Genomic DNA, 144,179 nt, shown 5'->3' on the forward strand with positions numbered 1-144,179 from the left:
ATGGCAGAGGGAAAGAGCGTCTGGAGTCAGACAACTGATTTTGTTTCTCACAGATGAAAATCTCATGACAAAAGGGAAGTTTCTGGTAGTGTTTCTATTACTCTCTCCGGTGCAAAGCCCAGGAGATCCACTCATTGAAACCTTCTGCGCTTCCTACCAAGCTCTCAAAGGAATGGAAAGTGTATTGTGTATCTGTGTAAACTCACAGATTTATCAACGATGGAAAGATCTACTACAAGCCAGACTGACAATTGCAGATGAATTAACAGGACACAGTGTTTCCACTTTAAATTTAGATTTGATAAACAGCACTATCCTTAAACTGAAACCAGTCACTCAGTCACCAAGAAGGTTTCTGCCCTCCCGTGGATCATCTTCCATCATCTTAGAGAAGAAAGAAGAGGATATCTTGACCGCACTGGAAATTCTCTGTGAAAATGAGTGTAAAGACACAGATATTGAGAAAAACGAATCTAAGTTCCAACAATTTAAGAAAACAAAAGAAGAGCACTTTTATCGAGGTGGCAAAGTATGCTGGTGGAACTTCTATTTTTCTTCTGAAAACTACTCTTCGGCCTTTGTCAAAAGAGACAATTATGGAAACCTTAAAGAGCTGATAGAGCGTACGGCAGAGTCTCCTAAACCAGTATTTGTAAAAATTATCAATCTTTACCACCATCCAGGCTGTGGGGGTACCACATTGGCTATGAATGTTCTCTGGGACCTAAAGAAACACTTCAGGTGTGCCGTGCTAAAAAACAAAGGAACTGATTTTGCAGAAACTGCAGAGCAAGTGTTCAAGCTGATTACCTATAAGGCAACCAGCCATCAGGATTACATTCCGGTACTTCTCCTGGTGGATGATTTTGAAGATCAGGAAAACGTCTACATTCTACAGGACACTATCCAATCTACTTTAGTAGCGCACGGTTTGAGATACGAAAAAACACTGGTCATTATCTTAAACTGCATGAGATCCCAGAATCCTGATCAAAGTGCAAAACTAGCAGACAGCATTGCACTAAAACACCAGCTTTCTCCCAAGGAACAAAGAGCTTTTGAGGCCAAACTGGAGGAAATTGAAAAGCAACATAAGAACTGTGAAAACTTTTATTCCTTCATGATCTTGAAAGAAAACTTTAAGAAATCGTATATAGAAAATGTAGTCAAGAATATCCTAAAAGGACAGGATGCCAACAGCAAAGAAACCCAACTCATTTCTTTCCTGGCTCTACTCAACTCTTATGTTACTGATTTTACAATTTCAGTCTCACAGTGTGAAACATTTTTGGGAATCCCATGCATTCATACGCCCTGGAAGCCTGAGAGCATAGAAGACAAGATGGGAACCTACTCGACTCTTCTAATAAACACAGAAGTGGCCGAATATGGGGGATGTGCAGGCGTGCGCATCATTCACCCTCTGATTGCCAGTTGCTGCCTAAAAGAGCTGGAAGAAAGCTATCACTTGGGTAAGTGTCAAATTGCCTTGATGTTATTAAAAGAGAATTTATTCTATACTTCTGGAATAGGAAGAGACAAATTTCAACAATACGTGCAAACCCTTCTGCTTACGAGACAGCGCAGAGAGTATGGAGATGAAACAGACACTCTGTTTTCGCCGTTAGTTGAAGCTCTACAGAATGACGAAGTGGAAAGGGTCTTGAAACAAGGAAGCGTTCGGTTCCCTCAAAATGCATTTATTTGTCAGGCCCTAGCAAGACATTTCTACATTAAAGAGAAAGACTTTAACACTGCTCTCTGTTGGGCCAATGAGGCCAAGGAGAGAGCACCTAAAAATTCCTATATCTCAGATACTCTTGGTCAGGTCTACAAAAGTGAAATCAAATGGTGGTTGGATAAAAACAAAACCTGTAGGGCTATCACTGTTGAGGATCTAACACATTTCCTGGAAGCTACTGAAAATGCAGCAAGAGCTTTCAAAAAATCCCAAGAGCAAACTGATGGGAAAGATTCTGAAACAGAGACCTGGTCACCACAGAAGTCCCAGAGAAAATACGACATGTATAATACGGCTGGCTTCTTGGGTGAAATAGAAGTTGGTCTTTACACTATTCAGATTCTTCAGCTCACCCCCTGTTTCCACAAAGAAAAGGAATCATCTAAAAAGCCTATGGCAGAATTTTTATCTGGGAAGGGAAATATTCCTACAGACCCAAAAAGTGAATATTATTTGGCTCTTAACAAGTTCACATCCTACTTACAAAATTTACAGTCAGATATGAAAAAGTGCTTTGACTTTTTTACTGATTATTTAGTTCTTTTAAAAACAAGGAATATGCTAAAAGAAACAGTGGAAATCTTATTAAGCAAGAAAATCAGTCGTTGTTTCAGTAAATACAAGGAAATTTTCTGCCTGTTGGATTCGGGTCCATTAGCGAGCAGAGAGAGTCAATTACTGCTAGAGGAGAATCGCTGGAAAACCCTAGAAGCCTTGAGAGCAGACAGGTTTTCTGGACTTCTGGAATATCTTAACCCAAATCAGGACGATGCCGCAAACACTATGGAAAACATAGTGGACCAATACACTTCCCTCTTGCTGCAAAATCCAAATAAACGGCTGGCAAAGGAAAAACAAAATTTTATTTTGGCCAACATTATTCTCAATTGTCTAAAACCCAACTCCAAGTTCATTAAGCCACTTAACACGCTTAAAAAACTGCTTCGAGAAGTGTTACAATCCGTAGAACTAAACCATCTATGTCCAGATCCTTATTTCTTGGCTTGCCTCCTGTTCTGGCCAGAAAATGAAGAGCTAGATGAAGATGCTGAACTAATGGAAAAGTACGTTTCATGCTTAAGTAGATCCTTCAATAGACAGTACAGGAGAATGTGCAGGTCCAAGCAGGCAAGCACACTTTTCTACCTGGGGAAGAGGAAGGGTCTCAACAGCCTTGTTCACAAAGCCGAGATAGAGCAGTACTTCAGTAAAGAAAAAAATATAAATTCCTTCTGGCAGAGTGGAGACGTGTGGAAAAACGCAGAAGTCAAAGATCTCTTGCGTCCTCTCACTGGCCTGGCTGAAGGCAAGAAAATCTCTATCGAATATGGAACAAAGAAAAAAATAAAAATACCAGTAACATCCGTTTACTCGGGTCCACTCAGAAGTGGTGGCAACATAGAAAGAGTATCGTTCTACCTAGGGTTTTCCATTGAAGGCCCTCTAGCATATGGTATAGAAGGATGTAAGAAGGCATAATATGTTTTTATTCATATCTATCTCTGATCTTATTCCCTCTAGTGCCATGGCATTGTGATGACATTATTGGCTTACGTCTCTCACGGATTTTGGTTTTATCTCCCCAAATAAACTATAAGCCTTGGTAGGGCATGAAACATGGCTACACAGCAGAGCTTGGCAACAGTAGAGTCTGCTTTCAATGTTTTAAAGATGCGCTTTCAGACTAACATATTTAATTAAGAGGTTTCAGTTGATATCCACTGGTCATGTCATTATTGTTTATAGGGCAATAAATGCTGTCTTAATTCTATCACTCTGATGTGTTTTCTGAGTTATGAATTATTCCGTCACTGTGGAAGCAGAGACGTAAGTAAGAGAACCAGGGAGGAAAAGCCCCCCCTTAGCTACTGAACTCCACCAGAGATCCACACAGAGCGCCGCCTACCTCGCCTTGGTGTCGATACGCATGTATTATGTGGAAGGTAAATATTTTGTTCCCATCCTCCACCTACCCCTCCATACACACATACACACACACAATTCCTCGTAGCCCTTGCCCTTCTCTCAATTCCTTGCTTTGAGTTGGGAGGAGAAAAAAGACAACCAAGTAGCCACGAGCTTGAGCTCCCCATCCATCCTCTTGCTCCCTTTACACATGAAGCGGTTCCTTTGTCCATTCTCGCCACCTGTCAACACGGTCTCATCTCCACCTGTTCTTCAGATCCCACCTCTCTGGCTGCTTTCCTTTGCTCTCCTCTTTTCTCTCTCTACTTCTCCACATGTGCTATTTGTGAACGCTGTTCTGTCAAATATTCCCTTATTTTCATCCAACATTTTCAGCATATGGCTCTTCTGATTTCTCCATCACAATTCAGTTCGAGTAACCAAGCACCAGGAAGTCCTCACTGACCCCTCTAACCCCTGCCTGATGAGACGACTTCCTCCTGGCGATATGTGCTCGCAACTTGCCAGCGCCGGGAATGCCATCCCAGAAGCTTCTTCCCAACTTACACCAGTCAGAACGGCCTCGAACAGCATGCCAGGGCTTGGATTTTAGGAGATATCTGTACCCCATGAGGTGAAACACAGGCTAACCTAGATTGAATAATTAATAAATACATATTTACTTATCCACTACTTTACATCTCCCTAGAACGTAACTTAGAAATTCCAGGCTTCGAGCCCAATTCCTCTTGTCATCAAGATGCCTTCTTCCTAGCAGTGTTCCTTTCACCAGTTTCTATGACCCTCTGGGCAATACTCACAGGGACCATGAACGTGTCCCTGGTGCTAGAAGCCACATCGGCTGCTGATCCGGCTCCAAACTGCTGCTTCCCTCTTCTGCAGGCACCCGTGCATCTGGTACCAGGCTCTTCCACGTGGCTACACTCCGGAAGTCCTCATGGGTCAGTCCCTTAATCTGTCATAACTCAGCTAAGACCAGGCTACAGTGTTTACAACATTTAGCTAAGAGCTTGACATAAGAGGAAACAAAGTTGTAAGAGAAGGGAGAAAAGCTGTTACGTGTTCCGGTTACCCAAGACTAGCCTCAGAGTTTATAGGCGCAACTCCTACACAAGGGGCCTCCGTCTCCTCGGCCCCTTCAATAGCCGTGACGTTGGGTGGCCTGGCTCAACTCTCCCAGAGGAGACAACCCTTAAACAGGGACCTCGACTCACAGATTAGGCTACACACCCTCTAAGAGCCCCAGAAAAAAATATGCTTCTTCTGAAAAACATTATAAATGCAGAGATGTCACCCCACCCACAGCGAGGACACGGTCCTACGTAATTGTGCAGAGAAGTTCCACTCCCCGTTTCAGAAGGCACTCTGGGCGTCACTCTTCTAGAATCAAAGAGTCCAATAAAGTGCTTTTCCCAAAATAGAGAAATGCCTAGTCTTGCTTAAAACATGAATTTTTGTTCTACCTACAGGAAAACTTAGCCTTAAATTCCTGTTTATCCCATTTTCACCATCTGTATATCAAAATGATTGGCTTCCCATTTCTGCTCTGAGAAGTCCAATAAAAATTAAAACAATCATTTTTAATTAATTCTTTTCTTCAAACTCCCTCCCTTTTCTTCCTCTCTTTTTTTAATTGCCAGCTGAAAAACAAAGTGAAAAAGGAAATTGTAGAGTTGATTCTTCGTTGGTGATACTGCATGTTAACGCTACCACACCTTTCCTCACCCTCTGCTCAGGAGGACTCTGGGCCCTGGGTTATCTGTTACCTGCAGCCTGTCAGGGGCTCCATCTGCTCTGCAAACCGCCAGCTCTACCCTCTTAAGTAAATTAGCTCACAACTGATAACAGCACGAGAAATGCTTACCCCAGTAGGTCTTATAATGTGGAAACAGTGTAAAGCAAGGCAGCCCATGGGAAAAGTTCATACTTAGAAAATAGGCAGGCTTACAATGCAAGCCTAATGGTGACAGCCATTCATCTGGACAGTCTGCACAGGTAAAGTAAGAATCCTGGTTTTCTCGTTTGTAAGATGAGCAAAATAAACTTGGTTAGCAAGCATCTGATGAAGATTAAACTGGATACCATAAGTTACATGTCTGCCACTCAGTAGGATCTTATTAGGAGGCAAATTTAAACATCTTTATTGAGATAATTCACATACCATAACATTCTCCCATTTAAAGTATACAATGCAATGATTGTTAGTATTCCCTTACACTTTAGGAAAACAGAAGGATGTAAGTCAGCCCATTCTGGAAAGCCAGTGGCAGACCAACATACGCTGTTTCCTTCCCGGTGCTCCCCAAGGCTCCCAACAACAGTGAAAACAGGTATTCCCAGAGGATGCAGTCAGACTGTCCCAGAGTTTGTCTGTAGCCAGGGCTCTCAGCAGTCCTCAACTCTCTCAAGAGGAGACAGATTTGAAACCTTTGGATTTTACCCAGACAGGCCAGAAGGTGGCAGGGTAAAGACTTACAAAAAACCAAAAAGAAAATAACCCCACCTTATTGTAGAGAGCAAAGTCACTTCCTTAAACTCAGATCTAGGAAAATGAAACTAAAAGCAGGCCACAGGCTTCCCCCACCTACCTATCAGTTTGGACACAGGCATTTCTGAGACACACACACCCAGTTGAATCAGAGGTAAAAGTACAGTATAAATAAGCTTTCATAGAAATTAAAAGAAGAAAACGTCTTCCTCTGACATCATAAGAGGAATAACACAGACATTAGATGTTTTTTACACTGAAATATGTAGTCTTCCTCTTATTTATGTAGAAGAAATTTAGAAGACAGTCTGGGTAAGTACAAAGTCTATTATTATTATTACTACCTACAGCAGCATTTTATTGAATACAAAGGAACCTATTTTATTTAAAGTATATTTTATTGATTATGCTATTACAGTTGTCCCACTTTTTTCTCTCCTTCATCCCTTTCTGCCCTGTGCCCACCTCCCATCCAGCATCCCTCCCCCTCTTATTTCATGTCCATGGGTCCTACATTTAAGTTCTTTGGCTTCTCCATTTCCTATATTATTCTTAACCTCCCTCTGACTATTTTGTACCTACCAATTATGTTTCTTATTCTCTGTACCTTTTCCCTCATTTCTCCCCTCTCCCTCCCGGCTGATATCCCTCCATGTGATCTCCATTTCTATGATTCTTTTCTTGTTCTAGTTGTTTGCTTAGTTTGTTTTTGCTTTTTTAGGTTCAATTGTTGATAGGTGTGAGTTGGTTGTCATTTTACTCTTCATAGTTTTGCTCTTCTTTTTCTTAGATAAGTCCCTTTAATATTTCATATAATAAGGGCTTGGTGATGATGAACTCCTTTAACTTGACCTTATCTGGGAAGCACTTTATCTGCCCTTCCATTCTAAATGATAGCTTTGCTGGATAGAGTAATCTTGGATGTAGGTCCTTGCCTTTCATGACTTTGAATACTTTCTAACAGCCCCTTCTTGGCTGTAAGGTTTCTTTTGAGAAATCAGCTGATAGTCTTATGGGAACTCCTTCGTAGGTAACTGTCTCCTTTCCTCTAGCTGCTTTTAAGGTTCTCTCCTTCTTTACTCTTGGGTAAGTTCATTATGATGTGTCTTGGTGTGTCCCTCTTTGGGTCCAACTTCTTTGGGACTCTCTGAGCTTCTTGAATCCCCTGGAAGTCTGTTTCCTCTGCCAGATTGGGGAAGTTCTCCTTCATTACTTTTTCAAATAAGTGTTCAGTTTCTTGCTCTTCCTCTTCTCCTTCTGACACCCCTATGATTTGGACATTGGAATATTTAAAGTTGTCCCAGAGGTTCCTTAGCCTCTCCTCATTTTTTTTTTTAAATTTGTTTCTTCATCCTGTTGTGGTTGAATGTTTATTTCTTCCTGTTGTTCCAAATCGTTGATTTGAGTTCCAGTTTCCTTCCCTATACTGTTGGCTCCCTGGACATTTTCCGTAGCCTTCACTTCTACCTCTATTTTGCAAGTGGACTTAATTATTTCTATGAGCATCCTGATTACCAGTGTTTTGAGTTCTGCACATGATATGCTGGCTATCTTCTCATGGCTTAGTTCTTTTTCTGGAGTTTTGATCTGTCCTTTCATTTGGGCCGTATTTCTTTGTCTTAGAGTACCTGTTACATTGTAAGCGGTGGAGTCTTACGTATTTGCCAGGCTGGGGCAACCCACTTTGCTGCATGACGGTGCTGCATGTGGGGAAGGGGTCCGAGAGGGAACAATGCTGATTGCTGGGCTCTGGCCCTGTGTTCAGTCACTTTCCTTGTTACCCACAAGTGCATCACGCCATTCTGCTGCTGATTCCCAGTGGGTGGGCATGTGTATGTTCTAGGACCCCATGGGCCCCTCCAGTGGACTCTCCCTTGAGACTGGAGGTTTCTCCCACTGCCGCAACTCTCCAGTTTTTACAGCCAGAGGCTCTGAGGCTTTCTTTTCTCACACTGGAACTCTGGGTTGCATGATCTGTCTCGCTCCCCAGTTGTTCCGTCTGGTTTCTCCGCATATGACTGTGGAACAGCCCGGTTGGACAGCTGCTACCTTGCCTGCCCAGTCTACCAACTGCCACCTTGCCACAGGTCCACTCCACTCTGGCTACCTATCTCTACCTGTCCTACCAGTTTGGATAAATGTTTCTTCCTTAACTCTTTGGCTGTTGGACTTTCATACACTTTGGTTTTTGGGGTAGTTCTGGTTATTTGTTTTTAAATTGGTTGTTATCCTTTTTTTGATTGTGTGAGGAAGTGAAGTGTATCTATCTATGCCTCCATCCTGGCCAGAAGCCAGAATTTACTTTCAATTAGAAAATTGTAATATACCCCCAAACAAAAATAATACTTAATCCTAGATATTCTAGACTTCATTGATGTGACAGGGGTTGGCTTTATATTAATTGAACAATGAATCATAACATTCCACAAAAGGTGCAATTTTAAACGAAAGACACTTTTATTGATGAAATCCTCCAAGCATTAGCATCTTCAGAAGGGAAATATGAAAATTGAAAGCTGTATCTTGCATTAATCAACTATAACTTCTACCATCTCTCTAAGGAGTAGGCAGCAGCTAGAAAATACAACTCCCTGATAGATCCAACTCAGAGATAAATCTCAGGTAGACAGCAGACAGACCTGAGACAGAAAGGCAAAGACAGACAGACAAGCTGCTAAGAAAGTCCTTGAAATTATGGCTGCTATCTGTTCCTGTTAAATATTCTAGGTTTTTATGTCTGATTTCCTTCAAAGCAAGGGATTACATTTCTAATTAAAAGCCTGAAATTCAACACTCTTTCTGTTAACCCTACAGTTAATAAATGTGCGTGTGTTCAATCATGTAACAAATGGTTTCCTTTTTGTATTGGTTGCTGAAAGCTCAAAACCAAAATCTTCCCATGTTTTGAAAGGCTTCGTTGCATAAACCTCAACTCTTTCGGTGTCATGTCCTTTTCCCTTCCCACTTTCTACCAGGCCAGAAAAGCGTATGGGACCTGAGAACTCTGAAGTCCACACAAGTTATTTTTCACAGATTCCAGTCTCACTTAACGGAATACGTGTGTCTTTTTAGGAGTGAGAACTGGGGATAGCCATGGGTGGCAGGCATGGCTCATTCTCTCCCAATAGCTCTTCTCCCCTCATATAAAGCCATAGAATGCTCAGCTACATTATTAGTTATGGCACTCTCTTTCTGTACTTCCGTGCTGTGCTCTCAAAATAAAGGAGTGTCTGCCATTTCCCGGTCCCATCTCCCACGGCTGTCACAGAGACATTACGCGGCAGCCAGAGCAGCCATGGTGGGTCACAAGTCGGAAGCCGTACTGAGATGACAGAGTAACAGGACGGAAGAAGCTTGGGCCATGACGGTTGTGGAGTTGTCACACCAGCCTTGGTCCATCTGCCTGGGCTTTCACAGGAAAGGAAAAGAGGCTTCTCTCCTCAGTAATCCACTGCTACTTTGGGTCATTTTTAGAGCAAATAAACTAATAATCTGTCTGCTATACCAGCAATAACACACACTATTACTATGAAATTCTGTACTTTCTGTCACAAAGTGTAGTGGGCAAAAAGTTGCTCGATTTCTTTCCCTCGTACTCCTGCTGTGCTAAGATGAGCTCAAGGATAGATTTTTCAAAAGAGAACATTTCACATAGAGGAGCAGTTTAAATCATTTCCCTAGAATTGCGTTAACTAGTCAACTGACCAGATGACTGAAAGGGCACTGGCTTTAGGGACAGATGGACAATTGACAAAGGCTTAAAACAGTCTTGACACTGAACTCATAATCTTTTTATTTCTCCCCTGTGTTTCGTGTTTTTGGTTTGTTAGACTAGCACTCAACCTGCTTCTCACAGTTAAAAATTTAAGAATGACCCAAAAAACCTCCTTCTCCCTCACACATCTGTCTCTCCATCACGCATTCTAACAGGGACAACTTTTTCATGAATACACAATATATAAATAAAAGTAACACATGGACATGAGAAAAGTCAAACAGAACGGAAACAAAATAAATAAAATTAGAGTTACATCTCTTCTTATCCTTAAGCCCCAGTCTCTTTCCCCAGATGTAAGCATGTCCATTCCCTGCTACCTTCCAAAAAAGTTTTCATGTAACTATCGGTTTCTGTGTACATGTGTGTGTGTGCAGAATCTATGTTTATGTACATTTCTATAATTTTTAAAATTTTTACACATGTGGGATTATACAATAGAAACTCTTCTACTTCTGACTATATTTCCCTTGGATTCTGGAAATCATTCCATTTCAATGCACTAAAATTATCTCTCATGGCTTTATTTCAGTTGTCTGAATATACTACCTGTTTCTATTTATGGTCAGTGAGGTTATTGCCAGGCTTTCTTTGGTACCAGCAAAATGGTTCAATAAATAGCTTTGTATAAATATCTTGAGCGTTTTTGAAATTTTTCACAACGTAAACGCTTAGGAAACTCACTGGATATTTCCAAGCATGAATTTAGTATAAGTAAGCTTTTTTTCTTTTTTCTTTTTACAGGAGGAGAGGCACTTAAAAGTAGAACTCCATCCCTATTCCCACTGCACCCCCTAGTGAACAAAATTGCATGCGTTTATAGAAAGCTTCAGTAGAAAGTTTGGGTACATTAACTTCTTTTTTTAAAATAATTGTTTTATTTTATTGTATTTTTTCCACTACCATTTAGCCCCCTTATATTCCCCTAAGTAAGCTTTTAATAGAAACAAATGACATATATGGAATATGCACTTAGTGTACGACTTGATGAATTTTCACCAGGTGACCACCGCTATGAAGCCAGCGTGCAGGTCAATACACAGAACACGGACGGCGTCCCAGAACGTATCCTTGTACTCCCTCCACGCCCCTGCTCCTCTCTCAGGGGTAACCACTCTCATGAATTCTCCCACCGCAGATTAATTTTGTCTGCTTTTAACATTTACATAAACAGTAAGTGATACCATTGTATTCTTTCCTGTATGTGTCCTTTCATTCAACATTATGCCGCTTCAGGTGACAATAGTTCACTCATTCCAATCACAATCTAGTATTTCATCATATAACTCCACCACTATTTCCCCATTGTGCTATTGATGGATACATCATGAATAAAGCTCCTATGAACATTCTTGTATGTATCTGTCTTTGGTGAACATACACACTCACCTTTCTTGGATGTATCTAGAGTGTTCAGACTGAGAAGGTAAAGCCAAACAGTTTTCCAAGGAGAATGTATATGCACTTACACTCCCACAGGCAGTGTATATGAGAGCTCTAGTTGCTTGATCTTATATTTTAATCCACTTGTCCTTTATTGTTGGCACTGTTTTATCCTGTTTAAAATATCTTTTCTTACCTTCATATTCTCCTAGAATTTTTTCGTTAGCTTTGTTTTGGCTTTGAGTTTTTATGAGTTTGATAGACAATGCTGAATTTCTTTTAAGATTGTTCTCACGTACACCTCTACCTAGAGTTTATGACTTAACTTGATTCCCAATCCTCTCCCCAACTCCAAGTATTATTTAAATTTTTCATTTTGGCAACATGATATGACAAAAATGATATTTTATAGTGTTTTGCATCAAAACACTTGACTATGATAGAGGTTAAATTTATTATGTTTATTATTATTTTTCTTATAAATCTTCATATCTTTTGCTTATTTTTTCAAGTTAAACTTCTGGCTTTTCATTACTGAGTTGTACAGATCTTTTATAAAGTAAGAAAACTAGTTCTTCCTAGTTTTCCTGGTGGATCAGTGCTCTTTTAGCTCATTTTAGGATATGCAAAGTGATGTCCGTGCTTATGTGACTCAAATTTATTACCTTTTCTCTGTGTGCCTTTGGGGTGTATATTATGTCTTCCTTCCCCACGTTAATATTTTTTTAAACTTGGTCATGTTTTCTAAGAGTGTATTAATGAAGTTATCACATTTCAATCATCGAGTCATATGGTATATACTTTAATGTGAGGAGATTTAACTCATCTTTGCTTTCGTCTTGTTTAAGGAAGTGTGCTTTGTGACAAAGGCCACGTAGAAGAGGTACCGTTAACATCATTGGCCCAGTCAGGATACACCCAGAACCAGTGATTCCAAGAGACCACAGGCCCAACCCCCTTCTACCCTGAGTTAGATCCAGTCATTATTGTACTTCAAGTATATATGTATTTCTCTTTTTTTTTCCAGGTAATTTGGGTGATAATTGAAAGATAATTCAAAGTGTCTTTTTTTTTCTTCTACTTGCCTCTCCAACAACTGTTCCCTTTCCTTTCACAGGGGGGAGGAAAGAAGAGGTGAAACCTGTAAGTTATGGTCCTGATCTGAACTAGTGTGGAAAGACAGACTTAAGCAGAAGCTCGCATGTCCCACTGTCTCTAGCCTGTCATCCCCTCCATGGGTCTTACCCATCTGCTTGCTTCTGGGCCTTCATTGCTGGGATACTGTACTTTAGGAAAATCTGATTTTTCTTCCGTCTCCCTTCTACCTGTCTCTGATTAGGGCGGGGATGGAGACACTGAGATGACAGGAAAAGGTTTCTATGCCCAAGGGGTTTGTGCATCTCTCCTCTTCGTTGCCCACGGACCCATTTGGTTGGTTTCTCTACGAACCAAGGGTGTTTGAAAATTTCCAGGATTTTGTTCAGTCACTTTTCCCTCACTTTCAATTTTGAAAGTCAACGCCACATGTCGATTCTTGGATTATTGTGTCTTTCTTTTCATGATTAATTTAATTTAAGGACTAAACTTGTATCCCATCCTTTGTTTGAATGTGGCCGGAGGTTTTTCCTTCTGATTTTATCCTATCTTTTATTCATTTTATTAAGTTTTGAGAAGGAAAATTCTTTAATTTGGTTTAATAAAAAGAATAGAAATCCAAGCATAGCCAACAAGATCAAAAACACACACACACATATAAGCCAGGGGTGCTTTCCTTACCTGACACTGACTTACTTATAAAGCTCTCATAATCAAATCAGAATGGCTTTTCATGCAGGGGTAGTCAACACACACTGAAACAAACTATGGAGCCCAGAAATAGGCCGATGAATATTTTGAGCCTTAATATGTGGTATGGTTTTGCAGATCAATAAGAAAAGTATGGATTTTTAAAAACATGGTGATGAGAATTATTGTTAATCATGTGGAAATAAATGAAAGTGGATCCCTTACCTCATCACATCCTACACATAATCAACTCCCAGTAGAAGGTAAAAGTAGAAAGCATTTACAAAATTATATGAAGGAATATCTTAAGACCTCAAAATAGGGATGTCGTAAGGAAGACACTAAAAACAGAAACCATAAGAAAAATAGTGATAAGTTTAACCACACTGAAATTAGGAACTTCTATTTATCACCACAAAATGAAAAGAAAAACTAAAAGATACCTGCAACAGAGAATAAAGGATTAGGACATAGGGCACATTAAAACACCTTAGACAAAATAAGCAAAACATGATCAATATGATTAAAAATGTACAAAAGAAATGAAAAAGAATTTCATAGAAGTGAAAGCATAAATGTGAAGCCCAAAAAGCTTAAAAGATTTTCAATCTCATTAGTAATGAGGAAAACAGAAATTAAAACCACAACTAGATGGAATTTCATACCCACCTGAATGGCCAAATTTAGAAATCTCATAATACCAAGAGCTGGCAGGGATTCAGAGAACTCTTAATCCACTACCAATAGCAGTGAAAACTGCTATGACAACTTGGGAGACACTTTAGCATTATTAGGAACATTGATCATGGGCATGATCACCAAAAAGCACCTGCCCTCCACGCAATCTTCTCTAGACTAGCTCTTGCTCAAGTGTATCAGAACATGAAGATGAGAAGGTTCAGAACTGGTTTATGCCAAATATTCATCAGCAGAACCATGGATAATCCAGGTGTGCCAAATTCACACAATGGAATATTGAATAACAATGAAAAATAACTACAGTTACACCGACTGGATGGTGGATGGATCTCAGAAGCAGTGCTGAGTGCCTGAATACATATAAGCCAGTTCCAAATAACAAAACTAAGCAATGTCTGACATAGAAAATTGGGAACCCTAAACCTATTTGCATATTGATGAGAAAGATGCTATTTAAGTGGGAATTTGAAAGTGTAAAGATAGGAATGGAGTTAAGTCCCTGGGAGTAAAGAGAGTGGATTTCAAAAGATCACCTCTCTCTTATATTGGGGATTCAGAGTGTTATGCAGTTATTGACTGTATGATCCCTTTTTATATTATTTATTAGGAAGTACAATACAGAGAAAAAAATCTTACACTGAATAATTTGAGTAAGTTGTCCACTCTCCAATACTTTGTGTTTTTTAACAAACAATGAACTTCTAACCACATTACAAGAAATCATTACCACAACACAACCATCAATATCAGGAAGTTAACACTTATGTTTGTTAACTTAGATGTTAATGTTGATCTAAGCCTCATACTTCATTCGGGTTTCCCAATTGTCTCAATAATGTCTTTTATAGCAAAAAGACCTAATTTAGAATCACATGTTTCCTTTAGTCTCCTCGTCTGGAATGATCCCTTAGTCATTTTGTGATATTTATGACCTCAGCACTTTTTATGTTTATAGACCAGTTATTTTGCGGAATGTCTCTCAATTTAGATTTGTCTAATGTTTCAAGATTCTTAGATTTAAGCTATTCTTATTCGCAGGAATGTATCACAGAAGTGACATTGTGTTCTCGTTGTATCCTACCAGAACATATCAATAGTTCTTATTTGTCCCATACTGATGATGTTCACCTTAATGACTTGAAATATCACGGAAAAGACAAACTTTATCACTAAGTATTCAGGAAGGAGGTAATTTCAAAAGTTCTAAATATGTTACTTCTCACTGAACTTTTCACTTACTCATTTATTTGTTTATATCTGTGGGGACTTAAGGTTTTCTAATTCATTCAGTGGGTTAAAACTTGTTAGTACGTTATTTATTTTGATGCTCAGACTACCTAGGTTTGGCTATTCAAGTTAGTCTTTTAGACTTTTAGACACATCCTCCTTTCTTTGTGCCCTTCTTTGCTTTCTGGCACAAACACTGCTCCAAATTTATCTTATACTTTTCCTGTCTCACCCCTGGCATCAGCCATTTTTCCTTGTCTCCCTGGTTCTTTATAGGGAAAGAAGAAAAAAACAGCATTTAGAAGCCAAGATCTAGGTGTTAGCTGTATTCATTGCTATTGAGGTGTCTCTCCTCCCCTCTTAATGAACAGTCCTTGACAATACATTCGCAGCTGTATTTATTTCTATACCTAAATATATTGAAAAGCGTGAGTTTGCACTGATACCTCTAACGAGTACATCACAAGTTACTCTCTTACTGCATTTGTAACACACTTCTCCATTAATGAGAAATCAGCTTTCATTGCTTTATATACTTCTATATTTTAAAATATATTTTATTGTTTCATCACAGTTGTCCCGAATTTTTCCTCTTTGCCCCCTGCCACCCAGTAACCCCCATTCCCTTGGCAATCCCCCCTTTAGTTCATGTCCATGGGTCATGCATATAAGTTCTTTGGCTACTCCATTTCCTTATCCCCTGTATAATCTGTACCTACCAATTTGTACTTCTTAATCCCTGCACCTTTTTTGCCACCACTTCTTAAATTGATCTGTCTTGACTTCCTGACTTTGTGGTGTGAACTTGTACGGTAGAACTGTGAGATTCAGTGTGGTGCAGTCCCATTGATCTCCTGAACGTGATGCTCTTTGGATGCCTTTTATGCCGTTTATGTTGGCTCTCTGGAAGTAATTGGGTTTCGATTGTTGTTTGGTCATTCTTTGATGGGTCCTTTCCTCCAGCTAGTTGACTGAGGGTCACCTTGCCTACAACATCTTCCGTGTTGTTGTGCAGGTGCTGCCAGAACAAAACCACTAAACACAGGAAACAAACCCACATCTGCAAAAATAACTTCCCCTGCAATCCCGCTATTACAGGAAATGAGGCTGTATTAATAAAGCTGTAAATAGATTAAGACTATTATAAGAAAGGAGAGAAATAAAGCATTAGTATAAAGCTAGTGATTCAATACGCACAAACTTGATGGACAAGAAATGAATGTTAAAAAGCTATGTAGGGAAGAAAATATCGCAAATCGTGGGGAGGACCACAGTGGATTTCGTCTCGATAGCCTCTAGTATTTACTGCTGTTTTTTCTTTCTGGATCCGCCTCTGGTGATGTCAGATGTTGACCCTGTTTGGCCTTAGGAAGTCTGTTCAAGACTTCCAGAAATCTACTGTCTGTGGCTGTCTCCTTCAGTTGTTAGTCTAGTCACTCTGCACTTAGCAGTCAGGCTTAAGCACCACAGGGCAGGGCAGAATTCCTCCTGGGGTCTGGGCTATTGTTTCCCCTCAGGCCGCTGCTGCTTGGACGGGGGCGGTCTGCCGGAGCACGGTGGCTTCTCTTGTATGGGGGATGACTTAGCACTGGGATTCCTGGGCTACTTTCTCAGTTCTCTCCTCGAAGTCTCTGTCCCCAGTCTCTCCTCAGACATCTCTAGCCCACTCTGCCTGCCCCCTTTGCCAGAGCCCAGGGTAAGTGGCTGCAAATAAAAATTTATGCACTGGCCCTTTACACAGCTCTTTGCATCTCCAGCTGCTCACCTCTGGCAGAGAACAACCCTACCGCTTTTTGCAGGTGGATGTTACGTGTGTACTTTCTGGGCTCTGGTGCTGTAGTCTGGGGATCCCAGCTTAGGGTTTAGACCCCACTCTTCTCAGGAGGATCCAACCAGCTGCTTAAATATTCCTCCAGTGCTGCGAACTGTGGGTGTCCAGCCAGCCTTTTTGAGTCTCCACTACACTCCTTACCAGTCAGGTTGTGCTAAAGCTGATTCTTCTGTCTGTCCCAGGTTATAAGGCTTCTCTCTCACTATTTTTCAGTTGTGTTCCAGGTGATTTCTCCACAATTTAGTTGTAATTCCAGATTGGTCCTGAGAGGAGGTCAATGTGACTTCCATTCACTGTGCTGCCCTCTTGCTACGAGGTTCATTTCTTGATAGTTGTGAATTCATTGCCATTTTAATGTTCATTGTTTTGATCTTCTCCTTTTTCTTAGATTTCAGATAGAGTCCCTTTAACATTTCATACAATGATAACTTGGTGATGATTAACTCTTTTAGCTTTGCCTTGTCTGGGAAGCACTTTATCTGCCCTTGCATTCTAAATGATAGCTTTGCTGGATAGAATACTATAGGTGGTAGATCCTTGCTTTTCATCTATGAATACTTCTTGCCAGTCTCTTCCAGCCTGCAAAGTTTCCTTTGAGATATCACATGACAGTTTTATGGGAACTCCTTTGTAGGTAATTGTCTGCTTTTGCCTCTCTTTATCTTTAACCTTTGGCATTTTAGTTATGATTTGCCTTGGTGTGGTCCTCTTTGAGTCCATCTTGTTTGGGACTCTCTGTGCTTCCTGGACTTGTATGTCTATTTCTTTCACCAAGTTAGGGAAGTTTTCTTTCATTATTTTTTTCAAATAAATTTTCAATTTTGTTATCTTTCTCTTCTCCTTCTGGCATCCTTGTCTCCTCATTTTGGCAGCCTGCCTGTGTTTGTTTCTATGTATTAGGTGGAGTTTCTTTGACTCCCTGTCTTGGTAGCGTGGCTTTTTGTAGAAAAGTGCGCCATATGTTGGATGGGGCACAGTCTTAGGTAATCGCCAGAGTGGGGCAGCCTCTCTGAACTCGGTTGATAGAGTCTCTGATATGGTATTTCCATTCTTTGGCTCTGTCTTGGGGAGGGCTCACAAGGGACAATGGCTACTGCCTAGCCTCTGGAGTTTTGTCAGGGAGGAAGCCCTTCTCTAGCACTTACCCTAATGCCATACACTTCGGCTTCTCCTCATATGCCGCTGATGCCCTTCCAGGTCCTACCCTGGTTCTGGAACCCAGAGGGAGTGAGTCTGCATACGTCCCAAGTCCATTGTGTGCCCTTTCAGAGGAGATGACTGAGAATCCCATAGTTTCTTCTGCTGTGCCCACCCCCACTTTTTATAGCCAGAAGTTATGGGAACCTATCTTCCTGGCACTGGAGCTCTGGGCTGGGTGGTCTTGTGTGGGGCTGGGATATCTCACTCCCGAGGTAACCCTCCCGATTTTTATCTACCACATGTGGGTGTGGGACTGCCCATTCTGTGTCTCTACTTCCCCACCCCTCCTATGCATCTGGATGAATGTGACCTCTTTAATTCCTTGGTTGTCAGGCTTCCATACAGCTTTATTTTCTGACAGTTATGGGTGATAGTTATTTTGTAGTTTAGTTGTAATTTTTGCTGTGGTTGTGCAAGGAGGTGAACTGTTTTTACCTACACCTCCCTCTTGACTAGAAGTCGATGTATATAATTCTTTCCTTCATCAATTTCCCTGTATAACCAGTCTTCCACCTCAATGCCTTGGTTCTCTGCCCAGTACACATGCTGTCCTTCCTTCACACAGTTTGACTCTTGATCAAGATGACTTTAATTATCCCCTCAGCTTGACTAAATTTGTACAGGCACCTGACTAAAGGCCTCCTTCTTCTTAGAACATTTACTTTAGAAAATTTGTGATTGCAAATTCCTTCTCTGCCCCTTTAAAATGTATGTAAAAATTCCCCAAGGCTGTTGCCAGTTTTACAACCAAGGATTGTCTTTCCTAAGCACCAGGGAACCATGTCTTTGAAATATAAACATCAGGGGCGCTAACACCCCTGGCTCCTAGTCTCTGTGGGAAAGTGGAAGCCTAACTGAGATGGGTGCCAACTAGGAAACCCAGATGGCCCAATAGCACAGAAAAACATTGACAGACTCAGGAATTACTCAATGTGCTCCACACGTCCCACCGACCAACCTGCCCCCTGGTAGTTCAGTATTTTCCCATTAGCTGAACCCAGAGCTTTACAACTTTCCCACCTTCTGCTTCAGGACAATTGAGTTCAGTGCCTCTCCCCTCTCTTGGCACAGTTTGAATGATTTCTTAATTACCTATTTAAATTTGTCCAGTGAACTTTTTATGGACACTCTTTATTTCAGGCTACTCTCCCAAAGGGACATTTTCTTTTTCTGCTTGGGCTCTGATTTCCCACACCAGGTCAGCCCTCCATTTAGACACCTTGCTCATGGTGCTTGACCACTGACACCCCATGCCGAGCTGCCCCCTCTGACTCTGACTCCCCACACCGGGTCAGCCCTGGAGGTGGGTACTATTTTCACACTGTCCAGCTTCTGGCTCCCCACCTGAGATCACCCCTCTGAAGGGCCACCTTACTTGGCCCTGATTTCCTTTTCTTTCACCAGATATCTACCTTTTTCTGACCATGTAATAGTTTTAGGACTGAACTGTTTGAAAATGAAAGAAGGTAAGAGGGAAAAAGGGGAAGAAGAAGAGTTCACTTATTTTATTCTAGATGTTCTTGGCCTGGCTGCACATTAAAACTGCTTAGGGAGTCTTTAAAATTAGTGATGTTTGGTCCTTTTCCTAGAGTTATATGCTTGTCCAATAGAGATCCTATGAATCTGCTTTTTAAAGAAAGAAAATTCCCAAATGATATTAAGTGGAGTCCGGGCTGAGAACCACTGCTTATTAAGGACAGATAGGAATGCAGGAGTGAAGGTGAGTTTGAGGATCTGGAGAATGGAGCACATGAGAAAGCCCATCTGATGGCTTCAATTTTCTCCTTTAAAGAGAAATGTCATCAGAGGAAAGGGACAGTGGTTAAAATTGTTAGGGCGTGGGAGGCAGAGAATTATGAATATGCTTATTTAGACAGGGAGACAAAGCTTAAAAAAGAACTTGATTACTGGGCAGTGTCTATTTAACTTCAAATAGGCGATTACATTGCCTATTTGAAGTTAAAAGCTTCAGGACCTGGTAAATTTCTAAATATTAAATTTATATATTTTTAAAGGTATGTATAGAAAAAATAAAAGAAACAGAACAGTGGAAAACAGAGATTGTGTTTGAGTAGTATGATTTCCCCCCTTTTCTGTATATCAGTGTTTCTTACATTTGAAAATTAACCCTTATGATGAAACCAGAAAAGTCGGCATTTGTGCTGCCTGTCACTACCAGAACCAATAAGTAGAGACAAGTATTCAGTCTTTATGGGCACTTTATTCAGATGGCTGTTGATCTGAGATGATGGCAGGTTATGCACCCTTAAAGATCATCTTAATGTCTCATTTGAAGCCAACATTTTTATAAAGAGAGGAGAGGGAAGGTAAGGGGTTGGGGGAAAAGGTTGATTGGAGAAGAGTTGTAGTCCAGCAGTGATCTCCCTAGTACTTATTTATAGTTGATCAAAAGTTCTCTCTGGAACACAACGGCTCAGCTGCCATCTTCATTGTTTGCAGACTCCCTGGGACACAAAGGTGGAATTTCTTGGTGACCTCTTGGACTCACACGGTCATGCATCCCAGTTCCTGGGATAATAGCTTTCCACATGCATTAATCACTTACGCCTATCAACTAAGGCTAAAATATTTAACTCTTGAGTTCCCCTATCAATTATATTCATAATTGAAAACTAATGTTTTACTTTTCAAAAGAAAATGAAATAAATGGCGATCTAACACAAAGAAGAATTTAGGGACACTATATTATTTTGCTAGAGCTAACTAGGACCACAGACTTTCTGGGATAAAAATCAGAAATTCATTTCCTCACAATTCTAGAGGATAGAAGTCTGAGATCAAGATGTGGCAAGGTTCTGTCTTCTGAGGGCTTTCTTCTTGGCTTATATGGATAGATGGCATATTTCCCTGTGTCCTCACCTGGTTTTTCTGTGTGTCCATGTTCTAATCTCCTCTTTTTATAAGGACACCAATCATACTGGATTATAGTCTACCCTAAAGAGCTCACTTTACTTTAATTATCCTCTTAAAGACCCTGTCTCCCAATACAGTCACATGCTGAGGTGCTGAGGATTAAGACTTCAAGAAAGGATTTTCAGGGATGCAATTAGCTCATAACAGATGATTAGATCACACTGAGATGTTAATTTTCTCAGGTGTTTCTGTTTGCTTTTTTCTGTAGATTTCTCCCCTGCACACCTTCTGGCCAGTCTCTAAATCTTATGACTTAAATTAAATCAAAATAAATATGTCTCAAATGAAACTGAAACTGCCTGAGTTTCTGCTCCAGCCCTGCAGGTCATTCACACCATCAGGAAGGCAGAGCGTCATTTCTGCTTCTCGCTCTGCTCCTACCCTGCGGTTCTCACACACCCTCAGGAAAGTCCTGAGCTTCAGCAGACAGAAAAGTTCACACTCAATGGCTTAATTTTTTAAAAAGAATCTTTATAATTATTTGTCTCCTAGCCATCAGAAGAGGAATTTAAAAAAAAAAAAAAGAAGAAGAAGATTTAAAGCAACTGTTTCAAGTTTCTGATATAAAAAGAGAAAGCTTTCAGGAAAATCCTGGTAAGTTGCTGAATAAAACTTAATTTTATGCTTATGAGAGGACAGTCATCTTTCAAAACTCCAGATGTACATTTTATATAAATACATGTGTTTGTACACAGATTATTACTTGTAAAAAATGAGATTAATTAGAAATACAAAAGGGTAAAATACATATCAATATATTTAACTGAAGCTAACTTTTTAAAATGTACTTAGGGTGATGAGAATGTTTTTGTTTGTGTACGGAGTGTGAAAGATGATTAGAGAAACAACGAGAATAAGTTAAAAAATATAAGGTTAAAGATTGTGAAGGAACCAAGGTTATGTGCAATTATACAAATTTCTGTTTTATGTTAACTTCAGATTAAAAGTTTCAATACCGATAGCCCAGTGGCAGATCCCCTGCACCCGGGCAAGACAGTGACAAAAGGAAGCATTGCACTGAGCACACGCAAGGCTAGTGAGACAACTGAATAGTGGGAGGCAGCTCTCCTATGCCCTTACAGCACCTGATTGGGGGTGGAACCAGGGAAAGGCAGGCACATGCTCCTTAGAGGGCAGTATGACGGCAGGGTTAGGTGCGAGACCAGAGAGACCCGTCAATCTAGCCTGAAGAAAAGAAGGAATCGGTGGTGGGATGGGTCCTCCTGGAGGGAGCGGAAGTTCAGGAAGTATCTGGGCATTTTGAGAAAGTACCTGGCCCTGCCAACACCCAAAAATAATATCATACCAAGGGAAGGAAAGGGCACTCTCTTAACCATCTTGTAAACGTACTTGCCAGTGCATTTGTGGAACCATCTGGACCTGGAATCCACATTACCAGTGGTGGTGCTGGCCCCACAGGTGGGTTCCAAAAGGGAGCCAGAAGCTGGGCAGTGGCTGTGAGAAAAGCCGAGCTGCCTGGATGACCTCTCGGTGGCTGCCTGTGATTCCCAAAGTATGGTACTATAAACGGGAGAAGGAACTCTGGACACTGCCTAAGTTTTGGTCTGGATGATGATGGCCGGGCTGTTCTCTGGGTTTCCTGGAGGAGATGGGCTTTGAGACAAGAGTCTGCCATTCTCCCAGATGGTGCAGCATTTGAATAAAAACCTCTTTCTTTCTCACCAGATTCTGTCTCTAGAATTTGCCTATTGGTGGCAGTGGGCAGCTGAACTCCACTTTGGTTCTGTAACAGTTTTAAATTTCATCAAGGATACACTGCAGAGGCTATTCTCTCATGTAAGTGTTTCTTTCAAATTCACCTGATACACCAATTTAGTTAAACCCTAAGTATAAACACTAAGTTAAACAAATTGCTGAAATGAAAACCAACTACAGGAAATGAAACTTAACTTGTTTGGGTTAAGTTTCACTTTGCAGACAATTAAAGGTGAGTGTAAGTACTCCTGGGCAAGAACCAGGATTCCTGAAGTATCTTCCCCGTCTTATCAACTGCAAGAGTCCTGCCAAGCAGAACAATCTCTCAGGGCACGGGTGTCCGGAGGGCTGCTGAGGACCCTCCCCCAGGTGAGGGTGGGTGGGAACCAGGACTTGTCCCTAGTAACACTGCTAATTTGGTACTTCTTGTGCAATACCTACATATCTAAACAAATAAAGAGAGAAAAAATAACCACTCCAGAATGGCATCCTGCTGATCCTTTGCCAATCATTAATGTTACTACTAACAGTAAGATTTATGTTCACAATTGTTTTAAAACAGGAGGCTGAGGGCCCGTAGGAAGCCAAGTGTTCTGTCAGGTCACTCTCAAAATTCGTCCACACCGGTCACGGTGATGCTGATTTTTACTCAGCTCCAACAACATACATGCAGATTCTCTTAAAGCTGATAAAATACAAACTATTTCAAAAGCATAACTGAATATAATAGATTCAAGTCATTGTTCACAACTGTTACCATGTGGAGGGGAAGGGGGTTGAGACAGTTTTGACACTATTATCAGTCCAAGGGTATTACTGAAAAGTTTACTAGATATACTGAACCAAGACATTGTTAATTTTTCCTTCTAACAGGGAGGAAGCTCCCGATTTGGGGGAATAAATGTCAGTGACATTATCAGAGAAGAGTGTTTTTTATCTCCCTGGTATCTATTAGCAGATCTGACCAAAAGGAAGTGAGAGAACGCTGTCACCTTGTAGGGGGCACAGAGTTCCCCATGTGGCAGCCCCTACGTGGGACATAGCACACAATGAGGCTCCAGCTATGTAGGAGCCAAAGAGCTGTAAGAAAAAGGGACGGCCTGCAGCGGAAATGTCCTGACGGGCTGCTCCAGCTGTGGAACGTTGAGCCCTCTTTGAACATTGTAATCACTGGCTGAAACCGAAAGAGAAAATCTGCCTCCGTCCTCAGAGTCTTTAAGGTGTCCTGAGAGGGGTGAACGGTTAAATCACTGAACGCGAACTCAGGCGAAGGGAGGTACTGCATCCTCAGACCTGACCAGAGTGTGTCTGCGGAAGGGGGCACGCCCCTCACCAGCCTCAGCCTCCCTGTGCAGGGGCAGCAGCTGGAAGCAGCAGAGGCGCCCAGGCTCTGACACCGAGGACCTGCCGCACAGAGGGACCTCCTCTGGGGAAAACCCAGCGGGAGTCAGGGCCTCGTTTAGAGACAAAGCAGAAGATTGCTGCGGGATATTATGAAACGGGGGCACCTAGAAGGACTGCAGGAGGACTCATTTATTAACGTCCCTTTCCTTTTGATAAAAAGTGCCCTTTCCGTCTTTGTTACCAGATGACTGAAGTGAGAGTTAGTTCTGGCCTACCAAGCAGCGCAGTAGAGATCGCTCCAGATTTCTGTCTGGAATTTAAGCCAAATGAAATAACTGCCCTGCTCCTTTGCCCTACAGGCATCGCTAATTCAAGGCTTTTCGAAAATTCATTATCTTTAACTACTATAAAAATATGTTGCTCATCAGATAAATTTTTGTTAAAGAGCTACTGTGTGCTGGGCACTGTAACACAGTGAACAACACACACAAAACTTCTCATTCTCATGAAAGACACAGAATAATGGATGGACAGAGAATAAACAAGACAAATTGGTAAAACTCCATGGAACATTTGATTCTGATAAGTTCTAAGCAGGTTTTTTTTTAAAGAAGGAAGAGGGAAAGTAAACGTTGGGAGACGGGATGCAGTTTTCCGTAGGCGGGCCAAGCAGTGCGTCTGTGAGGAGGAGACATTTGGCTAGAGGCCTGCGTGCAGTGCAGCCGTGAGCCGCGTGGTATCCAAGGACATTGCAGGGAGAGGAAACAAGTGCAGTGCCAGAAGCAGGAGCAGGCACTGCCTGCGACGAGCAACACGGAAATCAGGGGGCTGGGCAGGATTTAGAGAGAGAAATAAAAGTTAGATGGCGTAACAGGGTGCAGGGTCCTGTGAGGCCTTGAGTTCGCCACGAGCTTGGCTTTCACTCTCAGTCAAATGGAAAGCCGCTGGGAGGGACTGACCAGGACATTGGTACGTTATTTACATTCGGACAGGCTCACTCTGGCTGCTATGTTCCAAGTCCCAAAGGGATCAGTAACAGCAAGAGGGACACTAGTGAGGGTGCTACTCCTGTAACCCAGGAAGAGAAGATGGGGCTTGGGCCAGGCGGTAGAGGTGGAAGTGGTGGCCAGTGGTCAGATGCTGGACATATTTTGAAGATTTAACTTACAGGCTTTGTACCACATTGAACAAGTGTGGATATAGACGCATTGGGCACATGGAATGTGGAAGAAGAGACAGAAAGAAAGAATGCTGGCTACATATTTGTGGTTGTTTACGTATTTTATTAAAATATTTAACAATGGAAGAGATGTGCTAGGTGAAACATGTTCCTTTCACCTTTCTTCCCAATCTTCAGCAGGTTTGAAAATTTTCATAGTACAAAGTTAAGGGGAAAGCATGTCCCACAAACCGTTCCTGTAGCAACAGGCCAATCCACTGCATACTAATTTGCTGGGATATAATTTTTTTCATATAACAGATTCCCAAAAACTACATCCTCAGGCAAAACTGGGAAGGGACTGCGTCTGTTCTGCCTACATCTTTACTTCCTTGGAGGTGTTTTCCGGAATATGACTGTTACAAATTCTTAAGGAAACGCAACTAATCTAACATAGCCAAGCCCAGCTATGCCACTCTCCGTCCTATTATATAACTTAAGATGATATCAAAAGTTTCCATCTAGTTAAAGATTAAACCCTCCAAAGTTTAAATATTTCATTTAAGGCTTTCCTTCATAACTAGCTTGGACAGAGACTATGTGAAGTAACACCTCATTTTAAAGGGCACTTCGTAAAATGAAACTAACTTGCCGGGCAGTTTCAGTTCTGAAGGGCAGAGCAGGGCGTGGGCCCGCTGGTCCCCAGCCAGCAATGCCGGGATCCCTCCCTGCAGGTCAGGACACCTGCGGGCTGCTAAGGCCCGGCCTCCGATGGATGGGGCTGGGCCCCTTTGCTGGTTTCACCTTCCAGATGCCCCCCAGACGGGAATTAAAGTTTTTAGGAAATAAATTCTGAAAGTAAGTAGTCATAAGGGGAACTCCGGGGTTCCAAATGTTCCCAGAACAAACTAAAGGAGCTAAGGAGGAGGTTTTCTCCCCAGCTCTACCCAGAGCAACACCCTTACCCACCTGAAGAAGCAGAAGAAAAACCACCACCGCCAAGGCAGTTCTGGTTCTGGTCCAATTCCCCTACACCATGAATGGGAAAACAGGGTGGCCGAAAGGAGACACAATTTACTCATGACCTTTTTTTCCTAATCACAACTGCCCCTTCTTTATTTACATACACTAGGTAGATTCCGACAAGTATAAGGGTCCCTGCTGTTTAAAAAAATAGGCCAGCCTATTTTCAGGATTTAAATTCCATTCAGATGATGTTCTTAAAGGACTTTGTAAGCCTCAGGACAGTGAACACAAGTGTAACATGATTACACTTAAATTTAAACAGGATCATGTTGGCTGCTGTGTTGAAAATAGATTCGAATGGGCGAGGGTGTGAAGAAAAGTGAGAAAGTAATAGGATCAATGGACTAAAGGTCTTGGTGTTAAAGAAATATTAAGAGTTTGAGCACTAATGATAGTGAGTTTAAGGGGAGGAGACCGTGGTAAAACATTTGAATCAGGGATGATGGAAGGCTTTTAACTATCGGTGGTTCTGAGAGTCTCCCAGGGCTGCTGTAACAAAGCACCGCACTGAGTAGCTTGAACAACAAAAATGCATTGCTCCGCAGCTCTGGAGGCTGGATGTCTTCCAGATCTGGGAATTGGGCGGTTCCTTCTGGGAATTGCAGGGCTGAGGGCTGTGAGGAAGAATGTGCTCCAGGCCTGTCCCCTCGCTTCTGGTGGTGTGTTGGCAACCTCTGGCATTCCTTGGCTTATAGAGGCACCTCCCCGATCTCTGCCTTCCTGTTCACATGGTGGTAGCCTTATGTATGTGCCTCTGGATCCAGATTATCCCTTTAAAAAAATACTTTGTTTATTTAGACAGGGGGGAAGGGAGGGAGAAAGAGAGGGAGAGAAACGTCAGTGTGTGGTTGCCCCTCACTCACCCCCTACTGGGGAGCTGGCCCACGACCCAGGCATGTGCCTGGGGGAGAATGGGGAGAAAGGTACAGGGATTAAGAAGGACCCCTGGCTGCCCAGGCTGGTATGGCTCAGTGAATTACATGCTGGCCTGTGAACCAAAGGGTCCCTGGTTCGATTCCCAGCCGGGGCTCATGCCTGGGTTGTGGGCAAAGACCCCAGTGGGGGTCACGTGAGAGGCAACCACACATTGATGTTTCTCTCCCTCTCTTTCTCCCTCCCTTACCCCTCTCTAAAAATAAATAAATAAAATCTTTTTTTAAAAAAGAAGTACAAACCGGTAGGTACAAAACTGACAGGGGTGTGTTAATAACAGTATAGGAAATCTAATAAGCCAAAGAACTTATATGCATGAACCACAGACATGAATTCAAGAGCGGGGTGCTTTATTACCGAAGAAAATAGGGCTACTGGGGAGTAAGGGGGAAATATTGGGGCTCCTGTAATTGCATCATCACTAAAATATAATTTTTAAAATATCCAAATCAATAAAGTTATTGGTGAAAATGAAAAACGTCTTTTGTCTTATGGAAAAAAAACTACACAGACTTTTTGGCCAACCCAATATATTAAAATGTATAAAAAACAAATATTCAGCAAATTCTCAAAGTATGAAATAGTTGAACACTGAAGGTTAAAATAACATGGTCGTCCTATTTTTTATTCTGCCTTTTCTCCCACTCACTTCAAAACATCTTTCATTAGGGATACGGTCATTAATAACTGCTTACACTATTGGCTACATATAGTGCTCATAAACAGGTAAGGCAGAGCCTCTCCTTCGACTCTTAGCTGAGTTGACAGTTAGGGCCGCTGCAGGGCAGACAGGAGGATCAGGGAGGAGCCTCCCGGGACCCCAGGGTCAGGGGGACATCTACTGGTCTGTGATGCCCTCTGCCCAGAATTCCCTTTGGCAGGACCAGGACCTGGCTGCTGCGGTTGGAGCACCACCTCACCAATACTCCTTAGACCCACCAGACAGGCCTTTGGTGGTCTACCAGGCACTATTTCTTATGCCCTAATTTGTCTCCTCCGCTTTCTCCCCCCGCCTGCCTCACACCCTACTCTAGCAGCCATCCTTTAACTTCACCTGCACAATGTCCCCACTGTGCTCCAAGTAATACTCCCCTCCTCCTCACAGGTCTCAGTCCTCTGCCCCTTATGTGTCTTACACAAAGCACTTATCACAACTTGTCACTCTGATAAAGACTTTTGAGTGAGCGAGTGTGGGTGGGTGGGGGGTGTGCGTGTGTTTTCCTCCATTGGATTGTAAGTACTATGAAGGAACTTTGCATTTCTTCTGGTTTCCACTATTTTTCTTGAGCATGATGCCTAGCAGGTGCTCAATTAATACTTGGTACATAATAGGTGGTCAATAAACAACAGGTGAATGAATGAATAAATAACACAATTCAAGGTAAAATAATTTTTATCTCAGGTAACAATGTATGCACTGATTTTGGTAAAACCTCTAGAACCTCTTCCATCTACACTGTAAGTAAACAGCATTGACCATCTTTGTATAATGTCCATTTTTCCCAGGGGCTTAAAGTCCTGCTAACAGACTCAGCGCCCTGCCCACTGAACTCAGTGTGACTTAAGAGGATTTGAGGCACTAAGGCACCAAGGCTAGCTCCATCAAGGAAAGAAGAAGCTTCTACACACAGTGGAGACGCACCTGTAGACAGGGTACAGGATTTGGTAAGTTGATGAGAGTCACACCATAAATGACAAGCATGGCTTTCTCCTCTGGCCAGTCAGAGGGCTGCAGGCTGAGGCCTCAGTTAGCTCATTGTTCACATTTGACCTCCGGGAGGCCTTACCAGGAAGCTTTTGCAAGCAATGCCACACTGGCGGGTCAACTTTTCAGCCTGGCTACGCTTTGTGACTGGTTATGCACTAAACGTTTTAAAAACCTAGTCCCTTAAGTCTTTCACTTTAAAAAGTTAAAAGCTTTTTAAATGTTTGTATTTCTTCTGTTTATATAATATTTTGTTCTGTTGGTCCTTAATGCTTTTAGGCTATCCTTATAATACTTTTACTGTCTCATTTTCCCTTATTTAAACACATTATTGATTCATGTTTTTAATCTGATTTGGGGTAGGAGCAGTAGGTCAGGGTTGGAGCCTGAAAATTTACGTTTCTAGCAAGCTTCCACGTAGGGCTGATGCTTTTTGCTAATTCAGAGACTACATTTTGAGAATTGCTCTAAACCGTATCGGTACAATAGAATTCTCTGGAAAATTTTTGAGAAGTACTAATGCCTCAACTCCACTTCAGTCCCTCTATAAATTAATCAGAGTCTCCAGTGTGGAGTCCACAGGGATTCTAATGTGGGGCCAAGGTTTAGGATACTTAATCTGGGGCGCTCAAGGATACTCAGCTCTTGCAGTTTAACAAAGTGCATAATTGTAGAATCTTCATTAGTCTCATATCCATAATTTAGGCTAAAACATTTTAAACGAAGTTAAAAATGCATGCTACTTTCTTTTTCTAATTTCAGGCAGGCCAGGCAACTTTGAACTTCAGTTAACTCCAAAATGCCTCTGAATGCCACAAGAATCAGCCAACCAAAATCAAGTACCTAACATTTTGCTACCACATCCCCCAAAGCTCCAGCTATCATTGGCCAAACACCTTGAGTTCCAAAACACAACAGCTGATGAGTTTACCTTACACGGCCTTGTTACCATGTAAGAAAAATGGCCAGCTTCCTAGCTGCCAATGAAGTTTACTATTCTCCAACCCACCTCCACTAACACAGGATTGTATTTTAATTTGCAATGTTCAGACTTGGGAACCAGTTTCTCTATTATTTAAGATCCTGGTTTTGAGTACAAAAAAACCCCCCAAAACAAAAAACAACTTTAACTACATGAAGCTTGAAAGGGCAAAATAAGGATACGGGGCTGTGTCATGCTAGTAGGCAGCTACTGCTTATTTTGTAACCACAATTAGAATCATCTAGGAAACAAGAGCACTAATGGGAACTATAAAACAGTTAGAATTAAGTACCAAGCAGTTTCAAGAATCAACCTTGAACAATATTTTATGTGTTTGTTTATGTGGCATTTTATATATATATATATATACAAATATATATATAATTGACTGTGATTTTAATGAGGAAGTATCATATTAAATACTTACCGTATTACTTTTTCCAAGGAAGAAGGTTGCAGCTGTGATATGAGTGAACAAGTAAATCTACCTGAAGCGACCAAAGACTGGAACAAAGAGCACGTGAAACAATGGGTGACCAAAGACCTTAACATTGATGAAAAATATGGACAGATGCTGTTCGTAGAAGAAGTGACAGGATTAGTCCTGTCAGAATCAACTGAAAAGGATCTTAGAGACATGGGACTACCACGGGGCCCAGCACTTCTGATAAAACGAGCATTTGACAGATTGAATCATGGTTTCCCGGATAATCACGCTCAGAATTCTGGACTATTGGATCATACAAAACCCTCCAAAAAAGGACACCATGAAAAGACGCAACGGACAAGAAAAGAAGAGCAAAAGTCAGCGTCATCCAATATTGATCATAATCTCAGCAAGACCAGAGATTCCACAGAACCACAGTCAGTTCTTCTGAAAGAAAGTGCTTCGAATGAAGTAGCAACCGCTGAAGACAAAAAAAATAATAAGCGAAAACCTGAACAGTTGACTTGCATGCCACATCCTTTTGATCAGCCCCAGAGCAGCCATCACTACATAGAACATTACCTTCTACCACCTGAAACAGGACCAGGCAATCTCATAGACCCAACTCATGAGTACAAAGCCCTCACCAACCCAGGCACGGCCACAGAAAAGGACATTAGGATGAAATTTAGCAACGAAGTCTTCCGATTCGCATCAGCTTGTATGAATTCGCGCACCAATGGCACCATCCATTTTGGGGTCAAGGACAAACCCCATGGAGAAATTGTTGGAGTGACAGTCACCAGCAAAGATGGCTTCATTAACCACTTCAATGAAATGATCACAAAGTATTTTGAAGACAGTGAGATCAATGAAGCCAGGAAGTGCATTCGGGAGCCAAGGTTTGTGGAAGTCCTCCTGCAGGACAACACACCATCTGACAGATTTGTCATTGAAGTAGATGTCATTCCAAAACACTCTGTGTGTAAAGAAAAGTGTTTCTACATTATGATGCATCTCTGTGACAATGGAACATGGAAGCAAAGTGAAGAACTTTCATTGTTTGTGAGGGAGGGGGCTAGCTCTAAGGATATCTGGGCCAATGTCAAGAAACGGGATATAAAATTGAAAGCATTTTCTAAAACACTAAAGTCGCTAGCAGCATCCAGAAAAGAGGCTGAAGAAAAATTTGAGGCAAGGGAAAATAAGAAAGAGAGTGAAGGTCATAAGCTGGTATAACTTCTCATAGGAAACCGAGAGTCACTGGATAATTCATACTACAATTGGTATATTCTTGTAACTAATAAATGCCATCCAAGCCAAACAAAGAACCTAGAGTTTCTAAAGGAAATTAAATGGTTTGCTGTGTTGGACTTTGATCCTGAATCCGAGAGCAAGGGGGTAGCCAAAGCTTACCAGAAAGACCGCGTAGCAAATCTTCACTTCCCAAGTCAATATGAGGAAAAGACAACTACCACAAGGGAGAAAATTTCTCTTCTGAATCTTTATGATCAGCCCAGCTGGATCTTCTGCAATGGCAGATCAGACTTGAAAGATGAGAGCTACAAGCCTCAAGAACCACATTTATGGCAGAGGGAAAGAGCGTCTGGAGTCAGACAACTGATTTTGTTTCTCACAGATGAAAATCTCATGACAAAAGGGAAGTTTCTGGTAGTGTTTCTATTACTCTCTCCGGTGCAAAGCCCAGGAGATCCACTCATTGAAACCTTCTGCGCTTCCTACCAAGCTCTCAAAGGAATGGAAAGTGTATTGTGTATCTGTGTAAACTCACAGATTTATCAACGATGGAAAGATCTACTACAAGCCAGACTGACAATTGCAGATGAATTAACAGGACACAGTGTTTCCACTTTAAATTTAGATTTGATAAACAGCACTATCCTTAAACTGAAACCAGTCACTCAGTCACCAAGAAGGTTTCTGCCCTCCCGTGGATCATCTTCCATCATCTTAGAGAAGAAAGAAGAGGATATCTTGACCGCACTGGAAATTCTCTGTGAAAATGAGTGTAAAGACACAGATATTGAGAAAAACGAATCTAAGTTCCAACAATTTAAGAAAACAAAAGAAGAGCACTTTTATCGAGGTGGCAAAGTATGCTGGTGGAACTTCTATTTTTCTTCTGAAAACTACTCTTCGGCCTTTGTCAAAAGAGACAATTATGGAAACCTTAAAGAGCTGATAGAGCGTACGGCAGAGTCTCCTAAACCAGTATTTGTAAAAATTATCAATCTTTACCACCATCCAGGCTGTGGGGGTACCACATTGGCTATGAATGTTCTCTGGGACCTAAAGAAACACTTCAGGTGTGCCGTGCTAAAAAACAAAGGAACTGATTTTGCAGAAACTGCAGAGCAAGTGTTCAAGCTGATTACCTATAAGGCAACCAGCCATCAGGATTACATTCCGGTACTTCTCCTGGTGGATGATTTTGAAGATCAGGAAAACGTCTACATTCTACAGGACACTATCCAATCTACTTTAGTAGCGCACGGTTTGAGATACGAAAAAACACTGGTCATTATCTTAAACTGCATGAGATCCCAGAATCCTGATCAAAGTGCAAAACTAGCAGACAGCATTGCACTAAAACACCAGCTTTCTCCCAAGGAACAAAGAGCTTTTGAGGCCAAACTGGAGGAAATTGAAAAGCAACATAAGAACTGTGAAAACTTTTATTCCTTCATGATCTTGAAAGAAAACTTTAAGAAATCGTATATAGAAAATGTAGTCAAGAATATCCTAAAAGGACAGGATGCCAACAGCAAAGAAACCCAACTCATTTCTTTCCTGGCTCTACTCAACTCTTATGTTACTGATTTTACAATTTCAGTCTCACAGTGTGAAACATTTTTGGGAATCCCATGCATTCATACGCCCTGGAAGCCTGAGAGCATAGAAGACAAGATGGGAACCTACTCGACTCTTCTAATAAACACAGAAGTGGCCGAATATGGGGGATGTGCAGGCGTGCGCATCATTCACCCTCTGATTGCCAGTTGCTGCCTAAAAGAGCTGGAAGAAAGCTATCACTTGGGTAAGTGTCAAATTGCCTTGATGTTATTAAAAGAGAATTTATTCTATACTTCTGGAATAGGAAGAGACAAATTTCAACAATACGTGCAAACCCTTCTGCTTACGAGACAGCGCAGAGAGTATGGAGATGAAACAGACACTCTGTTTTCGCCGTTAGTTGAAGCTCTACAGAATGACGAAGTGGAAAGGGTCTTGAAACAAGGAAGTGTTCGGTTCCCTCAAAATGCATTTATTTGTCAGGCCCTAGCAAGACATTTCTACATTAAAGAGAAAGACTTTAACACTGCTCTCTGTTGGGCCAATGAGGCCAAGGAGAGAGCACCTAAAAATTCCTATATCTCAGATACTCTTGGTCAGGTCTACAAAAGTGAAATCAAATGGTGGTTGGATAAAAACAAAACCTGTAGGGCTATCACTGTTGAGGATCTAACACATTTCCTGGAAGCTACTGAAAATGCAGCAAGAGCTTTCAAAAAATCCCAAGAGCAAACTGATGGGAAAGATTCTGAAACAGAGACCTGGTCACCACAGAAGTCCCAGAGAAAATACGACATGTATAATACGGCTGGCTTCTTGGGTGAAATAGAAGTTGGTCTTTACACTATTCAGATTCTTCAGCTCACCCCCTGTTTCCACAAAGAAAAGGAATCATCTAAAAAGCCTATGGCAGAATTTTTATCTGGGAAGGGAAATATTCCTACAGACCCAAAAAGTGAATATTATTTGGCTCTTAACAAGTTCACATCCTACTTACAAAATTTACAGTCAGATATGAAAAAGTGCTTTGACTTTTTTACTGATTATTTAGTTCTTTTAAAAACAAGGAATATGCTAAAAGAAACAGTGGAAATCTTATTAAGCAAGAAAATCAGTCGTTGTTTCAGTAAATACAAGGAAATTTTCTGCCTGTTGGATTCGGGTCCATTAGCGAGCAGAGAGAGTCAATTACTGCTAGAGGAGAATCGCTGGAAAACCCTAGAAGCCTTGAGAGCAGACAGGTTTTCTGGACTTCTGGAATATCTTAACCCAAATCAGGACGATGCCGCAAACACTATGGAAAACATAGTGGACCAATACACTTCCCTCTTGCTGCAAAATCCAAATAAACGGCTGGCAAAGGAAAAACAAAATTTTATTTTGGCCAACATTATTCTCAATTGTCTAAAACCCAACTCCAAGTTCATTAAGCCACTTAACACGCTTAAAAAACTGCTTCGAGAAGTGTTACAATCCGTAGAACTAAACCATCTATGTCCAGATCCTTATTTCTTGGCTTGCCTCCTGTTCTGGCCAGAAAATGAAGAGCTAGATGAAGATGCTGAACTAATGGAAAAGTACGTTTCATGCTTAAGTAGATCCTTCAATAGACAGTACAGGAGAATGTGCAGGTCCAAGCAGGCAAGCACACTTTTCTACCTGGGGAAGAGGAAGGGTCTCAACAGCCTTGTTCACAAAGCCGAGATAGAGCAGTACTTCAGTAAAGAAAAAAATATAAATTCCTTCTGGCAGAGTGGAGACGTGTGGAAAAACGCAGAAGTCAAAGATCTCTTGCGTCCTCTCACTGGCCTGGCTGAAGGCAAGAAAATCTCTATCGAATATGGAACAAAGAAAAAAATAAAAATACCAGTAACATCCGTTTACTCGGGTCCACTCAGAAGTGGTGGCAACATAGAAAGAGTATCGTTCTACCTAGGGTTTTCCATTGAAGGCCCTCTAGCATATGGTATAGAAGGATGTAAGAAGGCATAATATGTTTTTATTCATATCTATCTCTGATCTTATTCCCTCTAGTGCCATGGCATTGTGATGACATTATTGGCTTACGTCTCTCACGGATTTTGGTTTTATCTCCCCAAATAAACTATAAGCCTTGGTAGGGCATGAAACATGGCTACACAGCAGAGCTTGGCAACAGTAGAGTCTGCTTTCAATGTTTTAAAGATGCGCTTTCAGACTAACATATTTAATTAAGAGGTTTCAGTTGATATCCACTGGTCATGTCATTATTGTTTATAGGGCAATAAATGCTGTCTTAATTCTATCACTCTGATGTGTTTTCTGAGTTATGAATTATTCCGTCACTGTGGAAGCAGAGACGTAAGTAAGAGAACCAGGGAGGAAAAGCCCCCCCTTAGCTACTGAACTCCACCAGAGATCCACACAGAGCGCCGCCTACCTCGCCTTGGTGTCGATACGCATGTATTATGTGGAAGGTAAATATTTTGTTCCCATCCTCCACCTACCCCTCCATACACACATACACACACACAATTCCTCGTAGCCCTTGCCCTTCTCTCAATTCCTTGCTTTGAGTTGGGAGGAGAAAAAAGACAACCAAGTAGCCACGAGCTTGAGCTCCCCATCCATCCTCTTGCTCCCTTTACACATGAAGCGGTTCCTTTGTCCATTCTCGCCACCTGTCAACACGGTCTCATCTCCACCTGTTCTTCAGATCCCACCTCTCTGGCTGCTTTCCTTTGCTCTCCTCTTTTCTCTCTCTACTTCTCCACATGTGCTATTTGTGAATGCTGTTCTGTCAAATATTCCCTTATTTTCATCCAACATTTTCAGCATATGACTCTTCTGATTTCTCCATCACAATTCAGTTCGAGTAACCAAGCACCAGGAAGTCCTCACTGACCCCTCTAACCCCTGCCTGATGAGACGACTTCCTCCTGGCGATATGTGCTCGCAACTTGCCAGCGCCGGGAATGCCATCCCAGAAGCTTGTTCCCAACTTACACCAGTCAGAACGGCCTCGAACAGCATGCCAGGGCTTGGATTTTAGGAGATATCTGTACCCCATGAGGTGAAACACAGGCTAACCTAGATTGAATAATTAATAAATACATATTTACTTATCCACTACTTTACATCTCCCTAGAACGTAACTTAGAAATTCCAGGCTTCGAGCCCAATTCCTCTTGTCATCAAGATGCCTTCTTCCTAGCAGTGTTCCTTTCACCAGTTTCTATGACCCTCTGGGCAATACTCACAGGGACCATGAACGTGTCCCTGGTGCTAGAAGCCACATCGGCTGCTGATCCGGCTCCAAACTGCTGCTTCCCTCTTCTGCAGGCACCCGTGCATCTGGTACCAGGCTCTTCCACGTGGCTACACTCCGGAAGTCCTCATGGGTCAGTCCCTTAATCTGTCATAACTCAGCTAAGACCAGGCTACAGTGTTTACAACATTTAGCTAAGAGCTTGACATAAGAGGAAACAAAGTTGTAAGAGAAGGGAGAAAAGCTGTTACGTGTTCCGGTTACCCAAGACTAGCCTCAGAGTTTATAGGCGCAACTCCTACACAAGGGGCCTCCGTCTCCTCGGCCCCTTCAATAGCCGTGACGTTGGGTGGCCTGGCTCAACTCTCCCAGAGGAGACAACCCTTAAACAGGGACCTCGACTCACAGATTAGGCTACACACCCTCTAAGAGCCCCAGAAAAAAATATGCTTCTTCTGAAAAACATTATAAATGCAGAGATGTCACCCCACCCACAGCGAGGACACGGTCCTACGTAATTGTGCAGAGAAGTTCCACTCCCCGTTTCAGAAGGCACTCTGGGCGTCACTCCTCTAGAATCAAAGAAAGAGCCCATGAAGTGCTTTTCCAAAAAAAGCACAAATGCCAATGTTGGGCAGGACAGATAGCAAACCAAGGTAGAGTGGCAGGGAGACATGTCTCATTCATTAACTCAGCATTCCTGAGCCTGGTCATATAAGATTGCTAGACGCCCTTGAAATTCTGTATGCATGGTTTCCACTATCTTGGAAAGTAGCAGTTGAAACTGTGCATTAGTCCTAAGGTCTGGAGAGGGCAGGAGGCGGGGGAAATTGGAAGCTGACCGCAAGCATAAAACCCCTGAAATTCCCGTATTTGTAGTGCCCAGGCTAGCCAGCACCGCTTGCAGCTTCTTGCTCAAGTGTTTTTCATAAATAAACTTGGGATCTCACTCTACTATATGTGTTGCCTCTTTGCCTGACTTCATCTCTTGAGAGCCAAGACAAGAACCAAGAAGGGGGACCCTCAAACTTGGGTCTCCCCAGTAATACCTAGTCTTTCTTCAAAGGTGAATTTGTATTCTACCTACAGGAAAACTTGGCCTTAAATTCCAGTTTATCCCACTTTCACCATCTATGCTTGAAAGATACTGGAGTCCACTTTCTGCTCAGGGAAGTCCATTAAAAATTAATTTTTAACCGACTCTCCCTCCCTTTTCCTCTTTTTCCTTTTTGAATTGCCATTGGGAAAAACAAAGTGAAAAAAGAAATTGTAGGATTGAGTGTTTACGCTACCACACCTTTCCTCACCCCCTGCTCAGGAGGAATCTGGCCCTGGGTTATCTGTAGCCTGTCCGGGGCTCCTGTCCACCTGCTCCACAAACCGCCAGCTCTACCCTCATAGGTAAATTAGCTCACTCATCTGGTCAGTCCACACAGGTAAGTCAGAATCCTGGTTTTCTCATTTGCAAGATGAGTGAAATAAACTTGGTTTGCAAGCACCTGATGAGGATTAAACTGGATACTATAAGTTATGAGTCTGCCACTCAGGAAGCTCTTTTAAGAGGCAAGTTTAAACATCTTTGTTGAAGTAATTCACATAACAGAATTCTTTCATTTAAAGTATACAGTTCAATGGTGGTTAATGTATTGTAAGCACCATCAGCACAATCAGTTTTAAAACACATTCATCACCTCAAAAGAAATCTTGTACCCATTAGCCATCAATCAACATTCACCCCTTCCCGTAGCCCTGGGAAGCACTCTGTCTCTATGGATTTGTCTATTCTGGACATTTCATATATGATGTTAGACATCCTAACATCAGGCCAGGTATTATGGGTACTGGTTATACTAATTCATCTGTTACAGAAAAGGGGGGGGGGTAGTAAAATTGTGATGCCTGGCAGCCTCAGCCTCTTAATGCTGATGTGCAGAGTATCATTATTTCTTTATTCCTAATAAAGGATGGCTCTTTTGTGGCTCTCAGTCAGTTCTCTACCTTGTCCTGAGACTGCCCTTGAAAATATAAATCCCTGCAAAGTAGCCACGAGGGACCCCAACACTGATATGCCCTACAGATCTAATTCAGAGAACTTCAGCACTTACAGAGAGCTCACAAGAGTCTGAATGCCATTCCTTTACACTTTAGGAAAACTTAAGGATGCTCCACAAGGCTCCCAACAACAGTGAAAATGGGTATTCCCAGAGGATCCACTCAAACGGTCGCAGAGTTTGTCTGTAGCCACAACAACAGGGCTCTCAGCAGTCCTCAACTCTCTCAAGAGACAGATTTGAAACCTTTGGATTTTACCCAGACAGGCCAGAGTAGCAGAGTAAGGTGGCAGAGTAAAGGCTTCCAAAGTAATAATAATAATGCCTTTTAGAGAGCAGTCACTTCTATAAACTCAGATCTAGGAAAACGAAACTGAAAGTAGACCACAGACTTCCTTCCCCATACTTGCCAGTTTTGACATGTCCATTTCCAAGACACACACACCCTGTTGTTTCTGAGCCAATTAGAGCTAGCATTGCGATAGAAGCAGAGTATAAATAAACTTCCTTAAAAACTGGAAAGAAGAAAACGTCTTTCCTTGACATCGTAGGAGGAAGAAAACACAGACGTTGGGCATTTTCTGCACTGAAATACATGGTTTCCCCCTCATTTATGTAGAAGAGATTTGCAAGACAATCTGGGTAAGTACAATAGCTATTATTAATGTTATCATTACTATCTATAGCAGCATTTTATTGAATAGGAAGGAATCTACAATTAGAAAATTGAAATATACCCCAATACCGAAAATAATACTTAAGCCTAGACACTCTAGACTTCATTGCTCTGACAGGTATTGGCTTTATTTTATAGATGAAAAATAACATTCCACAACTGTAAACAAAAGGCACTTTTACTGATGAAATCATTCAAGGTATTAGCATCTTCAGAAAGAACATATAATGAAAATTTATTTTTAAGTATATTTTTTGATTCTGTTATACTTTTCCCAAGTTTTCCCCCTTTGCCTCCCCTCTGCCTGGTACCCCCATTCCCTCCAGCCTTCCCTTCTCCTTGATTCATATCCATGGGTCATACATATTAAGTTCTTTCACATCCCCTTTTCCTGCACTATTCTTAACATCCCCCTGTCTATTTTGTACCTATCAATTATGCTTTTTAATCCCTGCACCTTTTCCCCCATTCGCTCCCTTCCCCCTCCCAGCTGATAATCCTCCAAATGATCTGCACATCTATGATTCTGTTCCTGTTCTGGATGTTTGCTTAGTTTGCTTTATTATTTTTTTAATTCAGTTGTTGACAGTTGTGAATTTGTTGCCTTTTTAATGTTCATAGTTTTGATCTTCTTCTTTTTCTTAAGTAAGTCCCTTTAACATTTCATGTAATAATGGCTTGGGGATGATGAACTCCTTTAGCTTTACCTTGTCTGGGAAGCTCTTTATCTGCTCTTCCATTTTAAATGATAGTTTTGCTGATAGAGAAATCCAGGTTGTAGGACCTAGCTTTTCATCACTTTGAATATTTTTTGCCAGTCCCTTCTTGCCTGCAAAGTTTGTTTTGAGAAACCAGCTGATAGTTTAATGGGAACTCCATTGTAGGTAACTCTCTGTTTTCTCTTGCTGCTTTTAAGATTCTCCCTTCACTTTTAACCTTTGGCATTTTGATTATGAGGTGTCTTGGTGTGGTCCTCTTTGGGTCCAACTTGTTTGGGACTCTCTGTTCTTCCTGACCTTGTATGTCTATTTCCTTTGCTAAATTAGGGAAGTTTTCGTTCATTGTTTTTTCAAAAAAGTTTTCAATTTCTTACTCTTCCTCTTCCCCTTCTAGCATCCCTCTGATTCTGATGTTGGCATGTTTGAAAATGTTCAAGACATCGCCTCTTATTTTTGAATTATACTCTCCTCATTTGTTTAAAATTCTTGCTTCTTTCTGTGCTGATTGAATGTTTATTTCTTCCTTATGTTCAAAATTATTGATTTGAATCCCAGCTTCCCTCTCTTCACTGTTGGTTCCTTGTAGATTTTTCTTTATTTCACTTAGTGTAATCTTCATTTCTCCCTTTATGTTGTTACCATACTTAAAGAGTTCTTTGAGCATCACAATCATCAGTGTTTTGAACTCTTCACCTGATTGGCTGGCTATCTCCATTTTGTTTTAGTTCTTTTTCTAGGGTTTTGTTCTGTTCCTTCGTTTGGGCCATATTTCTTTGTCTTCTCAATTTGGCAGCCTCCCTGTGTTTATTTCTGTGTATTAGGTAGAGCTGCTTCAACTCCCTGTAAATTGTGTAAGCAGAGCCTTAGGTAATCGCCAGGATGGGACAACCTGCTTCACCACTTTGTGGCTCCATGTGGGGGAGGGATCGGAGAGGGGACTGTGCCTGCCTGGCTTCTGGGGGTTTGTCTGGCTCTTACCCTGTTTCCAGTCACTTCACCCACTCCCATATGCGACTGGCGCCTTTCCACCTCTTGCCCTGATGTTGAATCCCAGAAGGGGTGGGTTTGCGTATGTTTTAAGTCTGTGTAGGTCCTTTAAGTGCAGTTTCCTGAAAATCCCTGTTTCTTCTGATGCCCCCACTTATTTTTATAGCCAGAAGTTATGGGAATTCATCTTCATGGCACTGGAACCATGGGCTGTGCAGTCTCATAATGAAAACTTAAAGATGTGCTTTACTCCCCAGTTGGGGGCCTGTGTGTGAGAGGTAATGGGTCAATGTTCCTCTCACACGTTGATGTTGCTTTTTCTCCTTCTTTCTCCCCACCTTCTCCTCTCTCTAAAAATAAATAAATTTCTTTTTAAAAAATAAAGACGTACTTCGCATTAATCAAAGATATCTTCCACCATCTCTCTGAGAAGTAGGCAGCTGCCAGAAAATAAAACTACCTGATAGATTCTCAGAGATTAGTGTCAGATATAGACAGACCAGCACCAGAGAGACAATGAGACAAACTGCTACAGGAGTCTTTGAAATTATGGCAGCTTTATGTTCCTGTTAAACATTCTAGATTTTTGCCCTGACTGGTGCAGCTCTCAGTGGGTTGCGCAGCACAGCGAAGGTCTCTGGTTCAATTCGCGGTGAGTGCACAGGTCTGGGCAGCAGGGTCGGTCCCTGGTCAGGCCATGTAGGGCAGGCAACCGACGTTTCCCTTTCTCCCTCCCTTACCCTCTCTCTCACAGTAAATAATTAAATCTTTAACCCACTTCCCATTAGGACAAAAAAGTGCACTCACTGCCACTACTAAAAACAGAATGCTATAAATAGAATGATGTCATTCATTTCCAAAGACTATCGATATACTAGAGTGATGCGAAAATAATAATAAAGGGAGATATTTCGTGGCAAGGTTTGGGGGTAAAGTCAGGACAGTAAGCAGCGAATTATCTCGGCATAAACACCGCAGCTGCAAGCGCCTCTGGAGAGTATGGCGAGTATTCTTGGGTCAAATGGAAAATGGTTTGTAAAATGCTACTATTTTATGTCTGATATCCTCCACAGCAAGAAACAAGAGGATAGGGGATTACAGTTATAAATAAAGGCCTGAAATTCAACTCTCTTTAGAAAAGCTGACAAATGCAACAGTTAACCCTACAGCTAATAAATGTATGCGGTTTCGATCATGTAACAAATGGTTTCCTTTTATATGTCGGTAACTGAGATGCTCAGAACCAAAATTTCAGGCCACTCCTAATAAAGTATATAGAACTGAAAAGTTATTTTAGGCACTAACTTTACTCCATGGCTTCATTTTTTTTTTCTGCCTCCTATCTCCTCTGATTACCTTTCCCCCTGATTTTTTATCCAAGTGTTTTCACATATGTATGAGCCTATATAATTTTCTGAATTATCTAAACACTATTTTAGAACAAGGGAGGATATAAAGGAATCATTAGTATGTGAAATACCTCTGAACAGTAGCATACATATGGAAAACATAGATGTTAGCAATTTTCCTCTGGAGCAGCAATTTTCAACCTTCTGCATTTCATGGCACACATAAATTATCAAAATTCTGAGGCACCAAAAAATATATTTTTTGTCGATGTGACAAAAAAGTAGGTGTAATTTTGATTCATTCACACAAGATGGCTATTGTTGTATTGGCAGTTGCCACTTTCTTATTTGACAATCTAAAGGAAAAGAGGTCAGTGCCCCTGACTAAATAGTCAGGTATTGCTTGTTTTAAAAATTCTTGCGGCACATCAGTTGAAAATCACTGCTATAGTGCCTATTCTCCCAGAGTGGCATTTTCAACAATTTTTTTAAAGTAAGTTATTGAAAGGCACAGCTATCAAGACTCTGATAAGGTCTTTAGAGGAAGCAGTGTGAAAGCGCAAGCAATTCAATCATGACTTAAAGATCACAGACACAGGCAACAGAGGGGTCTGGGGCTGGAGGAGGATGAAGAGGATAAAGGAGGTCAAATACGTGGTGACAAGAGGAGACCAGACTTTGGGTGGTGAGCACACAATGCGATATACAGATGATGTGTTTCAGAACAGTACACTTGAAACTTGTATGATGTTAACTGATGTCACCCCAATAAATTTAATGTAAGAAAATAGAAAAGATCCATAATCTGGTAGAGAAAATAGTTAAAAGTCATTCCTTTTTTATTTGCTCACATTCCCAAACATTCAGGCTCTGTTCCCCATCCACTTGGATTTATGTTTTCACATGAATATGGTATGCAGCTCATGCATGAATCAAGTAATCCATCTAATTCAACACTCAGTCTCACAATCTGATTTTTGAATATCACTTAGGAGATAAGGGCTAAGTTTATAAAGCTGGGACTGGAAGTCAAGGAGAGCCCTGTAGAAATGTACTGGTACGATGGGGCAATAGATGGGGCATGAAAACTCCAGGTAGGAGGATTCAGGAGCCTAAACACCGCAGCCAACAGAATGATCAGGGCGCCCCCTGCTGTAGGAGTTACAATGGTGTGGGTGCAACAGAAGGGAGCTGAACTTGTACAGGGTGGAGTAGATGAGGCTTGGCCGATGGACACATGAAAATGACTCATATAGCAGAGAGTCCTGAAAGAATGTGGGACTGGGCTTTAGATAATGATAAAACTAGTATGAATCAACAGTGGCATGTAAAACTAAAAGCTGATCCGTGATCTGAGGCTGCAATAATAAATCTCAAGTATAACTTCCAGACCTCAGATGCCCCAAATTGAATTAATCATTATCCTTTATTGGTGACATACCATTATCTTTTTCTATGCCAATTACCTCTCTTATTTCATTCACCTCTTTAATTTATTGTATTATGCATTTTGGAGGCATCATTGGCTTTTTACATGAAGTATAATTTATATGAAATGAAAAAATCTTAAGGGTACATACAGCTCTATGAAATTTTAATGTATTCATCAATGTAACCACTAACCGGATCAAGGTATAAAATTATCAATCTTAAAAATTAAACAACAAAGGTCATCAAGCAGCAAATGAGTTTATTTGGGAATAGCAGAGGAATTGCAATTTGGGACTTGCAAACTATGGCAGACCACAGCAAGTACAAAAGGGAAGTCAGTTTGGGAGAAGGTTCTTAGATACTGGGGAGGGTTGTTTTAACAGGAGCACACTGGCAGGGGTGGGGGTAGTGTACAAGGTTGTGGCGGTTTCTTACTGGCAGTGAGTGGAAGGCAGTTGCTATTGTGGAGACAAGCAGGGAAGAGGGAGAGCTCTCCCTTCATGGCTTTCCAACGCCGTGCTGAAAGAGGTTTCCTTTATTCACTTTCACAAAACAGTTTTTTTGTGCCACTCCTCAGAAAGTATCTCCCTGCTAAAAGGTAACCACTGAATTCTACTATAATAGATTAAGTTTGCCTGTTCTTGAACTTCAGGTAAATGGTATCCTACATTATTAATACTGACAAATAGTTTTCCCAAAGTGGCTAAAACAATTTACGTTCCCACCAGCAATGTATGAATGTTCCATTGACTCTGCCTCACCACCAACATTTGGTATTATCAGCCTTTATTTTTAGCCATTCTGCTAGGTACATAGCATTGCAGTTTTACTTTGCATTTCCATGATGGTTAAAGATTTTGGAGCATTTTTAGATTCCAATTCACCATATCCACCCATGTGACTGTCAAAAGCCCTGCTGATTCCTCTTCCTCCAATCAGGCCAAGTCTAGTCCTCAACCCCAGCCCAGAATGAACACGTACCACAAAGCTTACCTAGGAAGGGGTCTTCCCTCTCTGGAAGTTTAGTTCAAGCAGTCCTTGTCATTAAGTCCATCTACATCTCTGTGATAACTTCAAAAATATGTTTTGTAATTTTTCTGATTTTTTTTTTTCCTAGCTGATACAGTGGGAGTATTTGTGGAATCTACTACATCATACCAGGAAGTTGTACTCCTTCCATTTCTTCTTAATTTGGTTTTGGTAGGTCCATTTTTCAAGGAACTTTTTCAGTTCACTTCGGTCTTCAAATTTACAGCATCTGATATTATTTGTGCCATCTTGTTTTACTTCTTGGTCACCCTTTCCACAGGTGTGTCAATTTTATTACTCTATCAAGAACAACTTTGGGGCTTTTGGTTCTCTCTGTTGTAACTTTGTTTTCCATCTCATAGATTTCTGCTCTTTAGTTTTTTCTTCCTTCCTTCTACATACTTCTGCCTTATTCTCTTGTTCTTTGAACTTACTAAATGCATATTTAGTTTATGCTTTTTAATAATTCTTCTAGTTTTATAAAAGCATTTAGGCTATAAATATCCTCTCCAAGTATTATTGACACTGTATCTCACAAGATTTCAAATGCAGCATTTTAAAATAAAAATTATATATATTTAATGTATAAAACATAATGACTTTATGTATATATGTAGAGTGAAATGACTGCTATGGTCAGGCTAATCAACATATCATCTCCTTACACAGTTACCATTTATTTTTGTAATGAGTGTACCTGAAATCTCTCTCAGCTTATTTCCAGTGTTCAAAACAGTACCAATAAGTATAGTCATGCTTGTACATTAGATCTCTAGACATTCATCCCACATAACTGCAAACTTGTATAGTTTTACCACCTGCCCATCCATTCCCTATCCAGCCCCTGATAACCCTTTCTGTGAATTTGCCCTTTTTTTTAGATTTTACACATAAATGAGATGATACAGTAACTGCTTTTCTTTTTCTTTCTAATTTTTGGCTTATTTCACTTAGCATAATATCCTCAAGTTTCATCCATGTTGTCTCCAATGGCTAGATTTCTTTCTTTCTCATGGCCAAATAACATTCCATTGTGTATATATACACCGTATCTTTATCTATTCATCTTTTAACAGACAGGTTGTTTCCATGTCTTGGCTATTATGAAAATGCTACAATAAACATGTGAGCACAGATATCTCTTTGAGATACTGATTTCATTTCCTTCTGATATATACCCAAGAAGTGAAATTGCTGAACAGTAATAGTAATTCTGTTTTTAATTTTGGGTAGAATCTCCATTCTCTTTTCCAGAATGGCTGTACCACTTTACATTCCCACCAACAATTTACAAAATGGATCCCTTTTCTCCATATCCTTTCCAAAACGTATTATTCTTCTTATAATTATAATTATTTATTATTATTATCCAGCCTGGTTTGGGATAAGGCTATTTGTGTAGGTTCATAAAAGCCACCTGGAGGCTGGAGCAGACTGGGAGTTTGGGTCAATGGGGCCCAGCCCAGCTCTGGGGCAAATATAGAGCCTGGTTCTATAGGTGGTAGCTACCCCACTTAGGTGGGGCAAACTGGGTCCATGCAAGCCCATCTGCAGGCTTGGTCTGCAAAGGCTTTGCTATCAGGGTAATACTAGCTTTGGAAAATGAATCTGTGAGTACCCCCGTTTTTACTTTTTTTTTTTAAAAGAGATTGTGTGGAATTGATATTAATTCTTTAAATGTCTGTTGGTATTCTCCATTGATTTTATATGGGCCTGGAGAATTAGAGGGAGATTTTTTAAATTAAAAATCCAGTTTTCTTTCAAACTCAGAAACTATTCCAATAATCTATTTCATACTGAGTGAGTCACAGAAGTTTAGGTTTTTTGAGGAATTGGTCCATTTCATCTGCGCTGTCAAATTTATGTGTGTGAAGTTGTTCGTAGTTGCCATTTATTGTCCTTTTGATGTCTAAAAGGCTTAAAATAATATCCACTATTTCACTTCTGATATTGGTAAATGTTTCTCTTTTATTATTCTTTTTCAGTCTTGCTACACAGGTTTGTCAATTTTTTGATCTTTTCAAGTAAGCAGATCTTTGCATTACTGACCTTCTCTATTTGTTTTCAGTTTAACTTATTTCTATTCTTCATTATTTCTTTCCCTCTGCTTGCTTCTGTTTTCTTTTCTCTTCTTTTTCAAAGTTTTCTAAGTTTCTGAGTTAAGAGCTTTGATTATTATTTTGAGATTTTTCTTCTTTCCAATGTATGCATTTAGTGTTATAATTCTTTTAACACTGCTTTAACTGTGTGCCACAAATTTCGATATGTTGTATATTTATTTCCATATGCTGAAATAAATACATTTTTTAAATTTTATTTTATTTTTTCAAATACATTTGTCTCTGCCTCCCCCCCACCACTATCCCTTGCCCCCTCTCTTCTTCCCTCCCTCAGCTCTTCCCCTTTGGTTTTGTCCATGAGTCCTTGCTATATGTTCCTTGACTTTCCCCTTCCCTTCCTTTTCCCCGGCCCCCCTCCCTCCTTCCCTCTTGTCTCTGTTGGTTTCTTTCCCTTTGACTGTTGCTGGTCTTATTTTCCTTGCATCTTTGTATTGTTGGTTAGGTTCCACTTATAGGTGAGATCATATGGTATTTGTCTTTCGTCCCCTGGCTTATTTCGCTTAGCATAATGCTCTCCAGTTCCATCCATGCTGTCGCAAAGTTTAGTAGTTCTTTTTTTCTTTCTGCTGCGTAGTATTCCATTGTGTATATGTACCATTATTTTTTGATCCATTCATCTACTGATGGGCATTTAGGTTGCTTCCAACACTTGGCTATTGTAAATTGTGCTGCTATGAACATTGGGGTGCACAGGTTCTTTTGAATTGACGTTTTGGTGTTCTTAGGGTATAGTCCCAGCAGGGGAATCACTGGGTCAAAAGGCAGTTCCATTTTCAGCTTTTTGAGGAAATTCCACACTGCTTTCCACAGTAGCTGCACCAGTCTGCATTCCCACCAGCAGTGTACTAGTGTTCCCTTTTCTCCACAGCCTCGCCAGCACCTGCTGATTGTAGATCTTTTTATGATGGCCAGTCTGACCGGTGTGAGGTGGTACCTCATTGTGGTTTTGATCTGCATTTCTCTGATGGCTAGTGATGCTGAGCATCCTTCCAAATGCCTCTGGGCCCTCTGTATCTCCTCCTTGGAAAAGTGTCTGCCCAGGTCCTTTGCCCATTTTTTGATTGGATCATTTGTCTTCTTGGAGTGGAGTCGAGTGAGTTCTTTATATATCTTGGAGATCAAACCTCTATCTGATGTATCATTAGCGAATATATTTTCCCATATGGTTGGCTCCCTTTTCATTTTGCTGATGTTTTCTTTTGCCGTGCAGAAGCTTCTTATTTTGATGAGGTCCCACTTGTTTATTCTTTCCTTTACATCCCTTGCTTTAGGAGACATATCAGTGAAAAAAATTGCTGCGTGGGATATCTGAGAGTTTCCTGCCAATGTTCTCCTCTAGGACTTTTATGGTGTTGTGACTTACATTTAAGTCCTTTATCCATCTTGAGTTTATTTTTGTGTATGGTGTCAGCTGATGATCCAATTTCAATTTTTTGAATGTAGCTGTCCAGCTCTCCCAACACCATTTGTTGAAGAGGCTCTTATTGCTCCATTTTATGCTTCTGCCCCCTTTGTCAAGTATTAGATGCCCATAGAGACCTGGGCTTATCTCTGGGCTTCCTATTCTGTTACACTGGTCTATGGATCTGTTCTTGTGCCAGTACCAGATTGTTTTGAGTATAGTGGCTTTGCAGTAGAGTTTGATGTCCGGTATTATGATCCCTCCTACTCTGTGTTTCTTTCTCAAAATTGCTGAGGCTATTCGGGGTCGTTTATGGTTCCATATACATTTTTGAAATGTCTGTTCTATTTCTGTGAAATATGTCATTGGTATCTTAATAGGGATTGTGTTGAATCTATAAATTGCTTTGGGTAGTATGGACATTTTGATGATATTAATTCTTCAAATCCATGAGCATGGTATATGCTTCCATTTATTTGTGGCTTCCTTAATATCTTTTTCAATGTTGTATAGTTTTCTGCGTACAGGTCTTTTACAGCTTTGGTTAAATCTATGCCTAGGTACTTTATTTTTCTTCTTGCTATATCGAATGGTATTTTTTTTTCTGATTTCTTCTTCTATTGCATTGCTGGTGTACAAAAATGCCTTTGATTTCTGAATGTTGACTTTGTATCCTGCTGTTTTGCCAAATTCACTTATTAGGTTGAGGAGTTTTTTGGTAGAGTCTACAGGGTTCTCTATGTACACTATCAAGTCATCTGCAAACAATGACAGCTTTACCCCCTCCTTTCCTATTTGGATGCCTTTTATCTCTTTCTCTTGTCTGACCGCTCTGGTTAGGACTTCCAATACGATGTTGAAAAGATGCGGTGAGAGCGGGCATCCTTGGCGTGTTCCCGATCTTAGTGGGAAAGCTTTCAATTTTTCCCATTGAGTATGATATTGGCTGTAGGTTTTTCATATATGGCCTTTATTATGTTGAGGAATGCCCAATTTATTCCCATTTTGTTGAGTGTTTTGATCATAAATGGGTGCTGTACCTTATTGAATGCTTTTTCTGCATCTATCGAGATGATCATGTGGTTTTTGTCCTTTCTTTTATTTATGTGATGTATCATGTTTACTGGTTTGTGTATATTGAACCATCCCTGCATGCCTGGGATGAATCCCACTTGATCCTGGTGGATAATCTTTTGAATGTATTTCTGGATGCGGTTTGCCAATATTTTGTTGAGGATTTTAGCATCTATGTTCATCAGCGAAATTGGACTGTAGTTTTCTTTCTTGGTAGAGTCTTTATCTAGTTTTGGGATCAGGGTGATGCTGGCCTCATAGAAAGAGTCTGGGAGTCTTCCCTCCTCTTGGATTTTTTGGAATAGTCTGAGAAGGACAGGGGTTAGCTCTTCCTTAAACGTTTTGTTAAATTCTCCTGTGAAACCGTCTGGCCCTGGGCTTTTGTGTGCCAGGAGTTTCTTGATGACTGCTGCAATTTCCCCAGCTGTTATCGGTCAGTTCAAGCTTTCTGTTTCTTCCTCCTTCAGTGTTGGAAGATTGTACTTTTCTAAAAATTTGTCCATTTCATCAAGATTTTCAAATTTCTTGGCATATAACTGTTCATAGTAGTTTCTGACAATCCTTTGTATTTCTGTGGTATCAGTTATTTCTCCTCCTTCGTTTCTGATATTATTAAATTTATTATTAAGAAAAGATCCTCTCCCTTTTATTCTTGAAGAGTCTACTTAAAGGCTTATCAATTTTATTTATCTTTTCAAAGAACCAGCTCTGGATTGGTTGATCCTTTGAATTGTTCTTTTCGTCTCTATGTCATTCAGTTCTGCTCTAATCTTGACTATTTCCTTCCTTCTACTTGCTCTGGGATTTATTTGTTGTTGTTTCTCCAGTTCTTGAAGTTGTAGTGTTAGGTCTTTTATTTGAAATGTTTCTGTCTTTTTAAGGTTAGCCTGTATTGCTATGAAGTTCCCTCTCAGAACCAACTTTTCTGTGTCCCATAGGTTCTGGACTGTTGTCTGTTCATTTTCATTTGTTTCCCGAAATTTTTTGATTTCTTCTCTTATCTCATTATTGACCCATTCGTTGTTTAATAGTCTACTGTGCAGTCTCCATGAGTTTGCAAGTTTTTGAAGTTTCTCTTTGAGGTTGACTTCTAGTTTCAATCCCTTGTGGTCCAAGAAAAAGTTTGGTATTATTTCAATTTTCCTGAATTTGCTGAGGTTTGCTTTGTGTCCTATCATGTGGTCTATCTTTGAAAAACTGCCATGAGCATTTGAAAAGAATGTGCATTTTTCTTCTTTGGGATGTAAGGTTCTATATATGTCAGTTAAGTCTCTTTGATTCAGTGTGTCATTCAGCGCCACAATATGTTTATTAATGTTTTGTTTGGAAGATCTGTCCATTTTTGACAGTGGGGTGTTGAAATCCCCTACTATCAGTGTGTTGCTGTCTATATCTTTTTTGAAGTCATCCAACAATTTCCTTATATACTTGGGGGCTCCTATATTGGGAGCATATAAGTTTACAATGTTGATGTCTTCTTGAGAGATTCTTCCTTTAAATATTATAAAGTGCCCCTCTGGGTCTCTTTTTATGGCCTTTGTTCTGAAATCTACTTTGTCTGATACAAGTATGGCAACCCTGGCCTTTTTCTCTTGCCCATTTGCTTGGAATATTTTTTTCCATCCCTTTACTTTCAATCTGTGTAGGTCTCTTGCTTGAGGTGGGTCTCTTGTAGGCAGCATATGTGTGGGTCATGTTTTCTTATCCATTCAGCTACCCTGTGTCTTTTGATTGGGGCATTTAGTCCATTCACATTGAGAGATATTACTGATAGAAACTTACTCATATTTTCTCTTTGTACCTGTGTTCCTCTCTCTCTCATTCTTTTCCTTCATCTGCTTAAACCAGTCCCCTTAGCATATCTTGGAGGGCTGGTTTGGTAGAGATGTATTCTTTTAGCCTTCTTTTGTCTGGGAAACTCCGTATTTCCCCTTCTATTTTAATTGAGAGCCTTGCTGGGTAGAGCAGCGTTGGCTGTAGGCCCTTGCTTTTCATTACTTGGAATATTTGTTCCCATTCCCTTCTGGCTTGTAGTGTTTCTGTTGAGAAGTGAGCTCCTAGCCATATCGGGGCCCCCTTGTATGTTATTTTCTCCTTCTCCCTTGCTGCCTTGAGGATTCTCTCTTTGTCTTTGACATTTGCCATTTTAATGATGATGTGTCTTGGAGTGGACCTCTTTCAGTCCCTCTTGAGTGGGGTCCTCTGTGCATCCTGGATCCATGAGAGCCTTTCTCTCCTCAAATTAGGGAAATTTTCTATCATTACTTTTTCGAGGAGGTTCTCTATCCCTTCTCCTCTTCTTCTCCTTCTGGTATCCCTATTATATGGATATTATTGCATTTCAGGCTGTCCTGCATTTCCCTAAATGCTTTTTCATTCTTTTTGGGTCGTTTTTCCATTTCTTGTTCTTTCTCGGAGCTTTTTTCTACTTTGTCCTCCATCTCACTGATTCAATCCTGGGCTTCATCCAGCCTGTTTTGGATTCCTTCTACTGTGTTCTTCAATTCAGAAATGGTATTCTTCATATCCTCTTGTGTCTTCTTGATAGTTTCTATGTTCTTTTCCAGGCTGATATAGTTTGCTGTAAGATCCTGATAGTTTCTCTGCAGTTTCTCATAGTTCTCTTTGAGCTGGCTGAGCTCATTGAGCTTCCTTAGAACCATTGTTTTGAATTCAGTATCTGATAGTTCCCTTGCCTCTATTTCATTTAGCTCTCTCTGTGGGGAGTCCCCTTTTCCACTCATTTGGGGGGGAACTTCTTTTTCTTCCCATTTTTGTGAGAGTCTGTTAAGTATTTTTGTCATTTTCTTTCTGGGCCTGCCTCTGATGTCAGTTGTTGACCCTATATGACCTTGGGTTGTTTGTTTGAGCCTTCCAGGAGTCTACTGTCTGTGTCTGACTCCTGCTTGGGGCAGCTATGTGACTCCTTCGGTCAGGGTTGGGCTATTTTTGGGGGTCTGTCTGCACTCTCACGCTGGCTCCTTGAGCGCTCTACCGGCGCGGCAGGATCCCCCACCTGCCTGGGCTCACATGTGCTTGCCCCGGACCAGGGGGCTTCTTCGTGACCTCATGTACTCATCTGGCCCCCCTGGCCAGCGAGCTCCCCGGCACTGGTCAGTTTAGGGTCTTCTATTGTGTTTTCCCCACTTTTGCCTCTTTGGGTGCGTTGCTTGCCATCGCCAAATGGGGACTATGGAAATGGGAGGAAGTCAGCTCCAGGACTCTCCAGTTAATACTGTCTCCAGTCTCTCCTCCAGGGACTCTGGGCAGCTCTGTGACCCCTTCGACCCGGGATCTACCTATTTTGTGGGCCACTCTGCAATCGCGGGCGGGCGGGTCAATTTATGCCTGCCCTTGCCGCTCTGTGCACTCCCTCGCAGGTCATATGGGTGCCAATCTGTGGGAGGCCTTGCCTGCCAGTGCAAGCATTCGCCTGCCCGCGTGGGTCACACACATGCTCACCAACCCTCGCCGGTCATCGGTGCAAGTGTGCATGCCTGCACTGGGTTATTTGGGGGTGTCTGTGTGTGCTTTTCGGCTTTTGGCCCTTTGGGGGTGTCACCTCTTCCCGTGCAATGGAGACTACGGCAAGGAGAAGGAGTCGCGACTCCCCGGTTCCTCCTCCCATTCTTTCCCCAACGCCTCTGTTTCTAGTCTCTCCTCAGGGGTCTCTGGGCAGTTTTGTTACCCCTTCGGCCAAGGATCCACCACCTGTGCGGCCTGCATTTCAATCGCAGGCAGTCTGGTTCACGCGTGCCCCACTTCTGCCTCTTTGGGGTCGCACCTTTCCAGCCCACGATGGAGACTACAGAACGGGGAGGCAGTCGGGACTCCCTTGTTCCTCCTCCCGTTCTTTCCCCAACGCCTCCGTCTCCAGTCTCTCCTCAAGGCTCTCCCAGCCAGTCTGCACTCAGCCCCCCAGCTCACATGCACAAGCTGTGTGCGGAGTGCACAAAAGGCAGGTTAATTGATTCCCTTATGCCTGATCGAGATGGTAGCTGCAGGGTGGGAGGTGCGTTATCACTGGGGCTCCACCGGCCGCCGTCTCAGTTCTCTTCACAAAGTTTTCCTCACCAGTCTTTTCCCAAGCACCAGCCCACCCTGCTGCCGCCTCTACCCAGAGATCAAGGAGGGTGGCTGCCACTGCAATTTTTGCGTTGGCCCTTTAAATGTCTCTGCATCCCCAGCCACCTGTCTCTGCCAGAGAGCGCCCCTAAGCTTTTCGGGGTTGCGTTTTGTGTTTTTTCCTGGTTTTAGCTGCTGTAGTTTAGGGGTCCCTATTTATGATTCAGACCCCGTTCTTTTCGGGGGGAGCTAACTGGCCATTCCAATGTCCCTCTGGTGCTAGTGCCCGTGGGCACCCAGCCCACCCTCTCGATCCTCCACCGCACTTCTCACCCGTTGGGTGTGTAAGAGTTGAGTCCACTGTCTGTCCGCGGCTCCAAGGCTCCTCTCCCACTGTCGTTCCATTGTTTTCCAGATGATTACTCCACTATTTAGTCACAATTCCAGTTTGGTCTTGGGAGGAGGTCAGTGTGACTCCCCCTCACTCCTCCGCCATCTTCTCTCCCAGTTTTTTTTTTTTTTTTTTTACTTTTTCTTGAGACCTTCCTTTTGCCCATGATTTAGGAATGTGTGATTTTAGTGTTTAGTGATTTTTCCTCTACCCTTCTGTTATCAATGTTTCATAAGATTCCATTGTAGTTGGCAAATATATTCTGTATGATTTCAATTCTTTAAATTTGTTGAAATTTGCCCTGGCTGTTGTGACTCAGTGGATTAAGTGTCTGCCTGTGAACCAGAGTGTTGCTGGTTTGATTCCAAGTCAGGGCATATGCCTGGATTGCGAGCCACATCCCCAGCAGGGAGTGTGTGTGATGCAACCACACACTGATGTTTCTCTTCCTCTCTTTCTCCCTCCCTTCCCCTCTCTAAAAATAAAATAAATAAAACCTTGAAAAAAATAAATACATTGTTGAACTTTGTTTTATCATGTAGGATATGGTCTATCTTGGACACTTATAAAGAATGATGTTCTTCATGGGCAAAACCAAAGTGGGGAAGGATTGGGGGAGGGAGGCGGGGGGGCAGGGGCAAGTGGTGGGGGGAAGGCAGAGACAAATGTATTTGGAAAAATTAATTAATTTTTTTAAAAAAGAATGATGTTCTGCTGTTGTTGGATGGAGTGGTCTGTGATTTAACATTTTGGTCAATGGTATTGAATTTTTCCACATGCTCACTAATATTCTGTCTAGTTCTATTGTTAAAAGAATGATGTTGAAATATCCAACTACAATTGTGGATTTTCCTAAAACTGAAAAGTTCTATCAGTGTATGCCTCAAATGTTTTGCAACTTTCTTGTTTGGTACAAACACTTTTAAGGTTGCTCTGGTGTCTTGTTGGATTGACCTGTTAATCATTATATAATATTCTTCTGTCTGAGGTAATTTTCTGTGCTCTGAAATCTACTTTATTTGTCATTAATATAGCTACTCCTGTGCTTATAAATTAATATTTGTACTATATATTTTACCTATACTTTGACTTTCAACCTACCTATATTGTTATATTTCAAGTGAAGGTCTTGTAGACAGCATATTTTGGGTCATGTTTTGAATCCATTATACCAATTCTTTCTTTTAATTTCTGTATTTAGCCTACTTATATTTAATGTAGTTATTTATATGTTAATACTTATATCTACCATTTTATTTTTTGTTTCTGTTCTGTTTTTTATTTCTCTAGTGTATTTTTCCTGACTTCCTTTGCATTATTTGAAATTTTTTTAAAATTCCACTTTAATCTACAATGTTTCTGAGTATATCACTTTGTACAGCTTTTTCTAGTGGTTACTCTAGATATTGCATTATATATGTATAATTTATGACAGTCTACATGGTATTATTTTACTGGTTTGAGTGAAGTGTAGAAGTCTCAGTTCCGGTGTATTCCTTTACCTATCCACTTATAATCCTACTATTTCCACTACATATATTTAGAACCATATCAGACAGTACTTCAACATTCAAACAATTAACAAAACCAAATAAGAGAAACTCTATTGTATTTACCAATACTGTTGCTTACCATGTTCTTCTGTTCCTTCCTAATGTTCCAAGGTTCCTTCTCTTACCACTTCCTTTCTGTTTAGAAAACTTCCTTTAAAGATTCTTTTAGGATAGGTCAAGTAGGTTGCACCATTTTACATTCCCACCAACAGTACACAAAAGTCCCTTCCAATTTCTCCACATCTTTGCCAATACTTATTATTTTCATGGGTTTGTTTTTTTTTTTTTTTAGTAGTCATCACAATCATGAAATGATATATCATTGTAGTTTGGATTTGTTTTTCTCAAGTGATTAGTGATGTTGAGCATTTTTTCATATGCTTGTTGGTCATTTGTGTATCATGTGTGGATAAATATGTATACAAGTCCATTGCTCATTTTTCAATTGGGTTATTTGCTTTGCTGTTGGTGTTGAGTTGTAGGAGTTTTTACTATATTCTGGATATCACCATACCAGTTATATGATTTGCAAATATTTTCTCCCATTCTGTAGCTTGCCTTTCCATTCTGTTGTGTCTTTTGATACACTGTCTTAAGTATGATGTAATCCCAGAAAAGGGACTTACTACTTTTTTAATTTAATCTTTATTGTATTTTTTTTTCCCTTACCATTCAGTCCCCTTAATACCCTCCTCCCCCCAACCATCAGCACTCTGTTGTCCATGTCCTTGGGTCTTTTTTCCTTTTTACTCAATGCCCCTAGCCCCTAATCTCCCCATTCCCCACTAGCTGTCATCTGTTCTCCATCTGTGAGTCTGTCTGCATTTTGCTTGTTAGTTCAGTTTGTTCATTAGATCCCACATATGAGTGAAATCATATGGTATTTGTCTTCCTCTGATTGGCTTATTTCACTTAGCATAATGTTCTCTAGGTCCATCCACACTGCTGCAAAGGGTAAAACTTTCTTCTTTTTTACAGCCAGGTAGAATCCTCTTGTGTAAATGTCCCATAGTTGTTTTATTCACTCATCTACTGATGGACACTTGGGCTGCTTCCATATTTTAGCGATTATAAATAACACTGCAATGAACATAGGGGTGCTTATGTTCTTTCAAATAAGTGTTTTGGGTTCCTTTAGATATATCCCCATAAGTGGGATCACTGGATCAAAATGCAGATCCATTTTTAATTTTTTGAGGTTATCTCCATACTACTTTCTGCAGTGACTGCACCAGTCTGCATTCCCCTCAACAGTGCAAAAGGGTGTGAGCAGCCAACTTTAAAGATTAGTACACCTAAAATAATTTCCCCCTCCACTCTATTTTCTTTTCCCAGATCATTTAAAATTTGAACTTCTTGATCTCTGTAGGCCAAATTACTGAAGTAAACTTTATCTGGTTCACTTTTATTTTGGAAGTCATTAAATCTTTTATGTTTCTCATTGTCATAGCATTGTAAGGGAGTAAAATTTCCATCAATTTTGCATATTTTTGCCTACTTTGTATTACTGTAGCTGTAAGGTATGTTTTTTTATGTATTTCTATGCATACAGGAATTACTAACCAAAAATAATAGTTCTAAACTTGGACCACTGCTCTGGCATCTTTATATCAGGAAGGGTAGATATATTCCAATCATGAATTTTGTTTTACCAGTGGGAGGCAATATTCCTATGAATTCTTTCATAAAAGTGGGCCCATATAATCTATTCGCCGTGATTTTTCCTAAGCTTATCTCTTCCGTTAATTATTTCTCCTATGATGGAATCATTGGAATGGCTTGTGTTTGGGGGGCCATTTTTGGATTGTACTTAAAGCTATTATTATTTGGATTTCATTTTTTTCTAACCATTGTTATATTTCTGTAACCAAGATTGCCATGAATTTACAGATAGTAGTCTGCCAATTTGCAGACCAAATAATAATTCCATTTATTACTGCCCAGGAATCAGCTATTATCACTTATTATGTAAAAATTAATATAATAGTAACCTCCAAGTTCTCTACCCAGCAAACTATCCCAGAAATCATGGAACAGAATAGCTCACACACCAAATGAAGTTGCTTAAGGCACATACCTTATTAATTTAAGTACACAATGAAAAGCAGGGAGAAGATATGGGTAACACACTTTGGATAAGATGCTAGAGGGGTGGAACCTTATTACCTGAGTTATGCAAGATCATACATCCTCTCTCCCTCTCTGCTGTATCGGCTTTCTCCATTGATTGTGTAATTCTGAGAACCAGGACTGAGGTCTGTTCAAGGGGGATGCACTTGTTCTAACCAGAGAGATGCAGAGGGAAACATGTGCCTAACCACAGCTATAGCTCATCAGTTAGCCTAATAAACTACTCTAGATTTTATTTGTGCTTCTTGAGTAGAGGACCCAAAGGATCAAGTGGGTGTCACCCAATTAAGACCCAATTAAGAGCTCAACAATATCAAGTGCTTCAATTGTGTCTAAGAATACATAATACCTATTTGGCTTTCTATCCCTTCCTATGTTTAATATTCATATGTTCTGTATACACTACACCTATCATAACATGTTTCATAACTACTTGCTTCTATACTTAGTTTCACATGTCCTCCTTATTTCATATAGCCTTCTCTATTTAGTTTCATATATACTTGTCTGTTCCTCTTATTTTCTATAACAGAATTGAATATTTTAAAATAACACAGCTCACACACATTATACCAAACCACCATTAATGAAAATGAAACATCTCTATATGTACCAACTGCAAGCATCCTCAAGATACAGTTAGTGAATGAAGCAAGGTGGTGAGAAATGTGTTTATAATGCTGTCACTCATGTGGGGGGGAAAATTGCTTGTATTTAGTATTATTTTTCTGGCAGGACACAGAATAAACTGGTAATGGTAATTTCCTCTCAGGAGAATAACTAGATGGCATGCATATTCTTTTGAACTTTTAAAACTGCATCAGACATACATGTTACCTATTGAAAAATTAGTTATTTAAAAATTTACTCATAAAAATATTAAATTATTTTTCTTTTTCTATATACAGATATCAGAATGGCAGCACAACTAAACCTGCCAGAAAATACAGATGTCTGGACAAAAGAGGATGTAAACCAGTGGTTAGAAAGTCATGAAATTGACCAAAAACACAGGGCAATATTGACTGCACAAGATGTGAGTGGAGCAGTCTTGAAGTGGTTAACTAAAAATGCCCTCATTGATATGGGAATAACACATGGACCAGCTATCCGAATAGAATGTCTATTCAAAGAATTGCTGAAAACATCCTCTGAAGATCCTATTCAGACATATAAGAGGAAAAAAGACAATAAAAATGTTCCTAATACACAAGCTATAAAAGAGGAACATGAAACTTCAAAGCAAAAACAAAATGATAAAAAGAAATCAGATATGGCTAATGCCTCTACAGTTACTACAGTTTCTAAGTCACTAAAAACTGAGTGTGTGTTAGATGAAACATATGACACAAAGGAAAAGCAGCCATCCACAGACCTGACATGTGTATCATACCCTTTTGATGAATTCAGTGATCCATATCGTTATAAATTGGATTTTTGTCTACAGCCTGAAACAGGACCACTCAATCTCATTGATCCAATACATGAATTCAAAGAACTCACAAAAACAAAAACAGCCACAGAAAAGGATGTTAAAATGAAATTTAGCAATGAAGTCTTCAGATTTGCTTCAGCTTGTATGAATTCACGGACCAATGGCACTATTCACTTTGGAGTCAAAGACAAACCCCATGGAAAAATCGTTGGTGTGACTACCAATGTCACCAAGGAAGCTCTCATTGATCACTTCAATCAGATGATCTGCCAGTACTTTGAAGACCATCAGGCCCAAATAGCAAAGAAGTGCATTCGAGAGCCAAGATTTGTAGAAGTTTTATTGCCAAACAGTATTCCATCTGACAAATTTGTTATTGAAGTGGATGTCATTCCAAAATACTCTGAATGTGGACATGATTATTTCCAGATTAAAAGGCAAAATTGCAACAACAAAATATGGGAACAAAGTACAAAATTCTCAGTCTTTGTGAGAGATGGGACCAGCACTAAAAACATCATAAATTCAAATGCAGTCTTCAAAGAGTTTAAATTAGGTTTAAAAACACTGGCAGAGTCTAGAAAAGAAGCAGAAGAAAAATGCAGGGTAAAAACAAATAAAAAAGAGAGTGAGGGACAAAAGCTTAGTCAGCTGTTGACAGGAAATCAGGATTCGTTAGATAATTCATACTATGAATGGTACATTCTTGTAACAAATAAAAGCCATCCTAATCAAATAAAACATTTAGATTTCCTAAAGGAAATTAAATGGTTTGCTGTGTTGGAGTTTGATCCTGAGTCTGTAAGCAAGGGGATAGTGAATGCTTACAAAGAAAGCCGAGTAGTAAACCTTCACTTGCCAAGTCTGTATGTAGATGGGAAAACCACACTAAACGATATGATTTCTAGTCTGAATCTTTATCAACAACCCAGCTGGATTTTCTGCAATGGCAGGTTAGACCTTAACAGCGAAAAATATAAACCCTTAGATCCAAGTTCCTGGCAAAGAGAAAAAGCATCTGAAGTAAGAAAATTGATATCATTTCTTACACGTGAAGACATAATGCCAAGCGGGAAGTTTTTGGTGGTATTTCTATTATTCTCCTCTGTGGATGACCCAAGAGATCCCCTCATTGAGACCTTCTGTGCTTTCTACCAAGATCTCAAAGGAATGGAAAATATATTATGTATTTGTGTACACTCACACATATGTCAGAGATGGAAAGATCTACTTGAAGAAAGACTAAAAACACAAGATGAATTATCAAGACAATGTATTTCTTCTTTAAGTCTTGAAGAGATAAATGGTACTATTCTTAAATTAAAATCTGTGACTAAATCTTTAAAGAGATTTTTGCCATCTATTGGTTCATCTACTGTCCTTCTGAAAAAGGAAGAAGACATCATGACTGTTCTGGAAATTCTCTGTGAAAATGAATGTGAAGGGACACTCTTAGAAAAGGACAAAAATAAATTTCTTGAATTCAAGGCTTCAAAAGAGGAAGACTTCTATCGAGGTGGTAAAGTATCCTGGTGGAACTTCTACTTCTCTTCTGAAAACTATTCTTCACCTTTTGTCAAAAGGGATAAATATGAAAAACTTGAAAAGATTATTCAAAACTGTGCAGATTCTTCTAAGCAAACATGTGTTGAAATTATTCATCTGTATCATCACCCAGGCTGTGGTGGGACTACTTTGGCTATGCATATTCTCTGGGAACTAAGGAAGAAATTCAGATGTGCTGTGTTGAAAAACAAGACAGTGGATTTTTCTGAAATTGGAAAACAAGTGACTAATTTAATCACCCATGGGACAGCAAACCATCAGGAATACATACCTGTGCTGCTTCTTATTGATGATTTTGAAGAACAAGGTGATATCTATCTTCTGCGATCCTCTATTCAAACAGCTATAACTAGTAAGTACATTCGCTATGAGAAACCTCTAGTGATCATCCTAAATTGTATAAGATCACAGAATCCTGAAAAATGTGCAAAGATCTCAGACAGTATTGCGCTAATACAACAGCTATCTGCCAAAGAACAGAGAGCTTTTGAGCTTAAATTGAAAGAAATTGAAGAGCAACATGAAAACTTCAAAGATTTTTATTCCTTCATGATCATGAAAACCAATTTTAATAAGAAGTACATAGAAAATGTGGTCAGGAATATCCTGAAAGGACAAAATATTTCCACCAAGGAAGCAAAGCTCTTTTCTTTTCTGGCTCTTCTTAATTCATATGTGCCTGATACCACCATTTCACTTTCACAATGCGAAAAGTTCTTAGGAATAAAAGACAAGAAGGCTTTCTGGGGAACAGAAAAATTTGAAGACAAGATGGGCACCTACTCTATAATTTTGATTAAAACAGAAGTGATGGAATGTGGAAACTACAGTGGAGTGCGCATTATTCACCCTTTAATTGCCATTCGCTCACTGGAAGAATTGAAGATAAGCTATCATTTGGATAAAAGTCAAATTATTCTGGATATGCTAAAAGAAAATTTGTTCTATGATACTAGTATGGGAAGAAGCAAATTTCTCCAAGATATGCAAACACTGCTGCTCACAAGACAGCGCAATGAACATGAAGGTGAAACAGGAACTTGGTTTTCCCCTTTCATTGAAGCATTACATGAAGATGAAGGGAACTCAGCAGTTGAAAAAGTATTGCTGGAAGGTATTCATCGGTTTAACCCAAATGCATTCATTTGCCAAGCCTTGGCAAGACATTTCTACATTAAAGAAAGGAACTTTAACAGTGCCCTTACTTGGGCAAATCAAGCAAAAAAGATAGAACCTGGCAATTCTTATATCTCTGATACACTAGGTCAAGTGTACAAAAGTAAAATAAGATGGTGGACAGAGAATAATGAAAGAAACAGGAATATTTCGGTTGCTGACCTAACCGATCTTTTGGAGTTAGCAGTACATGCCTCAAATGCATTCAAAGAATCTCAACAGCAAAGTGAAGATAAAGAGGGTGAGGCAACAGAAAAGTTTTGTCAGAAGTCAAAGAGGCGATATGATACTTACAATATTGCTGGTTATCATGGGGAGATAGAAGTTGGGCTCTACACAATCCATATTCTCCAGCTCATCCCTTTTTTTGACAATAAAAATGAACTATCGAAAAGAGAGATGATCAATTTTATATCAGGAAGTAGTGATATTCCTGGGGACCCAGACAATGAATTTAAGTTAGTCCTCAAGAACTTTATTCCTTATCTAACTAATTTGCGATATTCTTTGAAAAAGTGCTTTGATTTTTTTGATGATTATTTTCTCCTTCTAAAACCCAGGAACAGCACTAAGCAAAATGAACAGTCCAAAACTCGGAGAAAGGTGGCTGTATATTTTAAGAAGTATGTAGATATATTTGGTCCCTCGGAGGACTCACAAAACAAAAATCTCGGATTAAAGTTTAGTTTGCCACTTCAAGTAGAACTGTATTGGAAAAGCCTAGAAGTTTTAAAAGCAGACAAGTTTTCTGGCCTCTTGGAATATCTAACCAAAAATCAAGAAGAGGCTATTAACACCATGGAAGATATAGTGAAAAAATACACTTTTCTCTTTGAACAGTGCACTGTCAGAATCCAGCCAAAGGAAAAGCAAAATTTCATCTTGGCCAATATCATTCTCTACTGTATCAAACCTAAGTCCAAAATTGTGATGCCAATTAAAAAACTGAAAGGTCAGCTTCGAGAAGTCTTACAACAAGTAGGACTGCATTATCGATTTTCAGAACCTTATTTCCTAGCTTCCCTTTTATTCTGGCCAGAAAATCAACAACTAGATCAAGATTCTAAACAAATGGAAAAGTATACTTGGTCACTGGAAAAGTCTTTCAGGGGACAATATAAACATATGTGTCGTACAAAGCAACCAATTGCATATTTCTTTCTTGGGAAAGGTAACAATATGAACAGACTTGTCCACAAAGGGAAAATTGATCAATGCTTTGGAAAGACACCTGACATTAATTTCTTGTGGCAGAGTGGAGAAGTGTGGAAGGAGAAAAAAGTCCAAGAACTTTTGCTTCGTTTAAAGGGACGAGTCGAACATAATTGTTTATATATAGAATATGGAACCAGTGAAAAAATCACAATATCCATCACACCTACTTTCTGGGGTCAACTAAGAAGTGGTAGAAGCATAGATACAGTGTCTTTTTACCTGGGATTTTCCATTGGAGGCCCACTTGCTTATGACATCGAGATTATTTAAGAGTCTGATCTTCTCCCCCCAGGAATGTGGTCTCAATATCACTTTTTTTTTTTAGACCCAAGACCTTTATTTTAAATTTCCCTTAAGTATGAGTCCTACAAAAACTGTGGTGAAAAAGAAATGTGGAAAGTATCAAATATCTTACTTGGTTTGGATAACAGCATCAACAACAAGATAAGAAGAAGCTATGGATAGAATTAGGAAAAATGAATGTAATAAGTCAGTCACACAGAGCCTCATCCCTTCCCCCAATAACCCAGCCAATGCATGGATTGAGAGTGTCCCCTTTCTTCTCGATTGTAAAAAAAAAAAAAAAAGACTTTCCAGAATAGGAAAAAATAGTTATGATTCCAAGACATGAAAATATCTTGGAAACCATCTCATTAAAAAAATGAAATCTTCTCAAGCTCAGGAGCAACATTTACTCTCACCAAGCACACCAGCACTCAAGGATCTTTCAAAGCAGAAGAGCAACCAGTTCACTGAAAGTCATACCAGTAGAAATCAGCAGATCTTACCAAAGAAGGCTGGAGAATTAGACTGCCTTTCATGCAGTAGGAGGCAGCTGAGCAAAAGTGAAAAAAAAAGTGAGTTTATAGACCTTTATATAAACAAACAAAAATACACCCAAACTCCAAAACTAATGAATAAATAGGAATCTTGAGAAAAATGACTAATTTGTCCCCCCATCCTGGGGATCCTAACAAACTGGCAAGGTCTACATATAAACTATGCACTGAATAAGCACAACCAGTGAGAGGTAATCAAAATGCAATTTTTCTCTAATAAAAGTATGAGCATGAACAATCACTAATGGTTGTCAAAACTGGTAAAAAGTTGATAAACAACTTTGTAGCAGATGAATCAGACTTTCCTAAATCCTGATCAACATTAACAGACAGAGACCAGACATTATGGGACTATAGGCCATGCATATATCACCTATGACATAGTCTTGCCAGGTAATTGAACCTGAATCTGACCAAGTCTCTGGATCTTTCTTCCAACTGAAAGAAAATACAGATGCTGGATATGCATCAAAGTAATTTCATGTGTAAGTATGGAGATGGTGAAAGGACAGTAGATAAACAGTACAGCTGCAACAAGATTGGACCTGAGTTAACTATATGATGCATACATGGAAGTTCATTGTATTCTTTTCTTTTGACTGTGCTTTTGAAATTTTCTGTCATAAAAACAAAAAGTGCAATTTGTTTTTGTCTTCACAATTTCATTCAAATTTTCCCTAGGGGAGTTGGGGGTGGTCTCTTGCTCCTGAATGAAATTTCAACTGCCTAACTTATCAGCTCACTCTTGGCTTAAAAAAAAAATCATCTGGTCAAACATTCTCAATTTAAAAAATGAGAATGTTGCCCTGACCGGGTGGCTCAGTTGGTTGGAATGTCATCCCATACTCTAAAAAGTTGTAGGTTCAATCTGCAGTCAGGACACATATCTAGGTTGCAGGTTCAATCCTGGTCAAGGCATATATAGGAGGCAACCAATCAATGTTTCTTTCTCACATTGATACCTCCCTCTCTCTCTCCCTCTCCCTCCCTTTCTTTCTCAAAAAATCAATGAATATATCCCCAGGTGAGGATTTTTTAAAAATAAAGTAAAAAATGAGAATGTCCAGTCATATTTTCTCTGGGACTATTCCCCATTCTGGCCCAGGTTTCAGTCTATACTCTATACACAACCGTCTCTCTTGAAGTCCTCTTGCCTTACCAGGTGATTCTGTTGAACTCAAATTAAACAAGCTTAGACAAGTGCTCTCTCTCCCATGACCTACCCTGGGTGCACAGGAAACACTCTTGGATGTTTTTTACTACCATTGGTAGGGAGTACAGCTCATTTCCAGTCTTGGAAACAACATGGCCCATAAAGTTAGGAAGACACAGGTTGAGCACTCCACATAGACCTCTCAAAACCCCTCTCCCATGCCCCCAACTCTGTCTTTCTAGGCTGCAGATGAGATTCTCATGGTGTTTGGGGAAACTTTTTCCAACAGAACCTCTTCATAAATATCTCTCTTCCTGAATGCCAGCAGTGGGCAAACTAAAGTCTGTGGGCCAAATCCAGACTGTCTCTTAAATAAAGTTATATTGGAACACAGTCACGGTCATTTGTTTAAGTATTGGCTATGGCTGCTTTTGCACTGCAACAACAGAGTTGCATAGAAACAGAAACCACACAGCCTACAAACCTAAAATATTTACTCTTTGGCTATTCTCAGAAAAAGGTGCTCTATACTATCAATTCTTGTCTCTTTTGTAGGTCAGCTGCCTAATTGGGTTCTTAGATGTTAATTTTTAAAATATGCATTTTCATTTATCACCTAAATTGATATCTGATTTCTATCATTTTAGGGCCAAAGTTAAAACTTAATAACCTTGTAACACAAAATTTATTTTTCATGTTATAATAACCCAGGTCTGCTTTTCCAAGGAATAGTAGAGTAATATATGTATATGGGTTTTCCTTTTGTAAATAAAAATACAGCCAAATTATGCTGGATAAATTTGACAAACTCATTGATCTATCATAATTCTTTTTACCCATTTAGCTTTATATTTTTTTAGGTCCATGGAATTTAGACTTAAAAAACAGAAATTTGGAAGGTGAGATTTAAATATTAATAATCTATTCTTTCATGGACTAGCAGTTCTCAATTTAACAGAACCCCTCAAGAAGTCTTTCCAAGTTACATATTCTATCTCCCAATTCAGATAGAGCCTAGAGTGAGACGGCAACATAATTATTTTCAACTGTCCCCTTGAAAATTATTGATTAAGTCATTATAATAAAGCAGTTTCCCAACTCACTGTTCAAGAGGAAATGTCTGTTTAAACACTCCCAGAAAAAATGGTGGCCTGAACAAATGAGCTTTGGAAATGATAAAATTCTGCTTCTGGCTATTTGGAATGTGGATTAGCAAAAAGGTCTCAGAAAGTAATGCCAATGGGAAGATCACTTATTAAACAGACTAACCTATTTCTCTTAAAAAATTATTTTCTCACTTATTTATATTATTTTTATATATCTTGTTCTTCCAAATGTACCCCTGCTGCGCAATTTGGGACATACTGGAAAAGTGTTCACATGCACTGAAATATTTATGGATTTTTTTCATCTTATCAACAACAAAAAAATGCAGCTCCAATTAAAATATGTATACTATTAGTCAGTGTCCTTTTCTGTATTTTTAAAACATATATGCATGTACACCATCATTATAATATTGTAGCCTAATCATCCTATACTTCCACTGAAAACCTTCTAGTGGGTAAAAAAGTGGATTTTCTTTAATTAGTGTAAGAAGGAAACTGTTCAGTTTTAAATCCAGAAATCTACCCTTCAATGAGATGCTATCATCATCTCTTCCTAGTTGCAAGAAATAGAATTTAAGCCCATTTTTTAGTGTTTCACTTAAGGTGATGATCTACAAGTGTAAGCCCTCATACAATGCAAATGACACATTCAAAGGGAGTGTTTTGATGAGAACTTAATAAGAGAACTACTTACAAAGATGTAGGTAGGGTTTATACCAGGGACACAAGGCTGATTGAACACTAAAAAATTAATCAACTGCCAAAAAATTAATCTTCTACCATATTAACAGGCTAAAGTAGAAAAACTACATGATTATATCAACTGATATAAAAAAAGGCATGCGACAATATTCAAAATCCATTTGTGGTAAAATATCATAGAACATGAGAAATGGGGTTACTTCCTCAACTTAACAAAGAGCATCTACAAAAAAACCTACAGTTGAAACATACTTAATGGTAAAAGACAATGCTTTCCCCCGAAGATTGAGAACAAGGTAAAGATTCTTGGTCTTCCCACTCTTATTCGACATTGTACCAAAAGTTCAAGCTAATGCAGTAAGTAAAGAAAAGGAAATAAGAAACAGATCAGTAAAGAAAAAATAAAACTGTTTCCATTTCAAAATGACAATTTTCTAGGTACAAAATCCAATGGAATCTACAAAAAAAAAATCCACCTAGAACTACAAGTGAGTTCAGCAAGGTCACAGGATACAAAGCAAACATACAAAATTCCATTTTCTTTCACATATGAGCAATGAACACATGGATATTAAAATATTAGTATCATTTATAATCACTCAAATGATATATTTAAATGTGAGTCTAACAAAACATGGGTATAACTCTTTGCTGATGATTACAAAATGCTAATGAAAGAAATCAAAGTTCTAAATACATGGAGAGACATATGTTCATAGATTAGAAGACTCAGCACAGTAAAGTGTTCTGTCCAATTTGATATACAGTCTAAATGCTGTTTTCTATCAAGAATCCAGCAAGATTCTTCATAGACATAGACAAGATTATTGTAAAATTTATATGGAAAGGTAAAGGAAGTGAATAACTAAAACAACTTTTAAAAAGAACAATAAAGTGGAGAAATCAACACCTGATTTCATGTTCTCCATTTGTATAATTTTGTCATTTCAAGATTAATGGTTGCCAGGAGTTAAGTTTCAGTGTGGAAAAGTAGGGGAAAGGGGGGTTTTAGTTATTAAAGGGCAATAGAAGTGATCCTTGTAGGGATGGAGTTTTCTGTATCTTCACTGTATCAATGTTAAAATCCTGCTTATGGTTTCATACTTAGCTTTCCAACATGTTACAACCGGTGGAAATTATCCAAAATATACACTGGATCTGTCTGCAAAATCTCTAGCAATTGCTTATGCATCTACAATCTTACCCTCCGAAGTTTTTTAATTAAAAAAAGTAAAAGGAATACTATCAATAATTTATACCAATAACTTTGAAAACAAGTAAATTCATGTGTTTATGAATTTGTATTTACAAATTTATGTATAGTGTACATAACAAATAATATATACATAAATAACATATAAAATTTATGTATAAATAATACATATGACTTAAAATAACTTAATAGCCCCTGGCATGCTATAGCACTGCAGTTACTAAAATTTTAATCTGTGGTATATCTGGATGGGGTACAGTGAAAGATGCACTGATCTATGCAAAACTTTCGACATTTGAGACGTACAGGAAAAATATTAACTATTAAGCCTGTGGGATTAGTTGGTGGTTGCTAGACCCTACTGAAGCAAGGAAGACATGCTCAAGTCACAGTAGAGTTGTAGAAGCCAAATTCCATTGCCCAACATCTCAAGGCTCATCAGTTCTCTACTCTGAACTACTGAAGGTTTTAGAAAAACAAAGAATTGTTTCCTCTCCTACTGCGTATCTAGTGCATTATTTTGCATTAGCCAGCAACGGAAACATGTTTATTGGTTGGTAGATTTTATTCTCCAAAAGTTTTTATTAGTCTGATAACTTCCATTTGCCCTGTAGCTCTACTCTCTTCCCTTCTCTACTCTCTTTTCTGCCCCAGTTGCTCACCTACATGGACTACATCAATAAGCCCCTCTTACCTTCTGGCTTCCAGTTGGGATTGGCCATTAGGATACAACAAGAAAAATGGAAGGAAGAATAAGGATATTTATTATCCTGTCTTCCTTTTTGCAAAGTCACCTTTATGGCTGTGTTCCTGACTGAAGGTAACTGCTTCCTTCTAAGAAGCCTGCTTAACAAGACTTTCTCTCCTTTGCAGTTCCAAAATCCTTCCTTGCCTTCATTTCTTCAAGCCTCATGGGAAACAGCTCTGCTGTCACTAACGCCAGGGTATGGTTTATGATTCCCCTCCACCAACACCTTTTTGTATGTTCCCTCTAGTTATCTTCCTCAAATTTTCCTAATTTGCATGTGTCATCTATTTCCTTCTGGGGTCTGACTGATGCATGTACATTCTGTGCTTTTCCTTAAAGCATCTCCTAGTAACTGGATGTGATTAACAAGGTAGGACCTTAGCCAATTCCAAAAAAAATGAAAACTTTGTAGAAAAAGTCTCATTCCTGATACTAGGAAGGCTGGAGTTCATCAAAATGAGAAAACAGGAAAAAATTTTCATCTTGCTCCTTTTCTTCTCCCCTCTCCTCAGATCAAACACTCCTATTACCCTCCCTTAATGACTGTTAACAGTAATTTTGTGGAAAATTTTCTAAACCGTGCCCTACAAAACCCCAAATCTTGGTGGAGGGTCTTTAGGAAGTTCTGAGGGGCAGGGAGTACAGCAAAAATGAAGACAGCCTCAACAGGTAGAGTTTTCTAACACCCATTTCATCCAGAACATTTTTTTTATATTGAATTTACTGGGGTGACATTGGTTCACAAAATCTCACAAGTTTCAAGTGTACAACTCCACAAAACATCATCTGCACAGTGCATCATGCACCCATCACCCCAAGCGAAGTCTCTTCCCATACCCACTTTCTTACCCTTTGCCCACCTCCACCTACTCCCCAGCCCCCTTCCCTCTGGCTATCACCACACTGTTGTCTGTGTCTACGGATTATGATATATGTTCTTTAGCTAATCCCTTTACCTTCTTTCATCCAATCCCCCAAAACCCCTCCCTTCTGACAGCTGTCAGTCTGTTCCACGTATCCATGCCTCTGGTTCTGTTTTGTTCATCAGATTACTTTTTCATTAGATTCTACTTAGAAGTGAGATCATATGGCATTTGTCTTTCTTTGACTGGCTTATTTCACTTGGCAGAAAAATCTCCAGGGCCATCCATGCTGTCACAAAGGGTAAGATTACTTTTTGATGGCTGAGAAGTATTCCATTGTGTAAATGTACCACAACTTTTTTATCCACTCATCTACTGATGTGTACTTGGGCTGCTTCCATATCTTGGCTATTGTAAATAATGTGGCAATAAACATAGGGTACTTACATTCTTTTGATTTAGTGTTGTGGGTTTCTTAGAATATTTTCCCAGAAGTGGGATCTCTGGGTTAACAAACAGTTCCATTTTTAATTTTTAAGGAAATTCCATACTGTTTTCCATGGTGGCTCCATCAATCTGCATTCCCAGCAACGGTGCATGAGGGTCCCCTTTTTTCCACATTTTTGCCAGCACTGGTGATGATATACAACTCAACACCAGGAGACAACCCAATTAAAAACATGGGCAAAGGACCTGAATAGACTCTTCTCCAAAGAGGACATACAGACGGCCAATAGACATATTAAAAAATGCTCAATGTCACTTATCATCAGAGAGATGCAAATTAACCCACAATAACACTTCACACATGTCAGAATGGCTATCATTTCCCAGAAAACTTTTAATTTTAAAAATATTTATATGTTATCATCCCATATAAAATTTTATTTGTTGAGAGTATTTATAATTAAAGGATGTTAAATTTTGTCTGAGGTTATAAGGCTTCTCTCTCGCTATTGTTCAGTTATTTGTTCTGGGTGATTTCTCCACAATTTAGTTGTAATTCCAGATTGGTCCTAGGAAGAGGTCAGTGTGACTTTCATTCATTCCTCTGCCATCTTGCCAATCTCTCTAAATTTTGTCAAATGCATCTTTTTCTCTATCTAATGAGGTGGGTCATATGATTTTTACTTTTTATTATACTATTGTGATATATTCTATTATTGATTTGTGTATGTGCAATCATACTTGCATCCCAGGGATGACTCCCACTTATTTATGGTGTATAATCCTTTTAATATGCTGTTGAATTTTATTTGCTAGTATTTTGTTGAGAATTTTTACATCTATTCATCAGAAATATTGGTCTATAGTGTTCTTTTCTTATAGTGTCCCTATCTGGCTTTGGTATTTTGTTTGAGTTTTCCTCTTTTTTCTAACTAAAGGTTTGCCAATTTTATCTTTCAAAATAAAAGATACAACAAACTTAGTTTCATTAATCTTTCCTATTGTTTTTCTGGTCTCCAGTTTATTTCTGCTCTGATCTTTGTTATTTCCTTTTTTTCTACTAACTTTGGGCTTAGTTTATTATTCTTTTTCTAGTTCACTGAGGTATAAAGTTAGGTTGTTTTGAGATTTTTCTTTTTTCTTAATGTAGGCATTCATCTCTATAAACCTCCCACTTAGAGTTGCTTTAGCTGCATATCATGAGTTTTAGTATGTTGTGTTTCCATTTTTATTTGTCTCAAAATTTTTTTTTCCCTTTTGATTTCTTCTTTGACCTCTTGGTTTTTCAGGAGTGTGTTATTTAATTTCCACATATTTGTGAATTTTCCTACTTTCCTCCTGTTATTGATTTCTAGTTTCATGACACTGTGGTTGGGGAAGATACTTGATATAATTTCAATCTTCTTAAATTTACTAAAACTTATTTTATGACCTAAAATATGATGTATCCTCAAGAGTGTTCCATATAAACATAAAAATAATAGGTGTTCTGCTGCTGTTAGATGGAATGTTTTGTATATGCCTGTTAGGTCCAGTTGGCCTAAAGTGTATTTGAAGGCCAATGTTTCCTTACTAATTATATGTATGATATGATGCATACTATTATGTATGAATTCCTTATAATTGATTTAACAATATTCTACAAAGTTGAAGATGTGCATTTTCTAACCCCTGCAATGTACTTTTAATTGTATCCCTTTAAATTGTTGATCTTCAAATCAGAATATTTGTTTTTTGAGGGTATGTGGAAGAATTCCAATGGATCTCAGGTCACAGAACATAAAAATCAGTTTTAGACTTTTAATTTTTACATCTATTATTTCCTAAAAGTTATTTTTTAAAAGAAAAAAGCCTGCTTCATTCATCCACCCCACTTACAAACATGCTTCTGGTTTTACAATCAGAGCCTTGAATGACCAGAGCAAACCACTTCGGAACTCTCCTCCCTTTGCTGCAATAACTGGCAACACCTTGGGTGGAGGCAGCTCCATCAGCCTGGGTCCCACAGTGGGGATGATGTACAGCAGAGCCCCAGTTAATCCATGATGGCATGTAGGATGAAATAATTAAGCCTTGTTTAAGCCACTGGAATGTGATTGTTTCTCACTACCACATAAATTGTTTATCTTGACTGATACAAAGACAAACCCTGGCCACTATAAACTGTATTATAATAACCTGCCCCACCGTAAAAACCTATTTTCGAATGAAAAGGCTATTCTTCTTTCTCATTGGTTTTCAGAATATACCTTAAAATGTGTATTAACACATATTTGAATTTTTAAAAATGAAGTCACACTTTTTCTAAGAGAAAGTTTAATTTTAGGCTGATAGATTTGCACATTAAATTTTAAGTTGCCATCTTTTTTAAAACTTTTTTTACTTTATTTTATTTTTTAATTTATAAATCATGTTTATTCTATTACGGTTGTCTCCATTTTTCCCCCTTTACACCCCTCTACACATCCCACCCCCACTCCCCACTCCCACAGTCAATTCCCACTCTGCTGTCCATGTCCATGAGTCATTCATACATGTTCTTTGTCTAGTCCCTTCCCCTTCTTTCCACCATTGCCCTCTTTCCCCCTCCCCTCTGGTCACTTTCAGTCTGCTCCATGTTTCTGTGCCTGTGATTTATTTTGTTCATTAGTTTATTTTGCTGAATAGAGTCTACTTATAGGTGAGATCATATGATATTTGTCTTTCATCAACTGGCTTATTTCACTTAGCTTAATATTCTCCAGTTTCATCCATGTTGTCACAAAAGGTAGCAGTTCCATCTCTCTCTCTTTCTTAAATGCAGATTGATTTTATTTATTTTTTTAAATGTCAAAGTTAATTATATTAAAAAAATTAAAACCCTATAAAGTCTCAGCAATTAAACCAACATGACACCAACACAGAAATAATCAAGTAGGTCAATGAAATATAATGAACATTCTAGAGACAAATGTATATATCTAACAATATACGATTAAGTTGATATTTCAAGTCAATGGGTAAAATAAGGCTTATTCAACAAATAAGGTGTATGGACCACTATTACTTGAAATAAAACAAATATAGAGCCCTATTTCACACATTATACAAGAAATATTTAGGTGAGTTAAAAATCAATATATAGAATCAAAGGAGTTTTTGGAGAAAATACAAACTAATATTTTTCATGACCTGAAGTAAATACTCAAACCCAGAAGCTATAAAGTAAATATTGACATTATGATTATATTAAACATTTAACTATATAGTAATATATATGTAAAAAAAGTTAAAGGACCAGGAATAGAATAGAAAAGTATTTTTTACACAATAGAAAAGTAAAAGTAAATAATAAGTGAACAATTAAAATAACACATCATTGTCACAATCGGATTAATGAGTCTTAAAAATATTGGTAGTATCAACTCTTGGCAACTGTGAAAGGAACTGGGTATTCACAGAAACTTTTTCTTCATCTTAAAGCAGTCCCTTTAGTATATTTTGCAGTGCTGGTTTGGTGGAGGTGTATTCTTTTAGCCTTCTTTTGTCTGGGAAACACCTGATTTCGCCTTCCATTTTAATTGAGAGCCTTGCTGGGTAGAGCATTTTGGTTGCAGGCCTTTGCTTTTCATGACTTGGAATATTTCTTGCCATTCCCTTCTGGCTTGCAGTGTTTCTGTTGAGAAATCAGATGCTAGCCGTATTGGGGTTCCCTTATATGTTACTACCTGTTTCTCTCTTGCTTGCTTTAGAATTCTCTGTTTGTATTTGATATTTGTCATTCTAATGATGTGTCTTGGAGTGGGCCTCATTGGGTTCCTCTTGAATGGGATCCTCTGTGCTTCCTGGACTTGTGTGACTTTTTCTCTCTTCAAATTAGGGACGTTTTCCATCACGACTTTTTCAAACAAGGTCTCTATCCCTTGCTCCTCCTTTTCTCCTTCTGGTATCCCTATTATATGGATATTATTATGTTTCAGGTTTCTTGCATTTCCCTAAATGCCACTTCATTCTTTTTGAGTCTTTTTCATTTTCTTGCTCTTTCTGGGAACTTTCTTCTACCTTATCTTCTGCTTCATCTAGCCTGCTTTTGATGCCTTCTACTGTGTTCTTCAATTCAGGAATTGTACTCTTCATTTCCTCTTGTATCTTATCGACAGTTCCTATGTCCTTTTTTATGCTGATATTGTTTGCAGTAAGTGCCTCGTAGTTTCCCTGTAGTTTTTGGTAATTCTCTCTGAGCTGACTGAGCTCACCGAGCTTTCTTAGAATCATTGTTCTGAACTCAATGTCTGATAGTTTACTTGCCTCTATTTCATTTAGATCTATTTCTGGGGATTCTTCCTTTCCCTTTGATTGGGAGGTGTTTCTTTGTCTTCCCATTGTTTGTGAGACTCTTCTTTTTTGTTTCTGCTTCTTAAATTGATCTATCTTGACTTCCTGACTTTGTGGTGTGAACTTCTATGGTAGGAGAGTGCTGTTTTTCTTTTTGGATCTGCTTCTGATGATGTCAGATGTTGACCCTGTCTGACCTTAGGCAGTCTGTTCAAGACTTCCCAGAATCTACTGTCTGTGGCTGTCTCCTTCAGTTGTTAATCTAGTCACTCTGCACTCAGCAGTCAGGCTTAGACACCACAGTGTGTGGCAGAATTCCTTCTCAGGGCCGGGTTATTGAGTCCTCTCATGCTGTCGCCACTCAGAATGGTCTGCCTGAGCCAAATGGCTGCTGCCATATGGGGGTGGCAGAAGGAAGAATTTTTTAAATTATCAATCTAACAGATCACAGGAAAAAAATAAAATACAAAAAAATGAACAAAAAAATGGCAGAAATTTAAATAAATCAATAATCAGTATATGAAAGAAGAATAAGTCACCATTAAAAAAGACAGACTCTCTCTGAATTTTTAAGGTAGCCATGTAAGGCTTACAAAAAACACAACTTAAACAAAAGGTCACACAAGGTTAAAGATAAGAGATTTAAGAAATACCAAGCAAATTCTTTCATAAGAAATACTTTTATAGATATATTAATATTAGATTAAATGAAATTGAAGGCAAAAGGCAGTAACAGAGTTACACAGAGAAACTGCATAATTATTGTAAAAAGGAGATGTCTTAAATTTATGTGCATTTAACAATGTGTATACAAAAAGCAAAAAAAACTGTCAAAATTATATTGACAAATCACAATCACAGAGGAAGGTTTTTATCTCATTTATATCACACTATGATAAACCACGTAACTTCCCCACCTCTCAAATCTGTACAATTATAGAAAACTTGAACAACCAAATTAGTATTTAGACTTCATAGGTATACATAGATAGAACCCTGCAAAAACAAAAACAAAAAAAATGAAAGTGCTGTAGTTCACCCTTATCCACAAGGGATATACATTCCAAAACCTCTCCAGGGGACGCCTAAAATGATGGGTAGTACCTAACATTATATATACTATGGTTTCTTCTTACATACATACCTATGATAAAGTTTAATTTAAAAATTGGGCACAGTAAGAGATGAACAACAATAGCTAATTATAAAATTGAAAAACTATAACAATATATATAATAAAAGTTTTGTGAATATGGTCTTCCCTCTATCTCTCTCTCTAAATATCACACTGAACTCACTTTTTACTTAAGGAGTCATTTTCAGGCATCTTTTTGGTGTAACTCTTGCACTTTGGGCCATTATTAAGTAAAATAAGGGTTATTTGAAGACAAACACTGTGATACATCAGTCAATCTGATAATCCAGATGGCTACTAAGTGACTAATGCGTAGGGAGTGTATATAGCAAGGAGTCACTGGGACAAAGGGGTGATTCACCTTCCAGGCTGCACGGAGCATGTAGGTGCAAGATTATACTCAGAACAATGCACAATTTAAAATTTGTGAATTGTTTATTTCTGGATTTTCATTTAATATTTTTGGACCACAGTTGAGCATGGGTAACTGAAACCATGAAATGTGAAACTGCAACGGAAGGAGACAATTATATATTGTTCTTTCAAGTGTCCATAGGACAATGACAAAAAGCTAACACAGTTAGCTTTCAAAAGAAGTCTCAACAAATTCTAAGTCATCACCATAGAGATCACATTCCAATATTACAATAAGAAATAAATTAGAAAACAACAATAAAAGGATCATTTTAAGTACTAACATATATTTGAAAACTTTTGTTTTAATGAATTCTTAAAATAAAAAAGGTCTTTCAGGTCCTGTCCAATCCAGTTTATAAAATATGTACTAGAATTGGACCCGAGTTTAAGTGCCAGCTCTAACAGTGGCAGTAACACATAGAATCCACTGGATGTCAGTGTTACTTTATATTTATTCTCATTTGCCCAAATGGTGCAGTACACATATCATCCAGTCTAATGAATTAGATTTCAGACCCAATCCTAAACCCTTTTAGAGTTGACTCAAATATCTAATAATGAGAAAATAATAATATTTATAGTGAATAATTTTAATGTGCTATAAAATATAAATTTTTATCACACAATTGTTTCCTAAATCTCTTTCAGTATTATTTTGGTGAATTATTTATTACCTTGCTAAAGCAGTTTTGTAAGATTTTATAGGCCTTTTAAGAGACAAAAACCATACAAACAGTCTGTCTTGGCTCATGCTTCAGACTTTCCTAAAATTTCTCAAACAAGCAGCATCTGGCCTCGGCATGTCCTGTACTTCTCGTTAAGTGGTCCCAGGCCTGGCACCAGCAGCAGCCAGCTTTGGTTTGCAGCTTCGCCTCTACTGGGCACCTCCAAGCCCAGCACAAGTAGCAGACATCTGCAGATGGCTTGGTAGTTCATGCCAGGCAGCCCCGGGCAGAACACAGACAGCAGCTGACCTTGGTCTGCACCTCCTGGGAGGCCCCACAGCCAGTGCACCCAGTGGACAGCTTCAAACCACATTGAAGCACCAAATACCTAACCACCTCCACAAGTAACACAGCCAAGGGGCAGACTGAGCACACATCAGAACCCTGATGAAGCAAGCTCTGCTCCAAAGCATTGACCCCTGCACAGCAGCTCCTCCGCTGTAGCTGCTGCCAGTTTTCCCAGCCAGTTAGCCCAGCCAGGTAGCCTAGGGGTAAATCCCTCCCACTGACATACCAACAGCAATCAAGGTTCAACTAAAACAGGAGGGTGTACACAGCCCATACAAGGGGTGCACCTGGAGTGCCCAGCTCAGGTGAACAGGGAGGTTGGACCATTAGATCCTACAGGACTCCTACTATATAAGTTCACTCTATGAAGCCTGGGAGACAAAGCAGCTCTAATACATAGAAACAAACACAGGGAAGCTGCCAAGATGTGGAGACAAAGAAACATCATGAATGAAAGAACAGAACAAAAATCCAGAAATATAACTAAAAATGGAGACAAGCAATCTACCAGATGCAGAGTTCAAAACACTGGTTAAAAGGATGCTCAATGGACTTAGGGAAAGAGTACAGGAACTTAATGAGAACTTCAACAAAGAGATAGGAAATGAAAATGGAGATAGAAAACATTAAAAAGAACCAGTCATAAAAAAGAAATGAAAACTACAATAACTGAAATGAAGGATATATTATAGGGAATCAACAGTAAAGTAGATGAAGCAGAGGATCAGATCAGAGATTTGGAAGATAAAAAAGCAGAAAACGCCCAATCAGAACAGAAAAAAAAATTCCAAAAAATTGGACAACTTCAAGTGTACCAACATTCACATCTGGGGGTGGCTGAAGGAGAAGAGAGAGACAGCAAGGAATTGAAAATCTATGTGAAAAAATAATTTCATAAAACTTCTCTCACCTGGTGAAGTAAATAGACACACAAATCCAGAACTACAGAGTCCCAAACAAGATGAACCCAAAGAGGTCCACATCAACACACATCATAATTAAAATGCCAAAGATTAAAGATAAAGGGAAAATCTTGAAAGCAGCAAGAGAAAAGCAGTTAGTTATCTACAAGGAAGCTCCCATAAGACTGTCAGCTGATTTCTCAGCAGAAACTTTGCAGGCTAGAAGGGATTGGCAAGAAATATTCCAAGTGAAGAAAAGCAAGCACTTACAACCAAGATTACTCTATCCAACAAAGCCATCCTTTAGAATAGAAAGGCAGATCATGAGCTTCCCAGACAAGAAAAAGCTAAAGGAGTTCATTATCACCGTATCATCATTATTATATGAAATGTTAAAGGGCCTTCTTTAAAGATAAAGATAAAAATATGAATAATAAAATGGCAATAAATATCTATCAACAATTGAATTTAAAAACCAAGATAAACAAACAGAACAGTAACAGACTCATAGATACAGAGAACATTTTGATGGTTGCCTGATGTGAGGGGGTTGGGGGGATGAGTGAAAAAAATGAAGGTATTAAGAAGTACAAACTGGTAGTTACAGAATAGTCATGGGGATGTAAAGTACAACATAGGGAATATAGTCAATAATATTGCAATAACTGTGTATGGCATCAGGTGGGTATGAGATTTATCAGAATGATCAGTTAGTAAGTTATATAATGTGTAATCACCTGAAACTAATATAATATTGTATGTCAACTCTACATGAAAAGTAAAAAAATTAATTAAAGTAAAAATAAATAATAAAAAATATTTTTTAAAAGAAGAGACAAAAGCAAAACAAACTTATTTCCTATTGCTTTGTGGGGCGGGGGGGAATCCCTCTAAATTGTTTTCAGTTCATATATGTACATTAATTGAGTTCCTCTTGGAAACACAGCCCTGTGACAAAGTAATACTATATATTAAAAGAGATCTTGAGAAACCATCTACGTATTCTTACTGCCTGAACCTTAAAAACTGACAAATTGGTAACTATTCTATTTTTAAAGATGGCAGGGAAGGAAATCATCAGTCAGGAAGTTCTTCCCATCTAATCTAAATCCCTCCTGGTGAAGTTTAATGCCATTTCCTCTAGTGTAACCCTTTCCAGTGAGGATGAAGGAATAAACTGCCCACCATCCTCATGTAGAGAATAACCCTTTATATCCTGGAATATGTGTATATAGTAAGGCTCTTGCAAACTACAAAATGAATCTCAACAAGGAGGAAGCAACGAGCAACTGTCAGGTAAAGTAACACTAATCCAAAAGTTAATGAGTTCAAAGAGACTCTTTAATAAAAGTTTTTTGTAATATAGAGACGTGATCTTGAAGGAGAGATATGGGTTCTTATCTCTGCTCCACTTGGTTGAATAAATATAACCATGATTACCAACTATGAGCAAGATGCTTTAATTAATTGTTATGATCCTTACAACTGGCCTGCAAGGTAAAAGGGATTATTATTATCATTGTTACCATTAAGATTATAACCATTTCCAAAGAAGGAAACTGAGGATCTGAAAGGTTAATTATTTTGCCCAAGGGCACATGGATGGTAGGAAACAGTGCCGGGCTTCAAGGCTGGGCTAGTATAGTACACCTCTGTTATTCAAGCTCTTCAAGATATACAGAGAAAGACTCTAAAAAAAAAAAAAAGGAAACATAAAAACAGAAGGCAGGGTGGGTTTCCTCATCCAAGTTACTGCTCCCACTTTTACCTGAACACAGGTAATTGAAAGTTAACAGTGTGTGTGTTAATATATGATGCTCAGTTGTTCTGTTTCTACACTAGGGACAGAGATACTCAAATATAAGAAACTAGTACTTCATAGTAAGGATTATTATACATGAAAATGGTTACCAATGGAAGCTGTGGAATCTAATACTTTGCCTTTTAAAATAAAAAAATATTCACAGTCATCTGGGGTGGTTAAATTTAGCCCTACCTAAAGTAAGGGCATGGACTAGAAAGAATCATTCATCCAAACCCTAATCAATCTTAAACATTGATAATTAGGTTGTCCTTTGCCTCTGCAGTACAGATACCTATTGTCTCCTTTCCCTTTCTTTTTTTAATTGTTATTCTATTACAATTGTCCCAATTTTTCCCCCTTTGCCCTCCTCTACCCATCCCACCCATTGCTCCCACAGTCAATTCCCACACTGTTGCCCATGTTCATGGGTCGTTCATATATGTTCTTTGACTAGTCCCTTCCCCTTCTTTCCACCATTATCCCCCTCTCCCATCCCCCTGGGTCACTGTCAATCTGTTCCTTGTTTCCATGCCTGCAGTTCTATTTTGTTCATTAGTTTATTTTGTTCATTAGATTCCTTTTATAGGTGAGATCGTATGGTATTTGTCTTTCACTGGCTGGCTTATTTCACTTAGCATAATATTCTCCAGTTCCATCCATGCTGTCACAAAAGGTAGGAGTTCCTTCTTTCTTTCCACTGCGTATTATTTCATTGTGTAAATGTACCGCAGTTTTTGATCCACTCACTGATGGGTACTTAGGCTGTTTCCAGCACTTAGCTATTATAAATAACACTGCTATGAACATAAGTTCTTTTGAGTTGGTGATTCAGGATTCTTTGGGTATATTCCCAGCAGCAGAATCGCTAGATCAAAAAGCAGCTCCACTTTTAGTTTTCTGAGGAAATTCCATATTGTTTTCCAAAATGGCAGCACCAGTCTGCATTCCCACCAACAGTGCATGAAGGTTCCGTTTTCTCCACATCCTTGCCAGCACTTGTTTGTTGACTTACTATTGATACCCATTCTGACAGGTGTGAGGTGATTTCTCATTGTGGTTTTTATTTGCATCTCTCTGATGGCGAGTGGTATTGAATGTCTTTTCATAATGTCCATGGACCTGTCCACTTTGGAGAAATGTCTATTCAGGTCCACTGCCCATTTTTAATTGGATTGTTTGTCTTCCTGGGGTTGAGTTATATGTGCTCTTTATATATTTTGGAGATACCCTTGTCCAATGTATCCTTTTGAAAATATGTTTTCCCATACAGTCAGTTCCTCTTTCATTTTGATGATGGTTTCCTTAGCCATGTAGGTTTTTAATTTGATGTAGTCTGATTTGTTTATTTTTTCCTTTATTTCCCTTGCCCTAGGAGATATATCAGCAAAAATATTGCTACATGGGATATCTCAAATTTTCCTGCCCACATTTTCCTCTAGTGGCATATTTCACAGATCTAGAACAAATATTTCACAAATTTATATGGAACTAAAAAGACCCTGAACAGCCTCAGCAATCCTGAAAAAGAAGAACAAGGTAGGAGGGAACACAATACCTGATATCAAACTATACCTCAAGGCCACTGTAATCATAATAGTCTGGTACTGGCGTTAAGAACACACAGATCAATGAAAGAGAACAGAGAACCGAGAAATAAAACCAAGTTTCTATGGGCAATTAATATTTGACAAACGGAGCATGAGCATACAATGAGGTAAAAATAGCCTATTAAATAAATGGTGTTGGGAGAACTGGACTGCTACATACAAAACAATGAAACTAGACCACCAACCTATACCATGCACCAGAATAAACTCAAAGTGGATTAAGAGACTTAAATATAAGTCGTGACACCATAGAAGTTCTTTCCTTTCTTTTTGTCTTTCCTTTTCTCCTCTTTCTTTCTTTTTGAAACAACCAGAGGTGGGGAGTGGTTGTGGGGGAGATAATGGTAAAATGGGAGAAAGGTACAGACTTTAGTTATAAAACAAATAGGTTTGGGAGATATAATATACAGCATGATGAGTCTAGTTAATAATATTGTATTGCATCTTTGAAAGTTATTAAGAGAGATCTTAAAAGTTTTCATCACAAGAAAAAAATTTTTAACTATGTGAGCTGATGGATGTTAACTAAACTTATGGTGATAATCATTTTGCAATATATACAAGTATCAAAACATTATGTTGTACACCTTAAAATAATACACTGTTATATGTCATTTACATCTTATGAAAAAAATAAATAGACATATAGAAAATAAAAAATGATTCAAGTTCTCACTAAGTTCTCACTTGCCATCTCTCCACCCCTTTTATCCAGGTGGTAACAACTGATAATAGTTTGATGCATATCCTTCAAGACATTTTCTATTCATTTACAAAGAAAAAGGAAGGAGAGGAACAGAGACAGAAGGAAGAGAGAAGGGAGGCAATTCTTTTACAGAACTGGGATAATATCGTTCATATTGTTCTATAGCCTGTTTCTTTCACACAAAATTATCTTATATACTTCTAATGTTTATACTTTCTTTTAACAGCTGCACCATATTTAACATACATGAGCCATAATTTGTTAACCATTGCAAACTTCCTCTAATTTGTTCATATTCCAAGTGTGACTACAGTGCAGTCCTTGCCCATATATCTTTTGGCGCTTAATGTATTTCTAGGGATGGGTTTCTACAAAGGGGATGACTGGGTCAAAGGTATGGCAGTTAAGAGTTTTGACAGGCCCTGTGATATTGTCCTTCAAAAGTTGAGGAAGTTATAGTTTAGTATGGCTTTAAAAAAAAAACAACTTTTATGTGAATTAGAAACCGTTCTTACTTCCACAAAACAGGCAAATAAGAATGATTTTGATTATTGTAGCTTTACAGCTAAGTCTTGAAATGAGGTAGTGTCCATCCTCCAATTTTGTTCTTTTTCAATATTGTGATTACTACTCTAGGTCTTCTGCCTCTCCATTTTGCCTATTTTTTTTTAAAGATTTTATTTATTTATTTTTTGAGAGAGGGGAAGGGAGGGACGGAGGGAAGGAGAGAAACATCAATGTGTGGTTTCTTCTCATGTGCCCCCTACTGGGAGCCTGACCCACAACCCAGGCATGTGCCCTGACTGAGAATCAAACCAGCGACCCTTTGGTCTACAGGCCACCACTCTCCACTGAGCCATACCAGCCAGGGCTCCATATAAACTCCAGAATCAGTTTGTCAGTATCTAAAAAATAATTTGCTGGGATTTTGATGGTGTTATATTGAATCTATAGATCAATTTAAGAAGAACTGACACCTTGACAATATTGTTGGCTTTAAAAAATTTTTTTGACGTAAAATTCATATAAACAGTGAAATTCACGTATCTAAAGTGTACAATTCAAGAAATCTGTGTAAACGTAAGAGAATATTTATATCATCTCAGAAAGTCCCTTTATACCCACATCCAGTAAATCTCAAATTTCATAAATATTCTCATATACATTTTTTTATGGACATGTTTTCAGCTCCTTTGAGTAAGTACCTAGGAGTAGAAATACTGAGTGATAGGGTAGTTTTATGTAACTTCATAAAAAATTACCATATAGATGGTACCATTTCATATTCCCACTACCACTGTGTGAAAGTTTTGGGTATTACAGTGTTGTAAAGATTTGGTATGAAATATTATCATGGTTTTAATTTGAAATTTTCTGACAGTTTAAGGTATTTTGGCATTTATTCTTGTATACATGTTTTCTTTGTGAGGTATCTGTTCAAGTGTTTTTTCCATTTTTAAATTCTTGTTTGATTTTTAATTGTTGATGTAGGAGTTCTTTGTGTATTCTCTATGTAAGTCCTTTCTTGGATATGCATATTATATTTTCACATAATCCATGTCTTATTATTTTATTAATGGGCCCTTTAGATAAACAACTTTTGATAAAGTGCAAATTATACATTTTTCTTTTTTAATAAAGATTTTATTTATTTTTAGAGAGCAGGAAGGGACAGAAAGAGAGGGAAAGAAACATCAATGTACGAGAGAAACAGCAATTGGTTCCCTCTTGCACACCCCCATCCTGGGGTCCTGGCCCAGAGCCCAGCCATGTGCCCTGACTGGGAATCAAACTGATGATCCTTTGGTTTTCATGACAATGCCCAACTCACGAGTCACATCAATCAGGGCTAAATTTTCCTTTCATATTTAGTGGTTTTTTCTCCTAAGAAATCTTTGCCAACACATGATACTCTCCTATGCTTTCTTCTAGAAACTTTCTAATTTTAGATTTTAGGTTCAGATATAAAATTTATCTCAATTGCTGTATATGGTATGAGGTAGGAGCTAAGGCTCATATTTTTCTATGTTTATCAAATTGTTCTAGTACTATTCATTGGCATAAAAGTATAATGATTCCCTACTTTCTTCTATCTATAGTATTAGTCTCTATTTTATCCCTGATATAGGTAATCTGTGCTTCTCTTTTTTCCCTTGGTTAACTTTACTAGTAGTTCATAAATTTTATTAATCTCTTCAAATAAACAAATTTTGGGTTTTGTTAATTTTCTGTTGGTTTTTATTTTACTGATATCACTCTTTTCTATTTCCTTCCATTTATTTTTAATTAATTTAATAACTTAATTGTATATATATGGTTTAATTTCTTCTTTTATACAATATAAAGTGAACACTTATATGATTGATCTTATGTCTTTTATTAAAATATAAGCATTTGAAGTTTATTCTCTCTATGCACTGATTTAGCTACATTCTGCAAATTTTGATGTTTGTATGGTCATTATAATTCATTTTAAAGTAGTTTCTAATTTCCCTTTTTTATTTCTTCTTTGACATAGTTCACTTAGCAGTCCTCAAGATATATTATTGTAGTTAAGTTCTAATTTAACTCCATTGTGTAAGAAAATAACTTAGTAAAAATTCAATTCTTTGAAATTCAAGACTTATTTTACAGTCCAGCAGATGGTCTATCATGATCTATACTCTGTGTGTCCTTGAAAAGACTATGTATTCTGATGTTGTTTGGTATACCATTCTATAAATGCCAATTAGGTCAAGGTGGTTGATAATATTCAAATATGCAACATTCTTAATTTTTCATCCAGTTTTTCTATCAGCTACTGAGGGTGATGTCAAAGTCTCTAACTGTGATTGTGAATTTATTTCTCTTTAGTTCTGTCAGTTTTTGCTTCATGTATTTTGAAGCATTGTTATTAACTGCATGCACATTTATGATGTCTTCTTGTTGAATTGACCTTTTTATCATTATGAAATGCTTTTCAATTCTAGTAATATTCTTTTGCTCAATGTCCACATTTTTATTAGGTTAATACAACAACATCATATTCCTTCTTCTCACAGTTTGCATGACAGATCTTTTTTACTTTTATTTTTTTAAGTTAAATTTATTGGGGTGACGTTGGTTAAGAGGATCATACAGGTTTCAAGTGTACCTTTCTATGATATATGATCTGTATATTGTATTGTGTGCCCACCACCCAAAGTCACATCATCTTCTGTCACCATATATTTGTCCCCCTTTACCCTTTACTACCTCTTCACCCCCTTCCCTCTGGTAAGCATAATACTGTTGTCTGCATCTATGACTTTCATTTTTATAGCTCATATATGAGTAAAGTCAAATGGTTCTTAGCTTTTTTTGACTTATTTTGCTTAGTGTAATATTCTCAAATTTCATCCATGTTGTCACAAATGGCAGTATTTCATCTTTTCTTATGGTTGAGTAGTATTCCACAGTATATATGTACCATTATCCAGTCTTACTGAAGGGCACTTTGCTTGCCTCCGTATCTTGGCCACTGCAAATAATGCTGCAATGAACGTAGGGTGCATATATCTTTGCAAATACATGTTTTCAAGTTTTTCAGGATACCCAGAAGAGGGATTGCTAGGTCATATGGTAACTCCATTGTTAATTTTTTGAGAATCTGCCATACTGTCTTCCATAGTGTTTGTACCAGTTTACATTCCCACCAGCAGTGAACAAGAGTTCCTTCATCTCTGCAACCTCTCCAACACTTATTATTCCCTGTCTTGTTGATAATAGCCATTCTAACTAGTGTGAGGTGATATCTCATTGTAGTTTTGATTTGCTTTTCCCTAATGGCTAGTGATCACTTTTATTTTCAATCTGTCACTTTATATTTAAAGTGCATCTCTTATAGACAGCATATAGTTGAATCTTGCTTTTTAATGTTATTTGGCAAATCTGTTTTTTAATTAGTTTTCAGTTTATTTACTTGATATTGGGAGTTTAGGTTTACCATTTTGCTATTTATTTTCTATTTGTCCCATATTTTTCCCTTTGTTTCTCCTTTCCTAGTCATTTTGGTTCAATCGCATTTTTAATATATTCATTTTAATTTCCCTGTGGACTTAACTCTACTTTTCTGTATTTTCAGTGATTCCTCTAGGTATTTTGATATGCATCCTTAACTTACCACAGCCTACTTGGAAAGAATATATTACCCCTTCATGTAAAATGTAAAAATGCAGCAACAATAAAACCCCATTAATGCCTAATCACATATTATACATCCTTATAAATATCAAAATACAATGTTATAAATTTTACTTTAAACAGTGAGTTGTTTTAATTGGAAGAAATATTTTATATTTACCCACTTTTAAAAAACTTTTTTTAGTGTTCTTTATTCCTTCTATTGACTTGAGTTTGTACATACTATCATTTTCTTTCAGCCTGAAAGTTTCCTTTAACATATCTATAGAAAGTCAGCCTTTACTGTCATATTTGAAGGGTAGAATTCTCGACTGACTGAATTTATCATTCAGTGCTTTAAAGGCGTTGTGATAGTGTCTCTGTTCCCACTGTCTATTGGAAAGTCAGTAATTATCTGTACCATTGTCCTCTTATGTGATGTCTTCTTCCTCTGACAGCTTTTCAGGACTTTATCTTTGGTCTTCAGAAACTTGGCTAAACCGTGCTTAGATTAGGTTTTCTTTGTACTTACCTTGCAAGGGGTTTGTTGGGCTACTTGGATCTATAGCTTGATATATTCCATTAAATTTGGAAATTTTCCTTTTCTTTTTAAAATTTAATTTTTAGGGTATTTTTTCCCATTACTATTTAGTCCCCTTATACCCTCCTCCCCACAGCAATCACCACACTGTTGTTCATGTCCATGAGTCCTTTTTCCTTTTTGCTTACTCTCTCTACCCTCTAACCTCCTCCCCTCAATTAGCTGTCATCTGTTCTCCATCTATGTCTGTCCCCATTTTCCTTGTTGGTGCAGTTTGTTCATTAGATTCCACATATGAATGAAGTCATATGGTGTTTGACTTTCTCTGATTGGCTTATTTCACGTAGCATAATGTTCTCCAGGTCCATCCATATTGTCACAAAGGATAAAATTTTTTTCCTTTTAACAGCCGAGTTGTATTCCATTGTGTAAATATCCCATAGTTGTTTTATCCACTCATCTACTAATGGACACTTGGGCTGCCTCCATATCTTAGCGACTGTAAGCAATGCTGCAATGAACATAGGGGCACTTTGTTGTTTCAAATTAGTGTTTTGGTCTCCTTCAGATATACTCCCAGAAGTGGGATTACTGGGTCAAAAAGGAGATCTATTTTTAACTTTGTGAGGTGTCTCCATACTGTTTTCCACAGTGGCTGCACCAATCTGCATTCCCACCAACAGTGCAAAAGGGTTCGCCTTCCTCTACATCCTCACCAATACCTGTTAATTGATTTATTGATGACAGCCATTCTGACAGATGTGAAATGATATCTCATTGTGGTTTTAATTTACATTTCTCTGATGACTAGTGATGTTGAGCATCTTTTAATATGTCTGTTGGCCATGTGTATGTCCTCTTTGGAGAAGTGTCTATTCAGGTCCTTTGTCCATTTTTTAATTGAGTTTGTTTTTTTGTTGTTGAGTTTTATAAGTTCTTTATAAATTTTGGATATTAACCCATTGTCAAATGTATTGGTGGATATGTTCTCCCACTCTGTGAGTTGTCTTTTTGTTCTGCTGATGGTCTCGTTTGCTGTGCAAAAACTTTTTAGTTTGATGTAGTCTCATTTGTTTATTTTTTCTTTTGTTTTCCTTGCCTCAGGAGATATATCCAATGAAAAATTGCTACAAGCAATGTCTGAGATTTTGCTGCCTCTATTTTCTTATAGGGTTTTTATGGTTTAGGGTCCAACATTTAAGTCTTTGATCCATTTTGAATTTCTCATCTTTTTTTAAATTGATTTAATATTCTCTCTTTCTTCTAGGAACCTAATTACATGTATGTTAGAATGTTTGATATTTTCCCACAGGACCCTAAAGTTCTTTTCACAAACTTTCCAAGCTTTTTTTCTCTTCTTCAGAGTGGATCGTTTCTATTGTTGTCTTCAAATTACTGCTCTGAAGCATATCTGGTGAATTTTATTTCAAATATTACAATTTTCAGTTCTAGAAAGGACATTTGGTTTATTTTTATAGATTCCATTTCTTTGCTGTAATTTCTCATCTTCTGCTCATTATGATTACTTTATTCTTCAAACAAATATATTATAAATATATCAAATAATATATTTAAACAAATATAGCTGCATTAAAGTCTTTGTAACATCTGGGTCATCTTGGGTCATTTAAAATTTGGCCACATTTTTCTTTTTCTTCATTATGTCTAGTAATTTTTTTTGTATACTAGACATTTTATAGGATACATTTTAGACTCTGGTTTCTATTATTTTTCTCTGAACTGTATTGAACTTTTTTCTAGCTCGCAGTTAAATTAATTGCAGATCACTTTGAACTTGTAAATGCTTGGTTTGATGCTTTGATGGGGTCTGTTTTAATTTTGCCAGTCATCCTATGACAAATGCTTTAATTATGATATCTAGTTTTATACCTCAGGCATGACTTCCAGAGTTTAAGTGGAAGGTTCTCAAACTTGGCAGGACTCAAACTCTAAATTCTATCTCCATTCAGTGAACAGAAGCTGAAATCTCTCTACTCTTTCAATCTCACAGCTGTAGTTTTCCACTGAGCTTCTTGGAATCTCTCCTGCACATGTGCTGTTCAGGGGTCAGCCAAGGATTTGAGAGGATGATATAAGCAGATTTTGGGTCTACTTCCTTTCTGATTTCTCTAAGATTTTTACATCTCAATTTCCAATTACTGTAATAGTCCCTAAACACCATTTTTCAAATTCTCAGGCTAATAAGACTGTGGCTTTCTGTTTGAATTCTAGTTGTCCTGCACCAGGTGAACTATAGAGTACCCCTGGGAAAATCTATAAATATATTGATCTTATTTAGTGTGGTTCCTTATTTTGAGGATCAAATTCCTTCCAGTTTTTGTCTGCTTTGGTTTCTCTCCAATACACTTAAATAGTTTTCTAATATTCTATAGTTCATAACTGGTATCTGCAGAAAGCAGTCTGGTACAGGTTACTCCACCATGACCAGAACCAGAACAAATACAGGTAACTTTTTTAGTTCATTTCACCTAAGTGAGAGCTGCCTTCTTCACTTGCAGCATATATTGCAACAGTTTGAAATCTGGAGACCAGCCTGGATTTTTGAAACATTGCTTTTCACATCTAGACTATCATTGCTTTATAAAAAGGTAGAGGCTCCCAAGAGAGAAACACACGTTGCCTTCCCTGAGACTATCTCAAATGAAATTCCATGTCTGCTTTTGTTTAATTCTGTACTTATAATAGAGGCTTAGGACTTCAGCCTAAAATTTGTCAACCTGAAGGATATGAGTTTACTGTTTATGTGGCTTTGCAGTCTTACAAATAATCCATTGAAAACATCCCATGACTGACCATTTATATAAATAAGGGAAACTTTTGTTTTAATTAGTTTTAGGGAGTATACTGGGCAAATTAAGGGAAGGAAAGACAGGTAAAATAACTTACTGAGGTGGGAAATGTGGAGTGCTTGTTTTGTTAGGATGTGGTTTACAGATTCCTGGTTGGAATGGCCCATACCATAAGAGTTCCGGGTTGGTGCCATGCCACACAGGAAACAATCGCAGCCTGCCCCAACAGTAAGCCAGAGAACTAACAAATTCAGTGTGCATTGAAATGCTTCATCAACGCGCCTTCTGCAGGGCCTGCCCTCTCTGCTGGGTCACTGACCTTTATAAGTGCACAGTCATGGCCACCGCCTGACAGGCATGAAAAGAAGACAGACAATGGATGAGAGGGAGACATGCACAGAGGAGGAAAATGGACTCATTCAAGGGATTTACTGGTCAGGGATGTCATGTCCTATGTCCAACCCCAGAATGCAAGTGATGATGTTTAAACCATATACATCAGGCTGAATAAATATAAGGAATAATTATTATCAACATAAAATATCCCTGAAAATAGTGATCAGTTTTGTGGCAGCACAGAACAATGTAGAAAGTTGCTCTTTGTTGCAAAATTTTTCACCAAGTTCTAAAGGCTTTAGATCATTAAAATTGATTAGAATGTCATAGAGTCTGATTTCAAAGGCATTCCAGACTGCAGAGACATCATCATATAGTGGCTTACAAGTGGGGAAAAGAAAAATTGAACTTGGATCCTGAGTTTGTCGCAAAGTAGCTGTGTAACCTTTGACCACTTGCTGCAAACCATCATTCTCTGTCTGTATATCAAGTAGGTGCTCTCAAAGTACAATGATCCCACTTCCCTGATATTTTAGGACATCTGTGTTTGTTACTGTGCCTTTGCATTCTGAGGTTATCTGTACAGCTTCTTCCTCAGAAAGCTTAAAAACCACATTAAAATAGTCATATTCCAAATGAGCTCCCAGAACTCTAAATGTTTCCTCAGTACAGTAACATGCCCTAGTATCTTTTTTTGTTTTTACATACTGTAATCCCATGTTGGCTTTTATTAAGGTTTATTTTATTTTTAAAAGGAGTCCATTGCTAGAGAGAAAAAGCACTTGAAAATCCATTCTAAACAATATTCTTTCTACTTTCAGTCTATAGTTCTTCTAATAAAAAGGAATGCATAAATGATATTTTTATTGATAAACATTTCAGAGTGTCCTATCACTGATATTAAGTTACATATGTCTCCTATTCTTTTTTAATTTTTATTTATTGATTTTAGAGATAGAGAGGGAGAGGGGGAGAAAGAGAGAGAGCATGAGTCACTGATTTGTTGTTCAATTTATTTATGCATTCATTGGTTGCTTTTTGCAAGTGCTCTGACCGGAGATCAAACCTGTATCCTTGGGGTGTTGGGATGGCACTTCAACCAACTGAGCTTCTCAACCAGGACTCTCCTGTTGATTCTTGACCAAAATACTATTCAGATAGAAAAAATAATGTGCTACAGATGCATATAGAAAGACATATATGTTCTACAAAACCTAGTCTGGAATGGAGCACTGTCTTAGATTGCATATATACCACTCCCCACTACAATGACAGTCCAGCATAGGGTGTTGTCAGCGGATTCTGTTCACAGTTCATGGTCTCCAGGTCTTACTACCCTCCTCTGGCTTCATCACCACCCAAAAATGGCACCTTACCCGGCATTCCATTTTGTTTCTTGGGGAAGCTCTCCCAATTATTAGTCATTCAGGGAAAGTAACCTAATTTTAACATGAATGAACCCAAATATAATACCTGAATATGTCTGCAGAAAGAATAATAATATGATGCATTTAGAGTAATTTCTATTACTGATCATTGAGAAGTAATTTTTTTCACTACTCCCTTCTATAAATACAAGGTTACTAAAGAAGTAAAGTATGTGAATAACCTGCAAATGTGTTCCTAAATTCACAGCACATATCTAATAGTTACAGCAGCTTTCTCTCAAGAACCTATACCCATATGTGTTAGTAATTATTGTTATCACCACTTTGAAAAATTATAGAAACTTAACCCTGGAGAGGATGACATCAAAATTCAGTTTATGATGTAGATAACTGTCCTTCAGTGCTAAAGAACTCTATGAGAGAAAAGAAGTCAGATTAGGTATCAAGGTGAAAGCCTTGCCCATCTTCTAAAAAACAATAATACTTCCTGGTTAGTCCTAAACCCATGTGACTGGAATAACTGTTCCATGGGCTTCATGAGAAACACTTGAAACACTTCATGAGAATCATTGTGTTTACTATACTTACTTCCCAAATACAAAGGTGCTGACTACTCTCTAAGAGCCTTTACTCTGTTGCATAAAAACTCAAGTATCATTCATATAGCCTAAAATATCCTGTAATCATATGCTGAACACTTTGCAAAGTTAGGTTTTTTAGACATATTTTTAGGTTTTCTTGATTTCTCCGTTCCTTTTTAAAGATTTTTTTTCTTGGTAGGTGTCAAGAAAAATAGAGACGACTGTTTGAATTCTGAGGGAAGTAAGTGTATTACTTCATCAGAAGCCTCTTGTGTGAGGTGGGATTCAAGTCATATTAATTTGTCCCAGACCACACCAAAATGAAGCTGTTAAAGTCTGAAACATTCCATGAATTTAGTTGTGAGAAGGAATTTGTTCAGCCATGTTATGGATTCATATTTCTTTGCTCTCCCAAGAAGGTCTGAGTGTCCGTATAAGGGAAAACGCCTGTTTCCCACAGTGTGAAGAGCTAAATAAATATTCTCTCACAGTCAATGCAGAGGTAACTTTTTTTCTAATGGATTAAAAAAAAAAAAGTAGTTCTGAGAGTCCATCACTGTTTCAGCATCCCCATTCAGAGAGGGGGGCTGCTTTTGTCTCTCTCTCAGTGGGAGCTGCCATTTTAATGGGGCCTCCAGCGGGGCCTGGTTTGATGATGTGAAGAAGGCCTGGAAGAACTGAGGAATTTTTTTTTTAACTTAGGTTTTGGTTAATTTAACCATACTGGCTTTCAAGCGAATGAAATTTAAAAAGTGAATCCAAGGTAAATGTCCCTCAGAAACTGCTACCAGGTAATTTCAGCAATTTCTCATTTCTGAAGCTCTTTTATGTGAAATACATCCCTTATTCTAATAGGCATTACTGCCACCACCCCCCACCCCACCCTATCCCCATTCCCATCCCAATCTGTTTGCAAAATAAGAATCTGGAGAATTCATTCTTAAAAATATGCCTAGGTTACACACATATTTGCATAAAATCATGCTAAGTGCTAGATGAAGCACCCTCCAAACCTTGCATTTAGCTGATTGGTGATGCCAAGTCAGGATTGGAGTGGCTTTGTGGTAACTCTGGGTTTCCCTCTGGCTTGAGTCAGGAGCACAAATGTACATGGAGTATTCCCCACACCCCTGCCCACAGGGGGAGTCCAGCATCCCTACATACATTTTCTAGACATGACTGTGTTGTTCTCAGTAACCAGGCCAGAGCCTACAGAGCCAAACTGGCCCATGGGCCACTTTCTTCAGGCCCTGGTGCTGGACCTGCCCCAGCCCACCCTGCAGCCCCCCCAGTCTTATGGCCTGGTACCAACAGCTGGAATGCGTTTTATGTTCCTGAGTCTCAGCCTGGCCAGTCTTGGCCTCAGGAAAGGCCCTGGTCCAGCCAGCTGTGGTGGCTGCGGTGGCTGTGGCACGGGGCTGTGGCCGCAGAGGAACTGATGTGCGATCAGTTTACAGAAGAGCTGTTCACCCTTCCAGGAACTGTTTGCCTGCACTGATTCTGCACAGCACGCATACACTGAGCTCTTTGTAGGGCTATTGCACCACGGCTCTCTTCAGCCTAGATTTGCTTAGTAAATGGCTGACAGCATTGGCCTGCTGTACCATCTGAGTACACGGGTGTTCTTCAGTGTTTGTGTGTGTGCATGTGCACATTCATGTGCCCGTGTACCAGGCGTGCCTGCATGGTTAATCAGGCATAAAGGTGCTAACTCTTTGCACAACTGAATGAGTGGATGACTTTTTGAAAAGAGAGTGGAAGAACTGGTGCATTTCTGAAAAAGGCAAATATCTGGAAAAGTATATGTTGTTATAGCATACCTATTTATGATTCCATTATGGGAGGATTTACATGAAGATAGCTTATAGGCAGGCATCCAGCAAGTAAGAAAGCACTCCTTAATTGAGTTGAAAGTAGGAAGGGAAAGAAAAGAAAAATTGTCCCTGCAAAATAAATTGAAATTCAGCTTTGCATTTTCCCAATAACTGGGTTGTCTGTGGGATGAGAGTGGGAGTGGAAAATGCGAGGTCATTCTTAGAGCCACACTTCTCAGAAGCGACTGAAGTCTTATGTGTAGTCTGTGACTTGTGTTTAAGACACGATGTTTTAATTCACCATATGTAATAAAATATGATATCACTGCATTGGTGACTAATAAAAATATTAATTCTCACTTGTTTGTGTGGGGGAAGTTATTCTTGTTTTTTTGTTTGTTTCAATGTCAAGTGGGTCCAAAGGGTCTCCTACCTACCAGTATAACCCCTGGAATACAAAAGTATTAGATTTTCTACTGCCAAGAGCTTGGATGATGATTTTAAAAGTCTTTTGGCCTCTCTTTGTCTTTGTTATGCTTCAAAAAGAAAATGATAATGGCAGATTCAAGAACCTAGGATACATATTTGAGTCAGGGATGAAAAATCAGGTACTACAGACTCAGTTTTACACACAATTCATTTTTGGAAAAGACATGAAAAAGTGGACATCCACTTATAAAGCAAAATCTCAAAAGCAGATATGCTCATTTTTAAAAAAAATTAAATTATAAATGGACTACCTTCTTGTAAAAAAAAAAAGAATACAGTACAGAAATGTTTAACAAAAAATGAACATTATCTCATTCCCACTTATTAGAAATAAGCACTCCCTAATCTATGAGTCTCTTTCCAGTCTTTTTATATACACGTATATATAATATATACATATAAATTAAATATATATTTGACATATCTAGATAGAGAGGATTTATTTTTTTTTATGGGATCTTTTCAATATATTGTTCTGTCCCATTTACTGTTTGTGGGAATGCAGATTGGTACAGTTCATGATGGAAAACAGAATGGAGGTGCTTCAAAAAATTAAAAATGAAACTGCTTTATGACCCAGCATTTCCACTTCTGGGTGTATATATATCTGAAAAAACCCAAAACACTAATTTGAAAGAATATATGTACCCCTGTGTTCATTGCAGCATTATTTATAATAGCCAAGTTATGGAACCAACCCAAGTGCCCATCAGTAGATGAGTGGATAAAAAAGCTGTTGTAATATACATAAGGGAATATTACTCAGCCATAAAAAAGAATAAAATCTTACCATTTGCAACAGCATGGGTGGAACTAGAGGGTATTATGCTAAGCAAAATAAGTCAGAGGAAAAACAAATATCATATGATTTCACTTGTACGTGGAATCTAAAGAACAATATAAATGAACAAACAAAATAGAAATAGACTCATAGATATGAAGAACAGACTTGGGTGGTTGCCAGAGGGGAGGGTGGTTGGGGGACTGGGGAAAAAGGTAAAGCAATTGAGAAGTAGATTGGTAGCTACAAAAGTCATAAGGATGTAAGGTATGGTATAAGGAATATAGTCAATAATATTGTAATAACTGTATGTGGTGCCAACTGGGTACTAAACTTATCAGGGGAAACGTTTTATAAAATATTATATATGATAGTATAATCACTATACTGTACACCTGAAACTAATACAAAAGAACATTGAATGTAAACTGTAATTGAAAAAATTCAACTTAAAAATTATAATAAATAAATATATTGTCCTGTAACTTCCTCCTTTTTACTCAAAAATATATATCACAGACTATATATTACTTTGTAATGGTTCTATAATATCCCAGAATATCAATGCATGGTGGTTTATTAAGTTCTTTGTATATTTATGTTCATTTAAGTTATCCCAAAATTTTTAGTGACACAAATAATGCTGCCATAAACATCCTTGCATATACATAATAAGTTCTAAGCATAGTGTATTTAGATACAGTTGCCTCTGTGGAAACCAAAATTATCACTTGAGCAGACAGAGGTGAAAGAAGTGAAGAACAGGTGTTGCACAAAGTATAAAGCTGCAAGTTGCAAAGCACTGAGTTGCAACTGGCTTATAGAAACAGAAACTGGACTCATTAAAAGTTGCATCTGGGTGTATAATGTATTACTGTTCACAGTCATGAGAATCTTTGTTCTCACAAAGGATATGTTCTTTTAGATAATATACCTGTCCATACACAAAGCTCTGTCTCCAACTTTGTCACTAAACTTCAGGTGGAACTGGATTTACCATGTAACTTTGAAATATTGATGAAAAGGGCAGGAACAATCATAAAGTTCTCCAAAACAACAAAGACTTCAGTGGTTCCTACAACATGTAGTCATATTTGTCTTTATTCTCAAGGCCTAAAATTGAACATGAAAATTTATTTTTCCTTCAGTTTGATCTTCTCACTATTTTACCTTCTTTTATTGGATATTCTTTTTTAAGATCCCTCACATTCTTGCGCCTGCCAGGTGACTCAGTTGGCTGGAGCATCCTCCAGTGCACCAAAAGGCTGCAGGTCTGATCCCCAGTGGGTGCACATACCTAGGTTGCAGGTTCGATCCCTGGTCAGGGCTTGTGCAGGAGACAACTGATCAATGTTTCTCTCTCACGTTGATGTTCCTCTCTCTCTCCTCCCCCGAAAATCAATAAACATATCCTTGGGTGAGGATTAAAAAATAAAAATAGAAGATACCTCACATTCTTATTATTTTGGTCTAGTTTCATTACTTTATCCATTCAATTATTGATATATGTTGGGATATAATAGAACTCAGTAATCTTCAGTAAACCAGCAAAAAGTCTTCACTATTTACTATCTGGACCAATGAAGTCTTTTTATTCATTTTTTAAAAATATTTTAAGTCACTTTACAAATAATTTATAGGAATTACGGGATAGTAATAAAACAATTTTGTTAGAAATAAGAACTAACCATAGCAAATTCAATTTTATATTCCATATTTTCCTGCTTTTGAAGAAGCAGGAAATTCAACTAAACATCCACCACTTGTGCAGAAGCCTGGGTCACAGCTATACTACTGTAAATACTGATTCTGGATTTCAAATACCTCTTTAATCAATTTTGGCTTAAGTTATTTCTGGTTCTTACCATGTTTAGCATTATCAAAAAGCAATACAGGTCTGGAACATATAGCTAAGATAAAAATTGGTCAATCACATTGGTTTCTGAACTAGATAGAAGTGGAAATGAACAGATTTTTGTCTGCACATAGTTGAAACCAAATGTATATTTCCAGAAATCATTTAAAATCTTTCAATTTTAACTGTTTTAGAGTTTATGCAATTCAAAGTATTACATTTCAGTGAACCTACTGCTGTAAGAGATATCTGATCTCTAACGCCCACTTTCTTCCCAGTATAAAGAGTTCTGACACTATCCTAGCAACATTCCCAGTATAAAAGTTTATGAGGTTTTCAGGAGCCTATAATAGGCATGTAACCAGGTCCTGAAGGACTGAGGATGCGTCTCTCCCTCCATCATTTGGAAATTTCCCATGGGAATCAGTCTCTTCCTCCTTGCTGCTACACCAAAAGCCTATTATTCTTCCCTTTCCCTGTTGCCCTATGCTCACCCTTTTTTTTTTTTTTTTTTTTGCCCCTGCAACCCAGGAGTGAGATTATTAAGGGATTTTGTGGTTTCGCTATATAAAGGTGATTCAAAGTCCCTTCAAGACTAGGCTAATTGCTTCCGTGGAATAACTTAATCCACATCCTTTGCAGATTATAAATCAAAGAATAAAGTATAAACCATTTTCAGATAAAAGGCAAAAGCTAAGTTGCCATAATTGTCATCCACTTGGTTGAGTGGGAAAAGCTCTAGACTGGAGGTTTAAATGCTGGTGGTGCTTCCACCTACCAGGCAGATGACCTTGGACCATTCTCTTAACCTCTCTAAGCCTCAGTTTTCTAGCACTAAAATGAGCATAAAATCAACCTCAGGGGGTGATGTCAATGATTAGATACAATTAAAAGAGAGAATCTCTATAAATGCACCTACCACAATGCCTGGTCCACTGTAGGAGGGTAGTTAGTGTTTATGAATTCTAAATGCTTCAAAAATCAATTGCATTTGGAGACTAATAAAACTACATATTGCACAAAATTTATAAGCCCTTCCAAAGTTCCAAGATTTTGTTTAATTTATAATAAAAATTTTTGTTCTTGTACAATCCATCTTAGGTGAAATATGGTGGTTTTATGCAAAGTAACTGGTAAAGATTTACATAATTTTGTATTTATGCAGTTTTATTAGGTTTTTTATATCCTAATACATTAATAGAATATTTAATTGCTGAAGGAGAAGAGAATTTTTTCAATAAAATTCTTAAGAAAAGTGCCAATTTCGATTTTTCCAGAATATCTATCTTTATGGAATGGCTCTAGCCCTGAGTCAGGCCATAAAGCCATGTTTAACTAAATTTGAGTCCCAACTACTTTTTAGAGCTAGTCTGCAGTCTTGAACCTCAATCAAGAGACTATTTGAAATTAGGGCTCCATAAGTGTGATTATTTTCATCCTGTTAGAATAATCTACTTAGAATTTAAACTGTCCATTTACTTCTATCTCTTTTCATCTATTAGTCACCATCATTCCTCCTAATATCCTAATCCTCATAAACCTCTCTTCCATCATCCCTATCAAACCCTACCAAAAATAAAATATATGGATTTATGAGCAAGAGGATGCTTAAAGTTTACTCCCCTCCCTACACAGTCACCAGTATCTTAAATCCCACTATTAGCAGTTTTTAGTTTGTTTGAATCAAAGTTCCACAAATACAGAGACATTATTAGCTTTGAATACTACTGTACATATAGCAAGTACTTAGCACAGTACTTGACAAACCGTAGTTGCTCAATAGCAGTTAAATGAATGAAATACTTTGAGGATTTGTACCATGATTTAACAATGCAAATACCTTCAGTAATAATACAGTCTTCAGATCATCATTATAACCTTAACTGACTCAATCGAAGTATTTAAATGTCCACGATATGCCACAACCATGCTAGTCCCATCCTCACAATGCATTTAGAGCTTTGGGGTCCCCTTCCCCATGTGGGCATTGATTGACCTTGGTTTAAAGTCTCAGAATCTGGGTAGACAGCATGGGGCCCCTTGTACTCACTACCCTACTCACATGCACTTTAAGGACTAGCAGTTTGAAAGGCACTGAGGAACCTCTATTCCAGGTGGAGGCAATAATGCCCACAGGTGAGCAGTGGCCAGGGCATGGCGGTACCAGTCACTGCCTCCAAAGGTGGCTGAAAGCAACAGAGAAGCTGTAGCAAAATCACACAAGGATACTAGGTGTTGAGTTCCCTTTAGATACCTCCAATGCCTTCTGTAAATAAATAGATGAGATTCCAAAATTGTTATAGATCTTGTGTTTGGAGTTAATTGATAGATCTAGATGCCTTGAATGATTACTTAAAATCACTCACAAAATGATTGACCCATAAAAGCTCGTATTGTCTGAAAAATGAAATTTTATGCTACTAAAAATGAGTTTGAGACTCCCAGACCCACTCATGGAAAAATGGCCTCATTTCTTCCCCACTTTTCTTATCAGTCTCTCCCCCTTCCTGTCATCCTGGCCTTTCTTCTTCTTGTTTCTGGCTATCCACACCCTACTCTTCCCCGAAGATGAATGTATTGTGCCTCTCCTCATTTGGCCTTTCTCTTTCTTGGACACCCCCCATTCAGTGTAGACCTCTCTCAGGAGGAGGCCTGTTCCTCCGGCCAGCTTTGCCCTGCCTCTCACAAGTGGAGTCAAATACAGAGAGAAAAAACTCTTTGCACTCTAATGTTTAGTGAAAACAGACAGCAAAGTAATTGAGACCCTTCACATAAATGCAAAAAATAGACATCTGCAGTTTACATGATACATGCTTCTGGGTTAAAGGACAGTATATTACAAACATAAACGACACTTTTGGAAAAAGCATATTGTATATATTATAATTCCTAACATTGTAAAACAAGAATGTCAGAAGTCCCCTAAAGAAAGAAGACACCATCTGTGGGTTTATGACATGAAACAGATGGAACAGCATCTGAACAGTGCTTTAAAGTTTCTCTTCCTGATAGTGTCATCAATTCAATCATCACTTGAATTGTCTGAGAAGGGCATTTTCAAATCTTAAATGACACAGTCTTTAGGAGGCACTGTAGACATGACAGGGTACATCAGCATTCACCCCAATGATTGAGCGTTGAATATGATCCCAAAAATATACATTATCTCAAATGTTGTCAAAGGTAACCCTATATCCTATCCAGGGCAAAGTAACTATGAGAACCAAATGATTCTCATTACTGTTTAGAGAAGACTGTTTTAAAAAATGTTACATGGCATTTCAAAGTCTTCAAATGGGAAGAATTAAATAAAGGAAGCAAATAATCTCACCTTTTAGTCAAAGAGACTTTTGGTATAGCTACCACCTGTACCATGGGCCACCTGAATGTGAGCCCTGAGGGACCTTGGAATCTTCTGCGCACAGAAATTTGATAACAACTAGCCTAGAATATTCTAGTTTGATGTATTAATATGAGAAAATGCTCCACAAACACTATTATGTTCTTCATGTAATCTTAGAGGTCAAAATTAATAGAATAAGGATATTTGATGTTTTGTTTGTGAGGTTTTTTTTCCTAAAAGAAAAAGGAGAGAAATATATGCAAATAGTTCAAGAGGAAAACATATATGATAAAGATCTAAAGAAATGAGTTATACGTGTCCTCCAAAGGGAGCTTAATCTGGTGGAGCCTACACATTTTCACAATTTGGATTAAACTTGTTTTATGGCATCATACAATTACAATTTTGTGAGAGAATGATTACTTTGCTGGGAAATCAAAGTAAAACAGCTTCCAAAATATCATGTATCTTTTCCCACAGACATAACGTACAAAAAATGATTTAGGCAAATTCACCCAATGGACACTGTTTATTACAACATACTTTCAGTAAAGCCTCTCTGGACTAGATCAGCTCCTAGCAGCTTGAAATGGAATGCCCAAACATTGGAACAGCTGCTCTATAAGTAAAATATCTTGTTACATTTTCGTTAACCAACCAACTATACGGGCTGTCTTGTCAGGGTGTCCCACAAACATACAAAGTCTTATAAAACTAATCACAATCTACTAAAATTTAATAAACACAAATGGATACTTCTCCAAAGACAGTGCACATCTGGCCACAAAACCCTTTCCAATATTTTTTGCTCATATTTACATAACAAATAAGCTTACTTATTACTTATTTATCTATTTATTTTACCTTGGGCTACAGCTAGCCTCAGAAGCCTTTTGAAGCCCCCTGTGATGGCCTGGCCTGGCCCTGAGTACTAGGGACCTACCAGGCCTCAGAGTTGGCATCTGATTTCTTCCACCAAATGGTTTCACCAGCCAACTCCATATCCAAAAGATTTAGGTTGCTCTCCCATAAGGCCCTGTAGATGTGTGGTAACCCAATCTAATTCTGAGTTTCACTGAGAAAAAGACTCTGAATGCACAGACCATTAGCCAAGTCAGATCTAGTCCCTTCTTTTCTGATTTTTGATGTAATTGTAATCTAATGCAGAAATTCTTAACAAGGGCTCTGTGGACTAGCCTAACTGATTCCATAAAATTCTCGAGATTGTGTTAAGATTTTCTATGTAAATACATATACATATTTCCCTAAAGGAGACTGTCTACAGTTACCTAGAGTTTCTCAAAAGGGTCTGTGACATTAAAGGTTATACATTCACATCTACAGGTTAAATGTAATAGAGTTGGGTTAAAATCTCCCCCTTCTGTTTTTTGACTTCGTAGTTTGAACAATCACTTTGTGTCATGTGTACTACCCATATATTGTGAAAAAAAGAAAAAATAAGCTACTTGCCTTCTGTATCAGTTAGGAACTAGCTTTGCCACCAGTAAGACAGGCCCTGTGACAGTGGCTTAAACAAATTAGAATTTTTTTCTTTCTTGTAAAATAAATCTCAAGAAAGGAAATCCATAGTCTTGACGCAGCCAATAAGACGCCATTGAAGACACAGGCTGCTTTTATCTTTTTACTCTGACATCCTCAACACCTACCTTTGCCCTTGGCAATGACAAGAGATCTGTCATCTGCCTGGTTTTCTTTTAAGGAACGTTCCTAGATATTCCAAGAAATAAATTTACTTTACATCCTATAGGCCAAAACTTAGCAGCAAGGGAGGTTGAGAAATAAAAGCTTTAGATGGCAACTAACCTCTCCCACCCCAACATCCTAAAATCAAGCTTTTGTTACTAAGGAGCAAAGGGAACACAAGTTCAGTAGGCAGCTAGCAGTTTTCTCTATCTTTTCATGGAAACAGATGTTAATGGACTTATTTTCTACTTACGGTTCCCTGGGGAGTTCTTTGTATCACCGATTCATTCGAGAACGCAGAAGCACTGCCCTATGAAATACACTGTTCTGCGTATTTGTGAATTTTTCTCTCTTGATCGCCCTGCCTCTTAGCCTCTCTCACACACGCACGCCCGCGCACGCACGCACGCACGCACGCACGCACACGCACACGCACACGCAACTCCGCCAGGGCGCTTGAAGCGGACTGAAGAACTGAGGTAGCCCTCAGTATGGCGCCCGTACTCCCCGACGCCAAGGGCACTTCCTCTCCTCGTACACCATTCTACCTGCCGCCACACAACACTGAGTGAAGAAGGGGGCTCACCTGCACTCACTCTTCTATTTCTTGGTCTTTTAAAACCCTGAGCACGGAACCTGTCTCTGCCGTCCTAGAATTCCTTTGCTTTTCTCGCCAGGCCGTGGCTGCACTCAGCCCTTCCTTGGGCCTCTCCCTGAACCTTTCTGGTGAGTTGAATTCGTTTTATTTAAGCCTGTTTGTAGTATGGGGTTGGACCCCAAACTCTGGATCTCTTTCCATAGTCTGCCTCACTTGCTACGATTTACATGGTGGAGCAGATGGACTGCTTTCCTGTCTTTTGTGAGACAACACCCAGAACCCCATTTGCCTTTTTTCCCTTTGAAGGATGCTGATACTTTACTCAGAATGAGTTCTCAAGACAACATGAGCCAGTCCGGTGGGATGAGGTGCATGTGTGCTCCAGGGATCAGACTGGGTAAGAGTGCTCTAAGGCCAAATATTTCTGTACTGTTGAGCAGATCACTTCCTGCTCACTGAGCCCCCATTACCCCATAAGTAAAATGGCAGTGATTTTGTCTGCCTCAAACGTGGAGAGATGAAGTTCTTGCACCTGAAAGGTAGTATTTTCCGTGAGATTTCATCCTCCTCACTCCTTCAGCAGGAAAAGAGCATTCCTATTTGTGTGGGCCCGGTGCTGTGGTATTTGCACTGCGCAATTCCACCTTGAGACCCTTGAAGTTAGAGGGGCTTTGGGTCCTGCAAAAGGAAATGCGGAGAGGCCAGGCCCCAATCCATTGGATAAAGGACAGAAAACGTCCCGACCTCCGTGAATGGGCTGTCACATCCTCTCAGCCAAGAAGCTGATGGCTGCAGGATGAGCTCTGAACTACATGAGAGGTGCAGTTAGGGGAGGAAATGGTACTCCCGGAAATTGATGTGGTCATCCTTAGCACAAACTAAGGAATGGATTTTGTCCAAATGTTTTCTATTTGTTTCTCTGCCTTGAGAACTATATGTATAAGGGTAACAAATGCTTTGTGGAAGAGGTCTCTTTAAAAACAAACTGAAAGTCCCTAGATGCTGCCGGCTGAGCAGTTTCTCTCCTCTGCCTGCCAGAGAATGCAAGCCCTGTCTGACTTCCTGTGAAGCTAGTCAGGGCAGAACATCTTTTCTCCGGATCCTCTTCTTAGCAGCAGCCATAGCAGTAAATCTTCAGAGAGGCCTCATTAGGCAAGTTCCTTTTTGAACTCTCTCCACCCTCCAGACCTCTCGAAACCACCACCACCATTCTAGCATGTTATTATTTTTTCCTCCTAAGCTTGCATTTTCCTCAGGCCTGGCACCTAGGCCTCCCTACCCTGCTCTTGCTTTCCTTAACGGACTCTTCTCTAGCTGGAATCCCTCCAAAGGGTGTGTTCATGCATTCAAAAACTTCCCTTTTTCTTTTATCACATCACTGAACATACCAGATAAGGCCTAGCTAAGGGAGGGAGGAAGAGAAGGAGGGGTCTGGGCTGGGTTGGCTGGTGGGGAGTAGGGGGCATGTGAAGGGGGAACAGGAAGGAGGCAGAAGAAATCTTTACATCAGCTCTTAGGGCCACAGGGACAGCAAACACAGACACGTGGGTATCTGGGGTGGCCTCTCCCCATCCGACCCCAGCCTCTTCTCAGGAAGCTGCACACTCAACATTCAAACATGCAGCAATGACTATCCACAACTTGAAACGAGCAAATAGAACAAACCAGACGCACAAGATACAGTGAGCCATGGACACCAGGGCATTAAATAGTTAATTTTTAGCAAAAACCAAATTGCATTTCCATCATGTGCAAGTAGTCAGCTGCTATTGTAGGTCACCAAGATACAACGCATTATTTCTACAGTTTGTGGAAAACATTAGGCAGCTGTAATAAAGTCAATGGTATTTCCTTCCTTACTGAAACATGACTTCAGTAAATCCCCGCTTGAATTTTTTTCCCTTTCTAAACATTTCTCTCCATCTGCACGATAAGGCAATAAAAGAAATTAAAAGTTAAAATGCCTAATGAAATTTTATCAGGCATGAAATGGCATTTAAACCAGAGTTGCCACCCGGGCTCAGATGCATGAAAACTGACCCGAACTTGAGGAGTTATAAAAAGCAGGGGGAGGGTAAGAGCAAGTTTCAGTGGCCTTTATGTATTGCAGCCACTGAAAAAAAAAAAAATCATTCCAAAGAGGCATTCCATGAAACTGAGACTCTCTGAGCAGTTAAGATTTTTACAGGAGGTACATCAATTCTGTAAACCTCCATATTCTTTTAGGCCACCATTCTCTTTTCTTTATTCACTTCTTTGCACTGACATGCTTATTTTGAAATCAGTCTTCATCTGTGTGCCCCTGTCATGATCCTAGGCAAAGTGGCAGGAAAAAAGCCTGAGAACATCTTTAAGAAGAACAGATGGAAAGGGTAGGAAACTTAATTCTTAACCTTTCTTAGAGAAGAGCATTGGGATGTTCCATGTAGGCTCCAGAAGAGTTTTAAATAAGCAGACAAAGAAAAAATCATTCTTCCTTGTATAAGGTTATTTATTTTAATAATTACTTATTGCCCCATCTCATTTTCATAGGAGCCTGGAAAGAAAAAGAGCTATTCAATTTAAGATGTTAAACTTCTTTAAAAGCAAATCCCAGAGTCCTGCCTCATTCAGGACATCCACTGAAGTCAAGGAGCATTATGTCTAAGAAGGGACAGCAGAATCAGACTCTCTAACTAGAAAGCATATTGAGAACTTTCCAGAAACTTCCTATAGTATATAACCTAAGGGCTATGTTTGGAAGTGGTTGGCCTTAACTGATAGCCTTGGTGAGAAGAAAGTTGTTGTCCAGCCTGCTGAGCAGGGAGAGGGACTCCATTCATTTCTAATGGCTCTGAAAATTAGCATGGGATAGTGGTTTTCCCACAGTGTGTTCCATTCAGCTGCACTTGAAAAGCCAGCAGTGGGAGTGCTGGGCCCAAACATGGAAGCAAGTCCTTTTCTCCACCCAGAAACTGGCCATCAGGCAGGTAGGAGAGTGTGTTTGTAAACTGCCAGCAGCATCACAACACTATGATCACAAACTGATCTTACCAGCATCCGCACACCCAACCTGACAGTATTAAAATTCCCTTAATTCAGACAAGGTGATACATTTTCAAATATTTGCACAGCTATCAGTACACCCCACCCCAGCTCTTTTATATCATCAAAGAAAGTTGTGTTCACAAGTCCAAGAAAAAATGTATTCACTTTCACTTTTTTATAATGCTGACTTTCTGTAATAACAAAATAATTTGCCTTAACTTCAAATTTTTGTCTTCCCAGTTTAACCCCAGAAATCCTGTAGTATTAGAGATTCTATGACACTCAAACACCCAAATGTTTCGAACAACACACTTGATAATGCTTGAAGAGAAGCACTTGAAATTTTCAGATATGCGTATTTAACAGCCCATCAAACAAACCCCAAGCGAGGCTGACTATTACCTACCTGTACCTGACCAGATGTGTGCAGAGTGCCGAGCGGTTGCGGGCTAGTGCATTATTGAAGGAGGGATTCATGGCTTTTCCTGAAATAGGAGAGGTGGATAAACCAGCCTGACATAGGGAAACTCAGACTAGGAAAGTGTTTTTTGGACAAACACATCATGCCAACTATGAGGCAACACATAGAATTAGAGACAAAACCAACTTGGATAAGCAGAGGAAACAAAAGGATAATGCTTAGATGTGTGCAGGGTAGAAAAGGCCTCTACTCACCTGTCTCCATCACATCATCCACAGGTAGAATCTCCATTAGTAACAGCTGAGCAAAGCCAGGTGTTGTGAGCCAGATGCTTGCATAATAGTGGGCCTTCTTGAAGGAAAAAAGTTTTAATAACATAAATGGTTTAAGCTCCATTAGCTTCCTCATGACATCCTTCTCTGGTAACAGTACCTCTCCCTACAAAATGAATGCTGCATGAATACAGCATTGGTCAGCTGCACAATGCCCAGACTAAAAGAAAGTCTAGCCTCTGCAGCAAGAAAGTCTGTCACACGTCTATGAAGATTCATGTTAATATTTCCATATCATAAAGTTAACCCTTCATCATATCTGTCCAAATGACAGGGTGGGCACTTAATCTTGAATTTAGCTCCAGCACATATTATAACCTCAGGATTATCTGGATCAAAAGGGCATGCAGAGTTAGGCTGCAGAATGCTAGATCAGATGCCCTGAGTTCATGATGGGTTGTCAGAGGTTTTGCCATGGAGTTTTTTGTGATACTCTGTATTCTTTTTTGTTCTCCTACCTGTAATCTTGATATCAGGGATTACAATATGATCTAAGCATTCATTTGCTGTTGATATGACTTGTCAGTGTAAGTAAAGTAAGTTGATTCAAAATTAAAGTCAACTTCAAGCAATTTGGAGATCTAGTCTAAAGTACTATAAGTATCAAGGTACATTAGTATTATTTAGAAGAGGATGTGAATTCAAAGCTAATTTAATAATTAAAAAGAGGAATACTGCAAATACCATTAGAAATAACATTCTTCATGGATAAAGAATTTAAACATCATTAAAAAGGATATTTTTAAAAGTTAATAGAAACAATTTGTAAGCAAGATTTTGTCAAATATCTTACTTCATGGACAGTTTTATTAGTCCTAATTTTTTAATTTATCTCAGATGAAATATGCGGGATGTTGGGCCCAATAACCCTTTTTCCACTTTCAGGTCAACTGTATTTTGCTGGTTGATTCTAGTAGGGAAATATAGTTAATTGATTCTAAACCATTAAATTCTGCTTTATTTTCTTGACTCTCAATAGCATTAGCAATTAAAGAATGCATTCCTCTTCAACTAATAATGTGAAAATCTTACTGTTGCAACTGCCTTTTGAAATCAATATTCTCGAGAGCGTTTTATTGTATTAACTGGAAAGTGGCCAACATGCTTTTTAGTTTTTGAGGAAAGTTAGGCTGAAGGTGGCCACAGTCCCTAGAGAGGAGTTTTAAGCTGGGTGGGGGCATGTGCAAGAGTTAAAAGCCCTTCGACACAAAGCTGGTTGCCTGGAAGTTTAGTCCCAAGTGTGGCTGGTAGTCATAACAATGCTATTAGAATAGCCAACTCTTCGAAAAGAAATTGAGGCATCATTCCAGGGTGGTCATAACCCACTTCCCACATTGCAGCAGGAATTAAAAAGTTATTGAAGTTGCTATAGCTATTACCTATCAATAAATCCAAAGTCTATATATTTTTTCACTTATTCAACAAAAGTTTATTGGGGGCTTAGTTCATACTAGACACAGGTACATTGATATGCTCTTGAGGAACATAAAATACACATTATATGTATATATCTATGTATTTACCTCTCACATATATAGCACACAGACACCACACCAGACCCCTTCCCCGACATGCATGCATACACAATTGGTTATTTCCAGAAATTGTAACTATTTATTGCAAAGCCAAGAATGTCTGAGTCACTGAGGAGACAAAAGATGTCAGAAAGTTTAATGAAAGACATCACAAACTCACAGAAGAAGCCCTTGGGCCCTACACAGAACTCATATCTTACTTTTCCCACAATTCCAGGAAACTTGAATTATCTCATTTCTAATATAGTGGGTCAATAATCTCATTATCTCATGCAAAAAGGCATGCTAATAGGAGGGGAGAAGAAGCTATTAAGTGAACACAGGAAGTAAAATGTACAATAATTTACAACCATTTTTTACAGGGGCAAACAATACTACATCCTTAATAGTCCCTGAGTTACCAAGTAAGATTAAACTTGTTCAGTGTATTCCATTATGAAGACAAGAAAGTATACATTTTTATATTAGAAAAAATGTTTAGTTTTAAACTGGTACTTTGTTATATTTCTTCAATAATATTGCTAAACAAATGAGCTGCTGTTATGCAAAGACAGTTGTCACCATTAAACTCATTTATCAAATCCTTCACTAGTTTGGAGAGAGAAAATTTCAGATAGGGAAATAAATATAGAATGTTAAGTGTGCTATGATACACACTACTTCCTCTGTAAAAATACTCTAGCAAATGAAATGTTTCTGTCCAAAATCCTTTTGGTGATACAGGGAGGGTCCCTGTATTCAAAAGACATGGCTAGTCCTCTGTCTTCAGCATAAATCCCCTTGATTTGTAACAATAGTTTGCATGACTAATGTTTTTGATTCCTCATTTCCATGGACTGAATTAGTGAAAGTGATTCTACTTTCTCCGGAATTCCCAAGACTTAAAAGTGAGTTCTTTGCCATTTTAAGTGCGACCTGCACAACCTGTTTTCAAAGCCTCTGAAGTGAGGAGTCAGGCTCCCAAACATCAGGAAACCATGGCAGCTGTTCAGTAATGCTGCCCACTTGCCTCCCATGGTGCTGGAGACCTTGTGTTAATGACCTGCATGACAAGTTACACAAATCGTGGACATGAAGGGATCACTTAAGGGGTTCATTCACAAGAGAACATGAAAGTAGTAACATAACAAATGCTTGGAATACTTAAAGCTTAGTAGCAACTGATGTAAAGTGCTATAGGAAGCAAAGAGATGCTTCACAGATGTGTACAAGAGCTTAGAGTACTTACGTGAGAAAAAGAAATATCCCCTCCCAGGATTTCCAAATTTTACCGCTCTATAAAGAAGGCACTGAAAGTTGGAGGTCATCTACCATCTGATTTCAAAACTGTGTAAAGCTGCAGTTATTAAGGTTGTGTAGTATTTACATAATGATAAAAATAGAAGATACTCAGATATAGAGCCACACATATATACCTGACTAATTTTTGATAAACACACCAAGGTTAGTCAATGGGGAAAATAGTATTTTCAATAAATGATACTGGAAAAATGGATATTCATATGCAAAATTCATCAACCTTGGTCTTTGCCACCACATGCAAACATTAACTCAAAATGGCCTAAAAATTAAGCATAAGTGCTTTTTCTTTAAAAATATGTGTGTCAAATACACACATGAAAAAATGCTCAATGCCAGTAGTTAATGGAGAAGGTCAGATTGAAACCAAGATATGATGCTGTTACATACCCATCAGAGTGGCTAAAATTTTTAAATACCAAGTGTTGAAGATGTGGAGTACTTGAAATTTTCATATTGGGTTGGCCAAAAAGCCCGTTTAGTTTTTTCCTGTGAAATAAAAGATACAGTTTTCATTTTCACCAATAACTACTGATTCAGATATTTTGAGTATGTTGGCTATCTCCCACTATTGGCTTCTAGTGGGTAGAGGTAGATGCTGCGGAACATCTTCCAATGCCTAAGGTAGCCCCAGCGCAAAGAATTATTTGGACAAAATATCAATGGTACCAAGAAACTTCACAAACCACTTTTGACGCATTTGATCAGTCATAGCACCTTCTCCATTTACTGCACAAATCTGTGTGTGTGTGTGTGTGTTCTTAAAATAATAAAGCATAATATGCCAAAAATATTGTTTTTTCTTTCATCTTCAATATTAAAATGGCTGCACAAAAATTCACCAATTTTGCTGTGGTTTTTTTTTAATGCATGCTGATATGGCAGCTGCCACAGTACAATCTAACAAAATTGTTTTGAAGAAAATTAAAGAAAACTAAGCACTACTAGAGCCATTGTACAGAAAAAAATTAAATGAACTTTTTGGCCAATCCAAAACATTGCCGGTAGGAATATAAAATGTCACAACCACATTTGTAAGAGTTTAGCACTTAAACATTAAATTTAAACATACACTTAGCTAAAATGTACCAGTTTCACTTCTAGGAATTTACCCAAGAGAAATAAAAAGCATACCTTCACACAAAAACCTATATGCAAATGTTTATAACAGCTTTATTCTTAGTCACCAAAATCTGGAAACAACCCAACTGTTCAACAGCTGGTGGATAGATAAACAAATGGTACATCCATGCATTAGAATACTACTCAGTAACAAAGTACTGATATGTGCAACAGCATAGGTGAATCCCAAGAGCATTGTGCTAGGTGAAAGAAGCCAGATTCAGAAAGCTTCCTATCGCACGATTTTGTGCTCCTGGACTTAGCCTCTAACACAGGATTACAGCACAACATGGAGATACATTGCAGAATACAAGGTTAGTGTGTACATTTTCTATTTGGTAAAATACACAGTTTTTCCCTCTTAACTGAATTTCCCCATTTTTCAATGAAATTTAAAGAGCTTCCCTCTAGTTAAAGTCAGTCAGAAATTATACTCAGCCAGAAGCTGAAGATAGAAGCTTTTTATCATCAGTTGTTCAGTGCTAGAAAGATAGTTGTTGACACTTGACCAATTCAAACAGCCTGTTCACACTTTTAAATTGCCCTGAATTCTATCTTATGTATGTTTCTAACCCCATTGAAAAAGCAGACTGGGGACAATATGATTGATAAGGGTTTGAAAGAAAAGGAACTTGAGAATTGAGAAGAAAAATAGTAGCTGCCTCCAGATTGGAATTAAGAAAAAAATCTGGCATGGTAATGGTAATTCTCACTCCACCAAATGAGTTAGCTATCCATTTCTCATTAATGTGTTCTGCAATGTAATCCATTTCTGTGAAGCATCTAAGTACTTAGGCTTTTTTCAAAGTAGGTGTAGGGGAAAATGAAGGTTACCACCAAGAAACAGCTATGTATTGATTACAAGGATAATACAATTTGCTTCTCTAAGTTATTTTGAGAAATAAGGTAACATATTAAAGTACCTTATACAATACTTGACACTCAATATATATTCACCAAATTATGATTTTCTTTCACTTCCTTAATGAAAAGAATATTTTTAGAACTGAAAGGGTCTCAGAGGTTATCCTATCCAGTGTTTTAATTTTGCAAATGAGAAAACTAGGTTCAATGAAATTAAACGTAGAGCTCAAGCTCACACAGTTAGAAGTCCAATTTCCATTTCACACAGATCTTTTCCCTAAAGTACCTGCCTCAACTGTGATGCCCCAAGTACAAGAGCCTGAGGGAGAGCAGAGAGAGGGGAGAGTTTTGCTTTATATACTGAGATCATGGACTCTCTTGCCTCTGGCTCTGTGTTTGCTTTATCTATTTTCATTTTTTTTTTTACTTCAAAAATGGGAAGCAATAGGAAGCCTTTCTCTTCAGAGGCTATGATTGCCAGATTTAACAAATAAAACACAGGGCACGCAGTTAAATATGGATTTCACATCAACAGTGCATAATTAATTTGTTCCATTTGGAGATGCTTCGAACATACTAATCCTGGCAGCTTATCTGTCACCCCTATCAGCGACCAAACAATATGTGGTTCCCAGCTATGCAAGAAGCAACAGAAAGAAAATCCCCACCCTTAAGCATAACTCTTGGCTTTCTACCATTGCTTCCCCATGACCATTTTCCTCACCTGGGATCAGGATAACTGAGATGAATAGCTTTTCTGACCAAGGCTGCATCTGATGATGATAGTAATGGAGCAAGGAAAAGATGATGGCATGCCTAAAACATGTGATGACATGTTTTGCCAAATAGGAAGTACTAGCTGTGTGGCTCTATGACTTTGAGCAAGTTATTTAAACTCCCCTATACCTCCCCCACCCTCAGAGTCAACTTTCTCTTTCATAAAATAAGGTTACCTTAAGTTTTTGAAAAGATCAAATATGGTAATAGGAGGAAAGGAGTGATCATTATGCCTAGATTACAGGAGCTACTCTTATAAATTATCATTTCTTAAACTATACATACATGTTTTATGTACTTTTCTCTGTATTTGACATAGTTCACAATAAAATCATTTAAGCAGAATTGATAGATTGGAGGCACACTGGTGAAGGTCTTGAGTGCCAGAAGTTAGAGTTTGGGTGCCAAATTTTATCCTGTGATTAAAGGGGAACCATTGCTATCTCTACAGTGTTTCAGGTCCAGAAGCAGGCAACCTCTTTCTGAGTCCTCCTAAAAACAACTTGGGAAATTTGGTAGCTTATCATTTCTTGTAGGGTCAAGCACACATTAACCAACTCCGGATGAACTGGCCTGCCCCCCTGAGTATTTTCTTCAGCTCTCTTGGGTCCAGCCCTGACAGAGAAGAAAATGAGAAGTTATAATTCTTTCCATCAATCTACTATGTGGTGTATGAGAAATGGGCGGGCATCAGACACAACCAGCTCTGTCTAATCCCTGCTCTGTCATTTATTAGTGAAATGGCCTCATCCAAATTAATCAACTTTTCTGAAGTTTATACAATAAGGATAATATCAACTAAACTACCAGGATCTTAGAATCTGAACTCTAGCAGAGTGCCTGGTTATAGGAGAGGTTCAAATCTGTATTTTTATTTTCTCTTTTGTTAGAACAATACACTTAAGTCTTATGAATCGCGGGTCCCTGGAGTGCTCTTTCTCACACCTGTTGAGAAAGTCTGTGACTCAGTTTCAGAAGACTGTCCAAAACTGAGTACCAGTTGTTCAGACCAACTTTGTTTAGAAAATTGTTTCACAAAAATATCCTAGAGAGTTGACATCTGAGTGAGTCAGATTCTTACTCAGCTTTCTACTTGATGCTGTCTGGGCTGTACCCTTTTAGAACCTGCAGGTGTGTGTTATCTGCTCCTTCTGTTTGGTCAACTTCAAGTGCTTCTAATCTTTTTATGACCAGTTCTGTTGGCTGTTACCTGGATTTCTTGTAGTGCCTTGTCTGTTGTACAGTTTTAGCAGGTCTCTACCCTCTTCCTAGGAATTAGAAGGGCAATATAATTGTTTAACAATGTGCTAGTCTTCTGTCATAAGCTCCTTAATTGGACCTTTTCATCCTTTGCCATTTGTGTGTGTGTGTGTGTGTGTGTGTGTGTGAGAGAGAGAGAGAGAGAGAGAGAGAGAGAGAAGGTTTTTCTTCAAGTTGGATTCTTACCTCATTTCCTGTGCTAAACGCCAAAAAAAACCCAAAGCACCCTTCTCCCAATTAACATCCCCCCCTCTATCTCCTCTCTCCCAGCATGGAGAGGGACAGCTATTGTTTCTTCCAACCTGAAAAGATTAATCAGACCTATTATTTTAGCTTTGCAGCTCTGTTTTTGTTATTTTCTCATATAATCTTACCATTTCTTATTCTGGTGCCTTTATCTGCATGGATCCATAGTCACTGAAATTTCCAACTCCATAATTAGTCACAGGGTAACATGGGGTACTGGAGAAAGTAATGGACTTCGAGTCAAGAGAGGTAAGTTTTCATCTAGGCTCTGCTGCTGACTAGCTGTGTGATCTTGCCAACACAGTTAACTGCTTTGGATCTCATATTTCTTATCTATAAAATATAGAGAGAACATGTATTCCCCTTCGGGTCTGTGTTCTGTAAATGTTCCCCTCTGGAATGCCCATCCTTACATCTATGGGCTTTTCCATTCATTCCCTGCCACCCAGCAAAGAACTGCTTTTACTTTATGTCAATATTTGCTTTTAGTTTTTGCCAAATGACTACTCATATGCTCTCTTACTAGCTCCAAGGGACTCAGCTTAATCCCAACATAAAATATCTCAGTCATTTCTGAATATTTTATATAGATCCACTAACCTGACTATAGTTAGATCCACTAATTATTCTCTGTAATTTAAAAATTGTTAGTCATAAAATTTTCCTAGAGTGAAATTTAAAAGTGAAATTGTACATTTATGATCTACTTGTGAAATTGAATGCAATATTTTTTCTTAAAATAAAAAATGAAATGATGGAAGAACATTAGCTGTAAACTATGTTTGTTACCCCCATTCTATGCAGAATGAATTAGGAGGGCAATTACCAGATGTATTATGCTCATGGAAAAGCAAAAAAAAAAAAAAAAAAAAAATTCCAAATGAGAATTTGAAGACCCTCTCAGTCTTTCTTGAGATCTATAGGGTTCTTTTCTCTGCAGAGTCCAAGTCTCTCCCTGATTGCCATTTCGAGTAGAGCTGATTAGAATATAGTGGTAGAGCTTAGGGTTCCAGGAAACTTCTGTAGGATCTGGGCAAGAGCTGTAAGATAGGAGATACCTACAACTTAGGTCTAAATCCTTACGTTATCAGATACCTCCAGCCAGGGTGAGGACCAGCTAACCACAGTGACAAGCAGAAAGAAGCTCACAAATTTTACTGACCACAAGCTACACCCATCTCTGGAATAACAACAACCTCCTGTCCCCGACCCTACAGTGCTGCCAGTGGAAACAGAAAGGAAGCATTTCAACTTTGAAGGTGAACCTATGTTAAAATTGAAAAGAGGCTAAATGTGTCTGTCTTTGGTGGCATTTTCCGTTGAGTGTAAGGGTGTATCACAAGCTAAACCTATAAACTCAGGGAGGGTGCTACAGAACCTGCCCATTGCTCTTTCACCTTCCTCCCCAGCCCTTCTTCCTTGACTAGGTTCAAGCTCCCCCATCTCACTGGACCACGTATAGTGTTTGAGTAGTCAGCCTGTCTTCAGCCTCACCCTGCCCTTCAGGGTCAAAGTATTCTTCCTAAAACTTTAATCCAGGTAGAATTTCCCTAGTAGAAAGTCTTGCACTCATTCCTGATCATCCTCTGGATGTAGTCAAAGGTCTTCACCATTATCTACCCTTCCTACTTACCTTACCTCACTCTGCACTCTTATCCTCCCTTTTGCATTGTAAACTTTAGCAGTGCTGAAATTTTCACATGTCTCTGAACACAAAGTACTACTTCAAACCTCTACAGTCAGATCCTCTCAGATCCTCACCCTCTTGTTCACTTGATTAATTCCTGTTCAACTCACTTGATGGTAGATTGATAGATAAAACACCATGCAAACTTCAAAACCCAGTTCTAAAATGTTAACAGGAAAAAAAGTATTTTGTTGTCATTTGTAGTTGTAAACATTTTTTATTATTAATAACATTCAAGGTTTTTTCCTGTTTATCAGCCACATATATTTTTATTAGAGTAATTTAATTTTTATCCATTTTTCTATTTTTACAGTTTTTTTAATCACAGTGCATAAGGATATTTCCCTATAAAGATCTATTTGTTTGTCATCTATGAGAACAAAACTTTTTCTAACTTAATTGTCTTTTAATATCCTATTTTAGTGAACAGTTTTACTTCACTGTGAAAAATTTTCTTACTGTGAAATTTTACTAAGATTTTATTGTTTGTGTTGGCTGCTTTGAATTCTTGATTGTAACAATTAAGAATTATTTTCTAATTTTCAATAAATTTACATACTGCACTTAACAAGAATAGTAACAATCCAATTCATAAATCACAGCCCCCAGTATAGAGTAGGTATTCAATAAACCATTACTGAGTGGAATAGTGCACAGAAGACCAGAATCCGAGTGGTAAAGTTACCACCTTTCTATTTTCCTTTATGTTTCATCTTCTGACTTTATTTGTTTAATGTTTTTAAGTATATTTTATTGATTATGCTATTATAGTTGCCCCATTTTTTTCTTCCCTTTATCCCCCTTTACCCGGTACTTCCACTCCCTCCAGTGGTCCCGCCCCCTTAGTTCATGTCCATGGGTCATACATGTAAGTTCTTTGGCTTCTCCATTTCCTATACTATTCTTAGTCCCCCCCTCCCCCAAGCTATTTTGTATCTACCAATTATGCTTCTTATTCCCTGTACCTTTTCCCCCATTCTCTACCCTCCCCTTCACCGCTGATATCCCTCCGTGTGATCTCCATTTCTGTGATTCTGTTCCTGTTCTAGTTGTTTGCTTAGTTTGTTTTTGTTTTTTTAGATTCAGTTGTTGATAGTTGTGAGTTTGTTGTCATTTTACTGTTCATAGTTTTGATCTTTTTCTTAGATAAGTCCCTTTAACATTTCATATAAGGTCTTGGTGTTGATGAACTCCTTTAACTTTGCCTTATCTGGGAAGAGCTTTATTGGCCCTTCCATTCTAAATGATAGCTTTGCTGGATAGAGTAATCTTGGATGTAGGTCCTTGCTTTTCATGACTTTGAATGCTTCTTTACAGCCCCTTCTTGCCTGTAAGGTTTCTTTTGAGAAATCAGCTAACATTTGGTCTTATGAGAATGCCTTTGTAACTAGGAGACTTTGTAAGTCTCCTTTTCTCTTGCTGCTTTTAAGATTCTCTCCTTATCTTTAATCCTGGGTAATTTAATTATGATTTATCTTGGTCCCTCTTTAGATCCAACTTTTTGGGACTCTCTGAGCTTCCTGGATCTCCTGGAAGTCTATTTCCTTGGCCAGATTGGGGAAGTTCTCCTTCATTATTTTTTCAGATAAGTTTTCAATTTCTTGCTCTTCCTCCTCTCCTTCTGGCACCCCTATGATTAGGATGTTGGAATGCTTAAAGTTGTCCCAGAGGTTCCTAAGCCTCTCCTTATTTTTTTAAAATTCTTGTTTCTTCATTCTGTTGTGGTTGAATGTTTATTTCTTCTTTTTGTTCCAAAGCATTGATTTGTATCCCAGTTTCCTTCCCTTCACTGTTGGTTCCCTCTATATTTTTCATTTCACTTTGTATAATCTTCACATCTTCCTTTATTTTTTTGTCTGTACTCAGTCATTTCTGTGAGCACCCTGATTACCAGTGTTTTGAATTCTGCATCTGATAGGTTGGCTCTCTCCTTGTGGCTTAGTTCTTTTTCTGGAGTTTTGATCTGTTCATCTGTTCTTTCATTTGGGCCATATTTCTTTGTCTCAGTGCACCTGTTACATTGTAAGAGGTGGAGGTTAGGTATTTGCCAGGGCGGGGCAACCCACTTTGCTAGTTGTGGTGCTGTATGTGAAGGAGGGAACAGTGACGTTTGCTAAGCGCTGGCCCCACTTTCAGTCACTTCCCCAGCTTCCCACAAGGAAATTGTGCCCCTTCGGGTGCTGCCTTGGTGCTGATTCCTGGGTGGGTGGGCTTGTGTGTATTCTAGGATCCTGTTGGCCCCACCAATGGACTCTTCTGTGAAGCTGGGAGTTTCTCCCACTGTCACAACCCCCACAGATTTTTACAGGCAGAGGTTTTGAGGCTTTATTTTCCTGGGACCAGGCAGTCTCACAATCAAGTGCAGAAAAACCAGGAGGAACAATGGGGGAGCGAAACCAATCTGGTTTGCCAGTGCCACCTTGCCACACCTCTTCTCTGCCCCAGCTGCCAGTCTCTGCCCCTCCTACCAGCCTGGATGAATGTTTCTTCTTTAACTCCTTTGTTGTCAGACTTCCATACAGTTTGATTTTCTGGAAGTTCTGGTTGTTTTTTGTTTTTAAATTATTTTTTATCCTTCTTTTGGTTGTGTGAGGAAGCAAAGCATATATACCTACATCTCCATATTGGTTGTAAGCCTCCTTCTGACTTTATTAGATTGAGAGGTGTCAGATACAAAATACCAAAAAAACGTCTAAGCAAGTAACATTTTACCTCCAGTTCCTAGTGTCTCTCAGAAGAAGTCTGTTCCATCTTGAAGTGACCTGAGAAAATCAATGAAACCCTAAGTCTTCTTCATTCCAGAACACAGGAAAGAACCATTCCAAACCCTACCTGGTCTGATCAGTCAAATTATATGGATACTTTACTTGCTATTTTGATTGCCACTTCGTCTGGAACTCCTAAAGTCATCACCTGCTAACATGTATTCCCAGATATGTAATAGTATTGGACTCTTGAGTATTACCATGGTTGATCTTGGGCTAACTTGGCTAGAATTTTTAGACCTATTTTCATCCAAGGCACTACCAGGACCTCAGTCCTGCATTAGGCCATGACTGGTGTCCGGATCAGGGTGGGAAGGGTGTTCATTACAGACTCTAGTCTGAGGCTTCCTCACTGATTAATTGCTTGAGTCCTATATTGTATTTTCCCAATACCTTTTATATAATGTGAGAAATTAACTTCTTAAGGGGAAATTTAAGACAAGATATTCACAATCATACCAAACAATATAGAGGAAATTTTAGATTACATTTTAAATATAACACAAAGACATACTATTCATGCAATCCTCATTTATATATTGAGTGTTTCTCCAGGCTAAAAACTGAGGACAGAGTTGATCTGGAGATACATAAAACATAGATAACTTATAGTAAATAATAATAAATAGGTATTGAAATTAAACTAAAACAGCTAAAATGTAATAAGCTTCAGAGCCAACTCAAAAGATCATAATGTAAAAGTCACACTTTTATAAGCACTATCTTTGCCAATATTCTACAGAAACATAATATGCCACGCTATTTGATTCTAATCCAAATTCTTCTCTCTTACTCCAGCCTTTCTGCTGAACTCCACACTCCCTAAAGAGTTTATTCTGTCCTCCACCAAATGCTGACTTCTTCATTTGAAAGTTAAAAGGCTTCTCAGACTTTACACATCCAAAAAGAAACCCAAATTTGTCTCCTAAAACCTGCTCTTCTAGCAATCTCCCTCATTCAGTTAACTAACATTTTGGTTGTTCCAAAGCCACAACTTTATACTCTCGACTCTTTCCTCTCTTTCTCTGGAACATTCTATTCATCACCAAATCTTGTTGCCTCTACATTTAAAATATAGCTCTCCACCTCCACCAGTGTCATCCTGGTCTAAGTTACGTCATCTCTCTCCTGGACTAATCCGAGCTTCCCCTTACTAATCTTCCTGCTTCTGTCCTTGCCTCCTACAGTCTATCCTTAACCCAGAATAAAGGTGCGGCTTTAAAATAGAAGGCAGTTTATATCACCCCTCTATTTCACACCCTCCAATGGCTTCCCATATCACTCAGGTAACATCCAATGTTTTTGCCACCTTCTTCCAATGCCCTCCCCCCAACTGCCTCTCCAACTTGTTTTGCTCCCATTTTTTGTTCTATGAAGAACAAAAATGGTCTTGGTACTTTACTACTTACTAGAATATAAAGTTAGTCTTACAACTAAAACTAACTATATAACATAGAGTTGCATGTGAGAACAAGAAACACATGTCAACTGCAAGTAATACTCCTGGCATAGGAAGATAAATAAAGCTGTAGTTTGTGTTATGCAATAGTGTTGAGGAATACACTCCTATGTACATCCTGCCAAAGCAAACCTTCCTGTGAAGGTTGTTATGATGATACAGTAATGTTAAAAATTAAAAAGAAGCCCATTATTGAAGATATCTACATTTGCAACTCATTGTAAATCTTATCCTATAACAACTTTATCTATAAGACAACTTTATATGCTCTCCCTTTTTGTTTTTTGTTTGTTTGTTTTTTTGTTAAGAAAAGGGAAGGAAGGAACAGAGGAAGGAAACTATTAAAAAATGTTTCCTTTTATGCCTTAACTTTCAAAAAAAAATTAAAGGCTAACCCATTGCCCAGATAAGTAAGCATCTCATCCCAAATTCTTGGTAACATCCTTTTCCTTTAAATTCTATCAGATAGCCTAGGACCTGTCTTCCATGCTAATTACATTGTTTTGCACCATAGCATGCCTTATATACTACCATCAATCTTCTTGAAAATAGGCAAGAAAATACATCTCCAAAACATTTTTAAACGTCATCATGCATCATAGGTTTTAAAATTGTTTGCCAGAAGGATATTTCCGAATTTCAGAAGCAAGTCAAGGTTTCCTCTTTTCTACTCATGTTCTTAGGATCTAAACTTTGCCTTCAGGTTTGGTTTATTGAGTTGCTGGGGTTTTAAAAAAATCTATTTACTTTTTGAAATATAATTTATGTATAACACTGTGTAACTTCAGGTGTACAGCCTGTTGATTTGATACTTTATATATTGCAGTATGATTGCCAATGTAGCTTTAGCTAACAGCATCATATAATCCTTTTTTGTGGTGAGAACATTTACTATCTAGTTTGTTAGCAATTTGAGATATATAATACAAGTGTTTTTGTTTATAATCACTATGCCGTGCATTAGATCTTCAGAATTTCTTAATCTTATAGTTGCAAGTTTGTACCTTTTAACGTATCCCCAATTCCCCCCACCCCTGGCCTCCAGGCCCCTGCTAACTACCATTCTACTCTCTGGTTCTAGGAATTTGGCTATTTTAGATTCCACATATGAGTGATACCATGCAATATTTGTCTTTCTCTGACTGGTTAATATCGCTAAGCATAATGCCCACAAGGTTCATCTGTGTTGTTACTAATGGCAGGATTTCCTTCTTTCTATAGCTAAATAATTTTCCATCGTGCATGTATATATCACATCTTCTTTATCCATTCATCCATTGACATATATACTTTGGCCATTGTGGATAATGCTGCAATAAACATGGAATGTAGATATCTTTTCAATATCCTGATCTTGATACCTTGTTATTTCCTTTGGATATATACTCAGAAGTTGGATTGCTGGATCACATAGTATTTATGGTAGTTCTATTTTTATTTGTTGAGGGACCTCCATACTGTTTTCCATAGTGGTTGTACCAATTTTAATTCTCACTAACAGTGTACAAAGGTTTCCTTTTCTCCACATCATCTCCAACACTTGTTATCTCTTGTCTTTTTTATTACAGTCATTCTAACAGGTGTGAGGTGATATTTCACAGTGATTTTGATTTATATTTCCCAGATGATTAGTGATGTTGATCACCTCTTCATGTGCCTGTTGGCCATTTAGATATCTTCTTTGTAAAATTATCTATTCAGGTCCTCTATCTATTTTTTAATTAAAGTTTTTGGTGTTTTTAGTTATAGAGTTGTATGAGTTTTTTAATGTATTTTGGATATTAACCCGTCATCCAGTACGTAGTTTGCAAATATTTTCTCCCATTTCATAGGATGCTTTTTCATTTTGTTGATTGTTTCTTTTCCTGTGCAGAAACATATTATTTGATGTAGTCCTTCTTGTTGATTGTTGCTTTTGTTCCTTGTATTTTTAGTGTCATAGCCAAAATATTATTGCCAAGACCAATTTCTTCTTCCCTTTGTTTTCTCCTAGGAGTTTTATGGTATCAGGTCATATGTTTAAGTCTTTAATCCATTTTGGGTTAATTTTTGTGAATGGTATAAGATAAAATGACATTTATTTTCTTTTCATTGTGTCTCTTCCTTGCTTGCTTCCTTCCTTCTTCCATCCTTTTCTCTCTTCCTCTCTTCCCCTCTCCCATTCTTGTTCTTATCCTTCTTGTTTCTCTTCTTTTATTTATAGATTTTTGTTTTAAATCTAAATTCTGTGTGTGAGTGAGAGTAATGCTCTTTTACCAAAAAAAAAAGTTTTAATTTTTTCTTAACTTTTAATGAAAGCCAAATGTTTGGAATAGTAATTAAAATGTTTACATTGAAGACTGAAGTAGATTGCTAGATCAGCAGCAGCCTGGCTACTCTTGATAAATTAGAACGAGCCACATAGACTGTTTTTTTTTACTAAAATTCCATAGTGTTCAGAAGGCAAATCCACTCCACACACCACCTTTGTTTCAGATTGGATATACTGAGCAATCCAAATGCCTCCAACATAGCAAAATACCCACCATATCAAAAGAACCTGAGGTTGTTACTAGGGGAAACATAATTCTGGGTTATTCATGTAACTATCACTATTCCTTGATCAGTCCAGGTACCACCAACACATTTCTAAAAATAAAAATGAAGGAGAAGAGAAGAAACTTTTCTAGCTCATTTTCCCTAAATGACCTTATGTAAAACCCTCTCCCAGACACCCAAAAGCACTGTTTCACACTGTCCAGGAGGAATAAACCTTCTGCAGTCTGGTAACGTATCATTTTGAAAAGTCTCCACACACTTCCGTGCCACTGATGTCTGGCAAAACATCTCTGGAGACTTCACACAATCCCTGCCATGAAGCAATCAATGCCTTTTAAATGAAATAAAGGAATTACCAGTGAGCAAAACGTGCTGATTGCCTGCCATATTTAAATCAGACCTTCTGATCAAGGACTAAATCATTCTACTGTTCCCCAGAATTTGCAATGTATTTGGAAATTATCCTGGAGAACAGTGGTTCTCAACACTGGCTGCACGTAAAGATTATCTGAGGAACTTTTAAAAATACTGATTGATGTCTGCAATTCCTTGAGACCTGGGAAGGGACGGGGTGGGCATCAGTACTTACTTAAAGCACTCACACGCACTCCTGCCCAGTGATTGGAATGGACAAGCCGGGTTAAGAACCACTGGCTGTTGAGGGATGATTGCTTTTTTTAGAACTTTGTGTTTTAATGGTTATTTAAGTGATTTTCTCTATCGTAGCCCACTACTTAAGCATCTCCCTTGGCCAAATACCTTTTACTTTGTATGATAGGGTCAGAATCCCGGGACTCTTATTTTTTAAATGGTCTTTAAGTATACCTATCATTACTGTGTCTGTGACATGTTCTGGGTTTCTCTGGTAGTAGCCAGGTTCTTCTAAAGTAAGATATTTAACTTGATTGCTTTGGAAATATTCAATAAGTCCAGATGTTAACATGCAAGCAGTTCTCAATGCCATGTTTAGCACCTTTAAAATCTATCATTACATACATAAAAAACAAAAATAGCCAAAGTCTCATTCCCAGATATTAGAGGGAATATTGGCTGGAATATTTATATGAGGAAACGCTTCTTTTATATATTTTCAGTTACTTGGTAACATAATTCACACAAGAAAGACAGGTTAATTACTTGATTTTTTGCTTTTATTTAACAGTGTTCAGAATAATGAATTGATTCTTTATCATCATTTAAAGGTCACTGATTAGGGTTTTATTCATATTATTATGATCCTATGAGTTTAAACATATTTAATGTTCTGGCTGCCTTTAGCAGACAGCTCCCATGTGCACTGAGCTACCCCTGCAAAGTTTTAAAGACAATGGTTGATACTTAGTGCCAGGTAAGTATTTGTTTCTTAGGTCAACATTTGTTAGTGCCATTGGAAAATTGGAGTTTGAGAAATTTGCTAATCCTTCATAACACTGCCTTCATAAAACCTTATCATATAAACGTGGCCTTCACATTTGTGTTAAATAAAATGGCAACTCTTTCCAATACTGGAAAATATACAGTATCACAGATTTATTCTAAGTTGGTCACTCTCCCAAAATTATACATAATTTTCGCTGAAAATAATTAGTTAATCATTGATTGATTGATTGATTAATCTTAGAGTCTGGGAGTCGTCCAACCAGCAGAGGGAGTGCAAGTTAACTGACAAATTGAAGCTCCCAACCTGCTTTCTTATTGGTGAAATCACTGATAATGTTTTGGAGAGAAGGAGGATACCAGAAACAAGACAGGACATATCTGTGCTACTTTGTTGTCTGTTGGGTGCAAGTGAACTACACTGATCTTAACAAAGAGAAACTACAAAGTGAGGGGAAAATATTCTCCTGAATTTCATCAGAACCTTCTTTACTCAGAATTCAACACCTTATTGTCCACAGCCTGATTAATAACTGTCTTGGAGGATTAGGCAGAAGAAAAATATGATTACCTCACTTTTTGTAACTTTAAAAAATAGAGACATTCAGAAGTGGTATGAATTCCTTAAAGTCACATCAGTTCACAGGTAAAGGCAAAACAATATAAATCATCCAACTTTCATACAAGCTTTTCAGATGGGACCTTAGTCGATGATAGCCTTTTCAAAGCTTACAAAAATAGTTTGCAGTTTTTCTATTTGACTTTGCTGAAAATTATGCAGCCAAGGCAAGAAGAAGAGCTCAAGAATACAGAGCACCCGAGCACTCCCTGAATTCTTTGCAAATTTTCTTCTGGGGATGGTGCTTTAATTTCCAATCAGTCTGAGTCAGTAACGTATGGTTTTCAGTGCCATTGTTGACTCTCACAATTTCTTGTCTCAATCCCATAGTTTCTAGAGTTTGGGGCTTGGGGGTCACTGGCAGGGGTTTTGATTTGGGGCTTTCTATGTTTACACAATAAGGCAAGTCAATATCTCTCCTCTAGCAGTGAATTCTGGACTAAACTGATCTATCAAGCGTTGTAGACAAATGAAGACCTTAAAGAAGGCTCTGTGGAAGGCTCGACTGCTCTTACATTTCATTGAATCCACAGATTCTCATTTGCGTCCTACAGAGATCTGAGTACAGCTGAATAAGAAAGAAAGGAAAGTCACATGAGAAGAGTGGAATGCTCTTACAATATTTTTAATCTGCAATGTATACTGAATTCCATTCACACAGTCCTGCAGGAGGTTTGGCCCATCTTCACAGAGCATGCCACAACTCCTGCTTATTGCAACAGATATGTACATTTCTTAAGGACTGACAATAATTAAGAAAAAACAAACTGGGAGGCTCACATAGGATTGTTGAGGCAGGCTTTCCCTTTACCTTTTGTTGATACCTGTTTTATAAAGTGTTGGAAAGTTCAAGTCTTTCTCTAATTTGATGGATTCAAATTGTGCAGCTGAGTCAAACCAGTTTTGGAGATTGCAGGGCTACTTGTAACTTTTCAAGAAGCTACTAAAAAGACCGACAAAGGTTTTTGGACAATCTGCCATCATTTTTCAAAGAAATAAAATTAATATAGAAATGAACTATGAAAAAAATGAAAAATTTCCCTTGGAGACATGGATTACATACATGAGGACTTCTTGGTGGAAGCCATAAATGAGTGAGTTGGGTCCTTGCTTTCATTGAACATAAAGGTTCCAGGTTTCTATATGCATGTTCATTTGCCTTTATTCAGTGAATCAAATCTGTATATCCCATGCCAACATAAAACATGGCCTCCTAAAGCCTGTTTGTTCCCAGCCCAGGAACCTTCAACCCAGAAGCAAGGCTTTAATCACATCCAAGTGTTCTGAAACACCAAAGTCTGTGCTAAGCTCATTTAGTTGAGTGGAGTACAAAATTAATGAAGCAAGGTCACTGACTGAGCCTTAAGGGAAGGTGATCCTGGTAATCTTATCCCTCTCTGTGTCAACTGGACACATTACCACAGAACACATCCTCATTGGCATTGTAAATCCATATGTCTCTAAGAGGATATGGATGAAGACAGCTGCTCTAAAACTTCTCTCAGCCATTTTATAGCTGTGAACTTAGGTGGACTACCTAGTGCTGGCTATCAAATAGGGATAATATCAACTACCTCATAGGGTAATTGTAAGGATTTGTGAGATCATCCATGTAATATGTTTAACGTAACAGTAGGTTTATAGAAAATACTCAATAAATGTTATTTTAAATTTCAGTTTATTGTCTTTGGTATTGATGATGGTGTTATTGTTTTTACTATTGAACATTTCAATGTACTAGAGTTCCCTAGTGATGACTTACAAAATTACTGTTATAGCTTAAATTCCTCTAGCATTGTTAAATATTGGCTTTAAAACTCCAATCCACAAGGTACATAGAATCCAGAGAAGCCAACACTCCCTCATGCAAGGGAGGCAGGAAGCCTCCATTCTGAGAACCACTTCCCACATCACTACTAAAATCAGCCAATAGAGCTGACATATCACTGGCAAGTAACTCATTGGTGCTCATTGTGACTTTCCAGTTTGCTGAGTATGGCTTCTTTTCAAGGGATGAAGCCTAAGCACATGTTTAGTAATTAGGAGTATGGGTATAATTCAAGACATGAGAATGATGCCTCCTCTTTTAACAAATCCAGAGTGCAGCCATTTATTTATTATTTCCCTTTTGGGAGGAAAAAAGGGTTGAATTAGAAGAGTTTTCTGTTTTGTTTTTATTTTTGCTTCCTTTTTAAAATAAAACATATTATTGGTTTTACACAACAGAAGTCAAAGGGGTAGATAACTTCCTGATGGTTTAGAGAGGTATCATCTATTGCAGATCATCACCATGCTGATTTCAGAGTGCGTATCTACACAATCTAAATGCAGTCAACAATTGTTCATGTCTCTTTAATTTGGGTGTGTAACTTAGCAGAGAAGTGCATCTTAAGATGGATGGAAAAAGAGGATATCCCACACAATTCATTGCATTTTAGCAGAAACAATGGCTAATGTGGAGTAATCATTAATTCTATTAAAAAAAACACCAATTCCTACCTTTGGTCAGTGTGGTTCTGTTGGTTGGAGCATTGTCCCACACACCAAAAGCAGCTGGGTTTGTTGGGTTTGATCCCTGGTTGGGGCACATGTGGAAGGCTACCAATCAATGTTTTTTTCTCTCTCACATCGATGATGTCTCCCCCCTTTCTTTCCTCCCTCCATTCTTCTCTCTAAAAACAATGAAAAAATGTCCTTGGGTGAGGATTAAAAAAAAAAAACCCCCGCAAATTTCTAGACAACTCCTCTAAGAGATTCTGATTCAATAGAATGGGGTAGGGCCTAGGAATCTCTGTTTTTAACAGTTGTTCGGGTGATTCTTACGATCTCTCACATCCAATACATTGGCCATTTGTTGTTTTTCTTGCCCAACATTTCTTCCTTCTTCTGATAAGAGCACCTCAGTTTTTCTTTGAGAAAACACTCTTCCCCAACTCTCAGGCTGTGGGTAAGATTCTGGACATGTTGTATGCCCATCTGAGATTCATGGCAGTGGAACTTAAAGGAGAGACTAGGAAAAATGTGGTGTTGTTTTTTTCCAGCCATTTCAGCTGCTCAGATGCCAGTACAGGGTAAACAGACAGAAGGGTTTAACCCAGTCATGAGTTTGGAGGTAAGTCCATTCAAGAGAAGTAGATAGAGAATTAATGGAATTCCCAAGACAGTATTTAAATGAAAAGAGACAAAAATATTTAAGATGACAGTGTTAAAAATAAGTTTTTCTTTCTCCTCTCTTACATAAAGATGAGTTTTCTTAAGGAATATTAGGCCAGATATTGTTTACTCTTATTTGTAGTACAGTGTATAAAATTTTGAACCCAGTACAGTATCAATATCAAATAATACCACTACAACTGGTAGTGCATTACTTTTAGGTAATCATTGATTATATATATATTTTGCACTGCAGACTTTCAAATAAACTGGAGATCCAGGTAGGCAAGGATCAGGTAAATACATATCTGTTTAAGAACTTAAACCTGTTTAAGTTCACAATAGAACTTATAGTAACTCTATTTCCTCACTCATTATATTTCTAATTTCTAACATTATTTTCTCTTCTGAGCTTAGTATGTTTGATCTCAGACTGGTATCAATACGTCTAAGAGGTAGTGAGATTTTACAGATAAAATTTTAGTTTTGTAATTAAACTATGTTTAGGCAGTCTTCCTTCCTGTCCAAATTTTAAGCTAAAATTCTGAAAATGAAAATCATTTCTAGACTCCATGAATGCCCCAATCTTAAATCCTTCCTAAATTATAAAGTGGAAAATTAAATAATTTTTGTTGGAAAACTCCCTGTTCAATGGGTCCAGATCAGCACTCAGATGATGTCAGCAAATGTTACATTTTTTTCCAATTATGAAATGAATTATGGGGCGCTAGCTAACCACAGTCAGTCATTAAATAAAGCTATTTTGGCTGACACATTGTTGTCCTGCCAGAAAACACAGGTGTTTTGTTTTTAAAGAATTTTTAAAACATTGCTTTAAGAAAAGATTGCATTAACAATCCTTGGGCATAAGCAATATAGGAACATAAATAAGAAGCTGCTATTTGTGGAGAATTTGTGTGGCAAGTGTAGAGATTGTATTTTCACATACGAAATAAAGAGTTGCTTTATGTCCAAGGAATTGAAACATTTGGTCTATGATGTATGATGGCAGTGATGTATGACCATGCATATTTAAAGATCTATATAGAGTCTTAAGAGTTGAATAAAAAGCACCTTATAAACGTGAATTATTATTATCAAGAACAAACTTTCTTGGACTGGGATTTTCGAAGAATGTTAATTCATTCTTTCTGTGATGATTCCCAAAGGTTTCAAATGCATAGTCTCAAAATGATGGCATGTCCATCTGTCGGTATCAAACATGTGCTTGTTAGTAGTACAGCTTGAGCTGTACTTTCATTTGGGGGTAGTTCCTTGAAAGACAAATGAGCATAAAATTTTTTCCTTGGCCCAATAGTCATAATGACAGTTTTTAGTCATTTTGCATTTTTAGTAATATCCTTACATTTACACATATCTTTTTTCTCCCTCTCAATCTACTGTCTTCAATTTATATGTATCTAAGTCATTCCTAAACAAAGCATCTGCTTTCAGTTGATTCATCTAAGGAATTTGATTATCTCATCCAAACTATGACATCTTGAATCATGCATTAATGGCATGCTTATGGAATGAAGCAGTTTTCTGTTTCAAAATGACTTTTTTCCCTCTGCGCAAGAGACTATAAATGTCATATGTCTTTAATCCTCAGAACTCAAAAACTAAAGTAGCAATTAACTTCTCATCTGGGTTAAAACTATGTTTAAAAAGAACAGTGATCTATTGGCAAGCACACCTTAATAAATTCTTGCTGGAAATAACTTTTAGGGTTTAATTGTTGAAAATAGCATTTTGAATGTATTCTAAAATTGGTTCCCAAGAACTAAATTGCCCAGATTTGATTTCAGTGTTGCTAAATGCTTTAATAGCATACTTTAGAAAGAGCCCCTCCTCAAATTAATTATGGATATCTCATTTTTGAAGAGATATATATATATATCAAGATGATTCTTCAGATTCTCAGGATTGTCATAAAAACATTTAAATCAACAACACATTCAGAATGTCACAAATTACTTAGTCACAAATGTGTGAAATTCACCTAACATACAAAGATGTTTTTTTAAATACTGAAAGGACTTTAATTATTTGTGAAACAATTATTGCCCATACAAAATTGAATAATTTTTTTATAGTCTGGTGGGGAGAACTCTGAGTAAGCTATTGTTCAACTAAATGTTAGGGACAATTTGTAAAAGGAGAAAATTCTGATCAGTGACCAGATCTTATATGATGGTGACATGATTTAATAAAACATATTTATGAACATATAACTCTTTTACATCATTTCATTCTTTCAAGTTTAAACATGGCAAATGCTATTATCAAACATAATTGGGGAATATGTTCCTCTTAATCAAAGGTTCAGGTTAAATAAGTGATTAGTTCAACAAAAATTGTGTATAGAAATATAAATAGATACATGAGATATATAATATTATATATATACACACATGTATGCCAACTTTCTAAGAACTTCACAATATAGGTGAGCCACTAGAACTTATTTAACCACAGATGCATTAAATACCATCATCATAACATTCTAGAATTTAATCTACATCAATGAATTTCAACTGGTGTGTAGCAGGAATTTTTAAAACATGCAATACGTGACTATTTAGTCAGGGGCACTGACCTCTATTCCCTTAGATGGTCAAATTTAAAAATGACAATAGCCAACACAACAATAGCCTTCCAGTGTGAATGCCCTGTCTTTAATCATAAATATATAGGGCATATAATAGAGTTGGATCTTACTGGTCACAACACACAATAAGTTCACCTGTGATTGGTTAATTCTTTGTACCAGAAATCCTTATATGCAAGCATAGGCACATGGTTTTTACAAAATGTCACTTTAGAGAAAAAAGGGTAGGTAATTATTTTTTGTAAATCAATCAAAATTATGCCTATTTTTGTCAGGTCAGCAAAAATTATAATTTTTTTTTTTTTGGTGTGCTGAAGAGTTTTAGTAATTAACTTGTATACCATGAAATGAAAAAGGTTGAAAACTGCTTATCTACATGTATGACAATATTTCTAAGAAAGAAAGCATGTATAATTCTTGCTGGTGATACCTAAAACTTGGTTCCCAAGTAGAGGACTGTCCTTACTCCCTATTCTACTTACCACCCCTGATCTTAGCCAGGTGGTAGGGACTGTTTTCCCACAGTTTTTACCCAATGATGGTAGACTCTATGGCGTGATGATCTAGTTGAGAAGGTTTAGAGGCTAAAGATAAATCCAGAAAGCTGAAGAGTTATGATGGAGTGACCAGAGGTCCAACCCAAAATTCCAGGGAAAACTGAGGGAAGTGGGGTGGGTGGTGAGTGAGCAGAACACTTAAGATAAATATCTGAAGCTAAACTTGCAAACAGAAATTACAGGGTGAAATTGTTCACACAGCAATAGATCCCAAGGACATTGGAAAAAACACATTCCCAAGCATTTGCTTATAACTCTTTAAAATAACTAACAGAGAAATTAAAAGCTAAAATGTTTTAAGCTACTAATGATTTTCAAAAATGGAAGCTTACATATCGATTTTATTTTTTAATATTAAAGTATTGACCACTGATCACCAGTATTTACATAAAGTAAAAAATATATAACATTCTGAGTACTACAAAGTTATTGTTTTTCCAGGCTCCTGCTAAACTAGTAATACAAATATTTAAAAGATTGAGGCTAGTATAGGTAAGGAATGAGTTAAGGGTAAAGAAAAATCATGAAAATCAATAGTTTAGATGACAACAGTTTGTTCACCCATTTATTCCAGCAGGTCTTCTTAAATTGCCAACATCTTTAACCATCTGAATAGGTTTCCATACGCAAAGTCCTAGACATTAACCTTGTTAGTCAATGTAGCCAGGGATTTCAACTTACAAAGAAAAGTTTCACTAGAAAGAATCTTTAAGTTTCTATTTAACTAAGTCATACTTAGCTAATTAAAACACACCAGGATTTGTCTAGTTTTCTCCTCTGAGAGGGGAGGGAAGTTGTTGATAGGGATTTTGCAAATAAACTTGTATTTATATGACTGTAGATATAGATATGGATTTTGACATGGCTGCTTTTAAATTGATTAAATTTGTTTACATTATATTTAAGTTGTCTAATTAATCACAGAATTGTCTATTTGATATGAAAGATGAAGGCCTCAGAAAAACTTTCAATTTAATGTGAACTGACTGACTTCTTAGGATGTTCAGAATGATGGTATCTCAGAAACATTGGCTTATCCATAGTTGTGAAATAATGGGAGGGGAAGAAAGGAAGAGGAGAAAGGAAAAATATTTACAAATGTTTTTTATGTATACACACATGCAAAACAACAAATAAAAAAATCCCAGAACGGTCCTTAGGCATATGAATTAAACAGAAATTTCAATTAAAGAATGACTATGAAGATACTCTCCCACATTTAGAAAAGCCATTCTCTAATATAGAGGAAATAATATACCATGATATCAATTTTTTCTGATAAAGGAAGCAACTAAGGAAGCTTTTTTTATTTGTTCAACGTAATTAGTGCTATAGATAAAAAGAAAACCCAACTCCCCCAATATTACTTTAAAAGGAATATATCAAACTTGATTTTCATTAAAATGTAGTTATTTCTTCACACTAATAAATCAGAAAACCAAGACCCAGATTTTATACACACAGACACACACACACACACACACACACACACACACGTAATCTGATCTATATACCTATCAATCATCTATCTATCTATGGCAATGAAAACAATTACTGAACTTAATATTCTGGACAAGAATTCCAAATTAGTCTCTCCTAAAAAAGCCATTAAGTTCATAGCAGCACAATTTACAATAGCCAAGTGCTGGAAGCAACCTAAATGCCTGTCAGTAGATGAGTGGATCAAAACACTATGGTACATTTACACAATGGAATACTACGCAGCAGAAAGAAAAAAAGAACTACTAAACTTCGTGACAGCATGGATGGAACTGGAGAGCATTATGCTAAGAGAAATAAGCCAGGGGGCAAAAGACAAATATCATGTGATCTCACCTATAAGTGGAACCTAACTAACAAAACAAACAAGCAAGGAAAATATAACCAGCAACCCTGAAAGAAAAAAGAAACCAACAGAGTCAAGAGGGAAGGAGGGAGGGTTGGGCAGGAAAAGGAAAGGGAAGAGTCAAGTCAAGGAACATGTATAAAGGACCCATGGACAAAGCCAAAGTAGGGAAGGATTGTGGGAGGGAGGTGGGGGGGGGACAGAGGAAAGTGATGGCGGGAAGGTGGAGACAAATGTATTTGAACAAAAAACAAAAACTAAAAAAGCCATTACAATTTGAGAACACTTTATTTTTTTAATTAATTTTTTCAAATACATTTGTCTCTAACTACCCCCCACCACTTTCCCTTGCCCCCTGCCTCATTCCCTCCCTCAGCTCTTCCCCTTTGGTTTTGTCTATGAGTCCTTGCTATATGATCCTTGACTTTCCCCTTCCCTTCCTTTTCCCCGGTCCCCCTCCCTCCTTCCCTCTTGTCTCTGTTGGTTTCTTTTCCTTTCACTGTTGCTGGTCTTATTTTCCTTGCATCTTTGTATTGTTGGTTAGGTTCCATTTATAGGTGAGATCATGTGGTATTTGTCTTTCGTCCCCTGGCTTATTTCGCTTAGCATAATGCTCTCCAGTTCCATCCATGCTGTCGCGAAGTTTAGTAGTTCTTTTTTTCTTTCTGCTGCGTAGTATTCCATTGTGTATATGTACCATTATTTTTTGATCCATTCATCTACTGATGGACATTTAGGTTGCTTCCAACACTTGGCTATTGTAAATTGTGCTGCTATGAACATTGGGGTGCATAGGTTCTTTTGTATTGGCGTTTTGGTGTTCTTAGGGTATAGTCCCAGCAGGGGAATCACTGGATCAAAAGGCAGTTCCTTTTTCAGCTTTTTGAGGAAATTCCACACTACTTTCCACAGTGGCTGCACCAGTCTGCATTCCCACTAACAGTGGATTAGGGATCCCTTTTCTCCACAGCCTCGCCAGAACCTGTTGTTTGTTGATCTGTTTATGACGGCCAATCTGACCGGTGTGAGGTGGTACCTCATTGTGGTTTTGATCTGCATTTCTCTGATGGCTAGTGATGCTGAGCATCCTTCCAAATGCCTCTGGGCCCTCTGTATCTCCTCCTTGGAAAAGTGTCTGCCCAGGTCCTTAGCCCATTTTTTGATTGGATCATTTGTCTTCTTGGAGTGGAGTCGAGTGAGTTCTTTATATATCTTGGAGATCAAACCTCTATCTGATGTATCATTAGCGAATATATTTTCCCATATGGTTGGCTCCCTTTTCATTTTGCTGATGTTTTCTTTTGCCGTGCAGAAGCTTCTTATTTTGATGAGGTCCCACTTGTTTATTCTTTCCTTTACATCCCTTGCTTTAGGAGACATATCAGTGAAAAAAATTGCTGCATGGGATATCTGAGAGTTTCCTGCCAATGTTCTCCTCTAGGACTTTTATGGTGTTGTGACTTACATTTAAGTCCTTTATCCATCTTGAGTTTATTTTTGTGTATGGTGTCAGCTGATGATCCAATTTCAATTTTTTGCATGTAGCTGCCCAGCTCTCCCAACACCATTTATTGAAGAGGCTATTATTGCTCCATTTTATGTTTCTGCCCCCTTTGTCAAATATTAGATGCCCATAGAGACCTGGGCTTATTTCTGGGCTTTCTATTCTGTTCCACTGGTCTATGGGTCTGTTCTTGTGCCAGTACCAGATTGTTTTGAGTATAGTGGCTTTGTAGTAGAGTTTGATGTCCGATATTGTGATCCCTCCTACTTTGTGTTTCTTTCTCAAAATTGCTGAGGCTATTCGGGGTCGTTTATGGTTCCATATACATTTTTGAAATGTCTGTTCTATTTCTGTGAAATATGTCATTGGTATCTTAATAGGGATTGCATTGAATCTATAAATTGCTTTGGGTAGTATGGACATTTTGAGGATATTAATTCTTCCAATCCATGAGCATGGTATATGCTTCCATTTATTTGTGTCTTCCTTAATTTCTTTCTTCAAAGTTGTATAGTTTTCTGCGTACAGGTCTTTTACGTCGTTGGTTAATTTTATTCCTAGGTACTTTATTTTTTTTCTTGTTATATCGAATGGTATTTTTTTCCTGAATTCTTCCTCTTCTATGGCATTGCTGCTGTACAAAAACGCCTTTGATTTCTGAATGTTGACTTTGTATCCTGCTGTTTTGCCAAATTCACTTATTAGGTTGAGGAGTTTTTTGGTAGAGTCTACAGGGTTTTCTATGTACACTATATGTCATCTGCAAACAATGATAGCTTTACTTCCTCCTTTCCTACTTGGATGCCTTTTATTTCTTTTTCTTGTCTGACCGCTGTGGCTAGGACTTCCAATATGATGTTGAAAAGAAGCAGTGAGAGCGGACATCCTTGTCGTGTTCCCAATCTTAGTGGGAAAGCTTTTAGTTTTTGCCCGTTGAGTATGATGTTGGATGTAGGTTTTTCATAATGGCCTTTATTACGTTCAGGAATGCCCCATTTATTCCCATTTTGCTGAGTGTTTTGATCATAAATGGGTGCTGTACCTTATCGAATGCTTTTTCTGCATCTATCGAGATGATCATGTGGTTTTTGTCCTTTCTTTTATTTATGTGATGTATCACGTTTATTACTTGTGTATATTGAACCATCCCTGCATGCCTGGGATGAATCCCACTTGATCCTGGTGGATAATCTTTTGAATGTATTGCTGGATGCGGTTTGCCAATATTTTGTTGAGGATTTTAGCATCTATGTTCATCAGCGAAATTGGCCTGTAGTTTTCTTTCTTGGTAGGGTCTTTATCTGGTTTTGGGATCAGGGTGATGCTGGCCTCATAGAAAGAGTCTGGGAGTCTTCCCTCCTCTTGGATTTTTTGGAATAGTCTGAGAAGAACAGGGGTTAGCTCTTCCTTAAATGTTTTGTAAAATTCTCCTGTGAAACCGTCCGGCCCTGGGCTTTTGTGTGCCAGGAGTTTCTTGATGACTGCTTCAATTTCCCCAACTGTTATCGGTCTGTTCAAGCTTTCTGTTTCTTCCTCCTTCAGTGTTGGAAGATTATACTTTTCTAAAAATTTGTCCATTTCATCAAGGTTTTCATATTTCTTGGCATAAAATTGTTCATAGTAGTTTCTGACAATCCTTTGTATTTCTGTGGTATCAGTTGTTATTTCTCCTCTTTCGTTTCTGATATTATTAATTTGGGTCCTCTCCCTTTTTTTCTTGAGGAGTCTGCTTAAAGGCTTGTCAATTTTATTTATCTTTTCAAAGAACCAGCTCCTGGATTGGTTGATCCTTTGAATTGTTCTTTTCGTCTCTATGTCTGCTCTAATCTTGACTATTTCCTTCCTTCTACTTGCTCCGGGATTTATTTGTTGTTGTGTCTTCAGTTCTTGAAGTTGTAGTGTTAGGTCTTTTATTTGAAATGTTTATATCTTTTTTAGGTAAGCCTGTATTGCTATGAACTTCCCTCTCAGGACCACCTTTGCTGTGTCCCATAGGTTTTGGACTGTTGTCTGTTCATTTTCATTTGTTTCCAGAAATTTTTTGATTTCTTCTCTTATCTCGTTATTGACCCATTCATTGTTTAATAGTCTACTGTGCAGTCTCCATGAGTTTGCAAGTTTTTGAAGTTTCTCTTTGAGGTTGATTTCCAGTTTCAAGCCCTTGTGGACTGAGAAAAAGTTTGGTATTATTTCAATTTTCCTGAATTTGCTGAGGTTTGCTTTGTGTCCTATCATGTGGTCTATCTTTGAAAAACTGCCATGAGCATTTGAAAAGAATGTGCATTTTTCATCTTTGGGCTAAGGTTCTGTATATGTCAGTTAAGTCTATTTGATTCAGTGTGTCATTCAGCGCCACAATATGTTTATTAATGTTTTCTGTGGAAGATCTGTCCATTTTTGACAGTGGGGTGTGGAAATCCCCTACTATCAGTGTGTTGCTGTCTATATTTTTTTGAAGTCATCCACCAATTTCCTTATATACTTGGGGGCTCCTATATTGGGAGCATATAAGTTTACAATGTTGATGTCTTCTTGATAGATACTTCCTTTAAGTATTATAAAGTGCCCCTCTGGGTCTCTTTTTATGGCCTTTGTTTTGAAATCTACTTTGTCTGATACAAGTATGGCAACCCTGGGCTTTTTCTCTTGCCCATTTGCTTGGAATATTTTTTTTCCATCCCTTTACTTTCAATCTGTGTAGGTCTCTTGCTCTGAGGTGGGTCTCTTGTAGGCAGCATATGCATGGGTCATGTTTTCTTATCCATTCAGCTACCCTGTGTCTCTTGATTGGGGCATTTAGTCCATTCACATTGAGAGTTATTACTGATAGAAACTTACTCATATTTTCTCTTTGTACCTATGTTTTTCTCTTTCTCACTCTTTTCCTTCATCTTCTTAAACCAGTCCCTTGAGCATATCCTGAAGTGCTGGTTTGGTAGAGATGTATTCTTTTAGTCTTCTTTTGTCTGGGAAACTCCGTATTTCCCCTTCTATTTTAATTGAGAGCCTTGCTGGGTAGAGCAGCCTTGGCTGTAGGCCCTTGCTTTTCATTACTTGGAATATCCATTGCCATTCCCTTCTGGCTTGTAGTGTTTCTGTTGAGAAGTCAGCTCCTAGCCGTATCGGGGCCCCCTTGTATGTGACTTTCTCCTTCTCCCTTGCTGCCTTGAGGATTCTCTCTTTGTCTTTGATAGTTGCCATTTTAATGTTGATGTGTCTTGGAGTGGACCTCCTTGGGTCCCTCTTGAGTGGGGTCCTCTGTGCCTCCTGAATCCATGAGAACCTTTCTCTCCTCAAATTAGGGAAATTTTCCATCATTACTTTTTCGAGGAGGTTCTCTATCCCTTGCTCCTCTTCTCCTTCTGGTATCCCTATTATACAGATATTATTGCATTTCAGGCTGTCCTGCATTTCCCTAAATGCCTCTTTATTCTTTTTAAGTCTTTTTTCCATTTCTTGTTCTTTCTCGGAGCTTTTTTCTACTTTGTCCTCCATCTCACTGATTCAATCCTGGGCTTCATCCAGCCTGTTTTGGATTCCTTCTACTGTGTTCTTCAATTCAGAAATGGTATTCTTCATATCCTCTTGTGTCTTCTTGATAGTTTTTATGTCCTTTTCCCCGTTGATATAGTTTGCTGTAAGATCCTGATAGTTTCTCTGCAGTTTCTCATAGTTCTCTTTGAGCTGGCTGAGCTCATTGAGCTTCCTTAGAACCATTGTTTTGAATTCAATATCTGATAGTTCCCCTGCCTCTATTTCATTCAGCTCTCTCTGTGGAGAGTCCCCTTTTCCACTCATTTGGGGGGGACTTATTTTTCTTCCCATTTTTGTGAGAGTCTGTTAAGTAATTTACTTATTTATTTATTTTTGCTTCTGCTTCAATTGGGCCGTCTAGATTTCCTGACTTTGTGGATTAAACTTCTGTGGTAGGAGTCGGGTCTTTTATTTATTTATTTATTTGTTTTTTCCTTTACTTTTCTTTCTGGGCCTGCCTCTGATGATGTCAGTTGTTGACCCTATATGGCCTTGGGTCATTTGTTTGAGCCTGCCAGGAATCTACTGTCTGTGTCTGACTCCTGCTTTGGGCAGCTCTGTGACCCCTTCGGCCAGGGATCGACTATTTCTATGGATCACTCTGCGCTCTCATGCTGGCTCCTTGAGTGCACTCCCCAACCGGCAGGATCCCCTGGCGAGCTCCCCATCACTGCTCAGTTTAGGGTCTTCTACTGTGTGCTTTCCCTGCTTTTGGCTCTTTGGATGTGTTGCCTGCCCTCGCCAAATGGAGACTATGGAAATGGGAGGAAGTCAGCTCCAGGACTGTCTGGTTAATCCTGTCTCCAGTCTCTCCTCCAGGGAGGGACTCTGGGCAGCTCTGTGACCCCTTCCGCCTGGGATCCACTATTTCTGTAGCCTGCTCTGCACTCACAGCCCATGCGGATCAATTTACATCTGCACTCACTGATCTGTGCACTCCCTCACAGGCCCCATCAGTGCCAACCTGTGGGAGGCCTTGCCAGCCCGCATGAGCCCTCGCCAGCCCATGCAGGTCCACACATACACTCTCCAACACTCCCCGGCCACTGGGCACAAGTGTGTGCGCCTGCACTGGGTGGTTTTGGGCTCTCTATTGTGTGCTTTTCAGCTTTTGGCTCTTTGAGTGTGTGTCCCTTTCCCACATAATGGAGACTAGGGAAAGGAGAAGGAGTCAGGACTCCCCGGTTCCTCCTCCCATTCTTTCCCCAACGCCTCCGTCTCCAGTCTCTCCTCAAGGCTCTCCCAGCCAGTCTGCACTCAGCCCCGCAGCTCACATGCACAAGCTGTGTGCAGAGTGCACAAAAGGCAGGTTAATTGATTCCCTTATACCTGAGCGAGATGGTAGCTGCAGGGTGGAGGTGCGTTATCACCGGGGCTCCACCGGCCGCCGTGTCAGTTCTCTTCACAAAGTTTTCCTCACCAGTCTTTTCCCAGGCACCACCCTGCTGCCGCCTCTACCCAGAGATCAAGGAGGGTGGCTGCCACTGCAATTTTTGCGTTGGCCCTTTAAATGTCTCTGCATCCCCAGCCACCTGTCTTTGGCAGAGAGCGCCCCTAAGCTTTTCGGGGTTGCGTTTTGTCTTTTCCTGGTTTTAGCTGCTGTAGTTTAGGGGTCCCTGTTTATGATTCAGACCCCGTTCTTCTCGGGGGGAGCTAACTGGCCGTTCCAATGTCCCTCTGGTGCTAGTGCCCGTGGGCACCCAGCCCACCCTCTCGAGCCTCCACCGCACTTCTCACCCGTTGGGATGTGTGAGAGTTGAGTCCACTGTCTGTCCACGGCTCCAAGGCTCCTCTCCCACTGTCGTTCCATTGTTTTCCAGATGATTATTCCACTATTTAGTCGCAATTCCAGTTTGGTCTTGGGAGGAGGTCAGCGTAACTCCCATTCACTCCTCCGCCATCTTTTTCTGAAAACACTTTATATTGGCTTCTTTTGCCAGTACCAACTCTCCCTCATTTGAATCTTCCCACTTCTGTGGAAATATTAATTCTCCACTGCTGTCTTTGGCACAAATTATTTATTCAGGATCAAGGCCTCTGGCAAAACCTCTCTGTCAGCAGCATCTCTTTTCTTTTTTGATGTACCATCATCAGATTCACTGTTAGATAACAATTTTCTTTGTGTGCCAACTTTTTATTTACCAGTTAATTGAGAATTAACAAATGTTTTAATAAACACTGGACAGTCAAAACTGTCTTCAGCTTCCCACTTCTATAAACATGTGTATTACCTTCCACTTCAGAGATACTCCACCTTCCCATTCACTGCACGTTGGGCCTGTTCTTTTTCCTTCAGGCTCTGCCTCTTCAATGTTTTTGTTCCTTCCGTTCTGTTTCTTTCCCATTGTTTTGCAATGTAGTTTTGTTGGAGGCCATTTTTATTGCAAATATGAAGAACTATTATAGTAGTCTCCCCTTATCCACGGGGTGTATGTTTCAACTCCTCTGGTAGGTACCTGAATCCACAGATAGAACCAAGGCCTACTTATACAGGGGTGGGAAAAAGTAGGTTTGTGGTTCATATGGAAAATAATACAATAATTAATAAGCAATAATACAAGAATAAACTCTTGTGTTTTGTGTACTCACAACCGTAAACCTAGTTTTGCTCATCCCTGTACTATATTTTTTCCTATCCATACATACCTGTGATGAAGTTTAATCTATAAATTTGGCACAGTAAGGGATTAACTACTATAACTAATAATTAAATAGAACAGTTATATCAATACACTGTGATAAAAGTTCTGTGAATGGTCTCTCTTTCTCTCTGTCTTTGTCTCAAAATATCCTCTTGCACTGTACTCACTTTTCACTTAAAGAGGCACTTTATGATTTCTCTTTGGCATATGCAAATTACCAGCATCACTACTCTTGTGCTTTGAGGCCATTATTAAGTAATTACTTGAACACAATCACTGTGATACCACAACAGTCCTTCTGATGACCCAGATGGCCATGAAGTGCCTAAGAGGCTGGGAGCAGGTACAGCAGTAATACACTGGACAATAGGATGAGTCACATCCCAGGTGGGACTGAGTAGGATGGCAGGAGGTTTCATTATGCCACTCAGAATAGCATGCAGTTTAAAACTGATGAATTGTTTATTTCTGGAATTTTCCATTTAATATTTTTGGACTGCTGTTGAACTTGGGTAACAGAAACCGTGGTAAGTGAGACAGCAGGTAAGATGGGGTGCGACTGTATTTTCTACCTCCAAGCTGCCCCCTAGGTGAGCTGTGTCTCTAACCCTGCTCACCTGAAGTTCAAGCTCCATTTTATTTTTACTTTTCATCTTATTGGAAAGGAATAAATCAGGTTGTAAGGTACAATCCCAGTGTCCCAGCAAAGCAAGGTATGGGGTCTACCTTGGGTCTCACCAATATTTCTCCCTCAGGCCCCAGCTTCACCCCCACATCCCTGCCAAATCACACCTTATTGCAGACATCATCTAGTCATCGCCGTTCTCCACACAGGCAGAAGAGCAGAATGGATGTCTCACAGGACAAAGGCCTGTCATATTTCGGGGGACGGTAATAAAGGCATGTCTTTGTGCATGAGAGTTCTCCAACTCCTTGACACCTTGACCCTCATTTTTACAAGCCTTTCTCCTTTGCTCTCACATCACAGGCTTAGATCTATCCGGGTTTTCTTTTTGACTTGGAGAGGAAAGAAGTCAAAGGTACATAAAGCTCACTATTGATTGGACAAAAGACTGAGGAATTATACGCTTTCACAGGAACACCCACATACAACTGCTCTTCTGTTCTCATTAAGACATCTCTGATGAATGATTCCTGACTGAGCTGTGCTGGGAACAGCCCAGGGAATTCATTCTCCTCGTCTTTGACCCTGTTTGATCAAGGGACTGCTAGTGGTGAAGTAACAAAGGTAAGCAAATTCCTGAGGCTACATAAAACTTACTTTTAAATAGGCATTTCTAGGAGCTGCAGGCTGGCACTGGTTTAACAGCCTGTTTCTAGCACGTCCACCACTCCACATGGACATCCCCAGTACGCGGTAGCATGCCACTGTGCATGGAGTGCAGGCAGAGGTGCTCTGCATCTCCATTAGACTGATAGATTTTCTAAATATATTTGCACCATTGAGTTCCCTGTGTAGAAAAGAATCTTTTAAAAGAATATTTATTGGGTTTTTGTCTGCTGGTGACAGTAATGAAAGCTCAACTTCAGAAGAGCCACAAAAGCATAAAAAGGAAAATAAAAGTCATACATCATTCCACCTCACAGAGAGAACAAAGTTAACATATTGAAGTATTTTCTTTCAGTTATGATAGACAAGAGAGTTACCACAATTGATAGCACATTAAATTATATATGCATTTTTATATCTTTTTTTAATTTAACGCTACATTATTCATCATTTGAAAAATATTAATGAAACATTATAAAATAGAACTCCATTTGTCTTTGAATATAATGAGCATTTTCCAATGATATTAAATGCTCTTCAAAGACATGATTTTTAAAAAACAGTGTTCAAAAATTTACTGTTAAATAACAGATTAAATTATTCTTCAACTTTCGAACATACACATTATTGCTTTTTGTAACAAGTTTATTAAATTATAATGCACTGCACATATTTAAAGTGTACAATTTAAAACTTGTGACCTACGGCTATACCTGTTAAACCGCTATCACAATGAAAATAATGAACATATGCATCACCTGTCAGGGTTTTCTCGTGCGGTTCTGTAATCTCTCCCTCTGCCCTTTCCCATATCCACCTCCATTTCCAGGCAACTCTCATCTGTTTTCTGTTGCTATAGATTAGTTTGGATTTTCTAGACTATTTTATAGATAAGATAATATACTATACCCTCTTTTTTGTCTGACTTCTTCCACTCATCATAATTATTTTGAGATTCACTTATGTTTCTGTGCAAGTAGCAGCTACTTCCTCTTATTGCTGAGTAGTATTCCATTGTATGGATATACCACAACTTACTAATCTATTCACTTGTTGATGGGTATTTTTGTTTCCATTTTTTATTATTCCAAATGAAACTGCTATTAAGTTTGTGTGTACCTTTGTATACCATATCTTGGGTCATGTATACAAAGACTTACTACACAAATGTTTATAGCATCTGAGGGTGCAATGTCTTGGTCCTATGATATGTATGTGTGTTTCTGAGACACTGCCAAACTGTTTTCTAAAGTGTCTGAACCATTTTCATTCCCACCAGCTGTTCATGAGAATTCCAGTTGCTCCACATCCTTGCCAACACTTGGTATCTTTGGTCTTTTTGATTTTAGATATTGTAATAGGTATATGGTTGTATCTCATTGTGGTTTTATTTTGCATACCCCTGACAACTAATAATGTTGAGCATCTTTTTATGTTCTTATTCAGTTGGTTGGGTATATTTCTCAAACCTTCAATCAGGTTTAACCTGAAGTTATTACTTTCAATCACAGAAGAATACTGCCAAGTGTAAATTCTTAGAAAATTATTTCTTTGATAATACTCTTCTGCCCTATCTTATTCCTATTCAAAATACTCAAGGTTGTAGTAGAATAAAGGATTAATTTTATCACTAGATGATTAACAGGTGATGATGATAATTTAAAAGTCTTACCTAATCATCAGGTAGATGGCTTCAAAACTAATATTTTTTTAAAAGGAACACCATTGTTTTAAGCTCCTACGACCATTCTAAAAGATCAAAGATCCCAGCATCATAACAGTTGTGATATCACTTTGTTCCTTTCCTCAGAAATCTCCCCACTTCTTCAAGGTCAGTCCTACTCACAATTCTTTTTTTTTTATCGTTGTTCAGTTATAGTTGTCCCCATTTTTCCCCCATTGCTCTCTCCTGCCCTGCCCACCACCCCCACATTCAATCCTCCCCCTCTCTGTCCTTGTCCATGGGTCCTTTGTACATGTTCTTTGACTTGACTTTTCCTGACACGAGCCTTTAATCCCTTCTGGCTCATTTGTCCTAACCCATTTCTGCCTCAAATCTCTTATCTCACTCTATTTCACCCCCAACACCTTCTCCCCCATTACAGGAGATGCTGCTTCTTATGTTGTATATATTATGTATATATTATCAGATAATAATCTATTAGGTATGTTTTCTATTCCTTTCTTTTCGCCAATATACATATCTGCCTTTTCACCCATGATCCCTCCCTCTGTCTTGTGTAAGGGGATCACACTCCTTGCATCTGAGGCCAGCACTGCCTCCTAGACTCTAGATCTTTCTCCTCTGAATCTGTAGGCATCTAGTATCTAGTATCTGTTTCTTTCCTATATCTTCAGTTTGTACCTCACCATTAACTCCTTTCCTTCTGTATGCAAACCTGTTTTAAGATTCTTGCAGTTTAAGATTAAAACTCTCCCTCCATTTTATGCTCTTCAGATAAAGCCTTCCTTTCATCCCTTCCTTTTTTTTCCATCAGAGCCAAGCTCTCTGGAAATAGATTACCCCACTTCCTCCTTCTCACCTCCCATGCATACCTTAATCACCACAGCGTGACCCAGTTCCCCCCACAGCCTATTTTTGCTAGAAACATCAAAGGTCTCCTCATGGTCAAAGGCACTGGACACTCTTCAGCCCAGATCTTACTTGACATTAACTGTATTTGAGCTTCTTGAGTAACTCTCTCTTCAGTTGGTTTCAGTTCCACATTTCTCCGCAATTTTGTTCCACAGTTCTCTTAAAATTGTTAAAGTGGTTTCTGTTATCTACACCTGAACTTTGAATGATCTAGCTTCCTTCTACACATTGTAGTCCAAAAGCATTAACCAAACTCCTTGCACTGCCTCCACACACCATGATGTCTTCTTATACTTTTCAAACTTTGTTCATGGTGTTACTTCTACCTGGAAAGTGTTTTCCTCCTTATTTTCCCAAGTTACTTCAGTGAAATGGAAGACTTTGTACACAATAAAGGAGCTGTCAGAAACTATTGTAACATTCCTACTAAATCTTTCTTCTGTTGATGATTACTAAGGACAAAATCAGTTCATTATACATCCACAAAACCTTGCCTGATTTCTGATAACTACCACCTATCACTGTCTTCTTTTTTTAGAGTCTTTATATATTTTTTCCTATTTGTCTATCTCACATTACTAGAGGCAACCCCAAAATAAAACTGTGAGAAGTGCCCACGCTTTTCTTCAGGAATTCATTTTGTATGGTATTTATAGAAAACTTTCAGATAAGAAAGAAAAATTAGAGGTAAGTAAAGGCTTTTTGGAAAGTACAAGAGCAATTCTTTCATCCAATTTCCTGTGGCCAGGAACTTAAAGGGTCTATTCCTGTGAAGACCTAGATCTCTCAAGATTATGATGTTGCTTCTGTTGTATGTGAAATTAAAATTGATTCTTCATGTAGTAGTAGAGCATTAGTACTAGAAGGTATATTTTCCCTCACTCTCTTCTGTTACAGAGCAGAAGAAAGAGACTAAAAAAAGAAATAGCATATCTATAATGGTCTAACATGGTTTTGGTAGACCACTAATGCCAATTAAAATATCATTTTCAATACATTTCTTTGACTTTATTTTTCAACATTTACAACACTGATTAATGGTCTGTAAGATCTA

General features: G+C 38.6%; 2 protein-coding genes across 2 annotated transcripts; both read left to right on the plus strand.

The window, feature by feature from the left end:
• Window positions 1–762: 762 nt before the first annotated feature.
• On the plus strand, window positions 763–35,350 carry SAMD9L (sterile alpha motif domain containing 9 like). Its single transcript, XM_054564558.1, is given in 2 exon segments — window positions 763–1,472; window positions 30,304–35,350. Coding segments are annotated over 2 exon segments (5,286 nt in total). The 5' UTR covers window positions 763–970; the 3' UTR covers window positions 35,088–35,350.
• A 3,520-nt stretch (window positions 35,351–38,870) lies between these two features.
• SAMD9 (sterile alpha motif domain containing 9) lies at window positions 38,871–63,211 on the plus strand. Its single transcript, XM_054564496.1, has 2 exons — window positions 38,871–39,035; window positions 58,228–63,211. Exon 2 carries the CDS (start codon window positions 58,236–58,238, stop codon window positions 62,979–62,981), a length of 4,746 nt encoding a protein of 1,581 aa, XP_054420471.1. The 5' UTR covers window positions 38,871–39,035; window positions 58,228–58,235; the 3' UTR covers window positions 62,982–63,211.
• The last annotated feature ends 80,968 nt before the right edge of the window (window positions 63,212–144,179 follow it).

Source organism: Pteronotus mesoamericanus, unplaced genomic scaffold, assembly GCF_021234165.1.
Source record: "Pteronotus mesoamericanus isolate MK-2021 breed Mesoamerican mustached bat unplaced genomic scaffold, CSHL_Meso_final scaffold_85, whole genome shotgun sequence".
NCBI lineage: Eukaryota > Metazoa > Chordata > Mammalia > Chiroptera > Mormoopidae > Pteronotus > Pteronotus mesoamericanus.

Coding starts and splice junctions, on each gene's coding strand:
- SAMD9 (XM_054564496.1), top strand. CDS start 58,236: ATGGCAGCACAACTAAACCTGCCAGAAAATACAGATGTCTGGACAAAA.